Source organism: Pelodiscus sinensis, chromosome 2 (assembly GCF_049634645.1).
Source record: "Pelodiscus sinensis isolate JC-2024 chromosome 2, ASM4963464v1, whole genome shotgun sequence".
Taxonomy (NCBI): Eukaryota; Metazoa; Chordata; order Testudines; family Trionychidae; genus Pelodiscus; species Pelodiscus sinensis.
The window spans coordinates 117,682,684-117,813,909 of NC_134712.1; the positions used below are offsets into that span (position 1 = coordinate 117,682,684).

General features: G+C 43.1%; 3 protein-coding genes and 1 long non-coding RNA gene across 6 annotated transcripts in view; 2 read left to right on the forward strand and 2 right to left on the reverse strand.

The window, feature by feature from the left end:
* LOC102447340 (serpin B11-like) overlaps window positions 1–8,463 on the reverse strand; it is a 22,494-nt gene extending 14,031 nt beyond the window's left edge. The window contains exons 1-2 of one of the 2 annotated variants that reach the window (XM_075921370.1): window positions 2,644–2,779; window positions 483–667 (exon numbers count right to left, since the gene is read on the reverse strand). In XM_075921370.1, coding sequence (XP_075777485.1) covers window positions 483–650 — 168 coding nt within the window. In that variant the 5' untranslated portion in view covers window positions 651–667; window positions 2,644–2,779. Of the gene's footprint in view, window positions 1–482; window positions 668–2,643; window positions 2,780–8,355 lie in introns of those variants that run through there. The other variant, XM_025184532.2, reaches the window with a different exon arrangement.
* A 10,350-nt stretch (window positions 8,464–18,813) lies between these two features.
* Window positions 18,814–44,429, reverse strand: SERPINB5 (serpin family B member 5). Of its 2 annotated transcripts, none has more exons than XM_075921372.1 (7): window positions 44,377–44,429; window positions 38,442–38,619; window positions 31,322–31,459; window positions 26,881–26,998; window positions 24,704–24,846; window positions 22,949–23,116; window positions 18,814–20,943 (listed from the first exon to the last, which is right to left on the reverse strand). In XM_075921372.1, the coding sequence occupies exons 1-7, from the start codon at window positions 44,412–44,414 to the stop codon at window positions 20,551–20,553; spliced, it is 1,176 nt and encodes a 391-aa protein (XP_075777487.1). In that variant the 5' UTR covers window positions 44,415–44,429; the 3' UTR covers window positions 18,814–20,550. The 2 variants fall into 2 exon arrangements, with proteins under 2 accessions (XP_075777487.1, XP_006122951.1); XM_006122889.4 differs by having other exon boundaries at window positions 44,264–44,418.
* An 11,391-nt stretch (window positions 44,430–55,820) lies between these two features.
* Window positions 55,821–63,583, forward strand: LOC142826768 (uncharacterized). The gene is made up of 3 exons (XR_012901002.1): window positions 55,821–55,940; window positions 58,859–58,971; window positions 62,985–63,583. It is a non-coding gene; the product is annotated as an uncharacterized LOC142826768 (long non-coding RNA).
* Window positions 63,584–67,803: 4,220 nt separating this feature from the next.
* Window positions 67,804–110,058, forward strand: VPS4B (vacuolar protein sorting 4 homolog B). The gene is made up of 11 exons (XM_075921373.1): window positions 67,804–67,974; window positions 77,595–77,706; window positions 80,803–80,953; window positions 86,526–86,593; window positions 89,938–90,057; window positions 90,138–90,294; window positions 92,890–93,038; window positions 93,216–93,297; window positions 97,499–97,718; window positions 104,048–104,188; window positions 108,529–110,058. Exons 1-11 carry the CDS (start codon window positions 67,951–67,953, stop codon window positions 108,628–108,630), a joined length of 1,326 nt encoding a protein of 441 aa, XP_075777488.1. The 5' UTR covers window positions 67,804–67,950; the 3' UTR covers window positions 108,631–110,058.
* Window positions 110,059–131,226: the final 21,168 nt, after the last annotated feature.

Here is a 131,226-nt window from a genome sequence, read left to right on the forward strand (position 1 = left end):
CTTTACTAAATTCTGCATTGTCCCTAGCAAATGCACTTTTTATACAGTTCTCACATTTTTTGTACCTTTTAACATTTTTGTACCATGGGTGGTGGGTAGAGGAGGTAGGGGAAGGCAATGCCTTTCCTAATTGAAAGCCAAGGCCCCACCCTCTTTCCACCCACAGAACTTCTACTGCTTCAGCACAGTTCCTCTGCAGCGCTGAGGCTGGGGACATCGCTTCCCATGCCCTGGGGCTGGGGAGGCTGGTGCCACATGCTGCCAAACCCTCCCCATGTTCCGGGGCTCCACTGGAGGCTTGCCCCTGAGGAGCAGGGCATGGGGGCTAGGCACCCGTGCGTGGCAGGGCCTTAGGCAGAAGGGGCAGGACTCTACAAGCCCCCAGCTCTACCTTCACCCACCAACCATGCTTTTAATAGTTGCCTTAACTGAGAAGAGCATGTGAAATACAACAGCCTGAAACTGTGTTTTGTTGAACCTACCTTTATTATCTGAGTAGCAGTGTTACCTCTGGCACTCAACAAGACCATAGACAGGCCAGTAGTGATACTCATAGGGGAGAAGAAGATGTTCTTGTTAGCAGCATTTTTGTTCAGTTCTTTGTAAAGATCAAGGCCCATCTCAGTAATTGCTTGAGAAATGGAGCACATGGTGAAGTCACAGCAGGCTAGAAACAAGAAACAAAAAGAAGAGAATAATGTACTTTGCTCAGCAATGTCAGGAACGACTACTAGCTCACTACAGCCTCATAACAATTAAAGTGTGTGCCTCATCTACATAATCCTGAATTACATCAGTGAGTTGTAACTGAGAACAGAACTGAGGCCCAATTAAACCCAGAAATGAGAAAAAAATCAAATATTTCCAATACTACCTCAAAATGGAATCATATATATAGTAGCCCAGTGTCTGTGAGCCTGTAACGCTGAAATGCTGCCCTCCTCTGGGCGGTGCTGTTGCTGAAATGCTGGCTGTTCCCTCTGGGAGGCCCGTGTTGCATGGGGAGTGCGGGGCCCAAAAGGTCGCTTGCGCAGTTTGCTCCCTCGCAGCGGCCTGGCTGAGCGGCACAGAAGTCAGCTTAGTGCCACGGTGGGAGGGGAAGGGGGGGCGGGGCTCCGCACCCTCCATGCAGCACGGGCAGTGCGGAGCCCAAATGGCCATTTGGGCTCCATGGTTCCCCGAGTGAGAGGCAGGAGGGGGAGGAGAAGTGAAAGAGAGAGAGGGGGAGGCAGTAGGAGGAGGAGAAGAGAGAGAGAGAAACAGAAAGACGGAGTGAGAGACCAGAGGCTCAGGAGAGAAGTCTGACGTGGAGGAGTTAATAAATAAGCTCAAAAGGGACACTCAAAACAGGGATGTGGTGAGACACCTTTCTGAGAAAGCAATTTACCAGTCAAATCCCTCTTGTTAATATGGCTTCTTAGCAATTAGCCATAACTGAGCAATCCAAGTTTTAAAATCATCGTGCAGTAATAAAAAGTACAGATTTAACCACCAGTCTCCAAAATTCAATTTGCATTTTTAAAACAGTTCATAAAATAATATACAAAAATAAAATTGCAGAAGGTAAGAGGAATAAAAATATCCAATTAAGCTATAAATAGCATAACCCTGGTACAATTTTTATTTTGGATGCTGATCGTGAACATAAGGCAACCACCTATAATAGAAACATTTATTGCTATATAGTTAATATTCCAATTTTTGAGTCAATGACGTAAAAGGCTTCTGAGCCAAGGCTGGGGAGGAACATTTAGTTATCAAATGGCAATAAAAAGTTGCTAAATAACCTCTGTAATCAGCCCTGGTGCCAACTCACTCCACACATCTATACAAGCATTTTCATCATTGAACCCAACCACATCAACCACCAAATCACAGGCTCATTTAACTGCACATCCTCTGATATGATCTATGCCAGCAATGCCCCCACCGCAACATATATCAGTCAAATTGGACAGTCTCTACAGGAAAGATTTAATGGACACAAATCATATATCCAAAAAGGCAACACACAAAAACCTGTTGAAGAACACTTTAATCGTCCTGGACACTCATTAATGGATCTCCAAGTCACTGTTTTGTTTCAGACCAATCCCACAAGCCAAATACACAGAGAAGGATTGGAGCTTAACTTCATTCACAAGTTTAATTCTTATACTAATTATTTGAATCGTGATATCAGATGGCTTGCACATTATCAACCAACCAAACAATGAAGATGCTAATGGTTCTTGATGTCTATGTAGAATCTGGTGTTGGTCATCTTCCTTTCCAAGAGCTAACTAATGGTTCTTATCAGCCTCTTGTAACTATTTAATCTTTGAGATGCTACTAGACTACCCTGCCCCTGTCCTCCCCTTATTTATTCTTGGATCTGGACTTCCAACACTCCTGTCATCTGAAGAAGTGGGTTGTGCCCACGAAAGCTCATGATACCATCTACATGTTTTGTTAGTCTTTAAAGTGCTACTAGACTATTTGTTGTTTTTTAAGTTTTTCCTGTTACAGACTAACTCGGCTACCCCTCTGAAGCTTTTGAACACACACACTACGGGGCTTTGGACCAATTTGAATATCTTCGAGTTGCTCTCAGAAGGCTTTTCATTATTGCTCAGAGTCTGTAGTACACATGACTGATCTCACCTTAGATCTGAATTGATATCTACTGGTATCTTCTTTGATGATAAAATGTAGCTTGAGCTCTTTCATATATGGTGGGTTTGATCATTCTCTCTGCTATGCCTCAGACTTAACTAAGCTGGTGTTCAGTGTTCTTCATTTCTCCTTTTCTGGGTGGCCAGCCCAGAACATGGATCAAGATACAACTGTTCTGTACATGGGGAAAGCCCTGTGTTATATAGAGAAAACAATTTACATAATGTTGATATCTAGAAATAAGAAAAACTTCAACTGCACTTACTCTCAAAATGGAATCAGAAAATTTCAAAAGGAGCACTCAGGAAAAGGCAGTGCTGGTATACTTACCCCAGGAAACAATTTCCCTGGTACAAATACAGAAACCTAGCACACAGTTGTGTTTTGATTGTTAATATGAATCAGAGATACTTGAAAATGGCTGTCAATTGCTGATTTTTGCAAGAAAAGCAAATAGCTACTTGGCAAAAAGTGGTTTTGGAAAGAATAACCTAGCTACAACCCTTTAGGAGGTAACAGATTTTTTTTCCATGCCCTTGTTAAAGAGGGAGAATATCTTCTTATGCAAGCCTTTCTATCAAATGTTTTGTATTAAAGTAGATGTATATGACATTTCAGCATATACTCTTACAGTGGTAAAAACTGTGCCCCAAAAAAATTATGATAGTAAAAATATTAGACTAAATTATACAAAGAATAGAAAGATATGAAAGAAGAGCTGTCTGCTGTTTGCTAGGAGAGATTCCAACTATGATTGAGTATAATTGTATATTTAATCTGATTTAAAGCAAGTTGAAACCTATTGGCTGTGTCTAGACTGGCCAGTTTTTCCAGAAAATCAGCCGCTTTTCCGGAAAAACTTGCCAGCTGTCTACACTAGCCGCTTGAATTTCCACAAAAGCACTGACTTCCTACTGTAAGAAATCAGTGCTTTTTGTGGAAATACTGTGCTGCTCCCATTCGTGCAAGAGTCCCTTTTGCACAAAAGTTTTTGTGTAGACAGCTCAGATTTGTTTTCTGCAAAAAAGCCCCGATCGCAAAAATGGCGATCGGGGCTTTTTTGCGCAAAAGCGCGTCTAGATTGGCACGGACGCTTTTCCGCAAAAAGTGCTTTTGCGGAAAAGCGTTCATGCCAATCTAGATGCTCTGTTCCAAAAATGCTTTTAACGGAAAACTTTTCTGTTAAAAGCATTTCCGGAAAATCATGCCAGTCTAGACATAGCCATTGTGTGCAGCGGATCAGGGCAGTTTGTATTGTCTCAGTCTGCTCTCACTAAGCCATTATTAATGCTCCCTTGTTCCTCCTAAAGAAAGGAAGAGGATATTTGGTGACATCAAAAGATAGGTATCCTTCCTGTGCTAAGGAGAATGAAAAAGCTCATATAAATGACCCTGTTCACATGAAGTGTTGTGGTGGGTGAAAGAGATATATATACTTGTCCAAGTATTTTCCTATGAGTTATGCCTGACCTTGAATCCTCAAAATTTAGCAGCCTAAGTTTTTCAGAAGTTTGTGAAATCTTGAAAAGCCCTTTCTGTGTAAAATCTCAGTAAGCAGTGTTTTTTTTTTTTATTAGGATTGTATACATTCAGGGAGGAAAAGAGATTGAATAGCTCTATCTAACTTGCTGTGATTTTGGACACCTGCTCTGATGTGTATTTTCAAGTTTCACCTCTGCTAAATTAACCTTGTGACCTCTTGTTCATCCAGGGAACTAGAAATTCAGTGAGATTAAGGCCACTTTTTTTAAAAGTGGCAACTGACTATGAGTGCTTCACACTTTGAGTGTCCAACCTGAGACACGCTGGGACTATTTTCCACCATCAGCAACCCTGAGGTGCTAAACACCTGGGCTGTGTCTACATTGGCACCCTTTTCCGGAGAAGGGATGCTAATGAGACACATCGCAATTGCAAATCCGCGGGGGATTTAAATATCCCCCGCGGCATTTGCATTTACATGGCTTCCGCTTTTTTCCGGCTTGGGGATAAGCCGGAGAAAAGCACCAGTCTAGACGTGATTCTCCGGAAAATAAACCCTTTTCCGGAGGATCTTTTATTCCTACTTTCGAGGGCTTTTATTCCTACTTCCTACTTTCAAGGGCTTACTTTCAAGTAGGAATAAAAGATTTAAATATCCCCCGCGGATTTGCAATTGCGATATGTCTCATTAGCATCCCTTTTCCGGAAAAGGGTGCCAATGTAGACACAGCCCTGGGCTGTGTCTACATTGGCAAGATTTTGTGCAAAAGCGCATCGTTCTTACGATGAGTCCTGGACCAGTATAGACGCCCTCTTGCGCAAATACTTTTAACGCAAAAACTCTTGCGTTAAAAGTATTTGCTCAAAATCATGCCAGTGTAGATGTAGCCCTGCTGCTCCAACTGATTCAACCTGCACTCTGGCTGCTCAACTGTTGAAAATCAGGCCCAAGATGTCTTAAGACAATACACCAATCTAATCCCAGTGTAGACAGCACTACTAGGAGATTCGGATTACCTATGATCACAGGAGAAACTATCCCATCAACACAGGTCATATCTATTCTGAAATACTGCAGCAGCAGCCCTCTTGCTGTAGCGTTTTAAGTTAACACATACCCCTTAACTCAGACAAAACTGTAAAGAGTGGTGACTAATAGATTGTACTGTCTCCCAGACAAATCAATCTGACTAAACACACTGATTGCTTAACAGACTCCAACTCTAGTCCTGGTACTGACACAATGCGGCAGATCTACAGATAATTTACACCATCTTTCTCCATTGACTTCAATAGACCTGTGACCATTTATACCAGCAGAGAATCTGTGCCTGAGTTTGTGTTATTTTGTGTTATAAACTGGGAATGTGAATAATTACCTACTTTGTAACTAAATATTAGCAGGGTGTTAAAAGAAGAGGGAATAAACTCAAAATCTTGTAGCTCCCAGTTCTCTGTTTAATCCATGAGCACTCTGTTTCTCATTCGTGTCCTTCTGAATGTGAATTTGAGAAAAAATGACTGTTTTCTTTTTCAGACACTTCTATCAAACAGCATTTCACACAAATTCGTTCCTTTCATGTTGGTGCAATTCACAGAAAGTTTGCAAACTTGAAAGCAGATGAACTCCATTTCAAATGCTGTTGTGACAAATGTTGTACCTAGCTATAGATACAACCCAGCAAAGCTCAGAGGGAAGGGATCCTGACCCAACATATATTATAGGGTCAGACTGGTTATTGTTGGGACTGGGATGGGATATGAATTGTGGACTCCTATGTCCCCTTGTGTTAGTTCTGGGCCAGATAGATTCCTACTGTGAGAATCATTATCACTAGCACTCCCATTTTTATAGACTTCACCATAAACCTACTTGTCCTATTTATAAGATGTGTCCCATCCAATAGAGCTAGAGGCATGAGCAAACCAAGCAGGGTTCAGCCACATATGCAGTCTTTAAAGAGACCTATCATGGATTTCTCATTTGCTGCTGTACAAGATTTCAATCAGAACAGTGGATGTGGCACTTGGCTAAGAGTCAGGAAACTTGGATGCTTCCAACTGTGACATTGCATTTATGAGTAGTCTTAGGCAATTGTCCCTCAATTTATATAATTAAAAAATGTTAATTCTTTTCTTTGCTAGCGCAAATGGTAATGTTCCATTAATTAGAAACTAGTGCCTTTGGAATGCATTCCTCCCACTGCTTTCTGACCTTATTCCTATAAGAAGACCTTTTGTATTTTACATATTAGATATTTTTTCGAAATATGCATATCTCTCTATCTGTCTGTCCGTCCATCTGTGAGTCCATTTCTTCAAGAACTGCTCATAAATGGTAAGAACTAGGACCATCGAATTTGGTATGCAGCTTCCTCTTACCATAATTTAAAACAAGGGGGTTGGTTGTGCCAGGACAATGGGATATGCCTGGAATTCAACTGTTTCTTATAAAATGGAAAGAGGAGGGGATCTGGCAGGAGGGACAGTTGCACTGCAGAATGACCACAGGAGGCAGCAAGGGGTCAGAGATGAGGACTGGGACTATAACCCCTTTTGGCCAGCTGAGGGCAGGGATAGACAAAGGGACAGCTATCTACTATATATTTCAAAAGTTTGTTTGTGTATCTGTCTGTCTAGCTGTCCCCCAGGCAGGGGACATGCCACCCCTCCCCTGGCTGTGCCCACTGCAGTTTCAGAGGTCATGGAGAGGTGCTTCTCATCTGGCCTCAAGCAGCTGCAGTGAGAGAGGGCTGAGGGTGTCCTCTCTATCCAGGGTTATCTGCATAATGAACCCCTCATCCCTAGCCCCACCCCAGAACAATAATTTAAATGAAGAAAAACAAAACTTATTTGAGTTAAGGACCCCCCAGCAATGCCAGGTAAATCTTGTAGTTTATATATAAAATATACACCTCTGGGTGCATCTACCCTGCACCGTTATTTTGAGATAACTAGTGTTATTTTGAAATAATGCGAGCGTCTATATAGCCATTCCGTTATTTCAAAATTATTGAAATTTTCCATTTTCCATTTTATGACAGCTTATTCTGAATCCTGTAAACCTCATTCTACAAGGAATAATGCCTATTCTGAAATAGCTATTTCGAAATAAGGCATGTAGCTGCTCCACTGCTACTATTTTGAAATAGCCCCTCACCCGAGCCTTTCTAAGTTACGCCTCCTCGGTGGCTCCAGGGGCTCTAAATCAAGATAGCACATCCAGATTAGGGAAGCCTGCTTTGGACTAATTTTGAGGCTTCCCTGCAGGGAGGACGTGCTATTTCAAAATATGCTATTTTGGAATAACTATTTTGGAATAGCTTATTTTGAAATAAGAGTGCAGTGTAGACATACCCTCTGTGTCTATCCTGAGCTCTATCAAACATTAAAGTGTAATCCAAATATCAATGCCAAATCTCATACCTCAAGAAAAAACAATATCTTCCCAACTAATACTGAAAAACTCAACTCTCCTACTTTTCACTGATAGCTCTCCAAAAGCTGAAGTGAGGAAATAGGATTTGCATTGTGCCATGGAAGTCGACAAATGTGGGTTATTTTAGCTAAGGGGTCCACCAATTATCACTTCAGCATACCACATGCAGATACATGCATACTAATTATATCACGCAACCTATTTTTCATAGGCTGTGTCCAGACTCAGGGGTTTTTTCGAAAAAAGTAGCCTTTTTTCGAAAAAACTTCCCCTGCGTCCAGACTCAAGTCGCGTTCTTTCGAAATTAATTCGAAAGAACGCGGCTTTTCTTTCGATGGTGGTAAACCTCAATTTACGAGGAAGAACGCCTTCTTTCGAAAGTTCCTCTTTCGAAAGAAGGCGTTCTTCAATGTAAATAGGGCTTCTTCAAAAGAGAGCATCCAGACTCACTGGATGCTTTCTTTCGAAAAAGCAAGCCGCTTTTTTGAAATTTCTCCGTGCAGTCTAGACGCTCTCTTTCGAAAGAGGCTCTTTCGAAAGATGCTTTCGAAAGAGCCTCTTTCGAAAGAGGCTTGCAGTCTAGACATAGCCATAGTGTTTTTGTTGCCTGAGTCTCCAAAGATGAATAACCTAAAAGATCAAACTGCCGTCCACTCTGAAACAATGGTTAATTTGAAAACATACACAATTCTTTAATTTTACAAGTTTGCTTTTAAAACAGCTTTCTTCCCCAATCACAGTCCATAGTTAAAAAACACAATTATTTAAAAATTGTTTACCTTCTTCTCTGCAGAGACTAAGTGAACAGCTGAGTAAGTGAACTCTGAGCAGCTAAGTGAACTCTGGAGATGCTAAAATACACATCTTTTCCTTTCGCTCAGCATAATGTTCCACCCACTCTCTAGAGTGGTGATGAAATTATTGTAATTTAGTCACGTCAATGTCCCATCATACTGTAGTTTCTTGCAAGTGTTTCGGGGAACTTGGTGTCCAGTTAAATATAATTAAAAGTTTATTTTAATTATGTTGCTTGACAAGACTAACATCCCATATCTGTTGCCATTGCCAACATTGCCTGATCGCAAAACCAAGATACTCTTCATATGAAAACTCAAGAGCCAGACCTGCAGTGACTTCTGTGAAGCTCTTTGAAGTCAATGGGGCTCTGAATGTGAACCAAAATCTGTTCAAGCAGAGCTCATTTCAGGACTGAGGCCTGAGTCTGGTTGTATCTTCAGAGACTCCTTGCTTGGATTGTAGCCTGATTGCAGTGATATAGGAAACAAGTGAGATGTGTTATATTTCTGTGATCTAGGGAAGAAAAACATGTGAAGAAGAAATAGAGGAGTAGGTAAAGGAGACTCTGGCTTTACATTATTATTTTAGACCATTTGTTATATTATGGTCCTGTAATAGTTATCTCCTGGACCTGATCCTGCGCTCCACTCAGGACTAAATCGAGAATTGCCTGTCCCCTTGTGGGTTCCTGTATCAGCTGCTCCAAGAAGCAGTCATTTAAGCCATTGAGAAATTTAATCTCTGCTTCTCTTCCTGAGGTGACATATATCCAGTCAATATGGGAATAATTAAAATCCCCCATTATTATAGAGTTCTTTATTTTGGCAGCCTCTCTAATCTCCCTCAGCATTTCAATGTCAGTATTGAGAAATTTGACCTAGCCACAGTGGATGACATACTGACCCAAATCAAGTCAATGTGAGTTTTGTCACTAACATTAGTGATGCCAGGATTTCACCTTGTAGCTAACAGTCTCCAGCATAGACCTGTTGAGTTAGGTACCATACAAATAAACATGATTTCTGCTCCAAGGAGCTTACAACCTAATGAATAACAGGAACTCAGCAAACTTTCTGCTGTAACGTGGGCCTTGTCGTCAGATTCTGGCTAGTGATCAGCAGCTGGTAAAACGTATAAGAGGGTGACTTGCCCACTTGGAACTTAGTTTAAAGCCCATTCAACGGGAAGCTTTTTCTTGACTCTAAAATGTCAGTCCCTGGGAGAGAAATTACAATGATGATGGTTGTTTTTTCTCTTCTTCTTGTCAGTCCCATATGCCCTCCAGCCAGGTGTGTTCTTTCCATCTTGTGCATCATCATGATGAATAAAAACGCTGAAGATCCAGTTCTGCCTTCAATAATGTCTGAGTGCAACTTCATTGGCATGAGTGTATTAGTTTGCAGTGATGTAGCTCAGGGCATCATTCAGCAGACTCTATTACTGGGTGTAGTGTACAAGATGAAAAGAACCCAGCATGACTATTGGATCTTGAGATGAGTTTGCAGCGCTAGTAGCTGGTGAAAAAAAAATTCTTTGCTTGTAAACTGAGAAAATCCGATGAGGTAAGCAGTGATCCATCTGGATATGGAACTGTAAGATTGCTTGCCATCACTCTTATGCGGAGAATCAAATTTAAGAGTGGGCGAGAGAACACAGAACAGGTTCCATGAAGCCTCTTCCAGTATCATCACATGTTCCCTCCCTTTGCCCCTCAGGTCTCCAGAGATCCTTAAGGGTTAGAGAGTGACAGGCTTAGGTGCTGAGAAGAAGCTGAGGGAGGAGAAGGAGCAAACAAATTCAGAGCTGGGAGACATAAACTCTTTGGGTCCCGATCATGTTTTTGTTCTGTTTGTGCACCTAACACAATGGGATATTGCTCAATACTAGGGCTCCTAAGTGCTATGGTAATACACATAAATAGTAATTCTAACTTGTGGTCAGAACTTCAGGGAAAATTTGAGAAAGAGAAAGGAAGGAAAGAGAGAAACAGCAAAAAGATGGAAGGCAAGTAACATGGAGCAGAAAAGCAGACTGACACAGAAGAAGCAAAGCAAGGTAGAAGGCGCCAAAAAAAGTGGAGATAAATATGAAAGCAGGAGAATGAGAAGAAAGTATGTGCTGCTTTTCAAAAGAAGTAGGTTGTAAATTTCTTAAAGCCTGAAGGAAAATCCCTGGTGCCGAAATAACACAACTTAGGCAATAGGGCTGTCAGGAACAAAAATAAAAATCTAGATGGCTGGCTGATGTCTCTATGAGGCAGAGTTACAATTGACTGTATGATCTTAATGGTGAATTCCATATTTCAAGTGTTTGGGTTCTTTTGAGTTTAATCTTAACTCTGAACGGTCTGATGGTTGTTTCTTTATGAATGGCAAAGGCAATTGTCTGCTAAGACCTTTCTTACTAATGCAATACCTATATTTACATTGCCCTGCAGCTTAGCATGCGTCTTTGTCTTGGAATATATCCTGAGCTCGTGATCTGACACCTTGTTCATAAAACCTATGTGCAGAGTCTGAATGAGCTCTCCCCTGACACCTAGTGATGAGCCGGAGAAAAAGACGTTAGAAACAAATCGGCTGTGTCTAGACTGCATCCCTTTTCTGTAAAAGGGATGCAAATTAGACACATCGTAATTGCAAATGAAACGGGTATTTAAATCCCCCCTGCTTCATTTGCATAAACATGGCTGCTGCTTTTTTCCAGCTCAGAGCTTTGCCGGAAAAAAGCGCCAGTCTAGACGCGGATCTTTTGGAAAATAAAACCTTTTCCGAAAGATCCCTTATTCCTTTTTTAAGAGGAATAAGGGATCTTTCGGAAAAGGCTTTTTTAAGAGGAATAAGGGATCTTTCGGAAAAGGCTTAATTTTCCGAAAGATCCCCGTCTAGACTGGCGTTTTCTTCCGACAAAGCTCCGAGCTGGAAAAAAGCGGCAGCCATGTTTATGGAAATGAAGCGGGGGGGATTTAAATCCCCGCTTCATGTGCAATTGCGATGTGTCTAATTTGCGTCCCTTTTACAGAAAAGAGATGGAGTCTAGACACAGCCACCTTGTTTGCATAGACATGCCTACTCTACATCGTCAAACAGATTCACCCAAATGTTCACTTTTGGCTGCAGTTGGATTGCAGGTCACTTTGGTGCTGAGTGCAGGGGTGATGAAAGGTTGTTGTCAATGGTATGTGAATTAGGGGCAGAAGGCTGTGCTTGGCCTGCCCTGGTTCAGGAGTTCATCTTTAAGTGAACTGCACTTGCTAATAGGGACTAGGGAGACCAAAACCCTCTGAAAGAGAGAGAAGTATGGGGACAGGTGTTTGTCCCTGGGGCTGTGGGCTCTGCTGAGATCAGAGCCCTGTGCTAAGTGGTGGGACCTCAAGACACACCAGAAGTTATGGGAGGCTGGGGGCAGCAGTGAAAGTGAGGCTTGGCAGCCAGCAACAGGCGAGTGAACAAAATCACAGTGGCAGAGAGAGGGAAATGATGCCGCAGTGAATGGTGGTGTAGTGATCAGTGATATAAAGTGAATGATGGTGCAGTGGCAGCTGAGGCATTGCCTGATGCACCTCTGAACTCTGGGTCATTGCTGACCAAAGGCCACAACTGTGAGTGGGGAATGCAATGGAGGGGGAGGGCAATGGTGCGCGGGGGGGGGGGGAGGGGCAGGGGAGGTGTGTGGAGAACATGGGTTTGCCAGGCTTTCACACAGCATGGTGAGAGGATGAAGCAAAGGACATTGGCCAACATGCTCTTGGGGGAAGGAGTTTTTTATGGTTACAAGCTTCTGAATTGTGCTGGTGGCATTTTCTCTAATTAATGCTGGGTTTCTTTCCCTATCCTATGCAAGCAGGGTCTGAAGAAATGCTTCCCTGATAGCTAGCTAGTGTGGGGCTGAGGGAGAACACTGGGTGTGTCTATGCAAATACAGTTTGCTCATGCTTTGCTTAGATTTGCTAAAAATTCAGCAGATAGAGCAGTGTTTTGCTCATTGTAATCAATTTAGCTGCGGGCAGGTCACAGATTATGTTAGGACTGTATGCAGGTGTAGTGAAATATGATTACCAATGTATAATTATTGTGGGAATATAGAAAAGCAGGATTATGCTTAATCTGTGCCACAGGAAGAGGCTCACACTTAGCAGAAGGGACCTTGTTAAGCACAGACTTCACTGTCAGAGAAAGAAGGCTGGGGACAGGTATTTTGGCCAAGAGGCTGCTCACCCTGCTGTAGACTGGTTTGGCCTTTTCTCATCACTATTCAAAGAAGAGAGCTTAATAGATTTCATTGGGCAAGTCTTTGTTATTTTAATAAAGTTCAATGAGAGCTGAAACCAGTCATGTTTCTGCTGTGCTTAATAATAGCAAAAATCACAGGGAGCTGAAATCACTTGAGATGGGGCAGTATTTCTGTCCAACTTGCAGAAGAGCTAAAAATTACTGTGGCTATGTCTACACTCGCAGCTTCTTACGCAAGTATGGCCGTTCTTGTGCAAGAATCCACAGAGCGTCTACACTGCCCGCCCGCTCTTGCGCAAGAAAATTTACAGTACAGCGTGGTAAGAGAGGGCTTCTTGCGCAAGAGCTACGCTCTTTTTTAATGGGGATAAGCCCTCTGGCACAGGAGCTCTTGTGCAAGAGGGCAGTGTGGACGCTCGGCAGGGATTTCTTGCACAAGAAAACCCTATGGCTAAAATGGCCGTCGGGGCTCTCTTGCGCAAGAGAGCATCCACACTGCCATGGGAACTCTTGCGCAAAAGCACAGCGCGCACATGGCAGTGTGGACGTTTTCTTACGCAAAACTTCTTGCACTAGAACCCTTGTGCAAGATGTTCTTGCACAAGAAACCGCGAGTGTAGACATAGCCTAAGTGTCTGATGTGCAGACATCACAGCGGATAAGTGGATGGCTGCAAATGGTAACTGACAGCCAGCAGAGCAGTGACAGAGAGGCGCAATGAGTGGCCAGCAGCGTGTCAGCGGACAGGCATGAGAGGAGCCAGCGGAGTGAGTAGGATGCCTCTTTACTCCCACCCCAGGATGAGAGGTAAACTCTGCAATGTACCTCTGAAGTCTATATCTGCACTGACTAAAGGCAGCCACTGTGAATGGGGTGCAGAGAAAGGTTGGACATGTGAAGGGGACTTTTGGGTTGCTGGACTTAAGATCCTAACACTCCCCAACCTTCTTGGGGAGGGTCTTTTACTCATGGTTTATGTTTATGAACCCTGTTTATAGTGTTTTCCCAAATGAATGCCAAGTTACTTTCCTCCTTTTGGTAAGTTTCTTTTTTGCACTCAGACTCTGTGCTTGCAAGTGGGGAAGCATTGCTTCTTAGAGCTACACAGTGGTGGTGTGTTAATTTGGGTGCTCAAGCCAGTTCTCTGTTGGCTCAATGGAAAGGAATCCTTAGATATCGAACCTGGCCTGGACTGCAGCTGACTCCATCTGGCAGAAGGGTTACACAGAGGCTGCGTCTAGACTGGCATGATTTTCCGGAAATGCTTTTAATGGAAAAGTTTTCCGTTAAAAGCATTTTCGGAACAGAGCATCTAGATTGGCACGGACGCTTTTCCGGAAAAGCAATTTTTGTGGAAAAGCGTCCGTGCCAATCTAGACGCGCTTTTCCGCAAAAATGCCCCGATCGCCATTTTTGTGATCAGGGCTTTTTTGCGGAAAACAAATCTGAGCTGTCTACACTGGCCCTTTTGCACAAAAGGGACTTTTGCCTGAACAGGAGCAGAATAGTATTTCCGCAAGAAGCACTGATTTCTCACAGTAGGCAGTCAGTGCTTTTGCGGAAATTCAAGCGGCCAGTGTAGACAGCTGTCAAGTTTTTCCGGAAAAGCAGCTGATTTTCCGGAAAAACTGGCCAGTCTAGACACAGCCATACTGTTTGCTAGAGAGGAAGTATGGCCTTTGAGAAGCGCCCACGGATGTGTATTTTTCCCAGATAGAAATCTGGGTGGGACTCAAGTTGATCCAGTATTGTGTTAAGACCAGAGGTGAAAGTAAAGCGGTGCACCTGGGTGTTCAGCCCCAGCTAGAACTGGCTGAGCTGCAGCAAAAGCCAGCAGGGAGCTATTTAAAGAGCTGGAAGGGACTTGGGTTGTGCTAGGACAGTATCTGTAAGAAATTTAAGTTTCTTTCACCCCTGGTTAAGAGAAACCTCTATATATTGAACCCAGCCTTTTTCCTGCCAACTCCTCCTGGAAGAAGGGTTACATACCACGGCTGTGTCTACACTGGGCCACTTATTCCGGAAAAGCAGCCGCTTTTCCGGAATAACTTGCCAGCTGTCTACACTTGCCGCTTGCTTTTCCGGAAAAGCAATGACGATCTACTGTAAAATTGTCAGTGTTTTTCCGGAAAAACTATGCTGCTCCCGTTCGGGCAAAAGTCCTTTTCCAGAAAAACTGTTCCGGAAAAGGGCCAGTGTAGACAGCACAGTAGTCTTTTCCGCAAAAAAGCCCCGATTGCGAAAATGACGATCGGGGCTTTTTTCCGGAAAAGCGCATCTACATTGGCCACGGATGCTTTTCCGGAAAAAGTGCTTTTCCGGAAAAGCATCCTGCATTTTAAGAATAAAGGGTAACGAATTTCCTTGTTTGGCAAGTGATGTTGCCTCTTTCCTGAGTTATGTGAAGGAATAATGTGAAGAGGCAGGAAGTTTCACTAAGTAAGGCACTAGGCTAGGACTTGGGAAACCTGCATTCCAGTTCATGCTGTGCCTTAGGCTTCATGAAGGACCTTAGGGAAGGACCTTAGTTTCCATGCCTCAATTTCCCCATCTGTAAAATGGGAACAATAGCACTTCCCCACTTTACTGGAGGGTTGTGAGCATTAATACTCTAATGTTTGTGAGGGATCAGACACTGTGGTGATGAGGACTACATAGAGATTGAAGATGTGTACAATAAAAGAGAGCTTGGTATTAGTGAGCAGACCAATCAGTTCCATGGACTTGTAGCAGATGTGTTCCTTCAGAACCCTTTCTTCAACTGCAACTTTGGCACTTCCCTGTGTCCCCAAGGGCATCACACCACCTACTGAATCTGTAAGAGAACTTTCCACAATACCTGCCACAAGTGTTTCTTAGGAGCTTTCCCAACAAATACTGTCCAGGCCCAGTCCTGACCAGGTGGTGAGTTCCAGTGAGATAACAGCTCATAGTAGGTGGCATTAGGTCTGAAAAGCCTTGAATTGTAATTGTCGTGGAAGGAGGATGCGTGTGAGGTTCCGTTTAGCGGGCAAGTTGCAGCAAGTGAAGATTGACATATTTAGGTTCCTAACTTCCATTGACACCCATGGAAATTAGAAGCCTCAATCACTCTGTGGAACTGAGCCTTACTCACCACATAGAATATTTGAACACTCCATTCTTCTGAAACTGGCAGGCATAAAAAAAGGAATTTGGAGAGTCAGATCTGTAGCCAAAATGCCTATTGCTCTGGGTTTTTTGCTCACAAGATCACTTTACAAAAAGGATTAGCCAGCTGAAGTATGTTTACACTGCAGGGGTGGGCAATAATTTCTGAGGGGGCAGCCACTTCAAAATTTTTTGAAGTGGTCACGGGCTTCCCCGAAAGGGGCAGGGCCTTGGGTGGAAGGGGCAGGGCCTTTAAATAGCAGGAGCTGAAAGGGCTCACACCTCCCCTGCAGCTCCCAGGCATCACGATAGCAGGGGGTGGGAGTTGTGATCCCTTTTAACTGCTATTTAAAGGGCTCGCTGCTCCCAGCCTCGCTGCTAATCAGTTGCCTGGGAGCCGGGGATGCAAGAGCCCTTTCAACTGCTTCTATTTAAAGAGCTCGCACCTTCCCCATGGCTGCCATTTCCTGTCAGCCACAGGAAAGGTGCGGGCCCTTTAAATACAAGCCGTTGAAAGGGCATTCTGGCTCCCAGGCAACCCGTTGCAGGCAGGGCCAGAAACTGCAGTACAGGCCAGATAAAAGAGCTAGGCAGCCTGGATCCGGCCTGCTGACAGGCTCTTGCTCACCCTGCTGCAATTAGACAGCTGAGCCATGCCAGCTCGCTTGGGCTCTCAAGGCTTGGGCTGTGGGGCTGTTGGATTGCAGTTCATGTTAAATGTTCAGGCTGTAGCCCCAGCTTGAGGACCCTCCCACATCTCAGGATGCTAGTGCTGCAGGCTTTTGCTTGCAGCATAGACATACCCTTAGTTACCTCTCACTTCTTTGCATAGTGTTAGCTGATTGTCATTGAGACTATCCATTCAGAAGGAGAGAGGTACTTGCAACCTGCTGGGAAGTGAACTACTTCACGAGAATCCTACTAAATGGTTGCCACCCCTCATTTCCCAGTTGTGATGGCTTTGCCTTCCAGTCACACCTACAAGCACGGATGGGGAACCTGCGGCCTGCAGCCTTCTCTTGATCCAGCCCACAAGGCTCAGGGCGAGTCGACGCTGGTGCTTCAGCAACATGGTAGGGGACACCATTGCTAGAACACCCGTGCCAGCTCCCCGCTGTGGGGAGACCCCGCCCCCTCCGCTCTCATAGGCCTGACCAAGAAAAACCATGAGCCAGGCTGTGCCAGGTAGGGGGAAGAAGCAGCTCTGCATGCTGCAGGAAAGTGCTCCCTACAGTCACTGCCCCCCACACACTCTGCTCCCATTTGCTGGAAATAACTGTCAATAGATTGGGGTGGGGGAGCTATGCCTGCAGGGAGCATTTCCTTGCAGTGCGCAGGGTCACACAGAGCCACCTGCAACCCCCATGGAGCTAGGTAGGTGCCCCAATACCCTGTCCCCCTCCAGCCCAGACCCTGCATCCTCACCCCACTCCTGCACTCTTCTGCCTGCTCACCCAGACCCTGTCCCTAAACCCCCAACTGTCCAGACCCTGCACCCCCAGCCCATTCCTGCACCCTCCCTCCTGCCCAGACTCCGCACCCTCAGTCTGCTCCTGCACCCTACCTCCCAACCAGATCCCACACCCCTACCCCAGCCCTTTCCCTATCCACACCCCTACCCCAGCCCTTTCCCTGGCATTCCCCCCCCCCCCCCCCCCCCCACACACACACATACTGAACTCATTTTGGCCCCACCCCAAAGTCTGGGGAGGGGAGACACAAAATTCAGTAGCTCTGGTCTCCCAGAAGAATTAATTCAGCCCTGGGTAAGTTCTGAGCCTCTGTGCTTCTCCTACCCCACTCCTGTGGGATTGGAGCTTGAGGGGAGTGAGGAGAGTGTCTTTTTTCTTGTTTCTCAGTTCAGGGGCCACATATGTGTGAGGGGGTTTTCCTCCTTTTCATTGGGAGACAGGTCAGTGAACGCTGTGTGTGGGGGGGGGGGTTGTTTTTTGCTTCTCACTTGTGTGTGGCCCCCCCGACTGATTTTTCTGTTGGTCAGTGGCCCCCACCCCAAAAAAAGGTTCCTCACTCCTTCGGACATTGCGAAGTGTCATTGCCATCATTTTAGAAATGCAGAAACAGAAGCACAGGACTTATGTGGTCTGCTGACAGTTACACACAATCTGCAGTACAGCAGTGAATGAAACCCAGAACTCCTGTCTTCAAAGCAGCATGCTAACCACTAAACCAGGGCTTTCCCCTGTGATGCAGAAATGTTGTGTCTGGAAGGCAGAGGCCTATATTTTCAGAAGCTAAGGCTATACTAAAGAGCAGCATGCTGTGTAGTGGAACTGCTCGAAGCCTCCCAGAGACAGAGATTTCCCATCACCCCCAATGAGCAGCTGTAGCCATGTCTGCACAAGAAGCTCTCCCTCCAGCACAGTGCTGCCCACATTGGCGCTTAGATTGGTGTAACTTATGTCGCTTGGGGGAGAAGGGAAGCTTATTCACACCCCTGAGCAACATAAATTATATCAACATAAGTGGTAATGTAGGTGTTGCCCGAGTCACATGCATTCGCACTGAGAGGAGCTTTGGGAATCCCTTTTTGCTCTGTTCTCAGTTCTGACCTACCTAAAGAAGTCTCTTGCCTGTAATGTTCACATCTGTTTGGACTTACTGCAGATTTTGAGCCATTTGACAGTGTAATGCTTGATGTGTAGGTTCCCATTATCTTGACTCATAGGCTTAGGTGAATTTTCTGACCCTACAATCTATCAGAAGACCAGGATCAATTGCACCATGCTGACTTGGGAGGCTTTGAACCCTTAGAAATGAACGCTCGTTTCTAGACAAATAAAATAATCTTCAAATAAATTTCCTGTTTATATCTGGTCTGCAAAGCTAGAAGAGATGCTTAGTTCAATTTAAAAAAAACACCTACACATTCAATCTGGAGATGCAGTAACCACCTTCCCTGCTGCTGCTATGACCATACAACAATTTTCTTTTTAAAAGGATCTCCAAAGCATAATACTATCCATCCATAACATCCATAGTACAGGATTAAAGGAAAGGACTGAATATAAGAGAAACAAATTTTTGGCCTTTAAACCACAATTTAAAAGCAGATGACAATTCTTTTGATAATTCTTTATTCTGAATGGTATAAGGTAAACCAATACTGAACTCATGCAGGGGGGAATTAAATTTATATAGAGTGCTGTCATAGATAGCATGAAGACCCTGTTGATTAAACATTAATAATTTTTCCATTCATTTCATCAGGAATTAAATACCGTAAAATCTCGAGTATAATGCATACTTTTTCCCCCTTTTTTTTAGCATCAAAGACGGGGTGATTTTTTTTTAAGTTTTAAACTCACCCTCGGCAGGCGCGAGCTGGACGGGGGCGGGTGAGAAGGCATGGGCTGGGCTGGGCTGGGGGCGGGAGGGCTGGCAGGCATTAGCTCGGTTCGCCGGCAGCTGGGTGGGGGAGGCTCTCCTGGCAGGCACGAGCTCGGCTGGGCAAGGGGCCCCGAGGCAGGTGCCAGCCCCTTCTTTCCTATGCATACTAAAATCTCAAGTATAATGGGGGTGTGCATTATAGATAAGAGTTTAGTTTATTCAAGAATTCTGACCTTTAAAAGGCAGATGCGCATTATACATAGGTGCGCATTATACTTGAGATTTTACGGTATATTAATCTAACCCATGTTAATTTCTGGATTTCCATTTTACACATCCCATTAACTACTGGGATTGTCTGTCTACTTCAGAAATAATAGGCAACACAAGCCTAAGACACCTGTCAGTTCTGTTCCACAGCAAATATTCGGTGCATTTAGTATTTCCTGTTTTCAGTTTCAGAATATACACAACATAGACTCTTCATAGCTGAAACTGTCACTTTGCAGTAGTGTAGTTGAGGATAAACCAGCTTCTCATTTGAGAAATATGGAGTTCAATTTAGATTAATTTACCCACTCATTTTTTTAATTATTTCACCACTGCCAATGCCACTCTGTTAACTTACACAGACTGCTAGGTTTCATCATTTAAGAGGCATCGTTAGGAAAATTCCCAACTACAAGATCCTACACTAGTGTAAAGTGACATAGCTCTATGGAGGTCACCAGTTGAGAGTGCTCATTGTCACTGCTATAAAATATTATCATCAATTAATTTGTTATTTAGCACATTTCTTCCCTAGATATCATTGCAGTTTATGAAGGTGAATAAGAATTGTTAATTCCATATTACAGATAGAGGCCCAGTGTCTATGATGGACTGCATAGACACACTGCTCTACCATAGTAGAGTCTTATTGAACCCAATAAATTTCTGCTTACACACACAACTGTGCTGGTATGCAATCAACCACGGGGTCAGAGCTATAATCCCAAATGTCAACACATTTTTTAAAGTGGAAATACACAATGAGATTTGGGAAAGCTTCTGGACTCAGCAGAAGGTAAATCTATGGAAAACTAAGACAGTTTTCATTAGGAAATTCCAGATCCCTCAGAAATTCCAATTCACTGTATTCCAGGAAAATAGACTTTGATTTCATTTTCTTTTAGAAAAAGAAATGCATCAGAGAAACAAATATTTGTTGCTGGAGACGGGATATTTCCTGATGAAACATGTTACATTTCCTGTGCTGTGGTAAATTCCTTATTTTAGATGAGTGAAAAAAAGGATTAAAATAGCATCACTGTATATGACTGCTGCATGTGAAAAGTACATGGAGCTGCCCGTTTGCAATATAAACAGCTTAGATTACCTTTAAATGGTGATATTCAGAAAGCAAAGCTTTACAGAAATACTAATCACAATAAGTGGATTCTGCTTTTCTCAGTAGCTATGCCCTATTTATGGAGAACAAAATCTTCCAGAAAAAATAATGCTACGAGTTTTGTTGTGCTTAAACAAGAAGATAAAAGGATGGTCAGCTTTAAATTCATCTTTGTGTTGCAGGATCCGACATCCTGGTACCTCTAACGATTCAGCACCTTCTTCATTTACTTCCAGAGAGACTCTGTGGATGATCTGTGACAAAACCGTGCCCTTAGTCTCGGTCATTTCAGAGAAGTCTGCTACATTCTCGTCGAAGACATCTGTCATCCCTAAGCTTTCCAGAATGGGCTTCAGATCATAATCCCCTTCCACCTTAAATTTAGGAAGAAACAGGTTCACTTTGGTATTGGCCATCACACTGGGATTGGTCCACTGTACTAATGTCTCAGGAGTGAGTGCCTGTTCAAGCTGAAAAAAAAAAAAGGAAAAGGAGACTATTAATTGTCACTTTAAGAGGAAAAAGACACTCCCCGCTGCCTCCTCCCTTCAAAAGATTAGGGATTTAAACTTGCCCTTGCTCTCTAGTAATTATCATGCCTAAGGATAAATGGTGCCTTCAGTTACACTGATATAACTCTGCTTTAACTCACTGGTATCAGTTACTATAGTAGGGTATGTCTACACTACCACCCTAGTTCGAACTAGGGTGGTTAATGTAGTCAATCGAAGTTGCAAATGAAGCCCGAGATTTAAATATCCATCTTCATTTGCATCTTGCTGGGCGCCACTATTTTTAAATCCCCGGTAGTTCGGACTCCGTGCCCGTGGAACGAGGTGTAATGGTAGTTCAAATTAGAAAGCCTAATTCGAACTACCTACTCCGTGCCACGTGTAGCCACGGGCACGGAGTCTGAACTACCGGGGATTTAAAAATGGCGGCACCCAGCAAGATGCAAATGAAGCCCGGGATATTTAAATCCCGGGCTTCATTTGCAACTTCGATTGACTACATTAACCACCCTAGTTCGAACTAGGGTGGTAGTGTAGACATACCCGTAATTCCATTAAATGAATATAATCTGGGTCTTAGCACATTATAAGTACTATGAGACTTATCATTACAACCATCCTATGAAGGTAGTATCCCAGGAAAATTGCAAGGACAGGATTAATGATTTGCCCAAGGTCACACAGCAAGTGAAAAGGAAGAGCTCATACATGAACCAAGGCCAGCTGGTTCCCAGCTTGTGAACAACGGAATGACTTCTATTTGAATTATGCAAGACTCCAAATTCTGATATGGATCTAGATCAGCTTTGTTGGGGTTTGCAAACATACTTTTCATTTGGCCCAAAGTCTGAGGGATGTGCAGAGCAGGGGATTTCATTAGGATGTTCAATTTGAATTAAGGAATGTCTCATGATGTGAATGCAGTTTCAATGTATAAATGGCAGTACCCACAGTGTGTTAGCACTGTCATCAGCAGAATTAGGGCCAGAATCCAAGATTGACTTGCACAGAGGCCAGCGGGGCTTTGTCCCTTCACATCTGAACTATGAATGAAGATGAATTGCATCCATGTATAACTTTACTATAAAGTGACACTAAAGTAGTTCATGATTAGAAGATGCTTTTAAAAATATCTTGTAATTCATGTGCAGTTACTGTTTAAAAGAAGCAATTTGTTAGAGATAGTCAGGCACCCTTTGCTCAAAATTAGGTGTTAAAAGCCTCCGTTACGCCTCACAGCTATATAATTAGTCAGATCCATTGACAAATGAGGTAAACTGAGGCATCAAAAGTGAAGTGACTTTTTTTACTTTGCACATGTTGGGCTGCAAAGAGAACCCAACAACCATGACTATAGGGAGTAGGCCCAGAGAAGTAGTTAGGTCCTAACTACCCTTGATTTCAACAGAAAGATAAAGTGGGGGAGGTATCATCTTTTATTGGACCAATATCTGTTGGTGGAAGAGATAAGCTTTGAAAACACTGAGTAAGTTCTAAAGCTTGTCTCCCTCACCAACAGAAGTTGGTCTGATAAAAGATACTGTTTCACCCACCTTGTCTCTCTAATATCCTGGGTCCAACACAGCTACAAATACACTGCAAACTTTAATTTCAGTGACAGTTAGGAGCCTACGTACCTTTGCTATGATCACCAGGCCACATATACATTAACTTGGAAACTAGATCACTTGCCCAGATTTGTAAAGGCATTTAGATGGCTAAAGAGGCAGCAGGTAGGCTCTACAAAAGCACCTGGTCCTAGATGCATCACTTCAATTGATTTCCTTTAGCTGAGGTGAAAATACAGTTCCACAAATATGACATCAGGTGCACAGAAGCAGGAGAAGATTAATTCCTAAGCAGCCAGTATCCCTTTCCCTTCTAAGTAACTTGAGAGAAATATAGAAAATATATCTTATTAGCAGAATTATTATGAATGGAATGCTTCCCTTGTTTTTCTTACCTGTTCTAAGCCAGTGGTATCATCTTCAATCTCTTTTGGTAGCAGAATAAGCATGCTAATGTGCTTGTTGAGGCAAGGGAGCTCAAGGATTGCCGTTTCTAATTCCTTTATATGGCCCAGGCACAATGTAGCTTCCACATTCATCATTTGCACTGGTTTTGTTTCACTCTGTAAAACATACAGGGAAAATTTGGTATTTCTTCCTTCACAACAGGGATGGAAGATAGGAAAGTGTGCTTGGATGGGAATTGTACCTTGCATCATTTCTTTGGATTGGGGCATTTGTCTTCATATCCAGAGAAACCTATCTAGCATCATTACAGAATGACAAACATGGATGGCTTAATGGAAATGACTTTCTAATAATGGTGGATCAGGATTCTACTTCATACATTGAGAAACACTTTGGAGAGGTCTCTGAAGACAGGAGACTGCCTAAGATGGGTGGCTTATGGTACCAGTTTCATTGTAAATTACATTTTCTAATATCTAAAGGCCATGGCAACATCAGTCAGCCTAAATCACTTAATTATGAAATGGTTGAGGCACAACATAAACAACACCAGGTAGCCAAGAATTGACAACCATTCTCCTACAAGAAGAAAGTTATGAGTGCCTCTTTTATACAATCTTATATTTTCCATAAGCTATTTTAGTACTAGTTTGAAATAAACTTTTGGAGTCCAGCCATGCAATCCAGCCAACTGTTTCCTGTCATTAACATTTTGACTATTGTCAAACACAAAACTATTAACTGATCCTGAGCTGGACTGAACAAACCTATCCTTGACACAGCAAGAAAATAATGGTCTTCATTACAACAGTCAAGGAAATACTATTTCACGAAATAACATAATGAAATATTGTGGCCTGAAATGTTCTAAGTTTGTAGATGACCTTCACATAGGTGCCTCAAAGTTGTAGCATGAAAATCTAGATAACTTTGCACCATCTCCTTGCTGAACCTGGGCACTGTTGTCTATACTCTCCCTTGAGAAAACTGGCTTAGTGTCTCCCCACCCTAATAAAATGAATGTTCAGATGGGGAGAGGAAAGCATTTAGAGGGATGGGCACGAATTGGGAGTACGTCCTCTCTGAGAGGTGTGACTAGCCTTTGCTAGAGCTGTTTACAGTCTCTGGGTTATGATGGAGTCTGATGTCTCTGGATCAGCAGGAATTATTTAAAGTGTGTTGTGCTTTCTTTAGTCTCTGGATGGCCCACAGGCTATAACCATTCTCTTGACAGAGATCCCACCACAATGATCTGCTGTTCTATAACTTCTAGACTTGGATTTCTGCAATGCAAACTTCTTCAGGATACTTGGGGGATCTCTGAAGGCTTCAGAGCTGGGGGGGGGGGGCATTCTAAGTGATTAATATCACTATTCTGTGCTCTGTGCTGGCTGCCTCTTTGGTTTAGGTGTTGTTTCTGGTATTGGATCCAACTTCTGGGGTGCAGTTGCTTGTCATACTTCTCTCTCCCTCACATAATGGCGGTTAATGTTTTCTCTTTCTGTCAGTCAAACTCTAATGATAGTGTAGTAAATTATCTAGTAATTCTTCAGATTACAGAAACACCAATACATTAAAATGTTATCTGGTTTAAGGCACCCTGGTCAAAGAATAATTGTGAGTCATGAGCTAAATTACAGTTTAGTAATACTGAAGATTTCTAGCTCTTTGTGCTGGATTTATTTCTTCCAAACTTTTACTTACTTTGAGACAGGATGCTTTAAATGCATTTCCAAACATACCTTGTTAATTTTAAAGGGACATTCTTGGATTTGTGCCTCTGGGAACTTCTTCATCCAGTTGGTTACAAAACAAGTCGCATTAACCAGGAGGATCTTAGTTTGGTCATCTATACTCCCCTCAGTCAAAATGTTCTCAAATTTTCCTGTGCACATGTGTTTTAAAAAAGGATGTCATTAATAGAATACAGCAATATTGTTGTCTGAACAATTGTTTAATACTGAGGTTGGCTAGACACTATACTCACATATGAGAAAATTTAATTCGAGAGAGAGCTGTAGAATCATATGACTGGAAGGATCCTTGAGAGGTCATCTAGTCCAGTCGCCTTCACATATGGCAGGACCATCTCTGACAGATGCTTGTCTAACCTGTTCTTTAAAATCTCCAATGATGGAGATTCCACAACCTCCCTAGGCAATTTATTCCAGTGATTAACCACCCCGACAGTTGGTCATTTTTCTAATGTCCAAACTAAACCTCCTTTGATCCATTTTAAGCCATTGCTTCTTGTCCTATCATCAGAGGCACTACAAGCTACCTGCACAATCCCATCTGTGCCACTCCTGGAAAGATGTAATCCTGAACCACGTACATCTAATTTCATAGTCCTAACATCAGGTGCATTAGTGACTCAGAGATCCTGAGTGTGCTCAATAAATACACAGAGCTATTAAGCTTTGTATTACCAAGTAGCAAGTGCTATCAAACTCTGCAGAGGGCTGGCAAAAACTAGGAATGTTGTCCCCTAAAGTATTCTCCATATGCTGCTCCTTGGACCCTTATGGTACGTCTACACTGTACACTGATTTCAGAATAAACTATTCTGGAAGAAATCATTCGAAATAGCTTATTTCAAAATAGCACATCTACACGAGAGGGAAGCCTCGAAATTAGCCTGAGGCAGGCTTCCCTAATATGGACACCCTATCTTGATTTAAAGCACTAGGGAATAATTTCTTTGAATGCCCCTGGGAAGGAACTATTTTGAAGTAGCAGCAGTGGAGCATCCACGCTGCAGCTATTTCATAGAATCATAGAATCATAGGACTGGAAGGGACCTCGAGAGGTCATCGAGTCCAGCCCCCCACCCTCAAGGCAGGACCAAGTTCCGTCTACACCATCCCTGACAGATGTCTATCTAACCTGTTCTTAAATATCTCCAGAGAGGGAGATTCCACCACCTCCCTTGGCAATTTATTCCAATATTTGACCACCCTGACAGTTAGGAATTTTTTCCTAATGTCCAATCTAAACCTCCCTTGCTGCACTTTAAGCCCATTACTCCTTGTCCTGTCCTCAGAAACCAAGAGGAACAAATTTTCTCCTTCCTCCTTGTGACACCCTTTTAGATATTTGAAAAATGCTATCATGTCCCCCCTTAATCTTCTTTTTTCCAAACTAAACAAGCCCAGTTCATGAAGCCTGGCTTCATAGGTCATGTTCTCTAGACCTTTAATCATTCTTGTCGCTCTTCTCTGTACCCTTTCTAATTACTCCACATCTTTCTTGAAATGTGGCGCCCAGAACTGGACACAGTACTCTAGCTGAGGCCTAACTAGTGCAGAGTACAGCAGCAGAATGACTTCACGAGTTTTGCTTACAACACACCTGTTGATACAACCTAGAATCATATTTGCTTTTTTTGCAACAGCATCACACTGTTGACTCATATTCAACTTGTGGTCCACTATGACCCCTAGATCCCATTCCACCATGCTCCTTCCTAGACAGTTGCTTCCCATCTTGTATGTATGGAACTGATTGTTCCTTCCTAAGTGGAGCACTTTGCATTTCTCTTTATTAAACTTAATCCTGTTTACCTCTGACCATTTCAAAATAGCTATTTTGGAATAGGCGTTATTCCTCATGGAATGAGATATATAGAAGTCAGAATAAGCCATCCGTTATTTTGAATTTATTTTGAAATAACAGAATTGCTGTGTAGTTTCTTACCAGGATAATCTAGTCTGGGAAAAACATGCAGTAGAAAAACTGAACTATGTCTGAATATAATTAATATAATTAATGTTAATGATCACACTAAAAAAGTATGCTCCTTTCTCTTTCATTATACATTTTATATCTGAAAATGTTAATAAACATGTCACAAGGGAACAGAATTCTTGTTTTTCTTCAGAGATGTTAAGTAGGATCTCGTGGATTAAACTTCACTTACCATCAGTTAGCTCTGAAACAGATTGGTTGATCTGCTGCTTGGTTTCCTCAGTTTTTTCTTTGAAGTCTACAATTTCCAATTGAGATGGAAAGGGTCTCTTGGTGGCACTGATAAACTCCTGAAAGACACAAAGAGCTGAATAGATGCTTGGTGCTATCTGATTTTATATTCTTTTCATATTAGGTTCACTTGACACAGAGAGATCCTGTGAGTGTCATGATTCAGAGATTCAACAGAAGTCAAGACTTAGTTGTATTACATAAGGGAATAAATTGGCCTAAAACCTTTAAAAAGTGCCCATTGAACTGCAATCTGAGGTAATAAAAATGACACCACGTTCAGGGTCCTGCTATACTGCACGATTATTTCCGAAAAAGCTATTCTGGAAGAAATATTCTGAAATAGCTTATTTCAAAATAGCCCATGTACACTACAGGGAAGCCTGGAAATTAGTCCGAGGCAGGCTACCCTAATGTGGATGCACTGTCTCAATGTAGAGCCCCAAGAAGCACTGGGGAGTAATTACTTTGAATGGCCTGGGGAAATGCTATTTCAAAATAGCAGCAGTGGAGCATCCACAGCTATTTCAGAAGAGGCCTTATTCCTCGTGAAATGAGGTTTGCAAATAAGTTGCCCATTATTTCAAAACTAGCCAATTAGCCCGTCATAAGATGGGATTTTCAGGTCTCTCCTCCACGTCGGTTTTCTCTCCCGAGCCTCCGGTCTCTCGCTCTGTCTCCGTCTCTCTCTCTCTCTCTCTCTCTCTCTCTCTCTCTCTGTCTCTCTTCTCCTCCTCCTACCTCCCCCCCCCTCAGCTCTCCTCCACCTCCTGCCTCTCTCTCCTTCTCTTCTCCTCCCCCTCCTGCCTCTCACTTGGGGGACCACGGAGTCCAAACGGTCACTTGCACCACTTGCTCCCATGCGGCGGCCTGGCTGAGCGGTACAGAAGTCAGCCGAGCACCGCAGCGGGAAGTGAAGGGGAGCAGTGACGTTCACGGCCAGGGGGCGGGGCCCGGAGCCGCTGTCACGCCGCACGTCACCGCCCCGTCCCCCTTCGCCTCCCGCCATGTCACTCAGCTGACTTCTGTGCCACTCAGCCAGGCTGCCACAGGACAGCAAGCAGCTGTTTGGGCTTCCGCGTGGCAGCCCGGCTGAGCAGCGCAGAATTCAGCCGACCGCTACGGCAGGAAGCGAAGGTGGGCAAGGCGGTGACGAACATGGCCAGGCCCCACCCCCTGGGCATGTACATCACCGCCCCTCCCCCCTTCCCCTTTCACTGTGGCACTCAGCTGACTTCTGCGCCGCTCAGTCGGGCCACCACGGGGGAGCAAGCGGCGCAAACAGCCATTTGGGCCCTGCACTCCACATGCAGCACGGGCCGCCCAGAGGGAACAGCCAGCATTTCAGGCAACAGCGCTGCCCAGAGGGAACAGCCAGCATTTCAGCGTTACAGAGTCTCAGACACTGGGCTACTATATATATGATTATTTCAAATAACAGACTAGCTGTGTTATTAGCTGTTACTAGCAGAATAACGGATGTTATTCTGAAATAACGCTGCTGTATAGACGTACCCTCAGGGTCCTGCTATAGAAAATGATTGATAAAAGCAGACTCTTCACATAACCTACATCCTCGGTATCCTGAGAATACATTTGAAGAGCATAATGGATGTTATTAGGTGTCCACTAAAATCAGTTTGTAAAACAGTTTACATTATAGTTTTGTTTTCACAGATATTTGTTTTCTGGGGGAAAAATACTTTTAGGCTGAAAATTCCCATGCTTGGATTCTGTCCAAAGGAGATATTTTTTTTAATTTTGAATGAAATCTCTTCAGCCATTTTTGAGTTTTATAAGTTGAAATGCAAACAATCACTTTCCTTTTCTTTAATCTTAATTGTCTCATTTTTCCCACACATGCCCAAATGAAAAAAAAACTGGACTTCAAAACCTGGCACATGTAGTCATTGCCTGTGTATGTAATTTTGGGACACACTTACATGCTCCTTTTCTTTTCTTTTTTTTTAAACTTTGGGCTCATTTGTTTAAGATCTGGAATAACTTGGGGTGACATAAATCCTTAACCCAGCAACATCAATGCCGATTGTGACTTGAAGCCTTTTTACTGTAATGAGTTCAATTAGTTTAAATATTTATTCAGCTGTAAAGAAGCTGGACAATATTCTTATCCTGACATAAATGTTTAAGTTAGCAGAAAAGGTTCTTAACCATCTTAATCATATAGGTTATTTTAAGAGCTGGTGCTACCTTATTTTCCTTTTAAAAAAAAACTGGCCGATGAAATGCAAATAAACCCTATTAAAGCAAAGTTAATTGCAGAAATGCCTCAGTTAAGGCATCAGCTATAATGTTGATGTACCTCTGTTGCATGTGGTAATTCAGAACTGATTGTCAGGATAAATATCTGTATCTTAATATGTAGCAGCTCATCATAAACGACTTGACATAAAATGACACAGGACGTGCCGTGCAGAAATGTTAATGCTGCTGTTAGAAGCTTAACTTTTCCATTGTCTTTTTTTGTTTTTTAACTATTTTTATTATGGAAATTTAACATTCTACCTTGAACATTACTTAATTTGATGGTCTTACTTATTTAAAACATTATTTCCATCTAATAATAAATATTGCTACTAAACAATAGAGGAGCAGATCCAATAACACTAATATAGCACACAGCTTACAGGCCATTTTATTTATTGTTTTACAATATTGTAATTCCTATAATACATGTCTATCAAAGATCATAACACTTTGTCTCTTGACCTTTTATAGAAATCATCAGGTGATACAGATTTGACAAAGTCTAATATACCCTCTAGAGTATATATCACAAGAGACTTTTACTTAGCTTCCAGTAACCACTCAATACTTTCAATTAAAATTATGTACTTAAAAATTTCAAGCCTCATGTTAGGAAAAAGAAATTGTAATTGGGGAAAGCTGTGGAGTAATTTTGAGGGGGAGAAGACAATTTTTTTCTTTGGCCTTGTTTTTCCATAATTTAAAGTGACACTAGCTTGATATCAAGTCAGTTTCCAGATGTGAGTAAAAAATAGTTTTGGGTTCAAGATTACCCCTGTCTCCCCATTCTAATTATTCTGGTTTTACAATAACATTTTCCTATTAGGGAAATGGCCCATAACAAATAGGAGAAACTGACTCTATGAAAAACAGTGAAACTGACACTATGCAGAGTTCTGTTAAATGTTCTGCCTGGGGAAACAGAGAAATAGATTTTTGGCTATCTTTAGGTGATTACAGTTTCCCAGGTAAAACGCATTTAGGCAGTAATGTTTTAAAACTGGTGAACAGTGTGTTGCTAAATTGTACAGAATCTTCTAGGCACAGAAAAGTAATTTATCATATAAGATGGGAAAGGGAGACTCAGAGAGGGGGAAAAATTGATGTGATCATATATTTAAAGATTATTGAAATGCATGTGTACAAGGATGCAGAGTGAAGATAACACAAGCAACTTTAATTCTGGCATTTTGTAATTTTTAAGCACTTTGTAACTTATTTTTAAATTTCAACACTCTATGCTAATGTATAGCCAGCTTGAAATTAGTAAATTACCATTAAATCAATTTTAAGTAAAGGGTTTACTTTCTACAGTTACTACAATAGCATGGATAGGGAGAAATTTTTATTATTAATAACTTGTATAATGTCAACGGTAGACTAAGCATTTTGATAAGTTGGTTTGATTAAAAATCATTTAGAGAGAAATACAGATTAAGTGGAAAAAGACATTTTAATTCTGAGATCAACACAGTAATAGCCAGACATAGTCTATTTTATCAGAACTAGCCAATTAGCCCGTAATAAGACAGGTTTTTTAGGTATCTCCTCCACGTCGGTCTTCTCCCTGAGCCTCCGGTCTCTCGCTCCGTCTCTCTCTGTCCTCCTCCTACTGCCTTCCCCCCTCTCTCTCTCAGCTCTCCTCCGCCTCCTGGCTCTCTCTCTGTCTCTTTCTTTCACTTCTCCTCCCCCTCCTGCCTCTCACTCGGGGGACCGCGGAGCCCAAATGGCCGTTTGGGCTACGCACTCCCCGTACTTCAAGGGAGGCGCTGAGCCCAAACGGTCGCTTGCGCTGCTTGGTCCCACGTGGCAGCCTGGCTGAGCAGCGCAAAAGTCAGCCCAGTGCCACGGCGGGAGGCGAAAGGGGGGCGGGGCGGTGATGTTCACAGCCAGGGGCCGGGGCCTGGAGCTGCTGTCACACCGCATGCAGCATGGGCCGTCCAGAGGGAACAGCCAGCATTTCAGGCAACAGCACCCCCCAGAGGGAACAGCCAGCATTTCGGCGTTACAGACTCTCAGACACTGGCCTACTATATATATGATAACCATAAGATCTGTTTGGCCAGTAATACCTTGGCCAAGAAACCTACATAGTGTATAACTTAACTACTTACCTTGATAGGGTTAAGAGACTTTTCTACATAGAGCCGTCTGACCATTTTCAGTGAAAAGAAAGAGTTGAGTTTTGAAACATCAGACGTTACTGTCTGGAACCCAAATGAAACATCTTTGACGTCTTCTAAATGGAGTGTCTGTTAATGAACATATTAAGATATTAGGTGTCTTTCTTGGCCTTAAAACCCCTTCCTGTTCAGTAAAAAATAATACTAGTCTGTGGCCACTGATATTGCTCCTTATATTTACAATGGCAACAAAGTTTTCTTCTCTGCTTATAAGCCCTGTTTGCAAATTTCACAGAAATCTCAGATCCTGGTACTGCAACTTTATTTGTGGAAGTAGTTCCACTGAAATCAACAGGACTACTCATGCAAGTGATGCTAATCACCCTCAGCATTGGACTGTCACTGTATCCACAAATTCCAATTTCTCCCCACCCCTCCCCCCCAAAAATTGATTAATCTCTTTTAGGACTGAGAAAATGTCAATCTTAGGATCAGGACAACTGAATCTTTTTAAACATTTGAAGCAAATTACAGATCATTAATTATAACTTTGAGAGTAAGGAAATGTTACTATTTTTTTACTTTAGCAACATTATTTTTACCCATTGACCTTGAAACAATACGGTTTCAGTAGTTCAAATACCTTTTGCATTTACATCTCCCTAAGAATTAGTGTACAGGACACAGTAGTTTTTAAACAACATGTTATAGAAACTCTTTGGAGGTTGAGGCTACATCTACACTGCAGGCTTCTTGCACAAGAACTTTTTGTGGAAGAGATCTTGCGCAAAAAGTTCTTGCACAAGAGCGCATCCACATTGCCATGTGCTTTTGCGCAAGAGAGCATCCACGCTGCCATGGACGCTTTTGCGCAAGAAAGCTCAGATGGCCATTCAAAGAATGGCCATCAGAGCACCTGTGCTTTTTCTGATAGCGGACTCTTGAGCAAGAAACCCCTGTTGTCCATCCACACATGTCTTTTTGCGCAAGAGCTCTTGCACAAAAAGGATTATTCCTCAAAGAAAGGGCAATAACTCTTGAGCAAAAAGCCCTGTCTTCTGATGATCTACTGTACTTTTTCTTGTGCAAAAACATGCTTGTAGTGTGGATGCTCCACGAGTTTTTGCGCAAAAACGGCCATTTTTACGCAAAAACTCTGCAGTGTAGACGTAGCCTGAGGGAGATGAGGAAGCAAAATTGCCTAAAGAGTAATCAGACACCAGCAGCAACAGTGAGGTGAAAAATACAGCTGATGATTGGGTAGCTGACTCAGAAATTAAAAGCCCAAGCTTTTAAAAATCATGAGTCAAGTTCCAAAAGATCATAAGAGTGCCTTAAAAATTATTATTTGTTTTAGTGTTGAAATCTTTTAAATTGTCTTCTGGTTTCTGAGCCCTTAGGGTGCACATTTGTCACATTTTTATGCTTTTTTTTTTCCTGCAACCATGAGGTCCAGAAACATTCCTTTTCATGCAAGCAGAGGGGTTTTTTACATAATCACCTGCCTCTAAGGGTACGTCTACACTGTATGCTTATTTCAAAATAAGCTATTCCAGAATAGTTATTCCAAAACAACTAATTTTAAAATAGCATGTCTACACTACAGGGAAGCCTCAGATTTAGTCTGAGGCAGGTTTCCCTAATGTAGGCGCACTATCTCACTTTAGAGCCCCAGGAGGCACTGGGAAGGAATAACTTAGAATGGCCCTGGTGAGGGGCTATTTCAAAATAGAAGAAGTGGAGCATCTACAGACACCTTATTTTGAAATAGCCATTTTAGAATAGGTGTTATTCCTCGTAGAATGAAGTTTACAGATTTTGGAATAAGCTGTCCATTATTTCAAATTTATTTTGAAATAACGGAATGGCTGTGTAGACACTCGTATTGTTATTTCAAAATAACACTGGTTATCTTGAAATAACAGTGCAGTGTAGATGCACCAAAGAATTGGGGTTTTAACAAAATCCCCAAATATTATGAAACTCATAATAAAATCCCAAGAATTGAAGATACTGCTGTCCCTTTAAGCGTGAATGCTGATTTCTGCTTTTGGACAGTGGAAGGAAAATGTCTAGCAGTTTGAATTTGAAGAAAGCCTTCTAAATGTAAAATGATTGATATCATTGATATCATTACATGTGCCATACTGCTTAAAAAAAATAAAGCCCTGCCTACCTCTCCTCCACACCTCACTGGCCGTTACAGTGTCTATCTCAAGTTCCTGAAATGGGGAACGGGGAATAGTAGACAGTAATAGCCCCTCCCTGATACCATTCCTTCCCCTGAAAATACATAGGGGCTGTGTCTAGACTGCATCCCTTTCTCGTAAAAGGGATGCAAATTAGACATATCACAATTGCAAATGAAGCGGAGATTTAAATCTCCCCCGCTTCATTAGCATAAAAATGGCTGCCACTTTTTCCCGGCTCGGAGCTTTGCTGGAAAAAAGCACCAGTCTAGACGCAGATCTTTTGGAAAATAAAGCCTTTTCCGAAAGATCCCTTATCCCTCATCTTAAAAGATCCCTTAAAACTGGAAACTGACCAGCAGCGGCTGAATCGGACACGCCTGGGGCAGAGCAGCTGGAGTGCTGCTGAGTTGGTCTGGTAGCGTTGACCCCTGGTGTGGCGGGACCAACCCGGCAGCACCCCAGCTGCTCTTGGGGAAGCCTGGGGCAGAGCAGCTGGGGTGCTGCTGGGTTGGTCCCGCAGCGCCGCTCCTCGGTGCTACTGGACCAACCAGGCAGCACCCCAGCTGCTCTGCTCCAGGTGTTCCCAAGTCAGCCACTGCTGAAACTGACCAGCGGCTGACTACTGGAAGCCAGAGGCAGAGCTGCTCTGCCCCAGGCTTCCTGGAATCAGCCGCTGATCAGTTTCAATAGCAGCTGAATCTGGACACCTGGGACAGAGCAGCTGGAGCACTGCCTGGTAGGTCCCCGCAGCGCCGCACCTCAGTGCTGCGGGGACCAACCCGGCAGCACCCCAGCTGCTCTGTCCCAGGCGTCCTGATTCAGCCACTGCTGAAACTGACCAGCGGCGAGAAAAGCCTGGTCTGCTGCGTCCCCCCACCCAGCAGACCAGAGAGATGAGGAGCGGTTTTTCTCGCCACAGAGGACGCGGGCGGCGGGACCGCCAAGACATGCCGCGGTCCCGCCGTCCGCGTCCTCCGCAGTGAGAAAAGCCGCTCCGCATCTCCCTGGTCTGCTGGGGGGGGGGGCGCTAGCTCCGTGTCTCCCTGGTCTGCTGGGGGAGGGTCTCTAGCTCCGTGTCTCCCTGGTCTGCTGGGGGGAAGCGCCCCCGCGCTGCGGGAGGCGGCGACAGTGGGGGAGGCACCCCACACTAGCTGCGTCCCCCCCCCCGTTCGTAACTAGGGGTCTGACTTAAGTCGGATTGACCTAACCAGGGGACTGCCTGTATACTATGTCCTCCTGGCTCCTTATTTATCCCCCTGCAAGTGTAACATTTAAGTGCCCAGCAGGTATAGGACAGCACACAAAATGATTAATAAAATGTTCAGGATGATTCCTGAAATTTGACTGCCTAATATATAGGGCATTACATTTATAGTGATGCTGTATAAATACCAAATGGAAGTATAACCCCTGCTGAGAAAAAGAAAATCTCGGGGGTCTAGACAACAGCACTACGGCACTGTTTCGGGATACTGGACTATTCCACATCTTTTAAACAAGCCCATTATTTTGAAATAGCTTTCAAAATAACAGCCTCACTGTTTGGACGTCCCTGTAAACCTCGTTCCACAAGGATTAAGGGATGTTTTGGAATAGCACTCTATAATTTTGAAATAAGCTATTTCAAAACACACTCGAAATAAGGTGCACAATTTGCATAGGTCAAATTGCATAGCTTATTTTGAGCTACAGGTGCAGTGCGGACGCACCCTTTGTCTCCATCATCTTCTTTCCAGATGTACAAACTGCTGGAAAGTCTCCACCTATTGGATATCTAAAGCATCTGCAGCTTTAGTAACTGCTTCATATATGCTCTAATTTCCATACAGATATATTTCCCAAGATTAAACAAGGTAGGAGGCTTTTCATGAGGAGATAATGGGTGAGGCTTGGCCAAGACAAAAACTTGTCTTTGTTAGATGTACAGCAGGGTAAGACTTTTCAGCACTTTGCACATCAACTATACTTCCAGAGTTGTATCAGGGCTTGTCTATGAGATCTTCTCTCACCTAGCAAGGAAGGGTATGAATCTAGGCAAATTAGCTTGCCATATAGTAGCACACAGGTTAGACACCACTATGAGTTCTGTAGGGCACGTTGATTTATGGCAGTGGTTCTCCAAGTGTGGTCTGTGGACCACTAGTGGTTCATGGCCACCTCCCAGGTGGTCCATGGTGGGAGCTCATCAGCCCCCATTGGCCATAAAGTCAGTACTCCGTTTGCTGCTCTGTTCATCTTTACATAATTACACAACCATGGCAATCCTGTGTAGGGTAAAAAATAACTTTAAGTATTTCCACTCACATAGTGACATGGCAACTATGTGTAATGTCATTGCCACTCCATATCATGATGCAAAATCATCATGTATAGCCTTAACTTCATGTTACAAAATCCTACTCCATTGCATTGTTGTACATTACATTAATGCTAAAGTTCAGGGAGGGAAAAGGGCATGGTTTGGTGATGCCTTGTTCTAGTGCATTAAGTCTCTCATGACTACTTTCTGAAGAGAGGGTGGCTTTCATTGCCTATGGAACTGTTCAGCACTGGCAACAGGGGTCAGGCCTCTCCACGCTCACCAGCAGCAGTGGAGGAAACAGAGCAATGTGGCCCCAGCTTGCTCTGTTCCTCTAATCGCTTTGTTCCACTTCCCACCAGGGAGTATGGGGGCAGTTCCATGCCTTCCCCAAGCAACAAGCTAGGGGAGCAGAGCAAACTGGGGCCACATTACTCCACTTCCCCCACCCCTTCCAGTGAGTGTGGATGGGCAGGAACCCTTCTGTTGTCCTGGGCCCCAGCCCTGCTAGTTACATAATAATAGTGAGTGAGGGGGAAGGAGATTGCTGCTAAAGGTGCCACATTCCCCCCTCCCCCAGAAACCCAGGGACTCCAGCCCCACCAGCTACTGGCCAGTCTTTTGCCTCTCCTGCCCATGGTGTTGGATGGGGCACATGCTCCCTCGTGCCTCCTATGTGTCACCCCGCCAGTCATGCTGAATTGATCTGTGAAAAAAAAAGCCATTCTCCAAAAAGTTCAGTGGTCTCAGTTGTGCACTAAATGAATCCTGGTACTACTGGGGAAACTCTGTGCCACCGTGAATGTGGAAAATTCATGTACCAATGTATTTTCTGTGGATTATTTCCACAGAAAATACTTTCTGCCAGAAAAGTGATAGAGATGCAGCCGTGTTAGTCTGTTCTATCTGAAACAAAATACAGGACTACGCAGCACTTTAAAGACTAGCAAGATGGTTTATTAGGTGATGAGCTTTCATGGGCCAAACCCACTTCCTCAGATTAATTTATGCCAATTTTCTTCCACAAATTGATCTGAGGAAGTGGGTCTGGCCCACGAAAGCTCATCACCTAATAAACCATCTTGCTAGTCTTTAAAGTGCTGCGTAGTCCTGTATTTTGTTTCTGCCAGAAAGGCGCTGCAATTACTCCTTCTGCCACCAGGGGCCACTGTGGCACCAGAATAGGGAGCAGCTGCTGCAGGGCAGCAGCAGCCTCAGCTGCAGATAAAAGAAACAGATTGCCTTGCTCACAACACCCTACCCATGGAGCTAGGTCAGGAGACAGGGGATATGGAAGGATGGACAGCATAGGATTCATGAGGCTGTTTGGGGGGTCATAAACTGGTATTCAGGAGTGCTAGTGTGGGGACACATTGGGGCAACACTGAATAAGAGTGAGAGTGCAGGACCAAATGGGAACAGGAGGAAGGGGACACATGGAGAAGGGCGTGGCGGAGTGGTGGTGCAGGGACACATGAGGACAGGAGAGCCACATGGGTATGGGGTGCCTGAGTGGGGATGCAGGGCAAAATAGGGGGAGGAGGTGCAGGGGAAAAGAAATGTAGTGGTACATAGTGATGGGAGAGGAGGGTTGTCTGAGTTGGAGGTGCATGGACACATGAGGCTGGAAGGTGCAGGGATACATGGGGCTGGTGGATGATGTACCTGACTGAATGGGAAAGGCAAGGGTCTGCGTGGGGGAAGCTTCCTAACAGTCCTTGCACAATCCCCAAAAAGCCTGTTCCATACTTCTCCCACCCACACCCAACAACATTCCATGTTCTCACCCAGGCTTATTCCCAGCAATTACTTCTCTCTCTCTTTCTCTCTCATCTCCTCCCCTCCATTTTTCTTGACTCTCCCAAGCCTTTGCATTGCTTCGGAGTGGTATGGGAAAGACAGTTTTCCATTATAGTTTAAATGAATTAAATAAAGGCCAAAATTTTAACAGGGTTCAAAAAAGAACTAGATAAATTCATAGAGGTTAGGTTCATCAATGGCTATTAGCCAAGATGGGCAGGGATGGTGTCCCTAGTCTCTGTTTGTCAGGGCTGGGAATTGCCTGCAGGGGATGGATCACTTCATGATTGCCTCTTCTGTTCATTCCCTCTGGGGCACCTGGCATTGGTCACTTGTTGGCAGACAGGATACTGGGCTGGAGGGACCTATGGTCTGACTGAGCATGGCCATTCCTATGTACTCAAAGTTCTGTATTAATATGCCTAGTAAGAAATCTATTTGTCAAAAAACATTTCCTGTATCTTTCTTATTGTCTGTATTGTTACAAACATACCTGCTGACAGGTATTTTGAAATAAATTGCCAAAATAATTGAAATAACATGACTATATGATATTATTTTCACAAATAAAATATGCAGCATTCTGCAGAACTTTTAATTTTTAGTCCAGAATTCTCCAGGAGTAAATCCTGCTCTGAAAGAAATGCAAGGTTTCGTGCAATTCTGCTACCAGCTTTCCCACACATTCACATGATGGAAGAGCTTTTACTGCATACTATTACCTAGCAGGGGAATTCAGCCTTAAAAAGAATAAGTAAATGAATAGTTCATAATGGACAGATGCATAATTTTACACCTTTAAGTGAAGCTAGAGGCTTACCTTTGTCATTTGGGTAGCGGTGTCACCTTTGGTAGCTTTATATGCCAAAGCCAGAGACGTTGAAGTACACAATGGTGCAAAAACAATATTGGCTGTTTTGTCCTTCTCACACAATTTTTTGAATATATCAACTGCAAAAGCAGTGTTTGCTAAACGCAGAGCATCTATAGCCATTTTCCTGAAACAAAAGATAAGACCAAGGTAACTAAAAAATTCCCAGTCAACCTGTGGAATGCCCTTCCAGAGAATGTTGTAAAGGCCAAGACTGCTCCCTCATTATTATTCAGCGTTGCCCCAATCTGTCCCCACACTAGTACTCCTGAATACTAGAGCAGGGAGTTTGGATTACATGGGGTAAGGGTGCAGGAGGGCATACAGAGGATTGAGGAACAGGGTCTGGGAGAGGGTAGAAGTGTAGGAGGGGGGGAAAGGTTAGAGGGGAGAAGGGGATGGTGTGCCAAAGATGGGCTGTGGCCAGGAGATGCTTACCTGTGCAACTCCTGGCCAGCAGCCCAGCAGGTTTCTCAGCCAGACTCCCTGCCCTCCATGCTCTGCAGGCCACTCAGTTCAGCGGGCTACTGGGGCAGGGCAGGCCATGGGTCAGATCCAACAGGTTGGCAGGCTGGATTTGGACTGCGGGTGGTATTCTGCCCACCCCCACCTTAGTCTCTATTCTCCAGAAGCAGGGAATGGGCAACAAGGGATGGATCACTTGATAATTATCTGTTCTATTCATTCCCTCTGGGGCGCCTGTCACTGGTCACTATCAGAATACAGGATACTGGGCTAGATGGACCTTTGGTCTGCTCTGCTTTATGGCCATTTTATATTAACTATCACGCACTCATGGTGTAAAGATTTCTGGGTAGCAACACTGATTGATTGTAAAATCAACAGCATCTTTGCCAGCAACAAGAGGGGGAAGTTTGATCAGATCAAGATAGAACAGTGCATGTTGAGGCTAAATTTTTATTTGCTTTATTTTTGATGTGTATAATTAAAACACAGATATTTTAAAAGTATCTCTCCTACACCTCAACACTGAGATACCCCTTTATTTGTTTCATTGAACTTCATGTCTCTTGGTTCACAATGAACTGTTCCATCAAAGCCCATGATAAACGTTTGCACACCTCCACCTTCTAATGCAGAAGTTCCCGGTCTCAGACTGGTACTGGTGGCCCCATCACTAGTGCTCATTGAAGTCAGGCTGGTCAGGATTTTCTAAGAAGCCTGAATGAGTTAAGTGCCTTGTTGTATCCTTTTGAGACTAAATTGCATGAAAAATCAATTGAAGTTGGATACTGATACTATGCAAATCCCAGCTATGATGCTGACTTATCATTTCCAAATGTTTACATTGCAGTTGCTTTCCTAAGATTTTTCTGTGTAAAAAATTACTGTCATTGCCACAGGGGTGTTTAGGTAATCTGTGAAATCAGGAAGAGTAAGGGAGGCATCCTTCAAACAATCTTTGTCTAAAAATGTGGTTCTTGCTATGAAAGTGTCTGGGAACATTTTGATCTTGTAGACTGTCAAGTTATTCGGAACAGATATGAGCCAAATTCAGCCCTTGTGAAAGAAGGTGTGCCTCAGCTCTACTGTAGTCAATGAGGCACATTTGAATAGCAGGACTTAAGTGTACATCTGGATTTATAGACAAATATGACTCATGGTTTAATTAATCTGGGCCTGATCAGTCCCTGATGCAATGATGTCTAGAAGATGGGAATGAGAAAAAACTCACCTTAACTGCGCCACAGTTTTTCTGTGATGTTATACAGAAGGAGATAGAGAAAAATATCTAAAATATTAATGGCAATGGGAGTCTTGCCATTGACTTCTATAGGATTAGGATTGTACCATGAGACCTTCGCAAATGGCTCTTGGCTATGTGCTTGGAATGAACTAGGAAATATCTGTATTGTTTTCTGTGAATATGGTGCATGTCTCTCTGAAGTTGTTTGTGATGGGTCACTTGCTGCAGAGTTAGATCTGAAGCAAAGGTTAAAGGAATCAGGCTGCAAAAGCTTAGATAAGAAGCCTCCCAACAAATACTCAAATACACAATAGCCAAGTGTATAGCTACTCCTCAGCCCCAACTTTGGGTGACGCAGGACAGTGTTTTGTCATGGCTGAGGAGAGAGAGGCTATAGCTACACTATGGGGCTTTATCAGAAAAAGGTTTTTCAGAAGAGGTTTTTCCAAATTTGGCCTGTCTATAGCAAAATTACAACAAGCATTTGTTAGGTAGGGCTGTTACAATCTCACAGATTTTTATATTTGCCTCCAAATTAACTTCTAGGTTCAGATCCTGAGGATCCACAGCCAGAATTTTTACCCCTTGACACGACAGATACTCAAAGATCCTTTTATAAGAACCTTTAAGTTTTCTCAAAATTTCAGTGAATCTTCACTGTCTAGTCACTTCCCTTATAGATGGGCCTTTTACTTGACTAGCTACTTAATATTTTTTTGCATTCTCAAACATTTACTAAGCTATTTTACATCTCTGTTATCATAACCTGAAAAGTTATTAGTTGATATAAAGAGCAGAGTATGGATATGTGATTCTAGTGATGTGGTTCTGTCTGTAATGAGGTATCTGTTCAGTATTGCCTGGTGCTTGGACTGTGCCATAAGTTCTGTTCATTCCCTCTGGGGCACCTGCCACTGGTCACTGTCAGAAGACAGGATACTGGGCTAGATGGACCTTTTAACATACTGTGAAAGAATTTATATTCACTGGTAAGTGCAAAGATTTTTGATTATGTAAATTCTAACATTTGTTTGCCTAACCTATATATGTGTAGTGTGCATGCATGTACATACGCTGAAAAATGCTGCATACAGCACCCTTTGGAAATGTGGCCTTTACTATTTAGCAGAGACTTCTAAAATAAACAAGAGTATTCATAAATTTGTATGGGAATACATATGTGCACATATTATTATGTCCCTGTACACTAGAATTATCTTGTCATCTTAATAGTCAAGTTTGTTTTATTACAGAGAACCTTTTATAAGATAAATAGCTTTGAATTGTTTTTAATTAATTTCTATATGTAATTCTAGTTTTGCTTTTGTGAAGCATTTGGAAATATCTTTAGTCTAAAAGATGCTACATTCCAAGATCATTGAAATATATTGCACAATTTAATAATATGAATCAACCAAATGACATCATACAAACTCCCTGTTTAAAAACGCACCTAACGTATACTGCACTCTTGCAAGATTTTCTCAGTGTCCGTGAATATTAGCAATGAATTGATTTCCTCCCACTATATAAAAGTATCACAGGGTGTCTTTGAGGAAGAAAGTTTTAAAAACATTGATTTTTAATAAACATTAAACCCAAATAGAAATGTAAATAAGGCGTAGTTTGCGTTACTAGGCTTAGATCCACACAGATATTAGAGAAAATAGGGAAGAATAATTACCCTGTGTCCCAAATGTAACAATACATCTATCAATCCTTTGTATTCACAGGGAAGGAATCACCGTGGATGAATAAGTGAGGGAGGGGAAAAATGGTACCAGAAGAAAAGAGTCCATCTGAGTCAAAAAGAAGGCAAAAGAAAAGAGGTAAAGACCTCAAAGTGAGGACAAGCTTTAGGTAACTGTTCAAAGTCTGTATTATCTTCCTTAACAAAATTGTTCAGCATCACACAGTACCAGCATCGTACTCTATCCATAACCTTCAGATCATTGGTTTTAATCATCCCTTGACATGGACCAACCATGGTCAGTTAGGGGTGAATGAGAGTCTCCTATCAGAGAAGTATGAGATTTAGAGGTTTTTGACTTGATATATAATCTTTAAAGCTACTGAATTCAATATACAGTAAAGGAATATCAGGGTCCTTTTAAGGTTGGAGAGCCTTGGGCCATGTCCCTCATTTCCCTGCTATTGAAACTTTGGGAACAGGAATAGCTAAAGAAAGGAGTTTTGGGACTTCTACTGAGGAAAATCCCATCGGCAGACCTCGAAAGACCACGCTGATACATTTCTAAAAGAGGCAAACTGAAGAGAGACCCAACTCTTGAGCCTTTAATCACAGGAAGGAGCCAAGAAAAAATGGAATTGGGATTTTAAAAACTGAAGCATAGGCTCTGGCTGCATCCTTCCTTCCCCACCCTAAGAAAATAATAGATCAGCATTTTCACAGCTGTGCGAGGCACAGTGACATCTTTTAAGTGCAGTTTGATTATGATCCTGCATTTGATTTAAAAAACAGTGGTAGCACAAGCTTCAAATACAAAAAGCAAATGGGAATTTTAGATTAAGAATAAGCTTGAGGACTCCTGGTTGAAAGAAGTTTTTGGTGCAATACATAGTTTTAACTTCACTTCTGAATGCAACAGAAATCTTCAGAGATAGTAAAGAAGCAAACCTAATCAGAGACCTACATGTAGCATACCCCAGGACAATATTGATATTCATGTTGAGACCTGGCTGGTTCAGAGGACTGGTACTGTAATAGGAAGCTCTTAATCACTGGTTCTCTTGTTTTGAATCCAGCTGAATCAGGTTCAGCAGCAACCAAATATTGTGAAAGTGCTCTATGGAAAATGACTTTTGTCTCAGGCCAGTTTTGAAAAGATTATAATCTAGAATGACTACCAAATAGGCATACTTTTTGGCAGTCTAAGTTGTAGTTAAATTACCCATGGAGAAGGACCGTCTATTCTAAGCAGCAGTAACCCACAAGAAGTATGGCGCACCCCTCTGTGCAGCACTGGGCAGCCTGCTATCTACACAATCCTAGGAATAATGATTGGACTTTAATTTCTGGGACCGTCAATCTGACCAATCTGTCCACTCCAAGATTGAAACTTGGTCACCTCTCAGAGTAAATAGCGTCAACATTCCATGCCCACGCTTGACATGTAGAACATCAGCCTTTAAAAGGAAAATGGGCTCAGTTCAATCCTCAACCTTTAACTAGTTTATATTGAGGGGGAAAGGTATAAAAGAACCAGAAGGATTTTGTGTTGTCTTTTTAAAATAAGAAGGAAGAAAATAAGACAAATTCTTCTATTGGCAGATCATCCAGTGACGTGTAAAAGCCCCAATACATGAAAGATTTGATCTCCTCTGAACTGTCATTTTTTTAAACTGAGCAAAGTACAGGCCTGCTCTGTTGACTTCAGTGGAAGCAAAGAGTTTTACATTGATTTTATTGGAAGAAAGAAAAGGTCTTGGGTCAGGAATATGAAAGAGAATCGACTTTGGGGAAAGAAGACAAATTGAACCAAAACATTTACCATGCTTAGACCATAAGGAATGAATTAAGGAGACTAATAGGCATGTAGAAAATCAAAACGATTATTAGGTTAACAGCTTCACGGCCCAACCTAGCCAGGATTCGTCATAGTATACTGAAAGCACAGCAGAACATACACACCCATATAGAAAATGACAGGAATATTCCTTCTGCAGCACAGGCTCTTACAACACATCTAATAGTCTATATCCTAGAATGCCCATGAAGGGCGCACTGAACATGTAATACACAGTCAGCCTATTTCAAGCCAGAGAAAGTAATTTCTACAATAGAAAATATGAAGTTTTTAATCATAACTACTCTAGACAGACACAGCTGCCTGATCTTTTTCACTATGAAACACCCTTTCAGTGGAAAGGAAGGTAACTTAGTAAAAGCAATTGGCTTTGGAAAGTTCTACTGAATGAAACAAAAGAAATATATGCAGCAATTTAAAATACTATTTTTTTCTTATTGCCTTTCTATCCCCCATGCTGATGTTTTGCAGTGGATATTAGTTAGAGGGAGTAAACAATTCTGATCTGCACTTACCTTCCTAGGCAATAGTCCTGGTAAATGAAGAGACAAAAATGAAATCGGCACAGGAGAAAGATCTAAGTGTTTGTGGGGCCACCACACAGAGCAGAAAGAATCAACTAGCTCACCTGACCAGTAATGCCACTCCCACTTTCCCAATCTTCATTTGTGCACAGACTCACTCTCGCTCACTCTCTCTCTCTTTTTTTTTTTTTTCTTAATCATCCTTTTTGGCAACTGACACATAATAGGAAAGCAATGATTCAGACAGGAGCTGCTGTTGCTTGCACAGCTCTCATAAATAACTTGTTCCAGCAGGCAATAGCAGTCTTTGGATGTTGCCTTCTGAGCATTGGAAGGAGGGAGAATCTAAAAGATAGAAAATAGGAGCAAATGAGCAATTAAAAGATCTTATTACCAAAAGCAGTGCTCCAGGATACATGTAAACTCAGGCCACTTGGAAAAAGGAAACACACACACACAAATAAGCCAATTACATGCATGTACGTGGCCACTTTAATCCTCTCTTTCCCTTTTTTATTTAACTCCCAAGAATGTTTCACTAATATAGAGTGGTTTCTGTATATATTTAACTTTTTTCTTAAAATAAAAGGCATTCTCACTGCAAATACATTTGCTCTGTCTGAATGGAAAAACATAGCGAACACTTAACACCTTATTGAAAATTAAAAACAACTGTACAAAAATATACAATTTCCTTAGTAAACTTGGTGATCTAGCCAGGTATAATGTTGTCACACATCTATTTGTAGTTTCCATTGGAGACACTATTGCAAAATTAGAATATAGTCTTGCCTGCTATACACAGTAAGTATGGAATTCCACTCAGAGGTTATTCAAGTGATTGAAGGCCAAAATTACAGACCTTATTGAGGCAAAACTTCCAAAGAATATAGAATTTGGTCAATTTTGAAGGAGTTTGAAAGACTTTAGTATGAAAGGCTCCATGTACCATGTCTTGATTCCATTGAAATCAACAGCAAAACTCACAACTACTTCAACAACTATGTAATATGTTATTATTTAGAATACATTTAATAATAATGAGGAATTTACTATTTTGCAGTTGGCATTGTGATACCAACAGAATTGTCTTCCACCAACAGAGGATGGCCCAGTAAAGATATTGCCTCGCCTACTGACTGTCTGTCTCTCTCTCTCTGTCTCACATCCTCCAACTAATATAGCTACAACAATACCATATATACATTGGAGAGCTCATATTTAACTCCTTTAACTAGGAAAACAAACACAATTTGAAGGAAACTGAGTGGCACTAAAGGAGTGAAAATGGCGTGTTACAGCATTTTAAACATAAAGTCAAACTTCCCATGGACTGGAATTCTAATTAGTTGCCATATACCAATGAGGGTTTTTTCCCCTTTTTCCAGTTAATTTTCCCACATTTAATAGTCAGAGGCTTCGTCTACACTGGCCAGTCTTGTGCAAGAACATATGTAAATGAGGTGCGGTGATGAATATCGCCGCACCTCATTTGCATATTTAACGAGCTGCCAGTTTGCTCAAGGGGCTTTTGCACAAGAAGGAGCAGTCTATACTGCTCCTTCTTGCACAAAACCCCCCTCTTGCACAAGAGCCGTTCTGCCTGAAAATAAGCGGCAGAACTGCTCTTGTGCAAAATCCCCTTGCGTAAAAATGGCAGCTCATTAAATATGCAACTAAGCCACAGCGATATTCATCACTGTGCCTCAGTTGTATATGTTCTTGCACAAGACTGGCCAGTGTAGACATAGCCCAAATGTTTTCATCTTAGAAACAGCTCTACCATATTTTTTAAATGAACAGGGGTGCACACTCTTCTTATCCCAAAAATTATTTTCTATTTATGGTATTTTTTTCACTTTGATTTTATCATCACATACCAAATGAGGTATTTGAAATAATTGATTGGCTAAATACATAGGCATTGAGGACTCCTCCTTGGAATTTTATCAAGCGTTAATGCTTCATTGGGAACTAATATTCATCAGATATGCACATGGGTTATATAGGTTTATTTAATAAAGTGGTAGATGAGGTATTTTTCATTGCATAGAGGATGTATCCTTATAACAGTTTGCTCATGTATTTACTCAGCTTTCCAGTCAAAGGATTTCTTGACAGAACCTCCCTGACACTCCCTAAGAACACCTCATGAAACCTTGTTCCAACACGCTGTGACAAAAAACTTTCTTCTCTCTAATCCTGACTTCAGCAAAATCATCAGACAATTCTTGAGCATATTCCATTAATAAAATGGAGATGATAATACTGTGTATAACCTGCTGTATTATGAAGATTTACTACTTTATATTTATAAAATGTTTTGAAGAGTCCAAATATTATGTATATGTGAAGTATTATTAATATCAGTTCTTTGGTTGCATTTTTTCTCTAATTGATGTTCAGGGGACTGGCATGCCTGGCCACTCTTAATGATAGCTGGGTTTAGGTGCAGCGTGAACTGAACTGAAGCACAAATAACACCACTTCCTGTACACTTTAGATTCTAGAACATCCACTCTGAAAATGTAATGTGTCTTTTAATCCAGTTGGAATTTATATCTAAAAGGGTGCAGTAAGGAAATCAGTTGTACACAAAATACCTTTTTATAATTTTACTTATAAAATTAAGTTGTGAAGACCAGGACTTTAACAGGGTTCAAAAAAGAGCTAGACAGATTCATGGAGGTTATGTCCATCAATGGCTATTAGCCAGGATGGGTAGGAATCGTGTCCCTAGCCTCTGTTTGTCACAGCTGGAAATAGATGACAGGAAAGGGATCATTTGATGATTCATTATTCTGTTCGCTTCCTCTGGGGTACCTGGCATTGGCCACTGTTGGAAAACAGGTTACTGGGCTAGATGGACCTTTGGTTAGACCCAGTTTGGCCCTTTTTATATTCTTATGTACTTTGATTGGACAGCTTTTTGTTGTTAACTAAATTTAAAAAAGAGGTCAATAAGTAAAATATGGGGGTTTAAATCTATAGTTGTGCATGTCGTTTCTATTCATCAAATACAAGGGTGCTGATCCCTGTTTAACTTTAATATTTCCAATAAGTGATTTTAAAAAGAATAGGCAAGGAACAATAATCTTTTTGTTTCTCTGGTTCAAGAACTCCTCTGACATGGAAACATTTGATGTGCAGGTTCCTTTTATAATAGCTTAAAGCAAGGTAAGGGTTTGGTTGTGCCAGAACAATGGGATGTGCCTGGAATTTGATTGTTTTTCATAAAATGGAAAGTGAGGGTTCTGGTAGATGGGACAATTATATTGCAGAATGACCACCGGAGGGCAGCAAGGGCCCAAAGATGGGGACCAGGATAGCTATAACCTCTTCGGGCCAGCAGTGGGCAAAGATGGAGAAAGGGATTCCTATCTACTATAGATTTCAGAGAGTTTGTCTGTTTGTGTGTCTGTTTGTCTGTGTGTTGGTCTGTCTCCCAGCCAGGGAATATGCACTCTTCCCCTGAATGTGACTGCTTCAATTGCAGTGCCCATGGACAAGTGCTTCATACCTGACCCCAAGTTCCTGCAGTGAGAGAGGGCTGAGGTTGTCCTTTCTCCACAGGGCAGCCTGCACACTGAACCAATACTTTGGTAGCACCAGGATAGAAATGATGTGGGGGAGGCGCAGATGGGGTTGGTTCCCCACCTCTCCCCATTTGGTGTTTGGCTTGTACTGAGCATGCACAGTAACACTGCTGAAGCCTCTGTCCTCAGGCCACCCCCTTCCATTTACACTCTTTCCTCCCCCTCCACCACCATTACAGCATGCACAGGTCAGCTCCCACCACCACCAAAATCTGAAATGGTGCCCCTGCTGTGTATCAGAGGCAGCACCGTGGGGTGGCAGGCAGAGCTGGCCCATGAGGGGAACCAGTTTAAAAATCGTCTCCCCATGCAGCCTGGCTCCTGTCTGCCACCCGTCTCTGCTGCCTCTGATACAGAGGAAGCAGCATGGGGTGGAAGCAGCCCCTGTCTACAGGAGGACCAGGCTCCCAGCTGACAGTCCCCTCCCTCTCCCTGTGCCAACACCCACAACTGAGGCTAGATACTCCAGAGCCAGTACCAAGCAGCTTCCATTGAGAACAATGGGAGTTACTACATGCTGAACACTTCTGGAAATCCAGCGACTACATTTAAGGGTCTAAATGGGAGCTCAGCTCTTTTGTAAATTAGGCCCTAAATGACTTGCTTAAAGTGTCACAGAAAGTCAGGGAGAGCTATGAATTAACCCTATTTCCTGAGTCCCAGTTCTGTGCCTTTACAACAAAACCATTCTGAGCTAGAAAAGAGGAAAACCAATGGGAGCTCAACCTGAACAAGAAAAACTAACAGACAATATATAGGAGCAAGAAGAGAAGAGACAGAAAAGTCTCATCAGACCCACCCTCATTAAATATTTATTGTTCAGGCTATGAACTGAACACACACATGTCAGAAAATTACAGCTGTTGGTGAGACATTTCTGACTCATTCTCAGGATAAGCTACTAAATAGTTTGTTAGGATGAGTTGATAGATGTATTAGAAAAGAGTCCATAGGAATTAACATCCACATTCCCTCACTTCTCTCTTTAGTATGCTCTGAATTGGGGGCAGAGGGATTTTTCCCCTTCTCTTTTATCCAATGTTGTCAGCAATGATATGGGCTGATGAGTCAGTTTAATCCAAAATCTAGACAGTTACAGTATGTCTCTGTGATTAATCTGGGTGGAGAAATACATTTTACCAAGATTTGGGGGGTGGGACAGATTTTTTTATCAACAAATTCTGGTATAATTTTTGTTTCCAGAATATCTGTAATTTTAAAAAAACTCTTTGGTATCAATATTTAGTAAGGGTTTCACTAAAAATAAGCCTGAAGTTCTGGTCAGAATCTGGATCTCAATTTTCTCTTGCTGTGTGTGTTTATTGGAAAGGTAGGCAACATCTGGAACCAAGACTTCAATGAAAGTCTATGTCTATATTTCACAAAAAGATTGGGCATTTTATTTTAGTCAAAGATCTTACAGTATCGGATTTTTCATATGGCATTACTGGATTGATTTCACAATTACTTAGGCATAAATTCTTATACAAGAAACAATTTACAAATTCTATAACATCAAAATCTGCTCAAACTTCCCATACCTCACATTTAATTTCCAGTCATAAGACTTTGCTCTGTCAGTTAAATAGAAAATAATTTTTAATTGTTGTCTATAAAAGGTACCAACTAAAAATCAAATAATTTCTTCTCATTTGAATTTACATTTTAGGAATGCAAGTAGGGCTAGGTGTATGCATGTTGATTCTTGCTTCTTACAGTTGGTACTTGACAACTGTAAAGGCAACAAAAATCAAACTCTGCCCTTTGAAGTTTTACTTTAAGGACCACACCCTGTGCATTCACTTCTATGTAATCAGATACTCAGCAGATTTCACAGGCATGGAACCTGTTCTTGATTCCCAGACGTAAGATATATATATATTAAGTCAAATTCTCAGATGTTGTAAGTTGGTATGGCACCCTTGAAGTCAATGGAGCTACACAATTTATGCCACCGGAAGATTTTGCCTATATTATCAAATATTCCCGCACTTCTAAATTTACACCATAAAATACACTTGAAATAGCATTATATTAACCATTATAAGACACCGCCGTTCCATATTTTTATAAAACACAGCACAAAAAATTTGCAATGGTTCTAGATAACAATGTTTTTGAATGGGTTTGAGGGGGTATTTTGAGGGGTTTTGTTTGATTGTTTGGTTGGTTGTTTTTTGTTTGTTTTTGTTTCCAATAGAATTTTCTTGGGAGCTGGTTAAGCTATGTATTCATGTCTGTCTTCATTTCTTTTGAATTACAACTGTCCTTTCACTGTTTATAGGGAAAGCTTCTGAAGACATTTAATGTGCTCCACAGTGAATTAACATATTTTACAGTAACATTTTTAAAGTGATACCTTGAAAAGAGGAGCTGGAAAGTCTGAGATTAGGTCTACATGAACCTGTGAGAGTAGATTTTTAATTCAATGTAAAACAGGAAGATTCCAAAGTCCTTTCGATCACTCCCAACCCACTTCTGCACCCTACATTCTGCTCAGACCCTGCATCCTCACCCCCAATAAACTCTTCCAACCTATGTCCTACCCAGACCCTGCACCTCCATCTTGCTCCTGCACCCTATCTACTACCCAGACCTCCTCACCCCAGCCCACTACTGTCTCCTGCCCAGCCTGCTCCGCGGCAGCCTCATCCCATGCACTGAACCCCTCATTCTTCCCCAACCCAGAACCTGGGGATCCCACATAATCTACTAGCCCTGGGCCTCCTAGGCTTTGGGGTACAGCTTGAGGGTAGTAAGGTAAATGTCTTTTTTCCCCTGTTTCTCAGTTGGAGGTCACATCAGTGAGGGGTTTTTTCTCTTCACTTGGCGGATCAGTGAGTGAGGGTTTGGAGCTTGTTGAGTTTTTGTTTGTTTTTGTTTTTTTGTTTGGTTTGGTTTGAGTTGGGGGGATGTTTTGTTTTGTTTTTCTGTGTCAGTGGTCCCTGGCACAAAAAAGGTTCCCCACCCTTATTCTACTCCAATACTGAGTAGAGAAGCTCGGCCTTAGTTTGCAGAGACCCCTCCTGGCCTCTCCATAACTTAATTCACTCCTTCCCAGAGCCAACCTGTATATAAGGCCTTCAGCACCCATCGAGCAAAGGGGAAATTTAGGCCTTTATTCCTTAAAATACCCAGTCGAGGAAACAGTCATTCCGAAAGGTTTCCTTTGCAATCAAAAAGGTTAGAAATGTTTTGATTTTTTTATTTAAATTTAAATTCTGCAGAAACTGTTGGGCTACGTCTAGACTGGCCCCTTCTCCGGAAGAGGCATGCAAAGCAGGCAAGTCAGAATAGGGAAATCCGCGGGGGATTTAAATATCCCCCGCGGGATTTAAATTAACATGCAAGTAGGAATAAGAGATCCTCCGGAAAAGGGATTTATTCCGGAGGGTCGCGCCAGTCTGGATGCTCTTTTCCGGCTTTTCCCCAAGCCGGAAAAAAAGCGGCGGCCATGTTTATTTAAATCCCGCGGGGGATATTTAAATCCCCCGCGGATTTCCCTATTCTGACTTGCCTGCTTTGCATGCCTCTTCCGGAGAAGGGGCCAGTCTAGACATAGCCTTGGGGTAGCAAAGCAGTGTTAGGACAGTGTTATATCACCTATTGTCTCAATGGGACTCTGTTCTGAAAAGCTTAGGTAGATATTCCATTGCATACTTCAATGGTGCGGTTTTTCTTCCATAATTTGTCTAGTGATTTGGTTACCTATTTATACAAAGACTAAGTGGACAAGTCTTTCTGTTTGAAGCTGTATTCCCATACATCATAAGGTGGTAGTATTGTGACAAGAGTTAAATACTGTGGAGCCTGGTTTGCTCTGAATGGCAGAACACCTCTATGTCCATAAGATTTTACTAGTTTTGTAGATTCATACATTTTAAATCCAGAAGATATCATTACAGTCTGGCCTCCTGCATAACACCAGTCATAGAATCTTATCTAGTACTTTCTGCATCAAGCTCAGAAACTCCGTTTGAGCTGGATCATAATTTTTAGAAAGACAGGAAATCTTGATTGCAAGCAATGGAGAATGCAGTATGTCTCTAAATAAATTATTCCAATGGTTCTTCAGGCTATGAAAATATTAAATGAGGTTAATATGAAACAGGCTATGTAAATATTCTTTTTAACTCAGAAAAAATGCTTCCAACTGAATAGGAGGTGCTAATAAAGATATTTAAAAAAAAAAGAGATGATAAGCAAAACAAACTGTTGCACTTAACTGACCAATGTGCAGCACAGAATCCTTTTCTGAATCTATATGGTGGAGGAGTCAGCAGCTTTGGCTGGCAAAATCTTTCTAAGGATGCATCTACTGCACTGTAGCTCGAAATAAGATACGCAATTTGAGATATGCAAATTACATCTTATTTCAAATAGCTTATTCATACTTTGGCACTGTCTACACAGCACCAAATTTCAAAATAACTCACTGTTCTGAAACGTCTCTTACTCCTCATGGAATGAGGTTTGCAGGGACGTCGGAATGGCGAGTCCGTTGTATTTCGAAATAACGGGGTCGCTGTGAAGACATGGTATAGCTATTATGAGATACTCTGGTATTCTGAAATAGCACTGCAGTGTAGATGTAGCCTAACTGAATATCGCAACAATGAATCACCTCAGACTTCCAGTCACATTTGCTTAGTCAAATATGCATCAGTGATGGTACCACAAAAAATACAAATCCTACTAATTCTCTCAATTGTATTGAGTTGGTTCCAGGGCAGACAAAGAGGGCAATTGCCCTGGGGCCCAGCGATTCAAAGTGGTCCGGGGTTTCCAGCCCCTGTCACTGCTACTACTACCAGAGCTATGGACCCTTTAAATCACCACTGGATCACCACACTCTCCATCAGGTGCTTAGGGCTAGCAGCTACTGGCCAAATTCCTTCTGTCAAAAGCACCATGAGAATTTATAAGATTTTGAAATCTTTTCCTGTCCTGAACTGGGATGACAAGTTGAAATCTCAAAAATGTTTGCAAACCAAATATCTGAAAAAAATCTGATGGGATGAAACAAAACATTTTGTTTCAATTTGTTTTGATTTTGATCTTTTTAGTGTTTAACCTTTAATTAGTCTACATTACAATTTTTAAACAAAAATCTCATTTTGAACTGGAAAACAAACTTTTTCTTTTGAAAATGGCCTTATTTTCAACCCTCTTACCAGGGCTGGCCCATAACATTTTGGCACTTGAGGCAGGGAGCTCAAATGACTCCCTCATGCCACCTTTTCTCCTGTTATATCTCTTGTGTCCTCCTTCCTCTACCATCTCTGTGCATCTACTGCAGAGAGAATACATATGCACCAGCAGCAGATACAAGTTTCTACACTCTGGGTCCTAGTGGCACCCCCCCCCCCCCCCACAGTCTGGCACCTGAGGCGGCCACCTATGTTCACCTCATGGTAAAGCCAGCCCTGCATCTTACAGTGGAAGATTCATTGAAATTAACCTTTTCCTGTGAAAAGTGGGGATAAAACTTGTAACACAAGATGCATGCCACATGAAAGCCTCCTCTTGCTCTCTCGCTTCTTTCTATTTTGCACAAGAGATTTAGGCCTTGACAGTGGTTAACTCTCCAGTATAGCTCTCCCCTGTGCTCACTGCCCCCAGTGGCCACTGTGAGTATCATGTCCCTGCTCTCTGCCCCCTCCCTTTCCATGTTATGGAGAACAGTCCCATTCCTGGCACTTGCCATTTTCCTGGCACAACCGATCCCTGATCTTGCTTTAAGTTAGAATAAAAGGAAGCTGCATGCCGAATTTGGTGGCCCTAGCTCTTACAGTTTAGGAGGAATTCTTGAACAATCAGACTCATAGACACAGAGATAGATGGACTCATAGGGTACATCTACATTGAATTCCTCTTCTGAGAGAGGAATGCAAATGCAGACACCCAAAATTGCAAATGAAGCGCGGATTTGAATTTCCTGTGCTTCATTTGCATAATCGCAGACTGTCGCTTTTCCAGAATAGTGTCTTTCGAGACAACAAACGCAGTCCCCACGAGGTTATTTCAAGAGAAAACCCTTTCTTCGAAATAACCCTTACTCCTCAAAAAATGAGGTTTAAAGGTTATTTCAAAGGAAGAGTTTTCTCTCAAAATAACCCTGTTTTTTTCTCGAAATAGCGCTATTCCACAATAGTGCCATCATGCAATTATGCAAATGAAGCACGGGAAATTCAAATCCGAACTTAATTTGCAAATTCGGGTGTCTGTTTTTGCATTCCTCTCTCAGAAGAGGAATGAAATGTAGATATACCCATAGACAGAGTCACAGAGGCATACATATATATATATGTGCAGTTTTGGTGGGTTTTTTTGCTCAACATGTTTGCCCCAGAGTACCAGCACCATTTTTCTTACAAAAAAAGCACTATATATATATATATATATATATATATATATGTATATGTATAATGAACCTCAACATATGATAGTGTTTGACCACAAGATGGCATCATTACAATACAAGAGGAATATAGGGGAAGATATCTGATTGCTTAAAAAAAACCTACAGGATAATAAAAATTGATCTCTCTTTGAAACAATCAGCCATATCCTGAGGTCCTTACTTTATTTTTACTCAGTACTTACTGGATTGATGAGAGGTTGCCTAAATAAGGATTGAGTGAAAAATAAATATGTTGGGATTCAGCTCAAAAATGACAAGGGAATAAAGACTAATTACCCATAGGCACACTGACAAAAATACTGCAGAGGAGTGAATAAAATAAAAGCTGATATTTGTGAATGAAATAAAGATACTAAAACTATTTAAATGCACAATTATTTTCAATCTGTATTTGTTGCTGAATTTTTAAGGCTCTGAAATACATGGATGTGTAGGGAATTATTTTAAGAAATGCACCAGTAAAATGCAAACTGACAGCCACATTTTCAAAACAGGTCCTCTAATTTTGCAAGAAAGATTCTGCAGGCATAGTCATTGTTATGTGCAAATGACAGACTCGGTATCTAAAAATAGGATATATGTGTGCAAATGAAAGGCAAATGCCATTTGCATCTGCAGGGTCAGTTACTGGGGATTTTGAATAACATGGGGTATGTCTACAGAGGAGGGAAAACTTGAATTAAGCTATGCAATTTGAGCTACGTCAATGTGTAGCTGAAATTGAAATAGCTTAATTCAGCTTTTGGTGCTGTTTATACAGAGGGAGGTCAAAGGAATAGCACTCTTCTTTCAACTTCCCTTACTCCCTCTGAAATGAGAGTTACAGGAGTTGGAGTAAGGAGACCTTCAGCTTGACATTATTTCGAAATAATGGCTTGCAGTGTAGACACCCTCTTTGTTATTTTGGAATAAAATTAGATATTTTGAAATAACGCTGCTGAGTAGACATAGCCTTAGAGATCTGTTTAGGCCCCTTGAAAATTATGCCCTAAATATTAAACAGTCCCTCTTTTTACTACCTAAAATCAAATCTCACTCTGTCATCAACATAGTTTATTTACCCTGGAATGAAAGTCTGTAGCTTTTGTATTAGAAATTCTCTACTCCCGTCCTCCAAATCTCATGACCCTAATATGAATCAAAACATGGGGAGAGGTGTTTAGAATCTATATTTTCTTCTTCTTACAGCTCTGTGACGGACCCAGCGGGGTCCGCACTGGGAGCGGGGGAGGCCCCCCCTCCCGAGCGGGAAGTGGCGGCCGTAGACGGCCGAAAGCTGCTCGGCGCTGTGCCGCCGGCCTTGCCATGGCAGAAAGCAGGGGTGGGCGCGCGCCGGGGGAAGCGGGGGAAGCCCCGGGCAGCCACGAAACACCTGGTTAGGGCGCCACGGTTTGCGCCCCGGGGCGGAGCCACGGGCGCGCTCCGGCAGGAGCCAGACTGGAGAGCCCCGGAGGGGGCAGGGCTTACGCCCCTGACGTCACCCGCCCGCGCCCATAATAGGGGCTCGGGGACGCTCAGAGGGGGGGGAGCGAGAGGGCAGCCACCCTGGCTTCCCAGCACCCCAAGCACCCGGCCTTCCGGGCAACGAAGGGAGACGACGCTGGCAGCTGGAGACTCGCCCTGGGACGGGCACGGCGTCTGCGATGGGGTAAGTGACTTAACCTTACGCCGGCCCAGGGGGCCGGCGGCGCGGGAGTGGAAGGAGCCCGAGGCGGGACCGTTTTGGCGCCCGTGGGCAGGCGAGTTTTGGGCGGCTGCCCCGCCTGCCGTGGGGGGATCGCTCTAAAGCACCCACCCCACTTAGGGCCTCGGGCTGGGACCCAGTGGTGAGGGCGGGCCCGGGTCCCCCACTCCCCACACCCCGACCTCAGCGCAGGTCTTCAAGGCTGTAATAGCCGAACACACTACCCAACCTCCCCCCACCGAGAGGGTGCGAGAGGAAGGGATCGAGACTAAAGGGACGCCCGGGAAGGTACCGGACTGGGTCCGCCGAGCCCCCTCAGCCCCATACAGGGCGAGGGGTGATCGCACCCGGGACCGGGCTCACTTACGGACCCCGGATATCGGGACAACTAGGCTCTCAAAGGCGGTGGGTTCGCGGAGCCCCACCCCACTCCGCCGGCCCCAGCCCGGGGCGCGGGCGGGAGCAGCGGGGTGTGGAGCTCACACCCTTAAAACCCGCCACAAGCTCCCTATTTTATTTGTGCTGCCCTGAAAGGGGACTCAGGGTATGTCTACACTGCCACCCTAGTTCAAACTAGGATGGCTAATGTAGGCAATCGAAGTTGCAAATGAAGTCCGGGATTTAAATATCCCGGGCTTCATTTGCATCTTGCTGGGCGCCGCCATTTTTAAATCCCCATTAGTGCGGACTCCATGCCCATGGCTACACGCGGCACGGAGTAGGTAGTTCGAAATAGGCTCCTCGTGGAACGAGGTGTAACGGTAGTTTGAATTAGAGAGCCTAATTCGAACTACCTACTCCGTGCTGCGTGTAGCCGCGGGCACGGAGTCCGCACTAACGGGGATTTAAAAATGGCGGAGCCCGGCAAGATGCAAATGAAGCCCGGGATATTTAAATCCCTGGCTTCATTTGCAACTTCGAATGCCTACATTAGCCACCCTAGTTCAAAGTAGGGTGGCAGTGTAGACATACCCTCAGAGACAAAGGATACTACTGAGATCAGGTCTATATGTCCAGAATGTCAGGATTTGTCATTAATTACCCAGGAACAGGCTTTTGGACGTGGCATGAACAGAACAGAGCTGGGATGTAACAGGATATAAGAACACCCTTTGGATGCGAGGCTAATTACTGACTGGCCCACAAGAAAATAGAGCTTCCTTGAGCCCCATCATGAACCTCACAGTCACTGCGAAGCCACCCCACCTCAGAGATGCCAACATTCCTTATTTGTCCATAAACAACCTGATGTTCTATGTAATTATGAAATTACCAATTTAGGCTTCAATCTATTCATTTTGAAAATGCAGCTGTATCACACATATATGATAAGGTTACTCGCCATTGCTTGGGTGAGTGACCAGTTGTGGAGCCATTCTTCTCCACTGCCAGTGAGGATCTGAGGCAAGCTGCGGTGATTTTGAATGTGACGGGGTGCTTCTATATTTGCTGCCTAACCCACAGGATGTCCAGGCCCAGAATTAGCCAAGGTAAATCAAGGCCCTATGCAGCATAGCAGGGCACCTTTCCTAGAAGTGATTCTCCCTTTTTCCCTGTTTAGGGGTGGGAGTGGGAGGGCCATGAGTGCAATGTGGGGAGAGACGAGGGGGCCCAGCTTTCCTGCCTTTGGCTGTAGACAGAAAAAGGGAGAGGAGGAGGAAGAAGTTTCAGTTTGTGTGGGAAGCATGGAGGAATGAGGTGGAGAGAGGGTGAGAGAGAGGTTCAAGCAACCTCTTTAATTACTCCCTAATTTTTTTCATAAACATCCTAAAAATTCAGAGCAAAGTTGGCATTTCTGCTACCCATATGTTAGGAGATGTGCCTACAGGATCAGAGGAGTCTTGGGAAAGTGGCCCTTCCATACTTGAATAGGACTCATCAAAGAGTCCTTAAGTCCCTGGTGTTCCTATAGAAGCAACTCAACATCATTTAGTTCTACATTTGGTTTTGACTCTAAATGGACTTCTTTACTAGGTGTGGCTGGCTTCTGGCTTTGGTCCCTTAGAAAACTATGGGACATGGAGCTCGTTTTAATAAAGGGCAAAAGTTTGCAAGGATGCTGTCAGACATCTGGGGACCAGAAGCTGTCTACAATAACAATAAATGTAAGAAAAATACATGAGTTAGTAACACTGAAAGGCTACATAAACATTGAAGCGCTATTAAATAACTATTCCACGTCTTTTGAGCACGCCTGTTATTTTGAAATATAATGGGCTCACTCTTCCCTGTAAACCTCATTCTACGAAGAGTAAGGGGTGTTTTAGAATGGCATTTTATTTTGAAATAAGTGCTGTGTAGACAGCACCAAATTTCAAAATAAGCTATTTCTAAATTGACTGGAACGCTATGCAATTTACATGGCTCAAATTGTGTAGCTTATTTCGAGCTTCGGGTGCAGTGTAGACATGTCCAAGATGGCCGGTGGAAGAGTAAGGACAGTGCAGTGAGTGTACGTTCCTTCTGTACAGGGAACTGTAGATGGAATTGTGCCATATTAAGCTCCATCCCATCACAAAAGTTGATTTGTATCTATCAAGCACAATCTGCCCCAACCACTCTTTATTATTTCTTATCTCCAACAACCTGGATGGTGATAACAGACCAGTGAGCAGTCAACATCCTTCCCTCAGGGAGCCACAATTTAAGTTAGAGAGGAAGGAAGGTCTGGTGATTAAATGGTAATCTGGGTTCAGCTCCCAGATTTGCCACTGACTTTTGTATGACTTGGGACAATCAAACTTTCTGTGACCCAGTTCACCATCTGTTAAATGGAGATAATTATTGATCTTCCCCATGATCTTTCAGTTATGTCAAATCAGGATGCAATTAATCAGAGGAGGAATTGTCTCTTACTGTGTTTTTGCCCCTCTATATGACAGCAGTGTTCTATTCTCACACGATCTCCCTGTCCCAGCTGGAAATGGGTGTCTGGAGCTTTGCAGATCAGCCTAACAGTTGAAGAGAAACCAGTGATACAGAGAGTGGGGATGTTGTAAGTCTAACTTGTTTTATTTATGCACATACACTAGTCTAGAAATAGAGGTGGTCAAACAGCATGTAGGCAATCCATTTTTTCCCTGAATCTCAGCCCAGTGCTAATGTCTGGCTCCCAGAAAGCAACACTGCATCCAACTCCCTGCTGCTTTTTCAGCTCCCATACCTCTCCAATGACTACTTGCCTCTGCACAGAACCTAAAAAGAATGAACATTTATTTGCACATTAAGAAACTTGGAAGACTACATGTAACAATATAATCTTGTAACACCTGCCTTCATGTGTTTGTGCAGAGCCTAACACAATGAAACATGGTTGCAGCTAAGAACACTATGTATTATGGTAGCACCACAATAAATAATAATAAACTCATCATTCATTTTAAATACAATATGAACAATATTACACAGATTCTTAAAAGAGTGTAATAACATCTGAACATGTGTTTGTGCAGTGCCTAACACAATGAAACCTGGTTTCAGCTGAGAACACTATGTATTATGGTAGCACCACAATAAATAATAATAAACTCATCATTCATTTTAAATACAATATGAACAATATTACATAGATTCTTAGAAGAGTGTAATAACATCTGAACTTGAATAGTGGGATCTGCTCAATAAGAATGAACTGTACTGAAGTCACAAGCCAAATGAGCACCTTTTCACTTTTGACATATGCAGCATTGGCTCTAAGCTCCCTGGAATTGGTGATCCATATCCTAAAGTCATTCCTCAGTTTTCCTTCAGTCCTTTCGGCAAACCAACTCATGACTTCAATGAGAGTTTTGTAAGAACTGAGTAAGGCCTTCCAGCTTAAGAAATCTAAGTTTAGAGGAGCTGTATAATGAATTGGTCAACTGCTCTGAACTTGACAAAAAGAAAACATATGCAACTTCACATCAAAGAAACAAAAGGAAGAAAGATGTTATAAACTCACTATTCATAAGTGATGCAGGGGCAGACTGCTTGTGACAGAAGATACCGTACTAAACTAATGGTGAAAATACAATAACTACAGATGTTGATGATCTGTCAGACAGACATCAAGGCAATGCTGCTGCTGAAGATGGCTCCTGAAAGTGCAGCAGTCTAAAGTCACAGGAAATTATGAAAACCTAGACTGTGTCTACACTACAAAGAAAAATCGGAAAAAGATATGCAAATTGCAAACTGTAACTTTTTCCACTTTTTTCCCCTGGAGGGGGGCATAAAGAAATTCCAGAGGCAGCGCAAGGCAACCTAGCCCCCCGACACCCGTTAATCCCCCCCTACGTTTTGCTACTATTTTGTTTTTCAGTCCCAGTCAGTTCCTTTTTGTTTTTCCTCAACAAGTTTTTCTGTTATGGGGTGGGGAGGACGAGACCTGAGGTTTTCTCAAAAATCAAAAAGGGGGCGTGATGCTGAAAAGTTTGGAAACCACTGATCTACACAGACACAAGGTCCATATTGAATGAACTATTATGAATAAAATAGAGGGCCAAAATCATAGCCTTGAAATATACGATGAGAAGGAGGGTGAGAGAACATAAAGTAAAATGACCATGTAGTTCCAGGAATGAGCTAGAAATGGACACTATAAAGTGAACTACAGAACTTTTTTCTCCATCAAATCTTTCATCAGCACTTTGCATTACACCTTTACATTCTACACCTTCAACATTATCGTGCTGCTGGTTTCAGAACTAGAAAGTGGATTCTTTTGAAGGTGGTCAGTGAAGCTATTCATTTGACCAGACATGTTTCAGTCATTTTTATAACTGATGTGAAGTATAACCCTTAACAGCTATATTTCTCCTATCCTTCCAACCCAGCTGTCTGCCCAACAGTCCTCTAAAAGGACAGTTCATCTCCTTATCTCAGCCAATATAATAATATTCATTATTTGTGCCACCATTTATGTTTGGAACATCCTCCTCCTTTACTGATACCCTCTTTCAAATATCTCTTTAAAACCCACATATTTAGCTCAGCATGCCAATGCTGTGTCCTCTCTCTTCCCATTTTTGCGCTTAGTTTTTTTAATTTGTAATTGTCTCAATTAAATATAACCATTGGCCCAGAGAACCATGTTTTCTTACATGCTTGTAAAGTTCTATGTACACATCAGGCACTCTATAAATAAATTTTAACCAGCAATAGTTGTTGGCATTGTTGTCATAATGGTAGCAATTAAATATATTAATAATCGAGATACTATTTGAAGACAGAAGAATTGCTTGCTGTAAAATTATACATTTTGTATTCTCAAACTTTAGAAAATCACCTAATAATTATGTTTAAATTCCTATGAGGTGGGGAAAGGGAAGCTATGAATTAACTGAATAGTTTTTGAAATATTGATTCTGACATTAATTAAAGCAATTATATTAATGAGGAAAGAAAAAATATGACTCTTGCTTAGCACCAGGAGGTTGATGTCTCACAACTGAGTTATAATTCGATACTTACTATGAGTCATTTCCTCACATATAAGAAACACCACGTTACCTTCTATTTCATGAATACAGCTCAGGTGAATGACTGCTCCCAACCAAAACAGAATTCATCAAGAGCTGGTTTTGTAAATAACAACATTCATTACTCATGGTACACACAAATCAGATGATGTGAACCTCTGAGACAATCGTTCAAAAATTAAAGCTTCTTTTTGGGAAGGGATTTCCTTAAACTAATAGTGCACTAGCTGATAAAAATGGATTTCTAGGACAATAATCTAGCAATCATAGTTCAAAATTTATATAGACTCAAATAATTTAAAAATCAGCTGCCAAAATCTTATGTTTTATTAACATAATAAAACATAATATAACATAATCCTACTGAATTCAATTAGTTCTGAGTAAAAGCCTGAGTATTTAGCCTTGAGTTCTCAAATAGTACTCTACTGATTCAATGCTTGATTTTTCATACCATTCGAGACTGATAATGTCCACCCAAATTCAGATAGACAAAGTGGATGAGGTATTATTTTTATTGGACCAACTATTGGTTTTACATAGAGATGAGAGGGCTATAGATGGGGATTTTTTTTGTTTCTTGCAGTTGCTCAAGAAGTAGATCTCACTGTTAAGTTTTGCATCATTTTTCTTCATGTTGCATGTAATTTCTATGTCAGATGGTAAGATTCAATATTTCCATTGTTGCATGCAGTGCACTGTGGTATAGCCATGAGAGTCCCAGGAAACAGAGAGATTAGGTGAGTGAGCTAATATCTTTTATTGGACTATAAAATGCATTACATTAGTCACCTTGTCTCTGCAATATCCTGGGAGCTAAATGGCTACCACAATACTGCATAAAAATTAACTGCTGGCAGCATATACAAAAGCACTTGTCACTAAGCCAGTAGGGATGTAAAAAAGTAGCTGTGTAACTGTTAAAAATCTTAGTGGTTACACACATAACTGTTTTGGGGGATCTATGGCTGGGTAGGACTAGGGTGGGAAGGATGGTGAGGATTTCCCCCACAGCTCCAGGAGAGTATAAGAGTAGGGTTTCCAGATGGTTTCAACAAAAATACTGGACACACTTTGACATTACATCACAATCGACATTACATCTTATTTAGAAAATACCAGTCATTTATATTTTCTCAATTTGTTTCCCGAACAGAAAGCACAAATACTGGACTGTCCGGTTCAAAACTGGACACCTGGCAAACCTATTTAAGGTTTATGCAGCTGAGTCCATAGCATGGGGCAGTAGCTGGCCCCCAGGAGCAGAGCTGGCAGCTGGAGCAGTGGGGCTGGCAGAGCCCACAGCATTGTGCCAGCTGCATTCCTGGGGCGCTGGCCCTGTTCACATCAGGAAGCCAGCTGCCCCACGCACCACACTCGACAGTATAAGATCTCACAGCTTAGGGCAGCAGCCAGTTCCCTGGGAGCAAGGCTGGAATCCCAAGCTGGTGCCTGCCAGGAGCAGGCTTATAGTATAAGCTGGCTTCCAATAGGCTGGCTGCTGGCGTGCACTGACTACCATCCTGCGCTTTGGGCTTTTACACTGCAGAGTCTGCAATGCCGGACAGCAGCCAGCTCCCTGGGAGTGACGACTGCAGACAGAAGCGAGCACACACCAGTTCTCAACTGCCAGACCCATTCCCTGGAAGTCGGATGCACCATGGAAGTTTAACCGTAAGGGAAAACAATAAAGCTGATGCTCATTGGTAACTGGTTAAACTCTAAAAATGAGTAGTTCTTAGAGACTAACAAAAATATATGTAGTATCATGAGCTTTTGTGGGTAAAAACACTTCTTTAGATGAGCTGGAAGCTGGACTGAAAATAATAGGAACCCAGAATTTACAACAGAAAAAGAAGGGAAGAAAAAAAATTACCTGACAATAGAAGTACCAGTGCTAATGAGGCTAAATAAGTGGCCTGGAAGTGTCCAATACTTCGTTTTTTATGTAAATGAGGTGTTAAATGCATGGAAATCTGGCTTTATAATGTGACATCCAGCTAATGTCTTTGTTCAAACCTTGGGGAAACAGTGTAATATTTGCATATAACGGTCAATTCTGCACTCTCTCTCTGTAATTGCCTTGTGAAATTTTTTTGTAGAAGAATAGCTACTTTTAAATTCATTAATAAGGGTGCATCTAGACTACAGTCCTCTTTTGAAAGAGGAATGTAAACGAAGGAAATAAAAAATGCAAATGAAGCACAGATTTACAAACCTCAGGCTTCATTTACATAATCACATCTAATTGTTTTTTCGAAAAAGGTTTTTCCGAAAAAAAAGCAGTCTAGACACAGTTCTTTTGAAAAAAAACCTTTTTTGGAAGAACCCTGTAAACCTCATTTTTTCAGGAATAAGGGTTCTTTAAAAAGGGAGGGGGTTCGAAAGAACTACGTCTAGACTGCTTTAAAAAAAACTTTTTTGAAAACGCAATCGGATGTGATTATGCAAATGAAGTGCGAGATCTGTAAATCTGCACTTCATTTGCATTTTTTATTTCATTTACGTTCCTCTTTCGAAAGAGGAATGTAGTCTAGATGCACCCTAAGTGCCCAGGCAGGTTAAAATGTTCCCCTACAGGTTTATGTGTGTTACCATTCCTGATGTCTGATTTGTGCCCATTTATCCTTTGTCGTAAAACAGTGGTCATCAACCAGTAGATCGGGATCTACCAGTAGATCTTGGAGCCTCTGACAGGTGATCCTGACTGGTTTGGCCAGGAAGCTATCAAGTGCTGGCACTTCAGTTGCCTCTCCACCCACTGTCATGCTGCTCCTGCCCTCTGCCTTAGAGCTGAACCCCTGGGAACCTCCTGCTTGCTGTGCAGGGCATGGAAGGGAGAAGAGTAGGTGCTGATGTCAGGGTGTCCCTATTCCCTCCATTCCGGTACCCTATCTCCACTCAGAGAGAAGGGGATGGAGGGAGCTTGGCAATGCAAATCTCTGTCACTCTCACACAGTGTGCGTGTGTGTCTGTTATTCTCCCAAACACACACTGTCCTTCACTCTCATCTCCCGGCCCAGCACATATGTGGGGGGTTGTTGTTACTTCTTTTACTGCTTGCAGTGTTATTTTTGGTTTTTGACTGGTCTGTGCATTTCATAATTTTCATCTCTCTCTTACGCTTAAATGTAATTCTTTGAGTTCTAAAATGCCTAACCTGTCATGGCTCGAGTCATTATTCCTACAGTAACTGCTGCTCCTGGAAGTGTCTGTCATGTCCCTGCAGCCCCTGAGAGAGCAGGGGCTCTGTCCTTCCCTGCAGACACCACTCCTGCAGCTCCCATTGATCAATAAGAAGGAACGATGGTCAGTAGAAGCTGTGGGCTCAGTGCCTGTAGATGAGGGGCAGCACATGGCACCATGGAGCCATTGCTGTACATGCCAGCTGCTTTCAGGAGTGGTGCAGGGCCAGGGAAGGAGTAAACCTGCCTGAACCCCACTGCTCCACTTCCCGGAAGCCATCTCAGTTAAGTGGTGCCCAGCCAGAGCCTGCTTCCTGAACCCGTCCCAGCCCTGAACCTCCTCCTACATCCAACCTCCTGCCCCAGACATGAGTCTCCCTGCACCCAAACTCCTTCCCAGCATTTGCATGCTGAAATCCCTCCTGGGCTAAGCCCGGATCCCTTCTCACAATCCAAACCCTTTGGCCCAAGACCAGAGCCTGCACCCCAACCCCCTACCCCAGCCAGGTGAAAGTGAATGATGATGGGGGAGGAAGGAGGATGGAGTGAGTAGGGTGAGGCCTCAGGAAGGGGTGGAGCAGAGGTGGGGTCTCAGAGAAGAGGCAGGAAGGAAGTGGAGCAAGGGTATTTGGGATTGAGGTAGTTTTTACATTGCACTTAAATTGAAAAAGTGATGTTGTGGTTCAAAAGGTTGGAGACCACCAATGTAGAAGGTGATCCAGCCCAGCCCAGCCCCTTCCCCTCCCCCAGAGGCACAGAGCCAGTGGGACGCAGGGATCGGGGGGAACAGGGTGTGGTGGAGGCATGGGTAATGGGACGCAGGGAACGGGAGGGGCAGAGGGATCGGGGTCTAGGGGCAGTGCAGGGAACGGGCAGCACAGAGTTGGGGGGGCAGAGATCAGAGGGAGCAGGGTGCAGGGTAGGCACAGAGAATGGGACGCGGGCAACAGTAGGGGCAGAGGATTGGGTTCTAGGGGCAGTGCAGGGAATGGGCAGCACAGACCTGGGGGGGCAGGGATCGGGAGGAACAGGGTGCAGGGTGTAAGGGTGGCGCAGAGCCAAAGGGTCACAGGGAAGAGGGAGAGCAGGGGTCCAGTGTGCAGGTGAGCAGGGTCGGCGTGGGGAACGGGCGGCGCAGAGACAAAGAGGGGCTGGGGCCGTGGCAGGACTGGAGCCGGCGGGGCGGGCCCTGGCTGCGCCATGCGCCGCAGCCAGCTCCCAGGGACACACGGCCAGAGCCAAGCTGCCGCAGCCCTTTAAAATCAGCAGGGCCAGGTCACACCAGCGTCCTAGTGTCCCGCCCTGCCTCCTCGCGCCGGACCTGCACGCAGGCAGCCCGGTGGCAAGAATCGCCACACTTCCCTCTTCCCAGCGGCGCTCTGCTCCTCCGCCGGCCAGCAGATCGGATGGGGCTACGCCGCCCGTAGTGCGGGCTTCCACCGGCCCGTCACAACGGCCCACCGGGCCAGTCCGCCCCTGCACTCGCCAGCTGGTAAAATCTACTCGCCACAGGCAAGCGGGTGAGTGTATTTGTTCAGCCCTGCTAATTTAGGATTGCCACCTTCCCAAGATTGTTCTGGATCTCCAGGACATAAAAAGATTAATATTTAATTAAAGAGTATCCTATGTGATGATACCTCCAGGAATATGTCCAGCCAAAACTGGCAACCCTAGCCTTTTCCCAGTTTTGCAGGAGGTTGACATGCAGATGGGTCCATTTGGTTATTGATCCATGAGCCTACATGAAAACCCACATAAGCACAACCAGGCCCCCTGACAGCAACTCTGTGCCCCAGGACAGAACAGTCAGTGGGCACCTATGCATGCACAAACTGTTCCTCTGCCGACATGGTCCGCGTGACATTTGGGCAACGTTACGCCTGTGTTGGCTGATGCCAAGCAAGCTGGTGGCTGCACTGCTGGGTGTGCTCTTCTGGCACAGTTAGGACTTTGATATGCCCACCCGGCAGGGTTGCTAGGTTTGTAATTGCACAAGCCCAAAGATCCTTGCCTCACCCCCTGACTCTTCACTGAGGTCATACCCATATCTTACCCTTTCTCCAGGGCCCAGTACCCTCTCTTTCCATCTCCCCTCCTTCTGTTGCTCACTCCCTCCGACCCTCACTCACTTTTACTAGGCTAGAGCAGGTGGGGGAAGAGGGCAGGGGGCAGTGAAGGCGGTCAGACTCTGGGTGGGAGTTTGGGTGCGGGAGAGGGTACAGGCTCCAGTAGGGAGTTTGCAAGCCAGGTGCTGACTCTGGGCTAAGGCAGTAGGATGGGATGCAGCAGGAGGTAAGGGGGCAGCACTTCCCTTGGAAAGCTCCCAAAAGCAACTGGACACCCTTCTGGCAGCAGCTCCTAGACGGGTAACCCAGAGGATCTCTGCATGCCTGCAACTGTAGCTCCCATTGACCACAGTTCACTGCCAATGGGAGCCAGGGAGTTGGCACTTGGAAGCAGAGATAGTTAACCGGTTTTGGGGTTGCCCTAAATTCCATGGTGCCCTAGGCAGCTGAATGCTGCATATGGGGCAGTCCAGCTCTGGTGGCCAGCCCTATGTCCCATCCATCCCTCTGTGGGCTATGCTCCTGAGGGCAATCCCTAGGGGTGTGTGGGGCTGGGACACTCCCCCCTGCTCTACTCTCATACACTCCAACTCCTTTCCCAAACGCCCCCACTCCCTTTCTTCGCCCAAGCCCTTTTCTCCAAGGAAGGCCCCCTCCCCGGTGCCTCCCTGCCCCTCACCCCGCAGCTCTGGACATGCCTCCCACAGCTCCTGCCCCTGAAGCCTGAGTGCAGCGCCCGCCCCCACCGCTAGGGGCAGCCCGGTGGGAGAGGTCACAGAAGGGGAGTGGCCGCGCGCGCCCCAGGCCGAGGCGGCTCCACGCCCAGGCTGCAGGGGGCGCACAGGGAGGCGCGGACACTGCCAGGGGCCAGGGCCATTACAGTACTAGGCTCCGTAGACGGGGAGCGCGAGGCAAACATGCGGCAGGGAGAGCGGGCGGGGCCCAGCCCTGATTGACAGGCAGGCGGCCGGCTCGGGCCCGGCCACACCTCGGCGCTCCCTGCGTAGGCGGGAGCAAGCCGTGGAATGGGAAACACTCGTGCGCCTGCGCACAAGGCCCTTTCCCTTCGCATCCGCCCTTCCCAACCTCAGCCCGGGGAGCGGCTGCGTGACGTGACGTGACGTGTGACGTACGGCGCAGTCACGCGGGCGCGGGGCGGAAGCGCAGCGGGGTCCCGGCCGCCTTTTGGATACGGAAGTAGCGCGGGGTCCGGGCGGCGGGGAGCAGCTCCAGGGACCGGACACGGCGGCGCCGCCCCCCCGACATGGCCGCGACCTCCAACCTGCAGGTGGGGAGAGGGACCGGGGTCCCGCCCAGCGCTCCCCTGGGGGGCGGGGCCCGGGGGGGGGATGGGAGCGGGGCTTCCGGTGTCGGGGGACGCGCTGTCGCCTTGAGTTCTGTCTCGAACGGGCTAAACAGCGCGAGTGAGACTCGCTGTGTGTGAAGGGGAGAGAGACTGTGACACTGTCATTCTGTGGGGGGGGGGGGGGACCCGAAACCGGGCTGCCTCACCCGTGGTTAGCAACGTGCCCTCGACCCCCGTGTTACAAGGGGAACGTAGATGAGCAGGAGGCTCTTCATCTGGTCAGCCTGTGGGAAAGCCTTTCCTATTGCTTGGTTCATGCACTTTTGAAATACCGTAGTCAATGTAATCAGTCGAATCTTAAAAAACAACAAATAGTCTGGCAGCACTTTATAGACTAACAAACCATGTAGATGGTATCATGAGCTTTCATGGGCACAACCCCCTTCAGATGAAAACTCCGGTCCTCTGAAGAAGTGGGCTAAACCCACAAAAGCTGATGATACCATCTACATGTGGTGTTAGTCTATAAAGTGCTACCAGACTATTTGTTGTTTTTTAAGTTTATCCTGTGCAGCCTAACTCGGCTACCTGCTGAAGCTTTTAATCAATCTCAGAGGGGTAGTCGTATTAGTCCTTAAATTTAAAAACAAGTGGCCCTATGGCACCTTAGAGACTAACCAAAAGATATCTATAATCATGAGCTTTTTGTGGGCAAAATTGTCAAAAGCAAATATTCCTGCCCAGCACAGGGCTCTTCAGGATGCTTGGGGGTTTGTCCCCTCTGTCCATTAGCTGCACGGTTCACTGACTGCAAGCACTGATGTTCTCTGCCCTCTCGTATCCTATTCCAGGATGGAGATTTACCTCCCCACTTTTCAATTAGTTCTTTCTTGTTTTTTGGTACTTCAAAAAAGCATCCATCTCACATGCTACATTATATATGAGGTTAGAGGAGGTGAGATCTGTAATTGTTAAGGTATCTTCTGCTCTATTAGCTCTATAGTCACTTTTCTTTTTCTTTTGCACCATGTTTTCTCTCTCCTTGGCTTCACACGGTAGTTGTGCTGGTATAGTTAAAGCTAGTATGAAAGCAGATATAGTGGTTATAAAGGCAGTTATATAACTCATAAGACTTTTTTTAAAATCATACTTATAACTGAAATAGCTGTACTGTGACACAACTGGTGGTAAACTAGGCCCTAGTTAGGGATGTAAGGGAGTATTTGACTACCTGATAAATCAACTACTCTCTCTCCCGCCCCCCACCGCCTCTGCTGCCTCTGTGTCAGAGGCAGCAAGGGCAGGAAGTCAGCTTAAAACCTGGTTCACCCCAGCACCGTCTCCATAGGGTTGAGGGCAGACCTGCAGCATTCCAAAGCCAGCACAAGCTAGGACTGCATAGTCCTTGCTTACACCACCCCCAGGAGCTAACCCTACTGTAGCTCTGCAGTTTAAACGTACTAGGAGCCAGGCTACTGCACGCCCAGCTCCTCCTACTACATTTAAACTGCAGAGCTGCAGTGGGGATAGCGAGCATCCCCCTTATCGACTAATCAGGTAGTCAAACTGCAATGGAATATCCATCATCAGCTAACTGTGTAGCCAATTTAACATACCTAGTCCTAGTTTCCATTCTTTTTATATATTGATTCACTATTATTTGAGCTATCATAGCTCTTAAGAGCCTTCCTTTTTCCTCAAAACAATTAATGAGCTGCAGTCTCTGGCAATCTAACATTTTGTTTTTGTTATATTCTCCTGTGTTTATAAAAGGGAAGACCTGGGCCATTTGTTCTAGTTTTCAGGCTATTTTAAGTGGATTTCAGAGGTGGCCAATGAATTCTGTAGAGTTTTGTAGTTTTGTTTGAGGGATGTTAACCAAAATGCATACTGATAAGCATGAGGCTTACTGGTATGCTATCTTGTGAACCCTCCTTTGCCAGTTAACTCCGGTGGAGGCCAGCCGTGCTGAGCCAGAGCAACCCTGGCCGCAGCGTGACTGGGTGGTAGAACCCTGCAGCTATGGCAGGCCCGGGTGGCAGGGCCTAGATTAAAATAGTTAACTGGTTAAGTGCTATCATTTAACCAGTAAACTGTTTTAACATCCCCTTTTTGGTTTTTGGCAGGAGCAGAACAGAGGGTAACACAGCTCCCTTGCTTGCTGGTGATTTGCTTTAACAGCTAGTCTTTTCATATGCCCATGCCACCCAGAATGGAAGATTTTGCTCATTGTTTTAATGAGAAACCAATTCAATATTTTTCTCACACATGGTGGCTCGTTGTTTAAAAGGTCTTCCTTTTGAAACAAGTTCTTTTAGTTCTTGTAGTTTAATTTAATCAAAATATTTTTGCACCAGTGCAATTGAGTAAAAACCAACCAAACAATAACTCTACTGCTGCTTCCCTTCTGATCCCTAGATGCTTCTGCTGTGTATCAGCTTTGTTTTCTATGTGTTAGAGAGCCCAAATCCTGATACGGCTATATGCACGAGACCAAGGACCAATCCATACAGTAGTTCAAACTCCTAGAAGCAGCCTTATTGCTGAATTTTCATGATCCATTTGATCACTTTGCTAGTACAGTTAACAGAGAAAAAAACTATGTATGAGACCTGACTATAGTAACATTTACCACATGTGTATAGTTACTCTGAGCAAACTGTTAGCTGTTAAATAGCTGTATTTATATTGGCATGAGCTAAATAACACCAAATAGAAATGTAAAATTATCCATTATCTGTTCTTCTTGTCCATACACAAACATAACAATAGCTGTTAAAAAGTAATCTGGAAAAAACAAAAAAATCCCTTTTTATACAACTTTCTGATGTTTGAAGGCCTCTTCCTCTTTGCTTGTTAGGAATTCAGCCTTTACTTGCCCTCCTCCCTCCCATCCCCCCGAAAGACACTTAAAATACCAAGGATATGAAACTGGATTAACTGAGGGGTAGCGACTTTGTTAGATGGTTTACAACTTTTTGAGGTTTTGTACTGTAAGCTTGCAGTCCACAACTGAGTCTCCAAGATAGACTTTCTACAAATTCCTTATTATGGAAGATTTTTCAAAGGCACAATACCCTCTGCTTATTTGCTGGTTTATTTCTGGTAAAAAGCACAAATAGGAAAGAGAAGTAAAAACAGCCTGAAAGATTTTTCTTACATAAAGAATGGCACATAGCTATACTTCTTCCCCACTTCAGACCTTTTAATAGAGGGGATAAATACTTTCAGAATCCTTGAAACACAGTTATGTTAAATTTGTAGTTATAAATGTTTGGCACTGCTACACTGCATCCTTTTTTCCCAGAACTAGTCTCAACCATTATGTGAGGTTTTATACTGACATAGTTCACGTGACACAATCACATTGGAGCTTTGCTAGGGATTCTTTGTAACCAGGGATGTTAGCAAACATTTATTTGTGTAAATGTGTAACCGCTGAAACTTTTAGCAGTTACACGTTTACACACAGGAGAGCAGGCGGGAGCCAGTGCTTGCAAGACAGCTCCAATCTTCCCCTCTCCCTTGCTCCCCTCTGCTGTCTTGGATACAAAGGTAGCAGTGCAGGGGCAGGCAACTCTGCAGAAGCCTATCCCTCTCCCCCAGCTGCTGCCTCTACGTGGGACAGCTGGGGGAGGGGCCTTCCGTGGAAGCTGACATGCATGGGGAGCATGCTTAAAAGCTGGCTCCCCACAAGCACAGGTTCCTGCCTCCCCCCTCATTACTGCCACAGATACAGAGGTAGCAAGGATGTGTGTGTGAAGTCATTAGGATTAACCAATGAGCCCAGGCTTATTGGTTAATCATGAAAATGACTGCACACTAACATCACTATTAAAAATGGTTGACTTTAATAGTGTATCCCAAAAAATTTTTAAGCTGTGAAGATAAATTTGAGGACAGTGTTGATTTTCCATACATTTGCTCAGTTAACAGGAGCGCTATAATAAAAATTAGGAAGTCCTTCATTAACATTCCAGTAATAACTATAGCTTAGTATAGAGAAATGCTTCTGCCTGTGGCATCTAGTTTATGTATTACAGATAATATAGTGAAGATACACTGTTGATTTTATATGTATATATAGAGAGGGAGATCTTTTTCATATTCACAGGCATGAAAAATGCACTGTGGACTGTAAAATCTGGTGTCTTGTGTTATTTCACTATGACTATATACTATGTATTTGAGAGAATTTGTATGTTCAAGAACTCCTTCTAAACGATAAGGGCTAGGACCACCAAATTTGCTCTGTAGCTTACTTTTATCATAGCTTAAAGCAAAGTAAAGGTTTGGTTGGGCCAGGACAGTGGGATGTTCCTGGAATGCGATTGCTCTGGGGTGGGGCCATTTTATGAGAAACAGTGTTTTAAATGAAGAAAACCAAAAATTATTTGAGATAAGGACCTGAGCAATGCTGAGTAAATCCATAGAGATTTCACAGAGGAGACCAGCGTTTCTCAGCTTAAAGGTCTTGACACAAAAAGGAGTTGCAGGGGAGGTCACAAGATGATTTTGAGTGGATTGTGCTTGCTTCTGTGCTGAGAGTGGCACTCAGGTCTAAAGGGAGTACCCTACCAGCATGTAAAGAACTACAGATAGCCATACCGCACCATGCCACCCTTACTTCTGCGTTGCTGTCTTCAGAGCTGGCTAGCTGTAGAGTGACGGTTGCTGACTGAGGACCAAGCTCTGCAAGCAGCACCACCGAACTAAGCATAGTAGTATCATAGCATTCCATCCTTTCTTCTGCGCTGCTGCTAACAGCAGCTCTGCCTTCAGAGCTGGGATCCCATCAAGCAGCTGTCACTTTCCAGGTGCCCAGCCCTGAAGGCAATGCCAGCAGCAGCATTGAAGTATAGCAGAACTGTAATCTAAGGATGTCAAATATCGACTAATTGACTAATCGAATAGACAATGCATTTTGCATCAACTATTAAATTAGTCGATAGGACACCTCCGCCTTTGAAGTGTAGCAACAGCCCTAGCCTTAGCGACCCAAGAACCGCTGGGTAAATGTGCTAGCATTTTATAGTTTTTAAATATTCATGTATGGCATCTTGAAGGAATGCACTCTGAGTCATTTATTTAAAAGATATACCAGGAAGTAAAGATGGGTGGAGTCCTCTATCACTGATTCCACACCTGGCAAAAAACATTTTATTCATCTGTATACAAAACTATGAATATGTAATAACCTGTCTTGCAACATTCAGGGTAGCACATGCAGCTTCAATATTTTGTGAATTGGAGCTTAACTGTAACATTTTAATTGATTTTTTTGCTTTTAAATATAAGAATAAGATGTAGATACCACTATAATGTCTCTTAACTCACACACCTTACAGAGAAATAGCCGTGTTAGTCTGATCTTGGTGAAACCAAAAAGCAGTCATGTAGCACTTAATAAACCATCTTGTTAAGTTTTTAATTAGATTATGAGCTTTCGTGGGGCAGACCCACTTCTTCAAGTCTGAAGAAGTGGGTCTGCCCCACGAAAGCTCATCACCTAATAAACCATCTTGTTAATCTTTAAAGTACTACGTGACTGGTTCTTTAGTTACACCTTACAGCCATGGTCACCAACAGGTCGATTGCGATCGACTGGTCGATCGCGAGGCATCGACCAGTCAATCCCGAGGCATCCTGGCCGCCCCGCCCCCATTTCTCCCGCTCCTCCTCCCCCCCCCCCCCGAGAAGCCCCAGTACCTTTCTCAAGTGAAAATGGAGGTAGTGTTGGCTTCCCGGGGATGGACAGAAGTCCCGCAGTTTAGCGCCACTTCCTGCGATTCCGGAAGTGCACTAGCTGCTCTGCCGGGTGTACGGCGGGAGGGAGCATCAGCTCCCTGCACCGCACAGGAGGGGTGAGTCAGCACCGGGGGATGTGCACGCGGGGTTTCCCAGTGCGCGCGGGAGGGTCGGCCCCGGGGCAGGCGCACGCGGGGCTTCCGTGCATTGGGGGGGGGGGGGTCAGCCCCGGGGCAGCCGCATACGTGCGGGGCTTCCCTGCATGGGGGTCGGGCCCGGGGCAGGTGTGCGCTGCTTTCCCTCGGGGGGGAGGGGGAATCCTGGGATGAGGCAGATGCAGGGGACTCTCTGCCTCCCCTGGCACCCCACTCCTCCCCAGACCGCACTCCCCACTCCCTGAACACTGTCCCCACTCCTCTGTCCCCACTCCCTTAACTCTGTCCCCACTCCCTTGTCCCCAGCTACAGAATTCTGTCCCCACTCCCCTGTTCCCAGCTACAGAACTCTGTCCCTATTCCCGTCCCCACTCCCCAACTCTGTCCGCACTGACACTCTGCCCTCCCAACACCCTGCCCCCAGCCGCAGAACTCTGTCCCCACAAAATGTATAATTATAAATGCTTCATTTTAGATTTAAATATCATGAATAAAAAACAGACCATTTATTTCATAACTATAAACATGTGATTTTAATTTTAAATATCGCATAATTTAAAAATAAACTGTTTATCAGAGTAAGTAAGGGCTGGGGATAGCAAGTGATGGACAGGAGGAGAATAGAGAGGGCGGGGCTTCAAGGAAGGGGCGGGGCGGTAGATCTTCACCTGTTCTGAGATTTAAAAAGGGATCTTGGGTGTAAAAAGGTTGGAGACCACTGCCTTACAGAGTCTTTCCCCTAGCACCCCAAAAGTTGCACTCTTTCCTTTGCACCCTATGGCTACGTCTAGACTGGCATGATTTTCCGCAAATGCTTTTAACGGAAAAGTTTTTCCATTAAAAGCATTTGCAGAAAAGAGCGTTTAGATTGGCACGGACGCTTTTCCGCAAAAGCACTTTTTGCAGAAAAGTGTCCGTACCAATCTAGATGCGGTTTTGCGCAAGAAAGCCCCGATCGCCATTTTCGCCATTGGGGCTTTTTTGCGCAAAACAGTTTTTAGCTGTTTACACTGGCCCTCTTGTGCAAAAACATTTCCGGAAAAGGGCTCTTGCCCGAACGGGAACATCAAAGCATTTGCGCAAGAAGCACTGATTTCGGACAGTAGAACGTCAGTGCTTTGGCGCAAAATCAAGCGGCCAGTGTAGACAGCTGGCAAGTTTTTGCACAAAAGCAGTTGCTTTTGTGGAAAAACTTGCCAGTCTAGACGCAGCCTATGTGACAGACAGACACACACTAGAATCTCCATTAAATGCACATGAAACTGATGAGTGGCTTGGTACACTCTTTAAAGATCAAGAAAATAACTTTGACTATCTCAGCATGGGGCTGCCTATTGAGGTTTCTGATGTTGCTTTTAAAAGTAACATAACGTGCATTGTGTCCGTGTGACATACGACTTAACAGAACTTTGAGAAGTTCTGATCAGTAAGAACTATTCTTGTCAGATTTCTTTCTACCTCAGCTATTCCAGCATTAGAGGATATTGAAAGGTTGTAGTAATCCTTAATAAAAGGAAATAGATGAATTGTTTTAGATCAAACTAAAAAAATAGGAATGTACCACAACCAGATCTTAATATCAGGTGCTTAGGTCAAATTTCCTTAAAGTAGTAGGCAATTGAAAACTTTAATAGATGCTTTAGTGCCTTTAACTCTGTGTCACTACTGTTCCACTTAGAACATACTGTTTAAAAAAAGCATAATATTTTGTTTTCATTTGGCTTCATTTTCTTTTTAATCACTTTTGTAAAATAGCCAGAAATGGGCTCTTTCAGGTCATGTGGCCTTCTGTGTCCCCACTGACCTCAGCCAGCTCCTTAACAAAGCTTTGTGTCTGAGGCTGTCTTTCTCTGAGACATCTAACAGCAATTGCTCCAACTTAAGGCGCTGATTCTGCAACTATAAGCTCATGGAAGAGTCTTACGTGGAGTTTATTACATTAGCAAAACAATTTGTTGTTGTAAATGCAAACATTTGTTTGGAATACAAGCAGACCCCGGGTTACGTACAAGATAGGGACTATAGGTTTGTTCTTAAGTTGAATTTGTATGTAAGTCGGAACTGGCTCCAGATTCAGCCGCTGCTGCTGAAACTGACCAGGGGCTGACTACAGGAAGCTGGAGGCAGAATTGCTCTGCCCCCAGCTTCCTGGAATCAGCCACTGATCAGTTTCAACAGCGGCTGAATCTCGAGCCTGGGACAGAACAGCTGGGCTGCCAGGTAGGTCCCTGCAGGACCAACCCGGCAGCACCCCAGCTGCTCTACCCCAGGGTCCACAACAAAAGCCTGGTCTGCTGGGGGGGGGGGGGACGCACTAGCTGCACCCCCCCAGCAGACCAGGGACACGGGGAGCAAAGCCGCAGCGGCGGCGGGGTGCCGCGCCTCTGAGGCTTTGCCCTGGCAAAGCCTCAGAGGTGCGGGACCCCTCCACCTCCCCAGCTTTGCTCCAGAGCTGTGTCCAGACTCAGGGGTTTTTTCGGGAAAAGTAGCCTTTTTCCGAAAAAACTTCCCCTGCATCCAGACTCAAGCCGCGTTCTTTCGAAATTAAATCGAAAGAACGCAGCTTTTCTTTCAATGGCGGTAAACCTCATTTCACGAGGAAGAACGCCTTCTTTCGAAAGTTCCTCTTTCGAAAGAAGGCGTTCTTCAATGTAAATAGGGCTTCTTCGAAAGAGAGCATCCAGACTCACTGGATGCTTTTTTCGAAAAAGCAAGCCGCTTTTTCGAAAGTTCAACGTGTAGTCTAGACGCTCTCTTTCGAAAGAGGCTTGCAGTCTAGACATAGCCCAGGTGTCCCTGGTCTGCTGGAGACGATCCCCAGCAGACCAGGGGCACCCGGAGCAGCTTTTCTCGCCCCCGAGGTCGAGGTGGCGGGACCGCTGCACTCTGGGCGGTCCCGCTGCCTGCGAGCTCCGGAGCGAGAGAGCCCCGTTCGTAAGTGCGGATCCGACATAAGTCAGATCCACGTAATTTGGGGACTGCCTGTACAAACAAAAACAGTACAGAATTGTTAAGAAGTTAAATCTCATCTAGACTTATTTCAGAATGAATAATTGTATTTAGTGACATGATATAGTAAAGCAAAACAAAAACCTTGGTAAAAGCTGTATCACACACCTGCCACCAGGCATCTGAATTTTTTTTCTCCTTAGTATATTTTCTTTTGTTTGGTAATGGAAGAGGACACTCAGTTTGAGGTTCCAGTACAACTGATTTTTTAGTATTAGATGCAAGTGTATGAACATTTCTACTATTAGTTGTACCTCCCATATTGTTTTTGGTTAATTACTACTTTTGATGCTTACAAGAAGACTGATTTGCATATTGCCAGTTAAGATAAGCATGAGTTCCTTTGTTAAATGTGGCCATCAGGTGGTCATATGAACACCTCAGTGAGTTTTGTTTTAATATTTCTAGAAATAGGTCACAATGTGACAAAATAGAGATCAGTTTAAAGGCACATTAGTTACATAGTATTACTAGTTTAAAAATATTTGAGCAATTTGAAAATTATTCTATGATCTGGGCTGTGCAAGGACAGTCCCAATGAATTGGTAATCAATTATCTTCAACTTGTTTGAAAAGTAGATATTCATATAATAAAGGCAAGGCATCAGCTTTCAATGCAACTGTTTAAATTATTATTTTGATGTTTTGCATAAGTTGTCATTTTAATCATTTTTTTTATTTGCTTTACAGAAAGCAATAGACCTTGCTAGCAAGGCAGCACAAGAAGACAAAGCAGGAAACTATGAGGAAGCACTCCGCTTGTACCAACATGCTGTGCAGTATTTTCTCCATGTCGTAAAATGTAAGGCCTAGTCTATTAGCTAGTTTTTAAAAATTGCAATAAATAGCTAAATTATATAACACTAATACAATCTAGCTGATTGAATCAAAATGGAAGTTTTTCTCTATGTTAAGTATTGACAAATGTTTTATTTCAAGGTACTAAATCTCTCTAACAGTCAAATTAGACTTGCCAGCTATATTTTAAGTGCACATATTGTGTCTCCTCTTCTTCCACCATGCACGTGCTCTTCAATTGCTCCAGTCTTGTAAATAGACAACCCTTTTGACATTTAGAAAGGAATCCGGCTACCAACATTAGATTTCTTCACAAAATTTCATGGTGGTACAGATGGAGAATGGAAAGGGTTAAGTATTTCCTTTTTATGTAGGGGAAAGTCAGGTGGTTTCTGGAAAACCGATCTCTATATAGTGTGACCCAACAGAAGTTACTGTCTTTTCTTGATGGTTAAACATTATCAAACTCCCATCTTTCATTCTTTCCACTGACAAATATATCAAATTCAAGCTGCTTATGCTTACCTTTTTAAGATTCTGCACAAAGGAACATACAGGAGGCCCCCGACTTGGACCGCCCAAGTTCTGACCCCCCGCACTCATCATTTTTGTAAGTGCAGAAGGGGCTGAAAACCCCCAACTTACTTCCTCAGACCACATTTACAACTGTGCACGGCGCCTATCGTAAATGAGGGTTTGAGTTATGACATCCCCGACTTGCTGCCCTTCCCACAAGTCAGGGGCTTCCTCAAAGTAGTTTAAGTGTGCGCGTGCGCATGTACGCGCACACACACTCATGCACACACGATATAATCTGCAGTTGGGCCATGGGACATTTTGCTGACGTTGACCGTCCATAGGCACAGCCCCCTCTCAGTGGCCATGGTTTGCCCTCTCCAGCCAGGGGGAGCTACATGAAGTGGCCGGGAACAATGAACCATGGCCACTGGGAGTTGTGGGGGCCATTTCTGGGGATGATCATCATAAGCAAAATGTCTCATGACCTGCCAGTGGATTATTCTGATGGGCCACCGATTGTTCACCACTGCTTTACATCCTTCCCTCACTGTTGTCTTCATGCTTCCTTCTCTGTTGTCTCTCATACCTGAATTCTTGCTTTTGCTTTTGTTGTGTAAAGAGTTGCTTTTCTGAAGTTAAATTTCACCTTAAAATGTGTTATTTCTGTCAAACCTGCGAATGCAAACTCACTCTAAGTTAGAAGTGATGTCACATAACCAATACAAATCTTAAATAACAACCCTGAATGATCAAAGGAAAGTTTGCATGTGGTCTTCTGTGTCTATTTTATGCTCTGTGAGGCAAAGGAATGTGTCTTTTTGTGTCTTCTGTAATGATGGCCACAATTTTGGAACTTGTATTTAGAGTCAAGTGTGCATGCCCTTTGTGTGCGTGCATGTGTGGGTGTGTGCCCTGGAATGCTTTTGAAATATCTTTTACTGAACCAGCTCCTGTTGGTGAGGAAGACAAGCTTTTGAGCTTACAGAGTTAAGGTTGGTCAGATTTTGTGTCTTTCTCCCTTTGAATGAGAACATTTTTTTTCCCTCTTCCCCCTTCTCCCCCTCCCCCACCCTCCGAAGGGGATCAAGTTCATACAGTGTAAATAAAAACTACTGCTCAGTGCTACCAATCTCTTAAACTGCTGCCCACTAACATTCTTTTTTTAAGCAAGCTAATCAAGAAGCTGTCCATCTGTCAATATCATTGATTCTTCTCAGTTAGTTAGGCTTTAGATCAAGTAATGATGCAAAGATGGCTATCTCCTGCTGATAGCCAAAGGAAGGGCATCCATCTTATTCTTGATGGCCTTCTGTGGCATCTGATGCCATTGATCACCAAGTACTCCCGGCTTTCTGATAAGAAGCTTTTGAGGTAAACAGAACTACACTGAAATTGCTTGAATCCTTTTCCATGATGTTGTCATATGTAATTGATCATGTACATCTAAAGCCCTCACAAGGCTTAGTCACTTTCCACTATATTATTCAACATCTGTGTGAAGCTTTTGGGAGATCTGGTAGGTTATGTTAGCTAATCCACAGTGCAGCATTTCATTTACTTTTCTTGTTAAGTGTACCTTCATCCGCAATACCAGGTAAAATAAGCACCTAGATGAAAGCATCTTGATACAGTTGAAACTGGGTAAAACTGAAGTGATTGCGGTAGGAAGAAGGAAGTGTTTAGAATAACTTGCTGCCTCATAACACATCTCCATTGTCAGAGGCATTTTCCCTCATGCTGTTGTTGCCTGCAGACCTGTCCTTTAATCTCAGTGCTGTTGGATAAGCATGTAGCTCTGGGATCCAAAACACACATAACTGACCAGAAAGTTGCTCTCCATTCTGTCAGCACAAATCTGGTTGTAATGACCAGGGCTCGACAAACAATGTAATCTACTCACCCATGGCAAGTAGATTACAACCCAGAAGAGGCAGTGCAGAGCGATCTGCGTATGCGCAGAATGATCTGCGCAGAGCGCGAAATCGTGCGGCTGGCGAGCAGGGCTCGCCGCCGCTTGGCAAGCCCTGGTAATGACCACTATATTTGTGATCTGCAGACTTGATTATTGAAGTTCATAACTAGTAGTGAAGCTACATACTTTGAAAAAACTCCAATGGATAGAAAACCACAGTAGCCCATCTTCTTAGTGATACAAATCAGAATGAGCTTAACACCATGGAGCTCTTCTCTTTGCAAGTGTTTCCCATTTGAGAGTCCAGTTCAAAGTGTGTCTTAAGCAAAAACCTTTTAGCTTAATCAAGTTTTCTCTCCTACGCAATAAAAAGGAGAGAGCTGTTTGTTTTTTAAATGTTTGACAGGTGCTCAGATAACATGGTGGATAGTGGCAATATAAACATCTAAATGCCTCTTGAAGTATTTGCTAAGCATGTAATGGGATTTCTTGCAGGCTTTTAATTCACTTTTTCTTACTTGAGACTGGAGAAACTATTACACACTACTTTCTTACATATTCTATTAAATTTAGTATTACAATTGGGATAGAATTATTACCCTTTTCTGTTTTGATTTATGTGAGGGTTTTGGGTTGCCAGTAAAGCATAACCCTTTTTCAATTTTTTAGACGAAGCACAGGGTGATAAAGCAAAGCAGAGTATCAGATCGAAGTGTACAGAATATTTGGACAGAGCAGAAAAACTAAAGGAGTATCTGAAAAAGAAAGAGAAAGCTCCACCAAAGCCAGTGAAAGAGTCTGGTACATCTGAAGAAAAAGGGTATGTTTTTGAAACAATAAAGCAAAATGCAATATTTTTCATGTTGCAAACTCAGCTGAAATTAAAGTTACTTAAAACTTTCTTTCAAATAAGTTTAATCTGTGTGAAATGTATCAAATGAGCAATACTGAAGACTAAGTTACAGTAGCTAACCAAACAATATGGACAGCATGCATACTGATACTACAAGGTTTCCTGTGTTGCTTTTCCAATATGTATCAGCCCTACAGTGGAAGATCCATTTGCTGTAACTCACTCCAGTAACCTCACTTTTAGCAGGTCATTAGCCTTTCTGCCGGATGACAACTGTGATGACTTATGACCTCGATACCTACTTACTTAAAAACTAGGACCTGGTCTACACTGAGAGTTTAGGTTGAATTTAACCACATTAGGTCTATTTTCTAAACAATGAGTCTATACTACCAAGCCTGTTCTGTCGACTTTAAGAACTGTTAAAGTTGACTTCAGCTCTCCTGCTTTTCACAAGGAATAATACTAAATTTGACCTTGCATGGGCGACTTTACGGTAGTGTAGCTGCAGTGTTGCAAAAGTCAATGTTCTTGGCCTCTGGGTATCCCGCTGTGACCACTCTGGCCAGGATTTGTGACTCTGCTACTCTCCAGGTAAACAGGAAAAGCCCCAGGAAAATTTGAATTTCATTTCCTGTATGGGCAGCATGGCCAGCCAACTCTGAGTAAGAAATACACCTGGCCAGGACTTCAAGTTCTGTGAGCTCCATGGGCTCCAGTGTTCAGGTTTGCAGATGAACACCAGCAGGGTGAGTGCAGGAGATCATGGCTCTCCTTGGTGTGTGTGGAGAGAAGAATCTATTCGTACGGAGCTACGAACCAGCAAAAGAAACACAGACATTTATGGCAAGATTGCAGAGGGCATGCTGGAGAAAGGCTATGAAAGAGACACCCAGAAGTGCTGCTCTCAAAGGAGCTGATGCAGTCTAACCAAAAGGCAGAGGAGGCAAATGGACAGTATGGCGCATCGCCATAAACATGCCGCTTCTACGACCAGCTGCATGCGAGCCTGCGGGGGTGGGGGAGGGGAGGAGCACACAATCATTTTCCCAAGTTGGATCTTGGATTCCTCTCAAGACAATCCAGCTGGCTAGGTCAGCAGCATGGAGGAAAGCATAGATGAAGAAGTGGGGGAGATAGTCAGCAGGCGACTGGGGCAACTGATTTCATCAAGAGACAAGAGCTTTTCATCACATTGGAGACAGTTCCCTCCTCCCAGCACATCTCAGTCAGGCATTGATCCCAGGGAGGGCACTTCTGATGAGTTCACATTTTTTTTATCTTGGTACAAACAGGTGTGAGGTGATGGCATTCTCTGTGCCTGCTCAGTGAAGAGGGCCCAGAACAGCTTGTCAATGTGTCTGGAGATGGAGCGGGAATCCTCCCTGCTCATCTCTATGACACTCTTAGAGGAGCTCTTTCATCCTTCTCACAAGGTTTCTGGGGAGGGCTGCCTTATTCCATCCTCCACATTTGGACACCTTTCCATGCCAAGCCAGCAGTAAGTAGTTTGGCATCATTGCAGCACAAAGAACTGTAGCATAAGGCCCAGGTTTCTGGCCACATTCAGTCAGCATCGGCTCCATATCACTCCGTGTGTGTCAGAGAAGACTGAAATCTTGTATGGCAACCCGGATAAAGGAGGGGAAGCTATTAGTTGCTAACCTCCATTTGTCATCCCCAGTGAACCATGGCTTCAGCATCTGGCCTTCCTGTAGGTTGGGAAAGTAGCACTCTCCCAGGAAGTGGGGTGTGCTGGACACAGAGGGCAGTCGCATGAGCCATCATCCCCCGGCCAGGAAAACCGTGCCCTGTTCCTCCTCCTGCCTACAGGAACGTGCCCTACATGTCCTTTATCATACTTGCCAACAAACAGAATACCCAACTGAACTTAAGCTCCCTTAAGAACTTTGTTGCGTACCTGCTGCATAGTGGCTGCATAAAAATATAACTCTGGCCTGGCACAGACACATTCTCATTGTCTTTGGAGAGGCCTTCACTCTATGCTAAAGATTTGGTTTTACACTCTACAGTGTATCTCCTAAAAAGTCTGCCCTTCACTTTTTGTTACAGCAGGAACAGCCGGGAGCTTGCGGTGCACTCCACCAGCAAATCCACAGGTGAAAACAGGCAAGGGATGAAATGTTCAAGGAGCAGATGCAATCTGCCTGCTTGGACACGGAGTAATTAGGGGAATGGAGGAGCATGCTTATGGAGGAGATGTGTGCTGAATGTGAGGACAAGAGAGTGTGTAGGAATCAGGAACTGAAAAACCAGAAGAGACTGATGTGGTCCAAGATGGATGTGATGGATTGCATAGCAGCTTCCCAGGACGTGTTTCTGCATAGGTGTCCCCCCCCTTCTCCCCCCCCAGCCCTTGTGGAGCAACATTCCTTCAGTGCCAGGGTCCATAGACTCCTCTCCGAGGGGCCCTAGAATGTGGACAGAAGTTCCTAAAGAAGCGCATGTCACGCACCTTTCTCAGCCATCCCACGTTGATGTCAGTGAAACATCTATTGTGATCCACCAGCGCCTGCAGCATCATCGAGAAGTTCTGTGAGGTTTATGAACTCCTTGGCAAGATGATCCAGTGCCAAGATGGGGATGTGCATTCAGCCTGTCTTCCCACTGTAGTGGGGGGACAACAGCTCGGCAAAGCCCTTTACTATGTCCTCCACATTTCCAAGAGTCACTACCCTCTGCAGCTGGCAGGCCTTGGCCACTTGAATTACAACAGCCCACACTGTAGATTTTCCCATGAAGATAGTTACCAGTCAATTGGGAATCAATCTGGCATTGCAAGCTTTCAGATAGTAATTGCCATGTGCTTCTCTGCTCTTGGAGAGGGTCTCAATTGGGTATTCTTGCACGTCAGAGCGGGGGAAAGCAATTTACAAACATCCATTGAAGTGGTCTTGTGCATACGAAAGTTTTGCAGCCACTGCTGATCATGCATACCCGTTTCACAATGCAGTCCCAACGGTCTGTGCTGGTTTGACTGCACCAGAACCAGCGTTTCACTATTTACAAAGGATCAAACACTCAGCATCATTTGCAAGTTGGTCAACTCAAGTGCTTTGTATAGGAGCATGTTCATGGCCTCCTGTGATTCGTCCTCATTCCTGTGGGCTATTGTTACACTCTGTGCACTGACATAAGGTGAACAATGGTTAGCATCCTTGTGAAAATGATCTGACATGCAGCAAGCTCCACACTCCTGCTGCTATGGTGTCTACGCAGGTAGGCAGGTAAAAAAAAGGCACGAAAAGAATGATTGCTGTTACAGTAAAGTGGGTGGTTTGAGTAGATGAGTGCATTATGTTAATCTGATGATGTGTACCCAAAACCACCATCTGCAGGGTTTTGGTCCCCGCATCCGAGAGCTTACTCAGAATGCAAAGGGGGCACAAGCACTGTGGTATAGCTTCCCACTAAGGATGTGAACTAGCGGTTAATTGACTAGTCCAGTACTCGATGGAATTTCCATCGACTAGTCGATAGGCACTTCTATATTCTTCCTTTGAAATGTACAAAGGAGGAACCTATGGGGGCTCTTGTACATTTCACAGGAGGATCGTGGAACTCCGTGTGCAGCCCAGGGCCAGTGGGAAGCACAGCATGGAGCCTGGGGTTAGTGGGGGACTCAGAGTCCCCCACTGACCCTGGGTTCCATGCTGCACTGGCGCTTTGACATGCTATGCTGGAGTCGGGGTCAGCTGGGGACTCCCGCCTCGGCTTTCAAAGGAGCAGCGCCGCACACTGATTCTGGGATCAGTTGTGCAGCATGTGGAGTGGGGACATCTGGTGACTCCCCAGATGATCCTGAGCTCCAGCGTGGCATTTCCTCAGAACCCATAGTCTTTAACATCCCTACTTCCCACAATACATCACTCTCAAAGTTGACAGTGGCCTCTCAACTGGGGATGTGCTACCTCAACCTACTTTGAACAGCATTGAATTTTCTTGCAAAGTGGGGAGACACACCTTCAAATTAACAAAATTGGGTAGTGAGACCTCTACCTTAATAAATTTGATCTAATCTTGTAGTGTAGACGTGGCCTAGATCTTCAGAATACCAATGATTAGCTTTAAAACACTGATACCATGGGCCAACTTTGAGCATGTGCTCCAGAAGTTAAAGCTCCAATCCATTGCACCAGTTAGTCATTTTTCTGTTCACTGAACTTTTGATACTGGCAACAGTATTCATTGAACATCTAGATAATTACATTGATACCTAGAATTTTATTTCTTCATTGAAACTTAAAGCTGCAGTAAAATTTAATTAATTTGCAGAAAAATTGCCCTCATTTATGGCTTGTAGTAGATTTGTAGAAAGGGCTTAAAGTTGTACTTGACACACTGGTAACTGAATTCAGTTCTGACATTGCAATATAGCAAGTGTAAATCAATTACTGTCACTTCTCCCATTACTGACACTGTGGTCAGTTATTAAACTGTTTGAAAGAGAGACGGGGGGGGGGGGGTGAGGTAATACCCTATTGAGCTAACTTCTGTTGAAGTGAGAAAGAGAAGGGCCTTTGAGTCATAGAGATCTCTTCAATGTCTAGCAGTGTTATGAATTTAAGCTTCCTTGTTCACCTTTTGAGAGTATTGTGTGTGTGTGTGTTTCCTTTGATAGATTAGAAGTAGTGATCACTTTGTTTACTATGACTATATTGCACACAGTTTATTTGCACGGCTTTGTAGTTTCCTTTTTCAGTGAATATAATTTTTTTTCTGACATTCTTAATACACACATGCCAGAACTGTTTCTAGCTATAGTGCTGATCAACTGAGCAACAGTTGATTTGGGATTTTTTAGTTTTGTGAAAGCTCTGAGCTGTGCCAGGTTCCACCCACTTAGGATGTCTAGAATTGTGCATATGGTATGTCCTCAATGCTGGCTTTTCAGCAACCAGGGATTTCCCTTATGTCACTCTTAGGTTTTTTACACAATACTAGTTGGATCTGACCAATAACTCCAGTTGCTGCTGTACCTATAATAAACAAGACAACTGTACCTATAATAAATCTAATTAAAAATAGAAGAGGTGGAATTTAGGCCATAAGTATTTTCCAAAAATCGTGGAAACATTAGAAACTCTATAGGGAAACTTATTTAAAATGTACTTCATTAGAGTTGTCAAAATATTTTAAGGAATAACATTTTATATGAAACTGAGCATGATACTATTTGGCTTTATATTTTTGGTACATGATTTTTGAAATAAAATAACCTCATTCCACAGGGCTGTAGGGCCCTCAGAGTAACTATAGAATTTCATTGTAAATGTCAAAAAAACTACAAGGGGAAAAGTTTTGTTTTTTGTTTGGCCAAAATGTATCCTCTTCTTCTCCTCTTCCCCTTCCTTGTTTGAGTTTCCCTTACTTCTCAAACTTTTATGTAGCGTGTTTTACCTATATCTCTACCAGAATGATAGAAAAAGTGAGGTAGACTAGTTTTCATTCATAAAATTGTTTGCCTCAGTTTGTAAGACAGGTGTCTTGAATATTTTATTACTTGTTTTTTAATTAGGACTGATAGTGATGGGGAAGGAGAGTCTGATGATCCTGAAAAAAAGAAACTACAAAATCAACTTCAAGGTAATTCTGACACTAAAAAATAATAATTTTATCAAGTGAGTTCTTAACCAACACATTAAAATTGCCTTTTTTAAAATACAGCAGAGCGATGGATTAACTTGCCACAGAATATTTTTTGGGCTTGCCAACCTTCTGGCCAAATAAAATCAAACACTTTTCTTCAACATCCTCCGCTGCTCACTGCATCTGCCACCCTCTCTTGTTGCTTGTTCTCCCCCATTCTCTCCAATTATCTCATTTTCACAGGGCTGAGACGGGTCCCTTTTTTGACAGGGTGTTAGGTTGAAAACTGAACACCTGACAACCCTTGGGGCCTTTATCATAAACTAATCTTTGGAATAGTTTGTTTTTAAAAAAATTGTGTATCATAATTTTTGTCTACATCATCTCCACTCTGACATGTGACTTATTTAATTATGAGGCAAGAACGCTGATCCAAAGAGGGAAAAGTTCCTTGAGGCCAAATGAATATTTGTTGTTTTATCATTAGTACCTAGAGACTAAGGTTATAAAAATTAGAAGGAACAACGGGTACACCCTGGAGTTTGTCTACATCTCCTTTTCCTGTCCCGCTTTAGGGACCTATCTCACGAGACCCTCCTCTTGCAGGAGGGGTTGCTTCAGATGGGTGCAGCAGAGAGAGCTCCACCAGAGTATTAGAAGAAGGGGTTTTATTCCCATTATATGTTGATCCCAAAGGTGGGCTGGGGTCTGTCCTGGACCTGCGGAGTTTCAACAGTTATCTGCAGAAATTGAAATTCTGCATGGTCTCCCTGACTTCATCATCCGTTCCTTGGATATGGGAAACTGGTATGACATCCTCAATTTGAAGGATACTTATTTCCATTTAGCAATTTTTCCTGGACACAGGCGCTTTCTGTGCTTTACGGTGGGTCCCAGCTGCTATCAGTTTGTGGTCCTCCTGTTCAGCTTGGTGATAGGACCACGGGTGTTCACCATGTGCACAGCAGTGATTGTTGCTTACCTGAGCACAGAGGGATGCAGATACACTCATACCTTAATTACTGGCTCATTAAGAGTCACTCCATGTCCAAGATCCAGAGGGAAGTCGAGATGCTCCTTTCCATTTGCAGATCCCTTGACCTGCTCATGAATACAGAAAAATCAGAATGCAGAAAATGCTCACCCTGCTGCAAAGGATAGAATTCTTAAGGGCAGTGCTGGATTCTGTTTGTGCTTGTGCTTTCCTGCCCTAGGAGAGGTTCCAAGACCTCTCATCATAAAGGTCTCCAAATTTCCCCTCAGGCTCTGCAGTGACTGGCCTCAGCCTACTCCCAGTCCAGGGACCACTTCAAAAAGATAGTCACCATCCCCTCAGCAGTGCTTACTTGGCTGTGGTGATGGACGAGGACTGAGAATGTTCTAGGCAGAGTCCCATTAGACAACCCGGCACCCTCCAACGAGTGGTGTCTGACACCTGCGACCTCAGCTGGGGGGTGTACCCCGGTGGTCTTCAGACCCAAGGTATGTGCTCCCAGGAGGAGATGACACTACACAGAAATGTAAAAACTCAGCAGTCTGCTTAGCATATGGGATTTTCCTGCCCCAACTGGCAGACAGGACAGTAAGAGTCCTAACAGACAATATAGCCTTAATGTTTTACATCCACAGGCGCGGGGAGCATGCTCCTCAGCCCTCTGCAGGGAGGCCCTCCACCTCTCAGATTTCTTCATCGGCCATGACATCCATCTTAGAGGCCTCTCCACAGTGTCAAAAATATCCTAGCTGATCACCTCATCAGGGAATTTTCTCTCGCCATGAGTGATTGCTCTACCCTGAGGTGGTCCATGTACTCTTCCAGAGGTGAGGAATTTCCTAGCTAGACCTGTACACCACCAGACAGAAGAGAGGATTTCCAACTGGATCACCTCTTGCATACGGATCTGCTATCAACTAGCAGAGGTCCTGCCACAAGTGATTATCAGAGCCCATTTGACATTATTCTGAAATAACAAAGAGCATGTCTACACTACAAGCTTTTATTTCAAAATAATGTTGAGCTGGAGGACTTCTTATTCCAACTTAATGAGGAGTAAGGGAAGTCAAAGGAAGACTACTTTCTGCTGTGTAGACAGTGCCAAAAGCGGAATTAAACTATTTCTACTTCAGCTATGCAATTGATATAGCTCAAGTTGCATAGCTTAATTCAACTTTAGCCCTGCTGTGTAGACGCACCCTGAGAGAAGAAAAAAATATTTTTTTCCTAGTTTAGGCAAGGACCCTACTTAGCTCTCACAAATAGACCCCAACACGCTTTATAAAAGAGGCGTTATTCCTGACTTACTGATGAGAACACTGAGTTCCAGAGTGGTAAAATTATTTGACCATAATCTCCTGGTAGACCAATGGCTCAGCCAGGAACAAAATCTATGTCTTTGGAGTCCCAGTTAAGTTCTCTGTTCCTTCAACCATACTGCTCCCCATAAGGCCTGCCCACTAGAGACTCTTAAGATCTGCAACTAAATGATAAAGAACAGTATTCTACCTCTCGGAAACTCACGCTTGCTGTCTCAAGCATTGTCTAAATCTAATTGGTCACAACAGAAATGTAACTCTGCTAAAGTATACAAGTTGAAACTCTCTTAACTGGGACTCTCTGGTTCAGCAACGTCTGTGGTCAAGCACAGATGTTCCAGGACCAGAGAATCCCAGTGGAGGGCTAGCGTCAGGGAGCCCTGCAAGCTGCAGGGTACCGGGGCTTCCTGGCAGGGCAGCGGGAGCCCGGTGCAAAGGCTACGGGGGCTGCACAGTGTGGCGCTCAGTGTGCGAAGGCAGTTGGGCCGCCGGGTGCTGTAGTGAGAGCCTGGTGTGCACACAGGCAGCAGGGCTACCTGGAGCAGCAGTGGGAACCTGGCAAACAGAGGCAGCGGGGCTGCCTGGCACAGCAGAGGAGCTGGGCACAACAGCATGAGTCCACTGCGCAAAGGTGATGGAGTGCCCAGTAGAGCAGTGGGGGCTGACATGGCAGTGGGACCAGGGAGAGGAGGGAGCCAGCTGGGAGGGCAGTGATTGGGCCAGGGTTGGTGGGGCCGGTGGCAGGGAGGCCAAAAATGACCACCCAAGTCCGGCAAAATCCCTCATCTGGGACAGGTCAGATTTCTAGGGTGCCAGACCAAGGAGGTTCCAACCTGTAGTGGTTAAACATTGTTAAAATCTGTACGTGCTGAAGTCTGTTCATGGAAGCCATGCTGGAATTGACAAGCAGCTGTTCATATGTGACTAAAGAGCCCAAGGTATTAATTTTTCTTCTTGACTGCAGATGGCTCTTTGACCTAGGTAAAGGAATGGTATCTTCCTAGTTCATCTGATTTCTTACTTTATAGGTGCCATTATTATGGAGCGACCAAATGTAAAGTGGAGTGATGTTGCTGGTCTTGAAGGGGCCAAAGAAGCACTTAAAGAGGCAGTGATACTGCCCATTAAATTTCCTCATCTGTTTACAGGTGAGATATATTTAATATACTAATAATTACAGAATGGGAGATCTATATCTGTAATGTAATGATAATAACATTTCTCTTAGGAAAGAGAACGCCATGGAGAGGAATTCTTCTGTTTGGGCCTCCAGGAACAGGAAAATCTTACTTGGCAAAAGCTGTGGCAACAGAAGCTAACAACTCTACATTCTTTTCAATATCCTCCTCTGATCTTGTCTCAAAATGGTTAGGAGAGAGTGAAAAGTAAGTAGCTCATTTGAATATTTTTAAGACTGCTGTGTTTCAGAACCAGCTGAGATTCAAGAGTGTAAATTGCTACTGTTTTCTTTTTGCACATTCTTGCAGAATGACGTGATGCTTTCAAAAGTAGGTAAAACTAGAGGTGGTTTGAGTACTAGACCTGACCCAAAACTCAGAATTTCAGGTTTTTGAAAAATTTGTTTTGAAATTTCCCTTCAATGGGGAATTCAAAAAATTTTGCTTTGGAAATGCTGAAACTTCATGGTTTTGTAATGAAATATTTTCTGTGAGATCACTGGCAGCTCTTGAGTGAAGCTGACATATATCATTCTTGTCCAATTCACGCAGAAGCTGCTGAAGATTCTGGGACCTCTAGCTCCCGAACAGCCTGTCATGTGGGCTGCCTGACTCTTCAGCCTGGGGATCCAGATGCCCCACAGACTCTTGCAGGCTCTTGGCTCAATAGCAAGAAATCCCTGAGAGCGAGCACTGGATGGATCTAGGGCTCTGAGAGTTTCCAAGCTCTATGCTGCAGGGCTGAGCCCTGATTAGAGTACGGGTGCCCACCCTGGCCCCCTCCACAGAGTGGGACTGCAAACTCTCAAAACCAGGGTGCTTGAGCAGCTTGCCATTCAGAGTTCCTGCGTAACATTTAATGAAGCTTTGGCATACTGTATTGTATGTCTCATTAAAATAAACCACATAAGGACAGGAAACTTCATTTCTTCCCCACATCAATCTTGACACACACTTCTACAGCCGTGAATGAAGAGAGAATTCACTATATGTGGTCCTTCGATATGAGGATCATTTTTCTCCAAGTTTTGTTAAAAAAAAAAAAGGGAGATTAATGAAGTGACCTTCAAAGGAGAAAAATGGTAAATATTGGCTGGTTTTGTTTCTTTAAGGAGTACAAAGCCTGAAGGGCTTACTGAGGAAGAGCTATTTAAATACAAACAAAAAAGAAATGTAGGTCTTGACCATACTGTTTTCCTCGAATTCATAGATGATGGAAGAACTTACTAGTTTATTGCACCAGCAATGCTGAGGAAGTTAAAGCTGAGAGAAGTCAGTTTCATTTATTGCTCAAATGTTAGATACTTTAAACTATAATCCATATCAGTGGAGTCAGGGTTACTGGTGCCAGTGGAAAATCAGAAAAGATAAAAATCCCCTAGATTGACTTTTTTTGCAATTAGGAAATACCATTATTTCATTTGTAACTGGAACAAATTTGAGATGCAAACCTGATATCTGACACCAGCATTTTTAGTCATTTTTCAGAGTTTTCCCTAGGACTCCTGTTTCAAATTGTTGGCAAAGGACTTTTATATTATTCAAGGGTGGTGTTGCTTTTCTTGGACAAATAAATGTGGAAATGTGTAAGAACTCAGGCATACCAATCCTTTTGGTCACTTCCTTCATGTAAAGAGAACAAATGTGCTACCATAAACAGTATTTGCAGAAGTTATTATTCAGTACTAGAAGACTTAGCCAGCAGCTTCGGTCTTTTTAGGCAGGGAGCTGGCATTGTGGGGGGTGCCGGAGTCAGGGCAGGGGTTGGGGGACTCAGGGCAGGTAGTGGGGGGAGGCAAAGGGGTTGGGAGATGAGGGGATTAAGGGCAGAGGGTGGGGGAGCAGGACTCAGGGCAGGGGGAGGGCTGCTCAGGGCAGGGGACTGGAAGGTTTGGAGGGGCTGCCCATTGGTGACGAGGATGGCACTGCAGCTAGTGTCCCCCCCTCTAGCACCTTGGGGCGGGGCCAGGTCTGTGTAGCCTGGCCCCAGCAGCTCCTCGGGGGGAGGGAGCAGGCCAGCTCCAAAAGCATTTCCAGGAGTGGGGGATTGGAGATGCTGGCCAGTGGGAGTCTCTCTCCTCCCTCTGTCTAGCGCTGGAGGTGAGGAAGAGGTTTGGGATGGGGGGCACTTACCTGTTGCCAGCAATATAGAGAGCTCTGGCCCCAGCTGGCTATTCTCTTCCTGGTGTAGCCACCGTGTGGTCGCTCTTCAGTATAACTGTCTCCTGCATAGCTGTCCCTGCTCTTAGACCTTTCCTTTTCTGTGTTACAGAAAACAGTCAGATTCCAGGCTCATCCCATTTTCCTGGCACAACCAAACCCTTACCTTGCCTTAAATTAGGATAAGCGGAAGCTGCATACCAAATTTGGTGGTCCTAGCTCTTACTATTTAGGAAGAGTTCTTGAGCAAACGGACAGACCGACTTGTGGGTAGACACACACACACACACACATGCTAAAATGTGGATAGATTACTCCTTCAGAGTCTCTTGAGTTGATTAGATTTCATCTAATGTGTAATGGAGCAGCAAATGAGTCTCTTTTTTCATGGGTTCTGACTAGCTTGTAAAGGGCAAAATGACTGAAGCATTATAATGTATAGTTCTCATTTTCTTCCAGCATTGTCAGATGATTTTGGTTAGAGTGAAGCACCATTTAGAGCTAAAGAACTTTGTCTCTTTGAGGAGCCTTAACTGCTTACTTAAAATCACGATTATGAACCTTGATTCCTGACCCTGGTGGAAACTCAGTAAAATAATATCAATTCTGCTTTCTCATGGAATATAACTTAATTTTTTCTAGATTAGTGAAAAACTTATTCCAGCTTGCAAGAGAAAACAAACCTTCTATTATCTTCATTGATGAAATAGATTCTCTGTGTGGATCAAGAAGTGAAAATGAAAGTGAGGCTGCTAGACGAATTAAAACCGAATTCCTAGTTCAGATGCAAGGTAAGATTAGTGGCTTAAGGAACAGTTAGTTAAAGCAATTATTATCCATTTTGGCTTGTTTGACACACAGCTTGGATAAGATCACTGAAGATAATATGTAATTTTACAAGATTAACCTTTCGTTATATTTCAAACTGTTTAAGGAGCGTTTATTAAATATTACCTCTTCTGGTGTAGGAGTTGGTGTAGACAATGAAGGAATCTTGGTTTTGGGAGCAACAAACATACCATGGGTTCTGGATTCTGCTATCAGAAGAAGGTAACATAACGAAATTTGTATTGTCTTATAAAATATGCAGATTCACATCCCGCACAAAGTGTTAGCTCACTAATGATTAGGTGATTACATACTTAATCTGTGAATGTTCCGAAATACTGTCCAGCTTTAACTACCTTGATTGGAGACATGAAGGATCAGTATTCTGGAAAACTCTCTATCTAGTGCTTTTATAGTAGATCCTGAATGTGTGAACAAGGGGTCCTGTGGTCACTTTAAGTAATCTGTCAGGCCAGTGGTTGGTTGCATGCAATATATACCAGTGCAGAGGTTGGCAACATTTGGCACTCAGCCCCTCAGGTTAATTTGCTGGCAGGCCACGAGAAATTTTGTTTGCATTCACGGTCAACAGGCAGTTCACCATTCCCAGCCTGAACTGCTTCCTGCAGCTCTCATAGACCAAGAATGACAAACCACAACCATTGGGAGCTGCAAGGGGCCATGCCTACAGACAGTCTATGTAAAACAACTGTTTTGAGTTCTGCCAGTGGGTTACCCTGATGGTAGCCTTCAGCACATGACCCCAACACATGTGCTAGTGACAGGTAAGATTCTGCCCCTTCATATCTCTCTTCCCCTACAGAGTTCTGAGTTGACCTCAGTTGAAAACACCTTGTCCTGAGGCTTTCTTGAGTAGAGAATGTCAATTATGCTGAAGTGGATTCAATAGAGACAAGCTAATTTTCCGGTTTCAATAAGTATGGTAAAGGGCTTGCTGCACCATCTACCCCCTAGCAAATATTTTATGGCAACTTTTCCAGCACTGAAAAATTAGAATACACTGGGCTTTGCATGCAAATATTTAAATAGATATTTTAACCAGTACTTGCAAAGTGTAGATGACTAGACATCAAATAAAATATCTTCCAATAATTAATCAGTACTTATCTTTCACTTGCAAAATCAAACTAGTGACTTTTGTCTACAATGTGTTAACAAGCATGACATTTATTTTTTTATTTATTTTTTTAAATGTATGTTTAAAACCATGGTAAACTTCTTTAAGTCCATTTTCTGTCAGGTGCCTCTTCAAAAATTTTTACCCCATCCTGCAACTGGATCCATGTGGAACACTCACTGAATTTTATTGGTGTTCTACCTAGCACATTGTCACCCATGAAGATCTGCTTGCAGGATATGAGGTTTTGACTGTGTTTTTATCTGTTCTGTCATCATAGATTGAATTTTCCAGTGTAGTCAGTGTTTCATCAGCTGTGTGTGTGTATCTATAAACCTGAAGGATAAAGCTTTTCTTTTTAGCACTCACTAGCACTATTATTTATTCACATAAATTATTTTCCTAGTTTTGTATATGCACAAAACTATTAATACTAATATTAAGTTGTATCCATATATGATTAATGCTCAGATAGAAACTCAGGCAGCTAAATGTTTTATTGCTTGCCAGAAACCAAACCTCACACAATTCTTGCTATAACTGGTTCTGTACTCTTTTCTGTAGTACAGAGTGGATCCTCTTAGCTTGTCTGTGTTTAGTTAGTCCCTTTTCACAGCTCTCTGTACAATAAGACATTCCAGCGTGCATTTCACTGTGCCGCTAGTGTCATTATGAATGTCCTGTTTGCACTTGGTACCTGCGTTCAGTAAAGTTTGAGAAGCTGTCTCACAAATGCAATAAAACATATCTTTTTTTCAGCAACAAAATGTGTCTTTGTAACATCATGAATATATAAATAGGGCTTTTTTGGGCTCACATGCCAGATTTTGTGTGTCAGCTTGAATTATGGATTTTTGTAACCAAGTTATGTGGGCATACCAACAACCGATTACAAAAATAACACTTTCCTTATAGTGCAGAAATAGCTGGTTCCAGCGTTCTGTGATGCTAACCTAATGGTGATTTCTTTGTATTGGCCTGCATTGTAACAGCTGTACTTTGCAATGGGAAATAGAAACACTTTAGCTCTTATTATAAAAACATTAAGAAAATTGTACACTGCGGCAGCACAGTGATATCTTTAGATCTTCAATTTTTTGTGCCTTTCCTTCCATACTTTCAGTTAAAACAGCGTCTGTAGTATTTAGAGTTATTTTAGTGAGCCACTTCTGTTGCAGTTTAGGGAAATAATCCCAGCAGTCTAAGAATAAGAGTTCTTGTACTTGTCAGAGAGAATTGCAGTTCTAAAACTTTCCTATTAATACCGTATTGGAAGGAAGGCTTGATTTTGATTAAGGTAGTAAAATTTGTAGCAGAGTCACAGCGAGCATACCCTAAAGTTACATTTCAGTTGCTTACATTTAGAAAGCTATTTTAAATAGAGACATTAATAAAGGGGCATCAAATTGTTCACCCCAACTTCAGTGAGTTGAGCAAAAAAGCTGTTTTGACACTCCCTATCTCAAAAATATTGAAGGGATTTTTGACTTCAAGCTCTTCTAGAAGAAGAAAGTTCTCTTGAGTGTAACTAAGGGCTTCTCTTCATGGATATTTAGGATGCAGCAAGCCAGCATGTAACTCTACAGCTCACCAACTGCCTGTGCCTCCACTGCTGCTACCCACGTTACCATAGCTACACTGCTGTATGTATAGGTTGAATCTCTGTAGTTCGGCACCCTGGAGATCTGACTGGTGCCGAACCGGAGAATTTGCTAAACCCCAAGAGATCAGTACTCTCTAATAGCATTACCATGATTTCCATTGCTTACTGAGGGTTTTGTCCATGAAAGCTCAATACTATATATTTATTTTTTGTTAGTCTCTAAGGTGCTACAGGACTACTCATTTTTTAAAGTTAAGACTAACATGGCTACCCTCTGAGACTTCTGGGCTTTTAGAAGACATATGGGGTAAATTAGAGCTAAATAACAGCACAGAACACTGAGAACCAGGACTGGTGATTGTAAACAATTTTTATGGGACCACAAGAAACGGCCACATCCATGATAAGTGGACATCTTGCTACTAAAATCATGCTGGACCACAGATGTTGCCAGATCAGAGAAGTTCAACCTGTAGTCAGCTAGCTCGGTGAAAGTTACTGCAAATGTGTGTACACGAGGAGGGGAGTCACATTTGCAGTATAGCTGGAGCATAAAAGTTACATAATATAATTTGATGTACTGCTCTTTTAGGCATAAATCATACTGTGAAACTTCTAATGCATGGTAGTAGGTTTCATGTAGCTAGTTAATGTGTGGCAAGTAAACAGATTCATAATATCAGTGCTAGTGCTCCACACGCTCACTTCTCTCTCTCTCTCACATGCACACAAGCTCTAATACTCAGATTGCTTGCTTATTCTTTCTAGTTCTGTTACACGATTTGTTGATTTGCATAAACTCCTTTGCATTGAGTACAGGCAGTCCCCGAGTTACGCGGATCCGACTTATGTCGGATCCGCACTTACGAACGGGGCTGTCTCGCCCCGGAGCTCGCAGGCAGCGGGACCGCCCAGAGCGCAGCGGTCCCGCCACCTCGACCTCTGGGGCGAGAAAAGCTGCTCCGGGTGCCCCTGGTCTGCTGGGGACCGTCTCCAGCAGACCAGGGACACCTGGAGCAAAGCCGGGGAGGCGGAGGGGTCCCACACCTCTGAGGCTTTGCTCTGGCAAAGCCTCAGAGGCGCGGGACTCCACCACCGCTGCGGCTTTGCTCCCGGTGTCCCTGGTCTGCTGGAGACGGTCCCCAGCAGACCAGAGGCACCGGGAGCAAAGCCGCAGCGGCGGCAGGGTCCCGCACCTCTGAGGCTTTGCCACAGCAAAGCCTCAGAGGTGTGGGACCCCTCCGCCTCCCCGGCTTTGCTCCGGGTGTCCCTGGTCTGCTGGGGGGGGGGGGGGGGGGGGCGCAGCTAGTGCGCTCTCCCCTCCCCCCAGCAGACCAGGCTTTTGTTGTGGACCCTGGGGTAGAGCAGCTGGGGTGCTGCCAGGTTGGTCCTGCAGGGACCTACCTGGCAGCCCAGCTGTTCTGTCCCAGGCTCGAGATTCAGCCGCTGTTGAAACTGATCAGTGGCTGATTCCAGGAAGCTGGGGGCAGAGCAATTCTGCCTCCAGCTTCCTGTAGTCAGCCCCTGGTCAGTTTCAGCAGCAGCGGCTGAATCTGGAGCCAGTTCCGACTTACATACAAATTCAACTTAAGAACAAACCTATAGTCCCTATCTTGTATGTAACCTGGGTACTGCCTGTACTTGCAAGAGTCAGTGTTTCTGACTTTTTTTTTTTAATTAAGGTTTGAGAAGCGTATTTATATTCCTTTGCCTGAAGACCATGGCAGGACTGCTATGTTTAAGCTTCACCTTGGGAGCACTCCAAACAGCCTGACAGAATCAGACTATCGAGAGCTTGGAAAGAGAACTGATGGCTATTCTGGTGCTGACATAAGCGTCATTGTACGTGATGCACTGATGCAGCCTGTTAGGAAAGTGCAATCAGCCACTCACTTCAAAAAAGTAAGTATGTAAAATAAAAAATAAGTTGTGGAGTTTCCAACTCTGAGTTTCTAGAACTCAAGTCTTTTAGAATTTCTGGCAATTGAGCTTTTACCTTATAGTTCGTTAATGTTACTTATATGTGAATTTTCACATGCTTTTAATCTATGAAAAAATGTACATTCCTGGATAAAGAGCTTTTATCTTGGCTCTGTTTCAGAAAACTGGTCTTAAGCATGGGACTGGGATCCAGGAGTCAGTAACTTGAATTCCTGACTCTGGCAAATTGCTTCTGACTGCTATGTAAAGGGAATCATCAATTTCAAATCATCAACTTAAAACATGTTAAAAGTAACTAGCTTCAGGTATTCTATCATCCCTGAGCTCCACAAGAATTGGCAGAGGCTTTTATATTTGCATTTTCCTGTCATGTGTCTCTTCCCTGATGCTGTAAGAACCTGTACAGTAGGGAATTGCTAATACATGAGTTCTGAAAAATCTGCAGAGTAAATAAACTGGGGGAAAATAGAAGCTTTTTCTCCATCTTTAAACTCTAATAATCTTCGGAGTTACCTGTAACAAGTACAGGTAAAAATATTTTGACTTTAAGTTAATGGTGTCACTGGAGCATTCTGAGCAGGGATTGTATCTCACTATTTTGATAGCACCTAACATCTTGTGGATTACAGTTTCAGCACTTACCATGCAGTTGTACAATGAAAGGACTTTTAAAACTGTGCCATGAGAGTGAGTCCATGTGTGATGACTTGCAAGAATTTATATATTTAATACGGTCTATTTAAAAATGATTTTTCTAACTATTGGATTTGCAGGTTCAGCTTGAGCTGAAAGTCATCTAGGTTTTTTTCCATCTCACAGCTATCAAATCCTACATCCCAAATTAGGTCTATTACATTTGTGCAACAACTCTGGCTTCATAGGACTTGATAACTAATTCTGTTGATGCATGAAATGGAATAGAGTTCATTTTACCCACCTAGCTTGGCTGTGCAATACTAAAAAGCATTAAAAAGCCTTTCAAAACTATTTTTTGTCAGTATAGGCTGAACTCTCTCTGCATATACACTAGAAACAGAGCTATTGAGTAAGGTAGTGCTGTTCTTTCTATATAATCCATTTTCAGGGTAGAAACATACTACTACTACTACTACTACTACTACTATTAAACCCTTGTACTCAAAGTAGAGCATAGGTTATCTAGAAACACATGTAAATTATTTTTCTGCTACAAATGTTGTTAAATTACATCTCCCAGAAACACGTATATGCTTCTCTGCACAAGTGCACATGTTCTTTTCTTTTAGCAAAAATAAAATCTCCTTTATCATGTGTTTGCTTTTAAAAGCATTGTTTTCTGGGAGAAGCAGGATAACTGTCTTTTCTTGAGATGATGAAGGGATGCAATTTAATTTGTATTTGATCCAACACACTTTAGAGGATAGTGACTTCGTTCAAATCTGAAACACTTTTATTAGATGGAAATTAATTCACACATGGTGAGGTTTTTTTAGTAGAGTCTAAATTAAACTGAACTGCTACAGGTTGGACCTCACTGGTCTGGCATCCTCGAGACCTGACTGGTCCCGAACAAGGGGATTTACCAGATCAGGGAAGGTCCCTTCCCTCATGGCCACTGGGCATGGTCTCCAGCCTTCCCCCACTGCTGCCTCAGCCCCTTGGGGTTCTCCTCGGTCTTGCTACTCCTGGGGCTAGAGTGCAATGGCCAGAGCTGTGCAGCCGAGGAAGAGCTCCGCAGCTGCCTGGCTCCGCGGCCAGGGCGGAGGGACAGGGCCGAAGCTCCCTGGCTGTCACTGGGGTGGGGGCTGGAGTTCCCTGGCTGCTGGAGCCAGAATGCGGCCGGAGCTGTGGGGATGGGGCCAGAGCTCCCTGGCTGCCATTGGGATTGGAGCTTCCTGTCCAGGGCTGCAGGTCCATGGCTGTGGCCAGGCTAGAGCTCCCCGTCTCTTAGGGCGAGGGAGTTCTGCTGGGGCCAGAACTCCTCCCCGTGCCATCCAGGGTCACCACCACCCTCACACATGCTTGCCTCCTGGCGGAGTCACCACTGCCCCTTATGGCACTCCTCGCCCACCAGACCTCCCTCTTCCTGGGCTCTGTGGTCCCGGAACATCTGTGGCCAATGCAGGACCACTTATATTGCTGGAGCAGGGAGATCCAGTTAAGGGAGGTACAATCTATACAATTATTTTTGGTTGAAGCTAGGGTTCTCATCCAAAATCACTTTCTAAGTAACACTTTCAGCTTCATAACACACATGACAAGGAGGGAGCTATTGCTGTTTTTACAGATGAAGAAATTGAAGCACAGCTACTAAGGCTGTATGTACACTACAAAAATTGTATTGAAGACATAGTTGTCCCTTACCTAACTAGAGCAGTTAAACTTTGTAAGATGCTGTAGCCTCAGACATGATTTTAGCCTGATTTGTGTGATGCATTGCAACATCTTAGTGTGTCCTGGACCTAATCATTTTAATTATGCTGTAACTAAGTTGTACAATAGTTTATGTATTCTAAACAGGCCCAAAACTATTTGTCCAATGTCCCCAAGTGCAAGGCAGAGATGGGACTAGAACCCTGGTCTCTAGTTCCATTTCTTCTCTAATAAAGACCATTGCTTCATCCCTGAGCTCTTATTTGTTCTTGCCTTACAGTGTTAATTACAGTAACCTTGCATATCCTGGATAGATGCACATTTCTTGCTTGCTCGCTCCCTTGAATGTTAGCAGCTAAATGGTCAGTAGTACCAAAGGCTACTAACAGATCTGATGATAAACTGGAGAAACTATTCAGATTCCATCACAAGAATAGACTGCTAACTGAAGGAATCAGTAGCTGCTGAACTTTTTTTCATATGATTTAGCCAGATCTACTCCAAATATAACTGGAAATTCCTTTATCCTGGTGGTGAATAAATTTTTTTAAAGAAATTAAATTAATACATTTTAATACTTACCTTTTTAAGTTAAAAATGTTGTATATGTGAAGTGACCTATGCTAAGGAGTAAGCTTTCACTCTAATATATTATTATTGGTTTTTTTTAGTTAAGCAGTACATATTACATGTGAAAGTTACTAGCTGAGCACTAATCAGAATTTGTTAGTTTTAAATGCAAAACATGTTTTACTAATTTTTTTCTTATGTATCCAAAACATTTAAGGTAGTTTTATTTTAACACATAAGAATATTAAGTATTTAGTTCATACTTAATTGAAACCAAACTTCATTCTAATTTAAATATATCTTGACACATCTTGAATAAAAATTAATCTAAGTGCATCAGTCACCATTTTCTAACATAATAAAAATGCGCAAAATTAAGAATCTGAGGAAATGTAAGTAAAGTGCTGTAATTGCTTCAATAACCACGTATGACACAGCCTTTTGATTAGCAAAAAGGAAAGCATAGTATAAACACTGTATTTGGCTGTAAATCAGCATGCTTTAATGTTCATTTGCCAGAGAGAATCAACGTAGGAAAAGAAAAAGTGACAGTGCAAAACAAGACTTCTAAAATTGATTATTTAAATCAAGGATTCCCGCTTGCTGATTTAAATACAGGTTGAATCTCCCATATCTGGGACACTCTGATCCGGCAACATCTGTGGTCTGGCATGGATGTTGCTAGACTAAAGAGCCCCAGGAGCAGGAGCTGGCCAAGTGAATGCGGGATTTACAGAGTCCCAGCTGGGCCAGCAGCAGCAAGGCAGGGGAACACTGGCGTCACCAAGGCCAGGTGGCAGTGGGGAGCCTCCCCCATGCCGGGAAACCCCGGTGTCAGTGGGGTCAGCGACAGCCAGGGAACGGCCTCAGCAGTAGCAGGGCTGGGATAGCCAGGAAGTTCTGACCAGGAAACCCCTGGTGGCAGCAGGACCCAGCAGTGGCTCCGGAGCTCCAGCAGTCAGGCCAAGCAGCAGCCGGAGAGTCCCAGCCCCAGAAGGGAAACCCAGAATCAGTGGGGCCAGGTGGAATCAGGGAGCCTCTGTCCCAACTGGGGAACCCCTGGTGTCAGTGGGGTCATGTGGCCAGAGAGCCTCTGGGAGGGGCCAGAGGTGGCCGGGGAACCCCAGGAAACCCTCAGCGGCCAGATGGCCCAGGGCTGGGAAACCCCGAGGTAGCAGAGCTGGTGGCGGTCAGGCAGCCCTGGCTGGGAAGTCCCTAGCAACACCTGGCTCAGCAGGGCAGGGAGGCTTGGCCGGGCCAGTTTGAGCTGGGCAGCGGCAGGGTGGGGAGCCCCAACCTTGGGAGCACCAGGGAGAGGAGCTGTAACTGGTGCAGCCAGCAGGGGAGCCTTGACCTTCCCTGGTCCCGCAAATTCCCTGTTCTAGGACAGCTCAGGTCCTGAGAGTGCTGGACCAGGAAGATACAATCTGTAGTAATTAAAATTGATCATTTAAACCACTGATTTAAATTACCCACCTACCCTGCTTTATCCCAGTATTCTCCATAGCCTTCCTTAAGAGTAGAAATAGGGGAATAACTAGTGATACTGTCAGTGTGAGGAATTTATCCACCATCTATTTTAAAACTGACTTGCCTTTCTGCAAGGAAATATTGATAATCTGTCAGCAAGCCTAATCTCTTCCTACTGGTTTTTTGTTTTCTTTACTACTGTTCCTTGTTTGATTGTAAACTCTGTGGTTGAGGATTTCATTTTCTTTTTAAATTCACAAAATGCCTTAATCTACTGGATATCTCTCTAGACGAGGGGTGGGGACCTCCGGCCCGGGGGCTGGATGCAGCCCTCGGTATGCCTGGATCCAGACCTAAAGCTCAGGGCCACCCCCGGCATTGAGGAGCCCATGCTGGTGCTCCAATGCCCCTGCAGTCCCTCTGGGGGCTAGAGTGCACAAAATCTATTAAGCTGCCTCACCTACCCCCCAAGGCTGTGATATGCAAGGGGAATGTGGGGAGTGTCTTTCTCCTCAGTCATGGGCCATGATGAGGGGTTTTTTCTACTTCTCACTTGTGCGCGAGCCCTCAACTGATTTTTCTGTGGGTCAGTGGCCCCTAATCCAAAAATGGTTCCCCACCCCTGCTCTATCAAACTATCAAGCACACTGGCATTTCAAGGAGGCTGCATTAGGTAATATGGGGAAGAGGAAGGAGGATAAGATAATTTTTTTTCCAAATCTGGAGCTGGTTGAGTCTATATGAGATTTAAAAAAAAAAAAATCTATAGCCTGAAAGGGAATGAGTACTGGAGAGCTATCAAATAATGAAGTACTGTTGCAGTATATAGAGTAGCAAAAAGGGCAGATGGTCAGGACCTGTAGTCTTGTTTTTATCAAAATATTTTATCTGTGTAGTGAGCTTAGCTTATCTACTCTATTGTGCCTTGTGGGATACAGACACTTTAATCGTGGGTTTCAAGAGCTTAGTTGTGTTAATGTATTACATTAGTTCAGTGTGGCTCTCCCAATGCAGAGTAAGCCATTGCTCGCTTTGAAAATGAACAGTCAATTTAAATGTATAGGCAGGCTACAAAACAAAATATTCAATGTAGCGTAAGACTCATTAGATACATTCCCCCCAAATCCCTGCACTTTAAAAGTAGTTTGCAAGTATTCTGAATTATTGAAGATGTGTTATCCAGCAAATGACAATGTAAAATAGCATTGTCAGCACTAGTTACACTACGTAAAAACATGAGGCAACTGTCATATCTATATTGGATATATGACTGTGGAAATAATTAATAAACATTACCTTTTTTCTCTCACTAGATGGCCCCACTTTCCAATTCAAGTCCTCATGCAAGAGCTAGAAAGCAGCTCAGACTCTGTGGCAAGCAACTTCTCTGGCACTGAGAGTCAATTACAACAACTTAGGCCATACCCAGCCTCAAAGCAGATGAGATTTCCATGAAGTGACCTTTATATCCATATACTTCTGCCACAACCCTCATGGCTTCTGTTTCACAGGGCTTTAGCAAGGAACGGAGACGACTAGTGGGAGGGGGAAGTCACACTAAAGAAAGTGCATTCTTTTCAGAAAAGAATCAACATTTATTTCAGCTGTGAAGACCCTTATATGCTTAAACTATAGTTAGTAAATGTTCACTCCTTTTTAGAAACATAAGACCAAATGGGTGGTTTACCGGTAGTAAAAGTTTACCATCTTTTGGAAGGTGAGAGTAAAATAACTTCCCCCTCTCATTCCTTGCAGAGTAAATAGTGAAAAGTTCTCTCAATATTGATCACTTTCTGCAGTAAACAGTGTATTGACTAGCTTTCTATTTGGCTTCAGTCTGTGGTCTATAAATATTTCTGTAATGCTTCACTTAAATGACTTTTTCTTTTTATTTCCAGGTGAAAGCACCATCACTGACTAATCCAAATATTTTGGTAGAAGACATGCTTACGCCATGCTCCCCAGGTGATCCTGACGCCATTGAAATGACCTGGATGGATGTTCCAGGGGATAAGCTGTTGGAGCCTGTTGTGTCCATGGTCAGAATTTTGTTTTTATTATTAAATGTGTTCCTTCATGTGTCATATAACTTTAAGATAATCCTAAAGTTTTCCACATGTGGGTGCTTGCAATTAGGGACCTAAATTAGCAGCCTGGTTTCAGAAGGGTTGAGCACACCCACAAGCACTTAGTTAATCCCAGAATGCTATCACGAGTCTGGTTTAGTTTGTTCCATGGTACTAAACCCTTTTGTTATGCAGAGTGGACTCTTTCTACCCTGATTACAACTTTCCCATATTCATCCTGCCTGTCTACTGACCTGCAGCTAAAGCGTTTCTCATCAGTGTAAATTGTGTACCTATCAAATGTCTCCTCCACTCTTCATCCCTGCTTTTCAGTGATCCCTATCACGTGAACACCCTTCAGCTTTCTCACCTTTGTCACTAATATTTCCATTGCTGTCATCTCCAAATCTCAGGATTGTATTACTGTATTGAGAGAATGTAATAAATTGTTACACTGCAGGCTAGTGTTAACATATTGAAATTAATGCTGAAGACTCCCATTATCAAATATAGTTTTGTGACAAGTGATTATATATGTATCTAATTGTGGTTTCAGTGGATTTCTCAAAAAAGGTGTGTGTGAGGGCCCCATCTTTCCTTTCCTCCACTAATAATTCCTTTATTCATTGTCTCTCTAAAGTATTTTCTGTTTAGTCTGTAGCACAGACTATATTTATCTTATGTAGAGAAACAGTCCTCTCCTGAGAAGCAGGATCATAGACTTTGGTTCAGTCCAGTTCAGTCAATAGTGAAATTTATTACATGACACTTATTGCTGCGATATTTTTTCAAAGAACTGCAAGACTAGATATGTAGAAAATACTGCATATAGGTATTTTTGGCTGGAGAAAAAGTTAGGGGGAGACTTGAGCTGCCACTGTGCATGTTGCACCTATTGGAAGTAATGAATGAAAGATTTCATCAAACCATTTGGGCTCATCTAATTTAAAAGTGCTAGCTGAGTCTCTTAGCTACAACTTTTATTCAGGGTAAAAGTAATCTGCATAGAGGACTTTTAATTAGTAGTAGTAATGATCTCAGACTAAATAGGAGCTAGCCCCAAGGCACTTGTTGCTTATTCAGCAGGAAGTATAATGTTCCCTGTAATCTGTGCACTTGTGCGTCTGCTCATGAGAAATTCAGATGCTGCCCAGCTGACTAGCAGAGAGCTCACAAATAGGTTTTGTATTTGTATTGGAGGTGCATGTTTGCACATGCCTCAGTGTACATAAAAACATGTATTCTGCACATGGATGGAAAAGTTAGAGGGAACATTAGCAGGAAGCCACCTCATGTTCCCATGATTATCTGTTTGTCTCAAATAGAAAAAATAAAGCCAGCATACATTATAAGCTGCCAGTTGAATGGCAGATTCTTTTGACTCGGTATCTCTGGCATGACTAGGGAGTTCTGTAAGCAGTAGCAAGAGTCTATTTGCTGCACTTATAGAGAACTTTACATGGTTCTGTGTGTGTGTTGACCCTGTTCTTAGTATACAGCATTTGAAAACAAACTCTCTTTCACCATGGATGTCTGACTGTGCTTTTTACTGTCCGTATCAGAACTTCTATGTGAAACTGACTAATCTAATTTTGCCATCCATTCTGATACAGTTTTTAAAAGCCTCTATATCTGGAATTAACTTCTGTTAGAAATTAGTTCTTTACTTCATTTTCAGTGTTTCTCCATGTCCTTTACCCAAAATAAAAATAAACACTAACCATGTTGAATCTGTGCACCCTCAGTGTGCATATGCATAAGTTAGTCATAGGCGTGTGCAAAACTGCACACGCCCAACTTTGTAAGTCTAGCCCTGCATCTCTGTCTGATGGTCTAACAGGATTTCTGTCTACCTTTTGGGTACTACAGAGAGCTGGTGTTACACTTTGGAAACTACCCAGACCTGTAAAGGATTCTGTCACCACCTTGGTATTTGGAGGGCCTTTTTACTGTGTGGTTATGGTTCAGATCCCTTACACCAATAGCAGCCCACAAGTATAAGGTGTTCCCCGGCTCTCACTAACCTACTTAGGCTTTTGCAAAGTGACTCCAACCCGTGTAGTCTTAGTATCCACCCGGGTACGTTCTCCCAGGCACTTAGATTATCCCCTGCCGGTTTGACGCCAGCCCCCTATTCACCATGCTGTGTGCACACATCACACAGATTGCCCAACAGAGAACTGTTTGGAACAAAAATGAACAGAATTTTATTTAATAGAAAATCCACAGATTCAAAGATGAAATAGAGAAGGAAAGAAAACATCATGCTTGTGTGTGTGTCAAAAGACATAACCTCAGGCTTTACGCTTCTGTATCAGATAAATTCCTCATTTCTAATACAGTTTACCCATTGCCTTAATATAGTTTCCCAGCCTACCTCCTAGCTATTAGAGGGATCTAGTATTCACAGCCTTGAGACTATCTCCATCTTCTCCTCCCTCCCCCCCCCCCCAAAAAAAAAAACCCTTCCTCATCAGTTCCAGGTCTGCTTTTAAAAGTTTTTTTTCTCTCTTTATTCTCAATCCATGATGTTTCATGGTTAATCAGTTACAAAAATTCCTTCTGGTTTGACGTTGGGGCACTGTTATGGTCTTTTCAACTTTGAGTTATTTCAGACACTTTCCATTACTATAATAGTTCACTGTTGACCTTTCCTGAGCTAGCCAATGGAGAGTTTCTTGAAGCCTGAAGCTGATTTCATGTAAATATCTGTTTTGGGAGGTGCCCCCCATGCCTGACTCTTCATCTGCACTGTATAGTGCTGCTGCAGTTGCAGCACTTTTTTTATATATATATATATATATATATATATATATAATATACACTCTCTCTCTCTCTCTCTCTCTCTCTCTCTCTCTTGTGTATATCTCATGATTTAGTTTAGAACAGTGTTTCTCAACCAGTGGTACAAATACCTTTAGGGGTACTTGAGAGAAGCCGGGGGGGGGGGGGGAGGGGTACATCAACACAACTGAAATTTGGAGAAAACTTAATTTTTGTTTTAAGTTTTACGGCGATTTATTATTTTTATATTTTTTACACCCAAAAATGTCATTACCTGCCTGGCTACAATTAAGCTGTTTAAACAAATATGGTGCAATAGTAGGGGGGAAAAATTGTGTGTCTGAAAATTGTAGGTACTGGGGGTACTTATAATTTTTTTAAGGGGTACTTTATAAAAAAAAAAAGGTTGAGAAACACTGGTTTAGAACATAAGATTTCATAAAGCCCTTACTCAACATATTTTATAGTACAGTAATATTTATATGCAGTCAGTTGAGTTAACTGTTTATTTTGGAGGGTTCAAACCTTCTGTCCTCCCCTTGGGGTGCATATACCTAGATTGTTTCCTCTGGGGTTATTAGACATATTTAAGGAATCCCATGTTCATATCTTTCAGTGTTTTGAAATCAGCTGTTGTTCTTAATCAGATAAGGCTTTAATTCTTTTAAATTATTTTAGTATCTGTTGCCATTTCATTTGTGTTTTCTGTCTACAAAATAGCCCTGTTAAAGTTTAATGTGTTTGTCACATTTTTTTAATGTATCTACTCCAGTTGGTCAATATCACCTAGGATTAAAACCACAATTTCTTATCCCAAATATTAGTGCTTTTTATCTCTGGGGTTCTGGCTTCATAGATGTTTGCTAAAAACAGGGGTAAAAGTTTAGGAAAATGCCATGTTATGGTGGTGGTTGGCTGAATTGAAATAATACAGGTATTACCCTTTTGAGACTTGTAAAAACTGGTTTTTGTAATTGGAGGCAGTTAGCCTATCAATCATGAATAGCTAAACTTGACTAGATATTAGTTGTAAAAGATTTGCTTTATATATCAATTCAACTTCTATAGTATTATACCATGTAGTATACTTGGGAACACTTGGGTTTTTTCCCTACCTTTATATAAATTATTGTAGTTAAACTTGTGATAGTGAGCAACATTCAATAGACCCATCATATGAAGCTATTCTTCCCTTCTACTAAGCAATGATGAGCCAAATTGTGTGCTAGTCACTGTAGAAAGTTATTTACTGGCTAAGGTTTCACTGTTAGAAATGTCACTAATATGCCTTTGTCTTTATTAATTGACCACATTTTGGGTTATGGAAATTATACATGTAAATGTTTAGGTTTAGTTAGACTTCTGTGCAATTTATTAATTCCATGTTCCAGGGTTGTACCAGTTGATTTTTTTCCAGTGCGCATATTAGCAGGAAGATTATTGGATGTGATATTGTTGTTAATGTTGTATTTATGAAAATGTGTGTAGTTCTTAATATATTCATCTTTCTTATTTTCTTTCTCTAACAGCCTGATATGCTAAGGTCACTAGCTAACACAAAACCAACAGTAAATGAACAGGATCTGGAAAAATTGAAGAAATTTACAGAAGACTTTGGTCAGGAAGGCTAAACCAAAGAAAGTTGTAGAACTCGACCTAATGTTTTCTCCTCTTTGCCTCTTTATTAATGGCATTTCAAATAATTGCCAATGAAAAAAATCACTTCCTTCTTACTTTGCACATGGAATAGAAGATATCTTTGCAAAGTCCCTTTGAGCTTTTGTATTGTATTGTTTTCCTCAAATGTCTGTTGAATGTCTTCTACAGAAAGTAATACAAAGAGCATAATTTTAGGATCATATGGCAAAACAAAAGTGATGTGATAAATTGTATTTAAATATTAGGAATCTCTTAAAAGATAAGTTGTTTTACTTAATGTTAAATTTTAGATAATATCTGGTATGCCTGGCTATAAATTATTTATAAACTCCCATCGGGCCCAGCAACAGATGACCTTTTTTGGGGTGGGAGAGGACAGTGTGTAACTGCATCAAGTGTTCTGAATGTCAGTCAATTAGCCTGTACATCAATTGCTTTATTTTCAGCTAGAAAAATGACAACATTTGCTAGTAAATCAGATATTGCAAATGTAGGTGTCCTGTAAAATAAGTACGCAAAGAACACTGTGATGGGGGCAAGTATTTTGAACATATATAATGGTCAGTACTTACGATAAATACTGATCTTGAACTGGTATTTGGTTCTTTTTCTGCCATGCTGTGTTGAATTGTTGCCTTAAAAATAGCAAACTTTTTTTGTTTTTTAATTCTACTTGCTGAGACACCTGTCACTGTGCAATCTAGCAAAGACTCACAAAATTTAAGTATCTTGGAAGAAAGTTCTACAGATTTTTTTTTTCCAGCCAGTTACTTTCACCAGAAGTTTTAACCAAACATACCAAATATTTTAGAGTACTTGCATAAGATTACATAATTGAAGTCCTGCAAGGTATAACCAGTTTTTGAATGTTGTAAGAGAGGTACTTCTGCAACTAACTAGCGAACTTATTTTTGGAACTTGGGAAATTTAGGGAGGAAGTAGTAAAAGGCTACAGCTTTGAGATGATGGGTTAAATTGTCCTTAAGTACCTCTTCAAGTACAGTGCTGAAACTTCTTCTCTAAAAAAAAAATAGAAAAGTAGAATCGTGTTATTTCCAGTGACATTTTCTAATGGAGTATCGATTCTCAGATGTGCCTGAATGTAACTTACAACACTATAGTGTCAGCATTGTTTGTGCCTTGTAAGTTTGCACTGTAGATATGAAAGGTCATTGAGGTATTTAGAATGCAGTACATTCCATTATTACTGTAAAATTCTATCCCTACATATGCTTTGTTTAAACTAACTTGCATTACAAAAATTTGCACATTTCGTAGATATACTATATGGTCACCTTTTGATGGGTTCGGTTTTCTTTTTTGTACATATTTTGTGTAATGTACAAATCAGGAGTGGTGAAATTTGCTGTACTTAAATGAAGTAAAATGTCATAGTTCAACAGCTATGTTTCGTTTTTTCCTTCAATATTTTCAAGGGGGCCCTGGACAAACTTTCTAATGCAGTTCATAGATATAGTTTGCACTATTACACAGAAGCAATCTTTAGCTATTTCTTATAATCCACATGTTGCTAAAACTTCATTTCCTCTCCAATAACCTTTCACTGTCTGTATACACCCAATTTCTTTGTCATTCGTGTCAATGAAATAATTGTGCCTTTCTCATGTTGCAGTCTGTGTGCATAATTCTAAATATTTACAACCCTGACAAAATTCAAACTAGAGTAGAGACTAAGTTTAGTGCAGTCTTGCAATTCTCAGAGATATATCCTGGAAATGCAGGCTTGTATTATGCATTTTAGTTGTGGGAAGTATTCTGTGTTCAATATTTTCACTATATAGGTTTAACAATTTGCATTTCTTATTTGTAATGAGGTCCACAAATCTATGACATGGGATATGCTCTATGCAACCTTGGAAATTCACCAGATTTGTCAATCAGAGATAATGAAAGTACGGCTCCAACTCTGAGAAACTACCTGATTTCATCCACTTCTCCAGCTGCAGCCAGACAAACAAACCAGTTCCCCCTTGATTTCTCCCAGTTTCTCCCTTTTTTTTATCTCCAGGTCTGTCATGAAAAATTCCCTATACCTGGCACAACTGACAACAATACTCCTGGGACTAGCAAGGGATCCCACTAGGGATGTAATAGTGTAGTCAGTTAAATTTTCACTTATCAATTAATTATTTATTAGTTAATGCTATAACCACATTCTTTCTTCCCCCACCCACTTCTCCCCCCAGCTCTGCCAGTAAATTTTTTAGAGGGCTGGCCAGCAGCCTGGTCCGGGTTCTGGGAGCTACCCTGCTGCAGTAATTTAGGAGCTATCCCTGCTATGGCTCTGCAATAATACTTTCCCTGCAAAGTGGGTAGCTCCCATGACCACGCAAGCTGGGATTGAGCCAGGCTGCCTGCCTGTCAACTCCTAAAATACTCTTAGTGCACAGCCGCAGTGGGGGTAGCTCCTGGGACGGGTGTGAGTCAGGACTGAGCTGCCTGCCCACTGGCGCCTAAATTACTTTTCATGCAGAGCTGGCACAATCTGGGACTGAATGCTTGCAGTGCTAACCCTGATGGATTACTCATAGTTGACAAAATTTGTGTTGACTACACGATGAACAAATTACATGCTTCTTAACATCCCTAGATCCCACCTCCCATTCTCTCCACCACGATGAGGGGGTGGGGGTAGGTTGAATCACTGTATCAAAGGATAAGGGAAGCTTTCTGCTCAGCCCTTAAGAGCTCTTGCCCATATCTGTCTAATCAGAGCAGCTGCCCAGTCCCTTCCCTGCATTACTTCAAGGGCAAAGAGATACTACTGGATATCTACAGATAGCAAAGAGCAGGCCAACCTCTCACTCTATTCTACAGCCCTACAATGTCTTAGAATTTGGTGTCCCAGGGGTGCTGTCAGCCTAGCTCCAGGCCACATTCAGGGACTCCTTTACACAAGGCGTGCCACATTGAGATGCTCTGGGTGGAAACTTTCTAGTGTAAAACCTCTTTTTCTAAGGGCAAGAGTGCTACTCAAAAGGGTCACCACAAGTTCCCTCTTCCCCTCCTTCCAGTGAACCATGTGGAGTGTTTCTCCTGAGGAGGAAAAACCAAGATGAGGCATAAAAAAGAGGTTCCCCAGACATTCAGACCCTGCTAGTCACCCCAAATAAAGCCACCAGTCCCATTCATCTTCTGAAGAATCCTATTCAGGCAATTCCTCTAAGAAGCACAAGGTGCAATCTGTTTCACTAGAACTGCTTAAATCTGCAAAAAGTGGGAGGCAGGTGATTCTCAGCACTCGGTTTTCCCTGTTCATCTTCATGGAGTGTAACAGGGCAGATAATCCTCAATGTACCCTGTGAATGTGTAATACTAGAGTTGGGACGTTGTGCCACACCTAAAGGTTGGGAAAACAGTAGGCTGTATCCTCAGATGCTGCAGCAGGTTATCAAGTGTTAATGCGCTGTCACTCCCAGCTCTCACTGTGGGTCACTTGGCCCTAATGTCCTGGTTATTGCTCTCCGCTTCTATTGCAGGTTGCCATGCTTTATTACCACCTCCTTCCCCCAGCAGATAGCTATGGAACAATAAGGGACAGCAGCCAAATGTGGAAGAATTGGCTGGTGCTGATGGACCTCTTTCTACTGTCACACACTTGCCCATTCTATAAGGCCAGGATGCATTAGTTAAAAATCAGCCAGGTGGCTGCACTAAAGATAAACATGACTTTTTCCCTACTGGTGACCTCTCTATACAGGCCCTTCAGAGGCAACCAACTCCTTTGGGTATGAGAACTATTAGCATCAGACTAACAAGAACAAGTAAGAAAAAACTGTCATTTGACACCAAGTTACCCCCACATGCTTTCACAAGCAATACTAAAATGGGCAGATGTTGCAGGCGTTATATTGCTCAACTTATTTAAAAACAAAAAATCACATAGCCTAAGAGCTTCTGCCTGAGGAGGAATAAGGGCATGCAGATAGCCATCCTCCGTCTCCTACAAATGGGAGCAACTGAACCTATCTCACATCTTCTGAAGAAAAACAGGCCTTACTTGATGATATTCCTAGTCCTTCTCTCTACCCAATCATACACCTCTTCCCCCCCCCCCCCCAAAAAGTCAAGGTTAGAGGAGCATTTCTTGACATCAAATATTTGAACAGATCCATTTAAAAGAAAAATCAGAATTCAAGATGGCCGTCATCAGTGGAAGGGACTGCAGAATATCAGCAACTGTGACCAATGGCAGTCTCCCAGATGCTTCTTAAGCTTTGTTTTTGCAGCAAAACATTGCCAATCCAAGTCCTTGCCCATGAGCTTAGAACAGTACTGCACGTGTTCACAAAAGCGCTGGTAGTGTTAATAACCACTGTCAGAGGGAGTCTGTATGTCTAATCCTTCCTGGACAACTTCCTTATCTAATCCTCATTCAGAGCAAGTCATAGACCACATTATTGAAACAATAAAGATGCTGCAGAATCCACCGTTTTGGGAGAGTCATTTAACAATCTCAGTGTATTCCCAGTCTCTGAGTTGAAATAGTAGTTATCCTCTGCAGTTACTTATTACAAGAAAAACAAAGAATTAGAGAAATCTTATGTGAACTGTCAATTTGTCAAGAGTACTCATTCATGTGTCTCTACTGGAATCCATCATCTTCCATGCGGATATTCTTAGAGGGACATTGCCTGCATAAGCCACTACAAATCTTCTTCTTGACCCTCTCAACTGTCTCACCTTAGGAAGATTCCTTGGTCATTTACCCAGTGTCAGACTAGTCCAAGGAATCTGGTCCAAACAAGCAACTGCTGCATAAATTGTCAAGCGCTCAGGGCAACCCAACAGGGTCTCACGCTCCTGCTCCTCATATCTGGACTTGCAGTCTTCATGATTTACACTTGAAGCATGCCTGTCATGTTATACATGAATGGACAAATGAGACAAGGGCTACAGTCTTATCAGTAGGCAAGCTTCTCTTACAACTTGGACAAAGGAGACTCTGCAGTCAATTTGCTCCCTTTACATCGAAGGCAAAATTGAATGTTACAACTAACTGCCATAACAGACACAAGGGACACCATCCAGAATGGGAAATATGGCTAGAGAGGTTCCATTTCCTGGATGGACAAAAAAATAAGTCTCAGCAATAAATGTTTGCCTGCCACATGAATCACAAGTTTTCAATGTTGCTCACTTGCTGACAAGCTCTCAGAACCCAAGCAAGATTCCTTGCTACAAAGATGGCCACAAGAGATTGTGCCTTCCATTGTCCTCCCCTCACCAAAAGATCAGGAGAGAAGCAGCACTGGCAACTCGGGTATCCCCATTCTGGCGAAGAAGCTCTGGCTGTCTAATCTCCATCACATGGCACAGATATCTTACATCTGCTTTCCATCCAGAAGGAATATGATGGTACAAGAACCAGTCATGTATCAAAATTCAGATCATCTGAGCCTAGCTTCCTGATTCTTGAATAGTCTCTTAAGACAAAGAGGTTTTTCAGAGACTTAATATCCACATTTTAGCTTCTCAGAAATAAATCTACTAAGCATATTCACATGTCTAGTCAAGCTTTAGCTTATTTGTACCAGGGCAGAGATGTCACGTTCCCCTCTCTTCTTACACTGCTGCTCCTTTTCTCCCTCCCACTCCCATGTGCATTGGTATTACTGATTCTCAAATTTCTTCAAATGGACTCAGGTTAGACATGGAAGTTCAGACTCTCAAAGATAATGTCCTTTGTCCTGTATCTTTTTGCAATAGACAAGTAGCAAATTTAGTATTATCCAGATGTTCAGTGTTTTTTACTTATGAAAAAGACATTGTTTCTACATCATCCTGACATGCATAAAGTTTCTTTATTGGCCTTACCTAGTTCTTAGTGTCATTAGAGGCCCTCCCTGTTGATCCATTAATGAACATCTTTCTATACTTGCTCAACTTTTTTTAAAATGACAATTATGTCTGTTCACAGGGTGTTTGAATCAGGACTTCTTTCCCTGGAATCTCAGCACTGTATGTTCCATAAGGCTGACATACTCCGAACCATATCTATTTATACTAAAGAATAACCCCAGGCTCCACAGGACACAGAACATTTGTTTTCTATACTTCTGTCCAGCTCCACACAACTCCAGAGAGAAATTGTGACATATTTTGGATGTCTGCAATGCACTCAAAGTATATAATTAACACAGATCATAAGAACAAATGCTTTGTTTGTGTTTTATTATGCAGTGTCAAAGAGAAAAAAGGTTTTGAAATTCTCCATTTGCTGATAGCTGAGAGAATGCATCTCAAAAGCTTACACATCAAAACGCACAATCTATCTCCCAATATGAGAGCTTGCTCCCCAGAATACGTCAGGTTCACAGGAATCTAGAAGTATAGGACTGGAAGGGACCTCAAATAGTCTTCTAGTCCTGTCCCCTGCACTGAGGCAGGATGATGTAAAGTAGACCATCCCAGATAGCTGTTGTCCAACCTGTTCTTAGAGACCTCCAATGTTGGGAATTCCACAACTTCCATCAACAGACAATTCCAGAGCTTAAGTGTTCTTAAAGTTGGGAAGTTTTTCTTAATATCTAACCTAAACCTCCCTTCCTGCAGTAAACCCATTACCACTTATCCTACCTTGAGGGGTCATGGAAAACAGCTGGCCACTGTCAAGACTGTTATCAGGTATGTCTTCCCCATTAGTTGCTTTTTCTCCAAGCTAAACACAGTAAGTTGTTTAATGTTTCTTCACAGATAAGGTTTTCCAAACTTAAAATTTGGGTTGCTTTTTTCTGGAGTCCCTCCAATTTGTCCACATCTTTATCTGTGATGCCCACAATTGGATACAGTATTCCAGCTGAGACCTCACCAGCAGAGAGTATAATGGGACTGTTACCTCCCATGTCTTTTATACTACACTCCTGCTAATACACCCTACAGTATTAGCCTTTTTTGCAAATGCTTCACATTGTTGTCTCATGTTCAGTTTGTGATCCCCTTTAACTCCCAGATGCTTTTCAGTAATAATAACTTCTAGAAAGTTATTCTCTATTTTGTAGTTGTGCATCTGATTTACCACTCCCCACCCCCTTACGTGTAATACTTTGCGCTAGTTTCTATTGAATTTCAACTTGTTGATTTTGGACCAATTCTGTAATTTGTCAAGGTCACTTTGAATTCTAATCCTGTCTTTCAAAGTGCTTGCAACCCTCTCCCAGCTTGGTGTCCTCGGTAAATTTTATAAAGCATAATGCCCTTGCCATTATCCAAATCGTTAATTAGAATATTGAATAGTATTGAGCCCATGACTGATCCCTGAGAATCCCACTATATATGCTCTCCCCGCTTAAGTGTGAACTACTCTTTGAGGGTGTCTTTCAAGCAGTTTTGCACTCACTTTATAATTTATTCTAGATTACATTTTTCTAATTTGAAGAATCACATGCCTCATCTGTAAAGCAACCCCTCTGGTCACCTTCAAAATTCATGTAACCTTCAAAATTCTACAAGCTAGACATCCAGTCATAGACTGATGCTGCTTTCATTAGACAGGTGCCCCTAGCTGTAAAGTCCCAGTAACCATTAGGAAACTTACAAGAGGATTTTTTTTCACATATACATAACCAGCATATAGTTCCCTTTAAGTGGGCACAGCTATAAAAATCCCAGTGTCATGGATCTGTAGACTTTATTATGAGTAAAAATAAATGTTATCTGTATTATCTGAAAACTTTCTTTCCTGGAGCAATGACATTCACAAACCCAACGCACCCTAAATGGGCTGTTAACTGGGGAGAGAATGTCACATTTATTAATTGACACTCCAGTTGAATTCAGTTTTTAATTGAATTCTTTGCTCTGCAGAAGGATTGTTCTACATAGTCTTAGTTTTTATATTTCCAACAATAGAAGTGTCTCAACTAGCAGTTTCTCAGAGGTAGAGCCACACCTCCCTGCCTCTGACTGACCAGTTTGATCTGCTTCCAAGGCTGCATTGAGCAGAGTAAACAGTGTCCTGGATCTCTGGACCTCTACTCTTAAAAAAAGAAAATTGTCAGATAAATGTTCCTATTTTCTATTGTAAGAGAAATTGTTTGGACATTATTTCTCAGGTGAAAAACAAAAAAAAATTAATTCACATTTTAAAGATAGAAAAGATTTTTTTAAAATATATTACTGATAAAAATGTTTTAAAAATCAGAGATCCCCTACAAAGATGGCTTTAGTTATGGCTCCTTTCTTTGGAAAACTTAGAGTAAACAAATATAAAAATCCCTTAAAATTTCATGATTAAGCTGGTCCTAAAATATGCTTGCAGTTGAACACACAAGTGGGGAACAGAAAAAAATCTGTCACTCACATAATCATTTTGGTATAATAAGTAGTACTCAAATATTCTTGAATGGCAAGATAAAAACTTTAAAAATGAGCAGTCCTGTGGCACCATAGAAGCTAACAAATATATTAGGTCATCAACTTCCATGGGTAAAACACACATTATCAGATGAGTTACAGTGGAAATTACAGAATCCAGGGCATATATAACAGCAAAAGCAGTTACCTGTCACTTGTAGGACCAGTGTTAAAGAAGCTAATTAAATCTGGCTGGCTGTCCCCTATTCATAGCATTTGATATGGAAATGCAAATATCAAAAGCAGAGGAAATTGTCTTTGTAGTGTGTTAAATAGTTAATATCTTTATTCAAGCTCAAATTGATAATGTTTACTTAAACTTTTTTTTCTAGACATTGTGGAATCTTTACTACATTGGCAAATCTAAATAGAATATTAAATTTGCTCTGAATGTCTTGCCCTCAAATGGGAAGATGTACTTGGTTCTCACATAATCAATATTAAGCATACACACATCCAAAACATAGTTATTCTAAATAGGATTGATGATTTCACAGGATCTTGAGTTCCTGCACTGAGTGAGTCAGAGATCTTGTGAAAAAGTAGTATGTGGTCATGTAACTTTAAGACTGTCTCATAACACACATGCATCAGGTTCCAGATTAAAGTTCCACAGGCAAGAGTTTTCTAACTGCTGGGTACTTGACTTTACAGTTATGTTCCAGATGTTTACACATATCATCTTAGAGTATCAAATATAGTGAGCTACCTATTCACTGTACTGTTATAAAAACTAAAGACAAAATGCAAAAAAAAAAAGTCCCAGGGACTGGTGGAAGTACTAACAAATTCTTCTGTAATTAGTCCGCTTTTAAATGTCTCAGTGCAGCAACTTTGGCTTTATTGGGTCATTTTACAATGTTTGTAGAAAGATGATTCCCTCTTTCCAGTTTTAACATTTGTGAGGAACATTCGCAAGGTAAATCTTTATAGATCGAATTTTCTTTACTAGTAAGTCATTGTTTGCATCCATTTGTTATTAATTCATAACTCCAATTGAGGCAAGTCTGATGCAGGGCTCCTACATTTTGAGACGTGTCCATCTTTTGTTTTGGTGGAGAAACTGCTTCACTAAATTTGAAAGCTAGTGTCATGGAAACAGTCAAATGTGTCCACAGAACAATTCTAAATTTTCAGCAACTGATTTAAATTCCAGCTGTTTCACAGCTTGAATTTAGTAACACAGCTTGGAAGGTTTTAATCTATTCATAGAATCATGTTCAGTATCACTAAGCTCTGAATAGATACTGATAACTTTTTTCCTGCACACTTGTCTTTTTCTGTGTTGCACAACTGTCCTTTATTCAGCACATGATGGGAAAATCTGTGCAATTTTCTTATACTGCTTTACCTTTTAATAGTCATGGCTAAGGATTTGTGACATGAACTTTAGTGTGTCTGGCTGCAGAGAGCAGAGATGCAAAAGACCAACCAGCCTAACTGCTGGAGTATGATTCAGGTAGTTTCCATCACAGAGGAACTATGTTAGATTCTACAAGTTGCATTACAATTGTCCTACTCATGAGTAACCTCTAAATATCATACACCCACATCTTTTACAGAGCATGCTAATTATGTTGTCTGTAGATAAGAACCAAGTGTGGTGTCATTCATAATTACAACTTGTACATTTTTCTGTGAGATGCCATAGACACAAGAAAAACTGCTAACACCACAGCTAAAAGTGACCCGCATAGAGAAAGGGGGCACAAATGTTTTCTAAGAAGTCCTTAAACATACATACATCAAATTGGTTTTGCCATATAAACATCAGTAACTTCAAGCTCCCTCATGTCTATTTCACATGGAAGACTTAATGGAAGATTTCTGAAATGAATTGTTTTTCAATCCTTCACTGAAAATGAGGGTGGTTTGAAATGTCAAGGATTTTTCTTGCTGCTTCTTATAGGATGATTGGTTTAAATCAGTATTGTTAAAAAATAACACACATTTTTTTTCAAGTCCAATTCTGTTCAGTCTTTATCAGGTTGCATTTTCATAATACCTAAGATATCATCCAACTCTCTAGCTTTCCAAGGAAAGAATATCGTGGGCAGGACCAGAATTTCTAATAAAAACAAAACAAAAACATTTCAGATCCTTTCTATGTCTTACTGGTACAATGCCAGTATTTTTCTTCTGCAGCTTATCTTCTAAGGGGAACGGGGCTGTTCCTTATTTATTTATTTCACATATGGGTTAAAGAAAATATAACTCTGAATGAATACTTTAAGGAGGCTAGGCTTTGACCTTGCTGTACTATGTTGCGCTATCATGTCTTTCTCTGTTCACGCAGCCAAGAAACATTGATCGATTCTCTACTTCTGACAGTGAAGCATTGGCTACACTTCCCCCCCCCCACACACACACACACAATTTCCCCATACCACCACACTTACATTGATAGGGCACAAATTGCCCATTGGTTTCAAACACCATTGTACTCAGTTGTTTGGAAGTGAATTATCTAACACATACCAAAAAATTAAAAACAAGTTTTGACTAGCAGAGTTCTCTCACCTCCCCTTCTGTATTAGGGGCCATTCATCCTCTTTTATGGAGGACAGTCCAGGTTCTTGCTACTCTGTCCTCTGTTCTCTATTGATTCAAAATAGGATGCCTTTATGTCCTTCCTTTTTCTCTTGAGACCAGAGGTGAAAGATGCTGTGGCACTCTGGCAAGAAGAAGCCAGCTGGCTGGGGTACTCAGCTGCAGTTGCTTCCAACCAGACTGGGCACCCAGGGCTCTCCTGCAGACTGCCTTGCTAAGCAGCAGGTAGCCAGGCAAGTGAAAGGGCTGGCTGGAGGTGTGCGCACCCCTACCATCATTCAGGGCTGCCCTAGCTCCTAAGGCCTTCCCCCAACACCCTTTTGGCAGGGTGGTGGGAAGGCTGCGGCTGTGCATACTGGGTCGTCTTCTCCATCAGGTAGTGGCTTCCACCTCTTGCGGAGGTAGAGTAATTATGCTGACAAAAAAGTGTTTTCCCATTAGCACAGAACAACTTCACCAGCTGCACTACAACAGTGTGGTAGTGTAGGCTAGCTTGCCAGTTAGATATAGCTTAGACTATGCAGAATTGTTCTCCAGCTGTTACAGTATGTATTTATAGAGAATGCTATTTCTTTTAGGAGTGATGGTAAAGGGGATGAACATAAGGTTGCCTGTTAAACCATATTGTACAATGTGTGTCTAAGAGGCCTATCACCCCAAAACCAGGGTGTACTGAAACAATTTGTATAGGCGGACGGTGAGAGTCACTGAACAAAACTGTCTACGCTGTATAAAAGGAAAACTACTTCAAGCTAGGGATGCAGAAACACTGCCCACACGCACACCTGTTCAAGCACCTATGCCAGGAGATGCTGGTGCAGTGTTTCACCTCTATTTTCCCCTTCAGAGCTCCTTCAACAAACTCCACAAAGTCTCTCTCATTCACACTCGGGGTCTGGGTTTCATTTCTTAAATTATCAAAATTTTCAAAACAAACATAAAATCTGCCCTTTGAGCTTAAACTGCCACAGCCCCTCCTTAAAGACGTGTCCCTTCCTTGAGGACCTTTGCAGGAGACCTGCTCACTGCAAGAACCCTCAACCAGTAGACTCCTGCTGTATTTTACCCCAGGATCACCTGATTGAATCCAGGTGTGTCTCCTCTAATAAGGGCTGTCTTTGCCCCAGCGTCTCAACCTATGGGTAAATCATTCTTACAAGTCTACATTCCAAAGGTATCACATTCCTTTTCTGAAACATTTTTGCTACATCTAAATTGTGCTAACCTCTAAGAGCCTCTAAGCAGTTGTGCCATAGCTATAAAATAGTGTTAGATCCCAGAAACCTTATTACACTTTGAGTTCAATTGGTATACTGTTTAACTCCTGTACAAGGAGCTTCCATCCACTACCTTTGGAATTTGGGCACTGCCAAGGACAAATGTCACTGAGGGTCAGGAGAATGTATCTGTGTTTGGAGGGCAAGGCTGTGATTTTATTTTCTTCCATTCTCCAAGTAGTTTAGGGCAGCAGGTCATGAATTAGCTAGATTTGTTTCTATCTGCACCACCTCTTCTGATGTCACAGTCAGCTTAAATGGTGTGTTATTGAAGGCAGGAACCTTGCTTATGCAAGTCTATAAAACCACATGTGCTTCCTAAATCCTAAACAATTCCCTCTGACTCATTTGTTCTTGTAATATCTTCTTGCAATAGTATGACAGTCACACTACAAGTGATAATGAACAAAATCTAGTGTTGTATATCTGTCTGTTCCTGTCTCTCAACTGTTTCCACCCCATTTATTTTATTTTATTTTCTCCAAGTTCCAGTGTGCACCATGACATAATTGGTTAGAAAAGAATGGGAGAGCGCTCAGAAAATGGAGAAGAGGAATAAGAGACTCAAATTACTCAAGTGAAGGAGGGGAGCATCTGTTAATAGATTTTCATCAAGGCCCATAGTTTTGGGATTTTATTTTGTTTACCCTTTTTGGGGAATGTATTGGTGTATATTACAAAAAGCAAATAGGTAAATATTAGTACCAAATATTAACTTCATGAAAATATAAGAACATAATAATGGCCATACTGAGTTAGACCAACATCCATCTATTCGTACTCTGTCTTCCAACAGTGGCCAGAACCAGAGGCTTCAGAGCAAATGAACAGAACAAGGCAACTATCAAAATGATCCATCCCCTCATATACTGGCATCTTGGAGTCAAACATTTAGGGATACCCAGAATATGGGTATACCACCCTATACCAAAAACCTACCGACCTTCATGCCTCCAGCTTCCATCCTGGACACACCACACAATCCATTGTCTACAGCCAAGCACTAAGGCACAACTGCATTTGCTCCAACCCCTCAGTCAGAGACCAACACCTACAAGATCTTCACCAAGCATTCTTGAAACTACTACACACCCACACGAGGAAGTGAGGAAACAGATTAAGAGCCAGACATGTATCCTGAAGCCTCTCCAATGCATCATCAGTCCTCATCCTCAGACAACTCACTGACCTGAAGCAAATTCTCACCAGCAACTATACACCGCACCACAGTAACTCTAACTCAGGAACCAATCCATGCAACAAACCTTGGTGACAACTCTGCCCACATATCTACACCAGTAATACCATCACAGGACCTAACCAGATTAGCCACACCATCACTGGTTCATTCACCTGCACATCTACCAATATAATATACGCCATCGTGTGCCAGCAATGCCCCTCTGCTATATACATCGGCCAAACTTTACAGTCTCTATGTAAAAGAATAAATGGACACAAATCAGATATTAGAAATGGCAATATACAAAAACCTGTAGGAGAACACTTCAATTTCCCTGGACACACAGTAGCAGATTTAAAGGTAGACATCCCAAGCAAAAAAAATGTCAAGACCAGACTTCAAAGAGAAACTGATGAGCTATAGTTCATCTGCAAATTTGACACCATGGCTGTGTCTAGACTGGCAAGTTTTTCCGCAAAATCATCTGCTTTTGCAGAAAAACTTGCCAGCTGGCCACTCTATACTGGCCACTTGAATTTCCACAAAAGCACTGACGATCTCATGTAAGATCCTCAGTGCTTTTCCGGAAATACTATGCTGCTCCCATTCGGGCAAAAGTGCCAATGTAGACAGCACAGTACTGTTTTCTGCAAAAAGCCCCGATCGCGAAAAAGGCGATCGGTGCTTTTTTGCGGAAAACCGCGTCTAGATTGGCCACAGACGCTTTTCCGCAAAAAGTGCTTTTGCGGAAAAGCATCCTGCCAATCTAGACGTGCTTTTCCGAAAATGTTTTTAACGGAAAACTTTTCCGTTAAAAGCATGTTCGGAAAATCATGCCAGTCTAGACGTAGCCTATCAGTTTAGGATTAAACCAAGACTGTGAATGGCTAGCCAAATACAAAAGCAGTTTCTCCTCTCTTGGTGTTCATACCTCCAGATCAACTGCTAGAAGTGGGCCTCACCTTCCCTGACTGAATTAACCTTGTTATCTCTAGCCTTATATAACCTTGTTATCTCTAGCCTGCATATTTATATCTGCCTCTGGAAATTTCCACCTCATGCATCTGACGAAGTGGGTCTTTGCCCACGAAAGCTTATGCTCCAATAAATCTGTTAGTCTATAAGGTGCCACAGGACTCCTTGTTGCTTTTCCAGAATATGGGATTGCTTTTCTGACCATCTTGGCTAGTGACTATTGATGCACTTCTCCATGAACTTATCTAATTATTTTTTTAAACCCAGTTATATTTTTATATTTATATTTTTGGCTTTCATATCCACTGGCAATGAGATCCAAAGATTGATTGTTCATAGTGTGAAACGGTACAGGTTGGACCTCCCTAGTCCAGGACCTTTGGGACCTCACAGTGCCAAACGATGTAGTTTGCCGAACTAGGGGAAGTCAATGATGGCCTCCCTGTCGCCTGCTGGGTTGGGCTCCCAGGGCCTGCTCTAGGCATCAGCTTGAATCCCAAAAACTACATCAATTTAAATTCACACTTTTTGTTGTTTTGGTGCAAAATTATGTGTAGACTAGCCCTGTATCTCTTCAATCCATAACAGATTCCTACGTCTCATCTCCCATAACTGTCAGCATGAAAATCAACAACTAGTTCACATTGTTGCCTGGGTAAGGATAATTAGAGCTGTTGCTTTTCAAAATGGAGTCTCTTCAGATTCCATCTTGTTTTCTTTTCTTCTTTCTTCTTCCTTTACCACTCCTTTCCCGTCAAAACATTAAGTGCACACCACCCTATGCTATGTGCACCTCTCCCCATAGTTATGCACTCAGCTCAAAACTGTGCACTAGGCACTCAAATGAGCTGCACACCACCCAGAAACTGTGCACCCCTCTCTCTTAGAATGTTGCACACAGCACCATTCTGTGCACTCAACCCTTACCACCCTTTTCCCGCCTCGAAGAGTTTATAAGCCCTGACCAAAGAGAGGTTCGGGTTCGCCACTGTCCGTCTGTACTATTGTCTGTCAGTCACTGTCTGCTGTTTAGAGTCCTGTCAGCGTTTGTCTGTTTCCCGTGGTGCTCCATTTTGGTTCGTGGATACTGGTATAAGGATTCAGCTCGAGTCGTGGGAGATAGCCACCGTGACTGTGGGAATACCCCACTTGATTGGTTGCAGGCTTCTGCCACATGGACTTGGACTTTATTACCATCACCTTACCTACTGGATTGGACTGTGAGTCGAAGGACTACCGAGTGCCAACCCCTGAGGGAATTTACCTTATTCACTGGAGGTGAGGGCCCATCTACAGGAGGACCGTTCAACTGGACTACTCCCTGTCAGTGAGGGACGCCCTGCTGTCCTCTAGGCTTCACACTAGCCACAGGGTGGAAGGTCGCAGGCCTCAATTGTCGCCTCTGATATTGTAAAGTATACCCCTTGTGTATTCGGGGCCTATCTATCTCCTTTCTCTTCTGGGATAGGGTGGGTTTATGCTGTTGTTGTTATGTGTTTGACTGTTCAAAATATATGGTTTGGCCCTAAACATCGGTCTCTCGCCTGATTTGTGGTTACCCAGTCCAACTGTGACTAGATACATAACACCGAATCTGGCTTCTGGGGGGGGGGGGGGAGCAACCTGCCTTAGGCTTTAATTCAGGTTTTGGCTTACACAGTAATTGTTTACCTAAGTCCCCCAGGTAACAACATCGCCGTTAGCTGTAACTCCCACAATTGCTGTACAACAGCAAGCTACTGCCGGGAAAGACTGCCCCACTGACAGAGCTGAAAAGATTTCTTTACAAGTGTGTATATGCACTGCCATATACTGTATATACATATACTATATATAGATAATTCACCTATAAGTATGTATACAATCAAGACATTAAGCTCAGGAGCACTCAAAATATGCACTTAGAATCCTGTTCCAGATTTAAACAAATTGCTGCGTAACTAATATTGTAATGCAACCCTTCTGTAGTGGGCACATCAATGAAAGGTTTCCACAGACTGCAGGCTCAGAATATGTGGTCTTATTGGGGTTGGGTTGTTTCATAGTCCAACAGACCCTTAAAAGATCATAACTGTTTGTCTAGCTGTTACAGTGTTGGGACTTAGATGGTATTTTAAAGAACAGCTCAGTCCCTTCCTCTCTGTCAATCAGATTGCTAAGAGGGTTGGAAATAGTAGAGAATACTTTTATAGCACCGTGGACAAGGTAAAGGATGTTGCAGTTTTCAAAGTCTTCATGTTTGCACTTCAGATCTTCCAAATACTTAATAGCATCAGTATTTAGACTTTTAATTCTTTCACCTTATTTGGTAGGTTTTTCTGATCGATGCTTGAATTTCAGCTGTCATACATATGATCTCAGTAAAAGTGTCTTTGATATCAGTATTTGGAGAAGGTGTATGCTTATCTCTTACCACATTCTTTTGTTTAAGGCATGCTCATACTGTGCCAAAATAAATATCAGAGATGGATTTCTTGCCTTTTGTGGGGGAAAGGGCTAGAGTTAGTAGAGTTTCCCTTTGCTGACATTGAAGCAGCAATCTCTGCCTACTTCTTTCTCACTCCTTCAATTAAGCCATTTTCCTTTTCCCCCATTCCTTCTTCTTCTCCTCACTTTTCCGTCTTCCATTTATTTTCTCTTTTTCTAACCCACTTTTTTTCTCTTTTCCCCTTGTTTCTTTCAGTCTCCTTTCCTTTCTTTCTCTTTTAAAGAGAGGAAAAAAGCAAAGAAATTATCTTTGTGTTTTCTTCATTCTTAATTCAAACCACCAGCAGTCTTCTTTTCATTTAATTATTTTTCTTCCATTCTTTTGATTTTTCTGGTGAAGGAAGTTATATACAGGAGAACAGAAGGAAGCAAACAGTGGGGGGGGGGGAGGGGGATCTGTTTCTTTAACTCCTTTTTTTCCTTCAGCGCTGCAAACAGAAATCTGAAATCTGCTCCCCCTCCACTTGCTTATAGTAGTAAAGCTGATGATTGATGTTTATTTCTACTCCCTTCTGTGCAATTAGGCTGCTAGTAGCTCCTGCTGTTGCAGAATGGGGACAGAACAGTCAAAATAATTGTGAGCACTACTGCTGCTGGGCAGGATACTATATAGTGTTGGAGTGGGAGAGAATTGTAGTGCAGATTCCTGTTGCTTTGTGTCCAAGTGCCTGACTTGGAGGAGGATGTCTAAATTAGATAAAGGAGAGCCTCTTAAGCAATTCCTATTATCATTGGGTAACAGCCAGTGATCATTGATGGACTCCGATTCCTGACGTATATGATATCCATTGGTAACCCTGACCTATGTCATGTAATTAGAGCACGGAAATAAATATTATTCTCTTACCAGCACTCCTGTGTTTCACAACCTTATTACATGATGGCAGAAGAAAATGTATCCTTTGCCAAAAATAGATCAAATTAAGTCAGCTGAATCTTTTAGTCTAGAAAAGAACCTGGCAGAGAACTGAAGGAGGTAGTTTTAGTGCTTTCAAAATTCCTGAAAGAAACTGCATAGACAATGGAGAAACTGGAGAGAATGGCTTTTTGGAGCCGGTCTAGAGGCACTGGAGCTATAACATACATTCCAGTGGGAGCATGAGCAGGACATCATAACTAGTAAACATACCATCAATCTTAGCTGATGCAAACTTGCAAGAGGTTGGCAACTGTGATTCTTCAAGATGATTTTCCTAATCCATATGTGTCCAAAGTTGTTAATAACATACAACAGAATTATGCTGAAATTGAAAAAGAAATGCTGGCAATTGGCTTTGTATGCATGCAGTTTAATGAATAACTTTATGGAGAGATCATAGTAGAAAAAAAGATCATAAATCACTGGAAGTTGAATTACAGAACCCATTGTGTAAAATTTCTCTCTCACTCGTCCACCCCCTCAGGTGCTACAGAACTACTTGTTGTTTTTCAGGTTACAGACTAAGGTTACATCTAGACTGCAGGCTTTTTGCGCAAGAACTTTTTGTCAGAAGAGGTCTTCTGAAAAAACTTCTTGCGCAAGAGCGCATCCACACAAAAAAGCGCATCCAAAAAGGGATACGCTTTTGCGAAAGAGAGCGTCCAGATGGATGCTCTCTCATATAAAAGGCCACCCAGAACCACTCTAGTCAGAGCTTTAGGTCACCAGTTGCTTCCAAGTGCTGGTGACGGAGCTTTGCAGAGACACAAGCTTAAAGAGACCTCCCTGGACAGCTGTTTCTCTGCTGCTGCTGCTGCTGCTGCTGCTTGCTACCTCATCAAAGGACAGCAAAGCTTCACCAGTCCCTGATGTGGTTGCTCTCTTCCTTTTTGGATGCCACAGCTTTGTTCCTGAGTGCCATGGAGCTGGAGCTGCCTCTGGGCAGACAATGGCCCCACATGCCCATGATGCAGTTTTTGCAGCATTTGCTGCCAGCTGCCTTCCTATTCCTGGAGGATCTGGACCCCAAGCTCCTTCTGGGGACCCTCTTGGTGGCTGCGGCTACTCCACACTGGTAACCGCACCCCACTATTCAGAGAAGGTTCTGGAGGTTGGAGATCAGTTCGGACTGGTGGGACCAGCTGGTCCTGGAGCAGTGGGATGACCAGCAGTGGGTATAGAACTTCCAAATGCACAAGGCCACCTTCCTAGAGCTCTATGCCTGGCTGGCACCTGCCCTCTGGAGACACAACACCCACCTGCAGGTCGCAATCAGCCTGTGGAACCTTGCCACCCCAGACAGCTACCAGTCGGTGGGCAACCAGTTTGGGGTGGGAAAGTCCACCATCGGGGCCCTCCTTATGGAGGTAAGGAGCTCTCAGGTTGCAGTCCCTGCATGGGGGGGGGGCAGGGAGGGAGAGAGTGTTGGATAAGGGGGACCCTCGGGAGAGGGGGACTGGGGACTGAAGGGGATGGAGTGGGGGAAAAGCCTTAGCCCCAGGGGTTTGTGTCGTCCTGCCCTCGCACAGCCCTGCAGCTGGGGGCGGGGTTTGAGCAGCCTCATAAGAGGTGGGTCCTAGGGTGTTTGGGGATGGTCAGGGAGGGGGAACAGGCACCTCCTAAGGGCTCATGCATCCCCCTCTGATTTTCTGTTTGGTGTGTGTGTGTTTGTCTCCTTCTGCAGGTGGTGAGGACCATCAACTCCCTGCTGCTGCGGCGTGTCATCCGTGTAAGAGACCTGGAACTTGACAAATCCATGGCTGGATTTGTTGCCCTGGGGTTCCCAAATTGTGGGGGAGCCATTGATGGGACACACGTCCCAATTAGAGCACTGGAGCATCAAGGACCCACTACATAAATTGAAAGGGCTACTATTCTCTTGTCCTGCAGGCCCAGGTTGGATCACCAGGGACAATTCACAGACATTTTTGTGGGGTGGTCGGGCAGAGCACATGATGCCCAAGTCTTTAGAAACTCTAGCTTATGCTGCAAGCTGGCATCTTTTTCCACCACGGGACTTTGCAGTGGGTGACGTGCACATGCCAGTGTGCATAGTTGGGGATACAGTCTACCCCTCATGCCCTGGCTAATAAAACCCTACACCGGCTACCTCACCCAACGTGCCCAGAGGACCATGCTGCCTGCTTCCCCTCTCCCCCCCCCCCCCACACACCTTGGACAGGCAGGCAAGGGAAATGTCTTGCCACACTGGGTTGTAGAGGAGCCAGGAGCAACCGGGCCCTCCCTGGGATATGCACACACAGCTGCGACTCGCTGTGCTGTCAGTGAGAGCGGCTGCTGCCTTGCATGTGCAGGCATGCCTGTGTGCTGTGTGCGGCACTCCTTGGTCTGTGTTGGGTCGTGCCTGTGCCCTTGTGGCTAGCCTGCTTCTAGCCGGGTGTGGCACTCACCTTCACCCAGGGGCAAGATGTGTGTGGCCTCCCCCGAGCCTGGCAGAAGGATCTCAGGCATGTTCAGGGGCTGCCTGCTGTGTCCACATGCCACATCTTCTCGCTGCACACAGTTGCACGTGCTTGGACCGCAGCACAATGTGCAGCCCGAATTGCCCGAGCGACACTTGCCCCCCTGCTTCCTATGCGCCGGCCTCCCCTGCCCTGTGTGTGTCACATCTCACCTGAAGATCCCTCCCAGGCTTTCTCGGAGGCCTGGGAAACCTCCTCGCTGGCAGTGACTGGCTCAAGAGAGAGGGTCACAGTCCCCGTCTCCTGCTCCTCCTTCTCCAGTGCGGCCAGCTGGCCCTGGCCTCCAGCTTCTCCTCCGGGGCAACCTCTGGCTGGACGATTACGGGGGTCTCGACCCCAGAGTCCACCAGGATGGGTGGGGAAGATGTTTCCCTTCACCCCAGGATGTGGTGCAACTCTTGATAGTAGGGGCAGGTGTGGCGTTATGCCCTTGAGTGCGAGCTGGCCTCAGTGGCCCAGACATACCCCAGGCAGAGCTCCTTAACCTTGCCTGGACCTGTTGCATGGTCTGGGCTGGATGTCCTCACTCCGTCAGGGAGGCGGCCATCCGGGCATAAATGTCTGCATTCCTACGTTTGGCCTGGGGATCTTACAGAGTCTCTTCCTCAAGGAGGGACTCTATCTCCAGGCCAGACCACATTGGGGTGTGCCTCTTTGTTCCCCTAGGGGCATCCTGGGATCTCTCCTGTTTCTCCCTTGCAGGGCCAGAAGGGTTGTGGGGGGTTTGAGGCTCGGCCATGGGTGTCCTGGCCTGTGGCAGGGAGAGCTGCGCGGTGACCTGCTGCTCTGTGTCTCGCTTCCTGCCACAAGGCTTGTCCAGGGTACCTGCAGCTTTAAGAGAGGCCAGGAGACAGGAAATGTAGAGTTGTGATTAGTAGGTATGGAGTGGCCACCAGGGCACCTGGGCTTTTTCCTGGCAGCCATTTCTTGCACAAAACGCCCTCTTCCCCATCCACACATGGCTTTTTGTGAAAGAACTCTTTCGCAAAAAGGCTTCTTCCTCAAAGAAAGAGGAATACCAATTGTGCAAAACCCCCTCTGTTCTTTCAATTTTTTTGTCCAAAAACGCTCTTGAGGTGTGGATGCTACTCAACTTTTGTTGGAAAAACAGCTGTTTTTCCAAAAAAATTCTGTAGTGTAGACATAGCCAACACAGCTACCCCTCTGAGAGTTGTACAAGTATTGTACTTGTTAATTACAGGCCTGACACAGATTCTTATACCCTGAAGTAGATATGCTTTAAGATCACCTGTGAAAAAGGGAAGAAAGTAGATGGAGCAGGCTGAAATAAATGTAATTCAATAATACCCATTTCTGTAACAAAATGTGACAAGTTTAAATGAGACCCAACCATAATGACCCAACTTCACAATAGCTTGTGAAAGTAATTCTAGACTGATGGTTAGCTAAAGGTATCTTAGACCATAAAAAACATACCAGGTCTATAGAAATTAAATTTCTCCAGTGGATGGGATTCTGTACCAAGGATTTCCTATCATTATGCTACACATCATGGGCTCGTCTACACTGGTCCCTTTTCCGGAAGGGGCATGTTAATTTCACCTATCGTAGTAGGGAAATCCGCGGGGGATTTAAATATCCCCCGCGGCATTTAAATAAAAATGTCCGCCGCTTTTTTCCGGTTTTTAAAAAAGCCGGAAAAGAGCGTCTACACTGGCCCCGATCCTCCGGAAAAAGCGCCCCTTTCCGGAGGCTCTTATTCCTACTTTAAAGTAGGACCATTCCTTTAAAGTAGGAATAAGAGCCTCCGGAAAGGGGCGCTTTTTCCGGAGGATCGGGGCCAGTGTAGACGCTCTTTTCCGGCTTTTTTAAAAGCCGGAAAAAAGCGGCGGACATTTTTATTTAAATGCCGCGGGGGATATTTAAATCCCCCGCGGATTTCCCTACTACGATAGGTGAAATTAACATGCCCCTTCCGGAAAAGGGGCCAGTGTAGACGTAGCCCATGAGACTGAAATTGCTAAATATAATCCACTCCCTGTGGTCATAGAGAATTATAAGAGGAGAAACCAAGTTGCACCTATTATGGCCAGGCTTTAATGTTGCTGTTGAAGATAAGGCAGTCAAGTGAAAATATTTCAATAAATACAAGAAACAGAATGCAAAAGAAACACACAAATGAAGTGGGATTCCAGATCACCTTGGTCCAAATTTGGTGTAAGCCTGAGTTAGAGGTGTAAGATTGTCACTTATTTGTAGATTGCTTTGCATTATTATTGAGCTCTTACATCATAGTTTCCTCAGTATAGGATTCCAGATAAGATAGTAACAGATAGCAATGTTCTATCATTCATAAG

Bases quoted from the DNA above. Each gene is read 5' to 3' on its own strand.
- SERPINB5 (XM_075921372.1), bottom strand. From the start codon at position 44,414: ATGAAGATTGGGAAAGTGGGAGTGGCATTACTGGTCAG. The intron at 23,117-24,703 runs GTATGTTTGGAA...TATGTTTTACAG, and splicing joins GTCCCTTTAAAATTAACAAG to AGTGAAACAAAACCAGTGCA. The intron at 20,944-22,948 runs GTAAGAAAAACA...TTTTTTTTTCAG, and splicing joins ATACCACTGGCTTAGAACAG to CTTGAACAGGCACTCACTCC.
- VPS4B (XM_075921373.1), top strand. From the start codon at position 67,951: ATGGCCGCGACCTCCAACCTGCAG. The intron at 93,039-93,215 runs GTAAGATTAGTG...CTTCTGGTGTAG, and splicing joins ATTCCTAGTTCAGATGCAAG to GAGTTGGTGTAGACAATGAA. The intron at 97,719-104,047 runs GTAAGTATGTAA...TTTTATTTCCAG, and splicing joins CAGCCACTCACTTCAAAAAA to GTGAAAGCACCATCACTGAC.